General features: G+C 38.9%; 1 protein-coding gene across 2 annotated transcripts; it reads left to right on the forward strand.

Annotated features, from left to right (window-relative positions):
• The first annotated feature begins 28,678 nt into the window (after positions 1–28,678).
• LOC137284464 (vesicular acetylcholine transporter-like) lies at positions 28,679–121,577 on the forward strand. 2 transcript variants are annotated; one of them, XM_067816278.1, is made up of 15 exons: positions 28,693–28,736; positions 89,803–89,996; positions 100,077–100,271; positions 100,750–100,868; positions 101,252–101,305; positions 105,462–105,633; positions 106,356–106,533; positions 107,226–107,410; positions 107,855–107,955; positions 108,369–108,503; positions 112,406–112,528; positions 115,621–115,759; positions 116,342–116,404; positions 117,949–118,086; positions 118,460–121,577. In XM_067816278.1, exons 2-15 carry the CDS (start codon positions 89,907–89,909, stop codon positions 118,685–118,687), a joined length of 1,920 nt encoding a protein of 639 aa, XP_067672379.1. In that variant the 5' UTR covers positions 28,693–28,736; positions 89,803–89,906; the 3' UTR covers positions 118,688–121,577. The 2 variants fall into 2 exon arrangements, with proteins under 2 accessions (XP_067672381.1, XP_067672379.1); XM_067816280.1 differs by lacking the exons at positions 89,803–89,996; positions 100,077–100,271; positions 100,750–100,868; ... (9 more) ...; positions 117,949–118,086; positions 118,460–121,577 and adding an exon at positions 60,961–64,559 and having other exon boundaries at positions 28,679–28,736.
• The last annotated feature ends 319 nt before the right edge of the window (positions 121,578–121,896 follow it).

Here is a 121,896-nt window from a genome sequence, read left to right on the forward strand (position 1 = left end):
AAATGACCTGCAATTACGTAAAATAGTATTATGGCGTGTCTTTAAAGTTTATGATGTTGTATTCTAAAAATAGGCCAGATTTAATCTGAATATTAAACTGAAATATTGAAACACTTTACCAGCAGGTGGCCGTGCCGTGGCCAGTACACTGCCCCTCATAGCTCTAGTGACCGTGCGGGACTTGCTTTGTCTGGGAACTGACGGAATGGTGGATAAGCAGTAAGTTATGCCATTTCTAGATAGCACCATGCAGGGCATGCACGAATGGGGCCCTACCTACATTACCACCTAAATCTACCAGTCAAGTGCAGTCAGCAGTGGGCCTATTGGGAGATGCCAAGAAGACTGGGGCCACAGAGTGTGCCAACCCTAAATTTGCTGCTGTGTTGCTGTAACAACCATCCTGACTGCACAATCAAGCCCTAGCACCGAACCTACTCCACAGTACAGTCGGCGGGGAGCTACGCAAAAACCGGAGAGACATGGAGCCACCACGAGAAAAAAACTGATCCCGTCGGTCTTTCGGAAAGGCAGTGTACTGACGTCCGTGTAGATGGGGACGGAGGGACATAACATCACATCCGAAATGTGCCAGGGTTCCTTCGTCTGAAAGAAATGAGTCATGCTTAAGAATCAACAATCACATTTCTCACGTATGTAGATTTGTTTAATGACAGCGAGTAACTCTGGTTTATGCCACTTTTAACAATATTCGACGGCGAGAATCAGAAGTGGGCGTACCCAACTGGGGACTCGAACCCTGGCACTTCAACAACCAGGCTACACTGCCTCTCCGTAGTGTAACAGACTTTACGTAGGAAGATATGACAGGGGTAACCTCAGTGGGAAAACAATGATATTAAATTATGCTGGATTGTAAAAAAAAACCCAACAAAACCTGTAATCCGATGTAGTGTTGGTCGACTGTCGCCTTGAAATCTGTCATGTAGCAATTCGAAACCTGAGTGAGAAAGTAAGTACAAGATTTATATGGTCGGTGTCGGTGCTCAATTTTCGAGAAAAAACTCCTTTAGGTCTATTTTTGAATTTCTGTAAGGCAATATAATTAACACCTAATCAACAGCTAATGCAATACGGGGACGATGCATTGAAAGTTTAAAATTACAGGTTAAACCAAAAGTGACATATACGTATGGATCATTCAATACAGATACATAAAACAAAAGTATCACAATTTAATTGAAATGTCGTCCGTGGGTAGGGAATTGTAAGTTTGGATGTGCATATCACTGTTCATCACATTCGTGACCCATTCGTGTTATTCTCGGACAAGCTCAGTGTTAACGTATGAACATCAGGACTACTTCAAACAAGTACAATAGTAGAGATGACGGAAACCCTCATAAATAGCTTGCTTTAAACAATAATTATGTTGATTATTTGTTCAAAACACACTCTCACCACCTTTTCACTATTTGTCCAACATATATTTCTAGAACCGTTTAAAGAATCTCAAAGTGATTTCCCCTTGCAAAGGAAACTAAAATATTTTATTTCAGCTCTAACACCTCTGAATAGATGCACAAACATGATCTTACAGCGTATTTCAAACTGGAAGTTGATCGAAGGTTTTCTTATGGAGGCTGACAAGGGCAACTGATTTCGAATGCACTTGTCGCAGAATTTCAGTGATTTAGATTTGAGACCACCAGAAGCAGTTTGTGAGTTCTTCGTTGCCATCTCACTGAGTAATGCTGTATGTTTGTGACGGGTTTATACGGTTTTTAATTAATTCCAAAAATTCTGTTTTAGATTTGCAAAAAGTGCTAACCAGGTAGTTTAAGTTCCAGTACAAAAAATGTTACATACTCTGTGTAAATGATAGCAACGAAGCTACAAAGCATGAACTACCAATTTGACAATTACACACTGATAAGATTTGATGAAACAGCACTACGGAGCAAATCGTGGTTCGGTTGAGAATATCTTGAGAGACTTCGTCTGTTTTCTTCAGCGCATATCCGGTAAAGATGTGGTAGTAACGTTTGCATCAAGGTAAGAGACATAAAACCTATGAATAAACAAACAAACAAATAAAAGGATGGATGGATGAAAGAGAATGTGAGTTACTACCACCACCACCGACACTTCACGATACCGATCCACGAAGCTCATTCACACCACCACGGGGATCCGAGCACCATAACAGATTCTACCACAGCTACCACCACCACAACAACCATTACCACAACTACATAGGACACAATCACTACAGCTACATAGGACTCCACACCACTACCACATCCAACACAACATCGGACATCACCACTACATGAAACACCACCATCACATCCACCAATACATAGGACACCACAGCTACCACTACAGCATGGGACACCACCATAGACACTACTACTTGCCATATCACTACATCCACGACTACATGAAACACCAAAACCGCTTCTATCACTATATGCATATGGGACACCACCACATCAAGCACTACATGAACCCCCCACAACTAGGACACCACAATCACAAGCACCACTAAATGGGTATAAACCTGCTCGTTATTTGTCACCATTCACTTGATGCTCAATTAATGAATTTATAACAGGTATAATTAGTGGTAACGCCATTTAGATTACCCGACAAAGGTCCTCATTTGGCATTTCTTGTGTCTGGATCGATCAAAGGATTAACCGATAACACGCTGATTGATTAATTACTTTTATGAGGATTTAAATGCGGATTTGTCAAAAGATAGTGTTTATTTATGTACGAGGGGATGTCAATGTTTTGAGCCTTGAGCATTTTTCATACCCAAGTGTCACAGCCTATGGTACGACATTGAACCTTGGGGTGTAGTTGATGTGATATATAAGTTTTGGTATCCTACTCTCAGAAGTTATTGAACAGCTCACACTGACACAAAGAGACCCCCTCACGGCAGTGAAAATGAATAAAATTGAGTATAGAGCAGTAATTAAGTTTTTAGTCCTTGAAGGAAACTCGGCGAAGAACACTGATGAAAGGCTTTCAGCAGTTTATGGGAAGTCTTCCCCTTCATCTGCTACCATCAAACGATGGGTCAATGAATTTAAGCATGGTAGAGAGAGTATTGAAGATGACCCCTGTCCAGGTCGCCCAGCAACAAACACTAGTCAGGAAAACATTGACAGAGTGCATAGACTTGTGCTGGAAAATCGTCGAATCACACTCCACGAGTTAGAGGAGACCACAGGCATTTCACACGGATCCATCGAGACAATTCTTCATGAACATCTCGTCATGTCTAAGGTGTGCGCAAGATGGTCCCAAGAATGATTACAGATGAAATGAAGCAAACAAGGGTCATCATAAGCACCTCCATGCTAACCAGATACAACAAGAATCCAGAAGATTTTCACTTTAGGCTCATAACCTGTGATGAAACCTGGATCCACCACTATGATCCTGAGAGCAAACAAGAATCCATGGAGTGGAAACATGTCACTTCTCTCAGGACCAAAAAGTTCAAAGCCTCCAGATCATTGCAGAAGGTAATGGCGACAGTCTTCTGGGATAGCAAAGGCGTCATCCACATAGATTACTTACCAAAACGAAGAACAATGAATGGGGAATCTTACGCTAACTTGTTGAGGCAAGTGCGACAGTCAATCGAGGAGAAGCGCCGGGGCAAGATCAGACGTGGTATTCTTCTGCATCAAGACAATGCTCCAGTATTGCAGCCGCTGCTGTCCAGGAATGCGGGTACGAAATCTTGCCGCATCCCCCCACTCTCCAGACCTGGCACCAAGTGATTACCATCTGTTCCCAAATGTCAAGAAACACTTGCGTGGTCGTAGATTTGAGGATGATAATGAGCTTATTGCTGCTACTGAGGCTTGGTTTGAGGACCAAAATGGCGCCTTCTACAGAGATGGCATCAGCGCCTGGCAGAAAAGATGGAACAAGTGTCTTGACTCACAAGGGGACTATGTTGAAAAATAAATGTGGTTCATACCAATATTTTGTGTTTTTCTATGCAAGGCTCAAAACATATTGACATCCACCTCGTACATTTACTAATCTATACTGAATACTCTTGGTCGTGTCTGAGTTTGTGTAAAGACAACACCCTTCTTTCAAAGGATTAACCGTCAATATACTAATTGATTGCTCATTATTGGCTAACTAAATTACTTTTTTTATAAGAATGACGGACATTATGCAATTAGTTGTCACGTGTGCTATCTTGGGTGACCAATGAGACTATACAGCATTGTGAAAACCGTGAAACGACACATCACTTTTTCGTACATTAGACTGTTAAAAGACGCATCACTTGGAAAATCTGCAGATGAATGGCATATCACTCGTTTTTGTGGAGATTGATGGATAGATTCCTAGAACAAGGTAAAAGCCTGACATGGCTTCTTTAACTTTAACTATAACTTGTTTTAATTTTAATATTTGCATTTTGTTTTTATTAAGTTGTCGAAGCATCATTGTTTTAGAGTTCATTGAACTCTAGCAGATGTATCATCATAGGCTTTGTAGGATTTGTCAAGCGTATTGAGTCTACGTAAAGGGCCTAAATCTCCCTCCCGTGTTGCACATCAAACATGTTTCATAGTCTTGTGTTCCTTAATCTAGAGCAGCAGAATACACAGCAGACATGATTCAAACTGGAAAGAACTGGCCTCTGCTGAAACAACATCCGTTAATGCACTGTCGTATTTCTTGTCCAACGTGTGCTTGTCTATTCGGTTTACAAGTCGCTGTGGCATGGCATAACCACAACTGTGTCGAACGACAAACACGGCAGTTGTTCACGGTTCATCGAATTGAGAGAATGGCGTGTGCTAATGTTTGGTAGGACATGTTTCTACATTTTGCGAACATTTGGTGCCCTCACTGATTTTCACTGATTCATTCATAATATTTTCCCTAACACCCAGTGAAACCCGCGACTTGCGATTACGAGGCGGTGACTAATGAGATAATGATGAAACTTAACCAGCTGTTCCCTCGTAACTGGTTGTGCGTACCCTGTCGGATGTACCAACTGCATTATCCTTCGCTGGTCACACTGGTCCCTGGGTTTTACCTCATATGAGTACAATCGATATATGAATCCCATTTTGTACCCAGTCACTGCTACATGCTGGGCAAACCCATGCTCCAATACTTGATACGATATACGACATACTAGAGTAAAACTGATCTGCTCGACCTTTTGTTGATTGTCATTAACCTTAAGTAGCGCTTGAAATCAGCACGCAGCATGTAATTGACATGATTCTTGTGTTTCTATTTGCTGACGTATATTCGATTTGATGTTGCTAGATCCTAATTATTTAGGCAGACGACTTTATTACATAATCACAAAGTCCCGTTTTAATATATTATACTAATCTCCCATTTTATTATATTACACTTAACTCCCATTATATTACACCATACTTAAGTATAATCCTTTCTGCAAAGCACACATTCTGCAATCGTGCAAGTGTAGGGGAAATATGCTGTGGGTTGTCGTGTGCTACAGTAGTCAAGACTAGCACGGTCATGAGGCTGATCAGCACTGGTTCCTGAATTATGCATTACCAAGGCATCCCTGGAAGTCATTTTTGAAGAACCTTTGTACTTCGTGACTTCAATTGGTCTTTCGATCATGACAAGAATTTTCTGTGATTCTGTGATCAATTGACCAGTGCAGCGACAACACGGCCGGGATGCGCTCATCAACGGTTTCTCTAAAGTTTATTCAAATTGTCTTGATTGACTGCTGGTGTAACGTTGCCGTGCAGATGTTAAACCGACGAAGACAACGACGCTAACCTCATAGACAAAACTATTCTTGCTTCTCTCATCCTCCTTGACTTAACATGTATGTGATCTAAGAATCCACATACAATATAGTATAGATGACAGTGTATATTTTACACTACTAGATAGATTGTTTGATCAACAAACGTGATACACACAGCGTATTAAATAAGTTTCTTTGTTAACTCATGAGAAAACCTTGCAAAGCCACATCCTGCTGCCAACATTTGTTTCATATGTATTTCTATTTTGAACGCCAGATTTGCATTTTTAAACCCAGGTGGTATAATAATAAATCACTGTGGTGAATATGAAATTCAAGAGTTTGTATAAAAACATAACTGACTTTGGCACGTAACTGTTAATGCAATTAAACTGTGTTGATTCTTGCTTCAGTCATCAAAGAATATGCTATTCGCTTGTGTTATATTGCATGCCTAGCTTGTCTTGGAATAAGGAAATTCTGTAACATGCCCGCAGAAGGCCCTGAGATATTAAAACAGCATACATTGAATATGCGAAGGAAACTATCACGCGTTGTACAGACTTGTGAAAACTGTGGCTAGCTATAGATAATGTCAGTGTGAGGCAAGAATGTGCATGTTTGTAGTACCTCCACCGTGGAAACATTCGTTATAGTATTTAGAATCTTGATGGAGTGAAGTCACATAGAAATGAAATCAAGCCTAAGTCAGACGAGAAATGCTGCTCGTTTTGCGACAGCCTTTACCTAACGAGTTAGATCGTCTTATTTGACAATATCGTCCAACCCGAACACATTTACACATTAAATGTACTCGATTATTTATATGAATATTGTATCATTTTTCCTTGCCACGATTCAATCTAACCAATTTCAAACAAACGTAGGATTCCGACATATGTAGTGTAGGGAGTATAAAGTGAAGCAAAAGGTTAATCAAGTGATGTTTATCAGCCCCCTTGGTTGGTCGAGGTAGGGAATGGGGGTGGGTGGGTGGGGGAATCCTCGCAACATCGTGAGTGGTATTGTTGACGGAAGTGATGGTGACCTCTACTGGAGTCCGCGCTGGTGTACGGACGTTACAGCCGCAATCAGTTTAATATCTGCACACAAAAAGTGTACACCATAGATGACATCTCTCGTGCGGACGGAGGAAACTGGTCTACGATTGGCTGTTCAAGGAGAATCAAAATGCGGTGGGAAGGGTTTCACCAGGTGCAACTGCACTAGGGGTGACAAGCAGTGTGCAACCAACAAGTGCAAGTGCTTTAAAGCTGGAGCCAAATGCGACAGCAGGTGCCACGAAAGCCTTACTTGTGCAAATAAGATGTGAGCAAACCATGTTACCCAGTGCTTTTTATATTTGGAAAGAACATTGAAATATTATGTTTTATACACTAATGACACACACTGAAACTGACTTCATTCCGTCAAATAAATCGACTAATGTTTCAGGCAATTTGTAAATTGACTGAAAATTTTATGCAATTATCAAATTGCCTGATTTTTACACCCTGACTGTAACACATACAGTCTTTATACCCAGTCCCTCTATATTCGCTCGGTTTGAAAGGAACATGCACTTTTACTGACTATTACCAACCCATTGTTCATTTCCGGCTGTATCGTAAGTATATGACTATATATGACTGTAGGGACGGTTTTCAAAATGAAATATTTCTCGAGTAAAACTGTGTGTTACTTCGTTTTTAAGTTTATGATGATTGGACAATTGATTCGCATCGGTGCAGAATACGTTTGCCTGATATCCTTGATTTGTTGCAGTCTCAGAAAAGAACCAAATTCAATGACGATTTGTATATCGAACATCAGGAAATACTTCATATCATTGGGCATGTGTTGCCATATTTGTTGTCTCCGTATACGGATGTGTCCCTATCTGACAAGGCACGGACAGATTGTCAGATTTAATGCATGTAAAGTTTGGAGAGAAAACAGTGTTTAATATCGGTATTCAGTAGCCAAATAGCCAATTCTGCCTCATCTGTTAAATATTTAGATGGTGGGAGGGATTACTTCAACTTTTCCGAAGTCAACGTTTCCTCTGCATCAGCTGCAGTCTCGGTATCTACAGTTTACTGCGTTGAGGTTCAATTGATCCGTCTTTAACTAAAAGATTTCAAAAAGAGCCATACGACTCTATACGTTGTTTGATCGTTCATTGCGTCAGTTCTGTTTCAAAACGTTTATAGACTGCCCAAGAAAAGAAACGCAATTCAAAAAATCAAAACAATTTATTTCCTTCATGAAATCCAAACTCATGCAGAAAACGTAAATATTTTCATGAATTGCTTTGGATTAATGAGTTGCGTTTTTATTGCTGGTCAGTACAGTAGACACTTTGGGAACATAGATAATGACAAGGAAAACCAGTTCAATTCACATTTTTAACTTGCTCCTTTGTCAGTGCATGTGTTAGTGATGGATGCAGCGCGTAGGGCTGGAACTTTCCGCGAGAACCTCATATCATCACATTTTTATTCATATACACAAACAGTCATGTTTATGGGTTATCAAACAGCTGAAAATACAATGCACTCAAACGCACTTACAAACATATAATTCTTTTCCGATTGATACAAAATCCATTTAATTGATTTCAACTAAAATGAGCAGCCATGGTTGGTTTACATGAAGTTCAAATATTGATGTTCACTTTGACAAACTGGGAGCGGTGATGATTTTTATGGAGCGGTATGAACAATATAAATTCCCTCCTCCCCCAATTTATGAACACAGTAAGCGGCTCCCCTGCATCATCATCATCATCATCATCATCATCATCATCATGATGATGAACAACAACAACAACACACACGCACAGGCACACCCCACACACCTCCCCTAATCATAAATTGCTAACCGTCCTACGTCTTTGTATCAGACTTGACTTTTAAACCGCTGATGTCAAGGTAAACCCCTAAATGGATATATAATGGGTACACGTAAACAGGAATTGTAAAGCTGACAGAGGTAAACATGAAATTAAAAGAGCAAACAGATGGCCTATAGAGCCAGTCTGATTTCTATTATTGTGATGAATTCTTGAAGAAGAGGTTGAGTTGTGAACACTGAATGAGGAACAACTTTGCCACATAGTTTGGAACAGAGGAAGCATGGTAGGAAGCTGCCGGTTCTGACATCCACGGATGTGATGACACGTATACGAGTACAGTTTAGCGGATACATCAACGATGATAACTCGTCTGGATATCTGAAGTTTTCGGTGAGTGTATCCACAAGTAAGACGCAACTTTACCGATATGATAGTGCCTAGCAGGACCAGCAAGATGGAACGTTGTCTTTGAATCATGACCAGATGTCTCACTATAATACTAGTATATAATGTTGATAAATAGAATAAAAACGATTGCTCGAATTCTTTGGGATCATGTCTTTGTGTCACAAGGTACACTGGTAGAACTCCAGGAGGGTTACAATAAGAACACATGACGAAGTAACTCAAGTGTTTAAACACTGACTGGATCACACATTGTGAAACTTTGCTCGCTCATACTCAACATGAAATACATAAGATTTTGGATATTCCATCCGAGAGTTTTATTGCAAATGTCAGTAATGTTACTGTTGTATCCGGTAACAGAAAGACTAAATATCTTCAGCATTACATAACTACAAAATCAGCACGGTTGCAAAACCGGATAATCTTGTGTTAGAAAAGGTGATTCCGAGTGACTCCACATTGCCTTCTCCGGGCCTGAAGGTAAAATGTATGGTGAACATTGTAAATGTAAAGTTGTTTATTTTAAGTGCCCAATTTGCGACCTTGTGTATGTTTTCTGTCTCAACGTGCTTCACGGCGAATAAAAATGAAGTTGAATAATTCTACTGGACGCTGCAACAAAGAAATGAAAGCAAAGCGAAAACGTCAAAATCAAAGCCGACTGAACTTATAGCAATGATATCAGGATATTACCTTGAACGGGGAATGCATTCATCGATATCAAAGCAAGTTGTTTCGACACAAGCACTTTAAGACAGGTGTATTTAGTATATGTTAGTAAATCTACATATACATAAACACTAACTTTTGACAAATCTGCAGTGCAAGATAAGACAAATTATAAATCAGTCAGCCCGTTAATCCTATCGGATTAATGAGGTCTGTAAATAGTAGGGTCTAGACCAGACAATTCAGTGATCAACAGCATGAACATCTTTACCATTGTGATACGATGAGGTGTCAACCCAGTGACCACCCGATCCCAATGATCGCCCCTCACAAACATGGGTTGCTGACGATCAGTTCTCACGGTTCTCACGGTTCTCACGCGTGTGTGTGTTTTTATATCATAGGCGGCATTTGCTGATAAGAAATATCTCCCAAAAGACATACTGCTTAAAACATCCGGTGAGCGGATTTCCAGTTTTTAACAGCAATGGTCAGGCAAAGATTCAACAATGGACAGATAGAGAAACAATAGTACTTCCTTCTACAGTTGATGTGATGCCAGACACAGCCAAGGGGGATGACTAATAAAGGCCATAAATGTCACATTCAGTAATTAATGGAAAACACAGATAAGTAAGACCTGGTGAGCTGTTTTGTACACAATGTCCATGTCGAAGATGTCCGTAAGATGCCTTCTGTATAAATACAGAATCTCCATGTTGATGGCTGCGATAAGATCTCTGTGGGAGAGACGTTCGTACTTGCTTGGTCTGTGATATGTCGCTTCTTCCTTAACTTGCATGCTGTCAATTAGGTGGTTGTTGTATGGTCTGGCGACTTTGAGGATCCATGTTGATCAAGACACTTGCAAGCTCTTCATTTTGACGTAGAACTTGGGGATCATCTTTGATACATAATGTTAATGGTAGGCACATATAGAGGTTTCAAGATCGGGAGTAAGCTAAAAAGTTTCTCCAGCTGGATTCAAACACCAGCTGTCAAAGGGGGGCTATGGTCATAGGCTCGTGGCGAATTAGCTCATAATTTTGATAAACATTACATTGAGTTGATGAAGACACATGAATATGTTGAAGGCATGGTTTAGTTCGAACTTCTTTAGTTGGTTTCACAAGACATGAAAAACAAGTACACATGAAGGAGGTGAGCGGATTTCTAGCTCAACCCCAGGGCCTTTCCTGCGAGCGGCATAATCCTGCGAGCAGTTGTCCCTACACAGACAGTCGGAATACACACACACACACACACACACGCACGCACGCACACAAAGATATATATGTATACATATATGTATATATCATATGGCCTGGCTACATAGTTTTGGGGTGATTGTATTTAATATTTGGATGACGGCTGCCCTGAATTAGACACTATAACAATTATGTGAGAAGGCTCTTAAAGCGATGAACTATATTTTAAAAAACAAATTAGATCTCTAAATTTATCTATCGCGTGCCATCTAAAGTCCTTGGATACTGTTGTGATTCCAATCTTAACACATTGAGCTGAAATATGGGGCTTTGAAAATGTATTATTGAAAATGTTCATATAATGCTTTTTACAAAACTATTTCTTATAAAAGAAAAGTTCTTATTACTTGTTGTGTGCTGAGCCTGGAAAGAAATCAGTTCATATTATTAGGTCAAACTGACTTCAGAAAAATCCTCACAGTTATCTAATATATGGTATTTTTCTTAGTTAATGTCTCTTACAGATCACCAGATAATAATACTTACATCTCATGTATACATGGCATTTTAGTTCAACTGTGATAATGTATAATGCATAAAACGTAAGTTTCAAACCCAAATGTTTGAAGACTTGGTAGGTAAGTACATAATCTATAGTAGCTTATAGTAGCTTATAGTAGCTTATAGCTTATAGTATAGGTTAGAGTCCACGAGCATGATCGGGAAGTCAGACTCGCTGACTTGGTTAACACATGTCATCACAACCAGTTTACGTAGATCAATGGTCATGTTGCTGATTACTAGATTATCTGGTCTAGACACGCTTATTGACAGACCGCCTCCATATAGCTGGAATATTGTTGAATACAACACTAAACAACAAATAAACAAACGTAATCTAATATCTAGAAAATGGACTGAATAAAACTATGAACAAACAGAAATTGCTGATTAATGATATTGATACTTAGTACTGAAAACATTTCATCAATATGATGCTTGTAAATTCTTTGTGAATTATGGGTCTAGCTGGCCTACTTTCAATGAATTGTTTCCTTTCATTCATGAGGTATAACTCTTGTTGGCTGCACTCTCTAGTATTGATGTCAAGCAGGTGCAGAAACTAGAATCTGCTTAGCCCTGTCGGACAGAGTGGGCATATGGAATAAACTAATAACTCTGAGACAGAGTCGTCATATTGGCAGCAATGATTAAATAACCTTTGCAGAATATAATCAAATATTGCAGAATTTGCAGAATATATCAAAATTATCTGTGGCTTATCATGCATACATCTTAGCACAATACCATAGCAGTGAGAGCACTAAAATATGTCTATATTAGGAGAACGTCCTCCCTGCAAGAAGGTATGGGAGTCAGATATAGGTTGACACTTCAGGAAAGCATGGCCAGCTCGCTCTTGGAAATGAGTGTTATTTATATTTTTATGTTCCACAGTAACACGTTTACCTCTGCCTACATTTGTTCTAGTAGTAGCAGTGATGAGATTGGGAAGGTTCCGTCTTCAACATGGTGAACGTCTGAGGGTTATTTGCATGCTTCAAACTTGTAGAAGTTTATAATTCTGTGATTTGCAGATTTGGAATAGGCTCCTGCAGAAATTAAATATTAATTCAAAAATACAGAATGCTCTAGGCAACACAAGAAGTACAGGATTAATCAGTAACCAGGCCTTTTAGAAACTGATCTGAAAAAGCCAATCAGATTACGGTTTACTCGAGGTAGGCCATAGTGATTAATGTTACTGGTCATACGATTAGGAAGCTTTAGCATGCAACTAATCTCTAAGCACGTCGACCACATGTTGTGCCACAGTTAACAAATCGACACATTTGAACACGACGCCAAGTGGATCTGTAAATAAATGATCTTAGGTGGGTTTGCGAAGACTGTCAGAACGACACTAAATGAAACAAGAATACACTGATTCATTGAACTGATGTAATTTATGTTTTGATATTCGCGGCACTTTCTTTAAATGTTGATATACATATTCGTATCACCTCCTTTACATGCTGATATACGTATTCATATCGCATTCTTTGAATGATGCCATTTAATTCTTATAACAGAGATAATATACACCTGGAAATTAATCAAGCAACACCCCAATTTTTTCTATTGGAGCAACTTTGAAGTGTTCTGACAATCAAAATATGCCGGGTTGATATAGTTTGACACTTTTTTATTCAACAGACGATCTCTGACAAACAACTTAAAGGGAAAAAGTATCAAGACTTTGCTTTATTGCAACGAAATCCAAATTCTTAAAACTGTCTTAAATTCATGAAAAAATGGACACAATTTACTATTCATCCACAGACGTTGTTGTCAGGTGTATTAACACAAATGTCACATGGAAAGAAAGAACAGTCATCTGAGAGTCTGCACACCGACTTTCATCAATATCTAGTGTGTCCTCCCTGCGCACGCACCACCGATTCCAGACGCCTCCTCATTCCTTGGATGAGTCTCCGGATCTGATTCTGGGGGATCCTGTTCCACTCCTCATGCAGGGCAGCCGTCAATTCGTTGAGATTATGGACTGGTGGGTCTCTCTGCCTCACACGACGGCCAATAAAGTCCCATAAATGTTCAATGGGGTTGAGGTCAGGGCTCATGGCAGGCCATGGAATTCTGTCAATTGCATTTTGCCGCAAAAAATCATTTACAGCATGCGCCCTGTGAGGTCTAGCATTGTCGTCCATAAATATGGGTCTCGTTGCCAGAGGATGGTTCTCAAAATGAGGTACCACAGCCCTGTCAAGAACCTCCTGTTGGTAACGAACACCGTTAAGGTTGCCACGGATGGTAATGATATCCAACTTGCAGTTCATGGAAATGCACCCCCATACCATAACGGAACCTCCCCCAAAGGCCACAGTCTCCTGGATGTTCCGTGGAGCCATTGCTGTGTTCCTCTGCCTCCAGACCCGAGTACGACCGTCCACCATGTGCAGCAAGAACCGGCTCTCATCTGAGAAATGGACCTTCCTCCAAGAGGCAATGTTCCAGTGCAAACGGTCATTACACCAGGCCAGTCGGGCTGCCTTATGGGCTGGAGACAGTCTGGGTCGCTTGATTGGCCTCCTTGCCCGGTATCCTGCAGCTTTCAGACGATTCCGAACAGTCCTGTTCGAGATGGGTCTCCCTGGAAGCCACTCCTGTCTCAACCGAGAGCTCGAGTCGAAGGACCTGCGCCGTACAAGTCTCAGTAAAGCTCTGTCCTCCCGGACTGTGGTCTTCCTGGGTCTTCCTGGTCTAGGCAGGTCTTTAACTTCATTAGTGGCCCGGTATTTTTTCAAAAGTTTTGAAATTATGGAATGATGTCGTCCGATTTGAGTCCCGATTTGTCTTAGAGACATACCAGCATTCCTCATGCCGATTATTTGCCAACGAGTGGCCTCTGATAATTTCCTACGTGCCATGACATTGAAATGAATGAAAAACCGAATGCAATCGACAACCTGCGCTTGTAAACACCCCAGGGAAAAAGTGCATTTTTCGAAAGTTGAGGTTAAAGCAATGCACGTGCGCTGTGCAAGCTTCACGCGCGTCATATCAACCCATGAAAAGCTCATGCTGTATGTCAATACATCAAAATTGAATAATCAATCATCAAAATTACTTCGTTAAACTTTGTTAAGTTTTTATGTGTCTTTGAATTTGGTGTTGCTTAATTAATTTCCATATGTATATATCAATGAAGTTTCAGTGATGAAGCTATAAATAACACGTGTTTGATCACTTTCAAACAATGTTTCTTCCTTTGCTGGAAAGAGAAATTCCCTTTGATTTTGTTAAGTGTTTCGAACATTTGAAGTGTAAATCGCGAGCAGGTCATTAATCATTTGCGGCACCTTACATGCTGATGTTGTGTAGGAGACGATGGCGCCTTCCCTGTCCTTAGTCTCCCTTGTCTGGCTTGCAGAAACACAAATAAGGAGTTCTATTTTAGGGTCACTGTGATGTTTTGCGGCTTTAATACCCAATGCTATGTCACGTGATGGTTGTCTGGAGTCTAATTATATTTGGCGTTTTCTTTCAGTTTATTGAATGTATCACAATTTTCACCTTAGGTGCGTATTCATTGTGTGTTACTCCCCATGTTTCGACATTGTAACTCCATAGAGACAGTGGTGGAAGATCATCCTCACACTTCTTATCACATGACTGGGTATACATGTTATGGTAAGCGTTAAAGCACCCGTACCCACAAACAACCACTGTTTACAAATAACCACTGTTCCAATTCCATCATTTCTACTTTCAAAATATCACAACAATATTCACTTTGGTCAATTTTCAAAATAACATTATGTTATGCTAGGCGGTGGCTTCATACATGTTGCCACACGTTAAAATACGTTATGATCATGTAACAAGCCGATGATACAAGATATCATTATCACTTGAGACGCTTGGGATCATGAAGGATATTAGATAAGGATTCAGTCATTACTGTATTAATCATTCCGACACAATATCAAAACTGAATGCCACAATATGATGGCATCTGAAAAGAATTTATTGACATAATTGATAGGTTTCTCAGTTACAAAGGTCCACACATGTTAAGCAAATGCGGGACGAAAGAAAAAATGATAACTCTAACATTACGTTAACAATGCGATGGTTTCATTGATATTCCAGTCGTGCACGATCGTAAATAGGCAAAGGTCTGCCGGAACGATGTCTAGCTGTCTTTTTGATGGGAAGATATCATTCCACGACGACAGTGTTGACTGTGCAAGTGCCAGGTTTCGATGTTTACACATTTTCATTCTCTATTACACACACACACACACACACACACATACACACACACACACATACACACACACACACACACACACACACACACACACACACACATACATACATACATACATACATACATACATATGGTTTTACATTTCTGTCACCCTGTTATATAGCATAATTTGCTATTAGCGTTTGCAACACCAGTATACACTAATGTCCCAACTGTTTACATGTTTACAAACCAAGAGGTAGTTATCAGCAACTAGCTGCCGTTCGCCTCTGTTTACCATGGCATGTTTACTTGATTGTGCGCAGGTTCATAATGTCATCATTCGCTTATGATTATATTATGGCCGATTGATCTAATAGTCCTAGACGATTGACGCCGTTCTTTCAAACTATTCCAAATGATGACTCCTCGTCGTTTGCGAGAAACCTGCATCGTAATGTTATAACGTTAAACTCAGAACAGTGCAGAGGCTGTTCCTGATTCGCATAAACTGTATTAAGGCAGTGTATGTGGGGCTATATACTGAGTTGGTTGTTTGGTTGACTTGTTCATCATCGGCTTTCGAATGCGGTCGCCACGAAGGATATCGCTGGATCAGCGCTCACTTCCAGACATCATGGACCCATGCCCAATGACATGTAAATGTACATGTGCATGTGCAGTTAGTTCAGTCCCAAGTACTTTAGCTCATGCTTGCCATAAGGCTACAAAACTGAATATATGGTGAGGCAACATCTGGTAGAAAAGCTGACATGGCAGAGATGCATTAATACTCCGTCAAAGAAAGTTAATATTCCCTTGTCGTTTGTAGTCAGTACAAGCAGAATCGACAAATACCGACACTAAATGACACAGATGATTCATTTGCATTGTCGTGATGACCAGCTTGGTCGTTGATTCCTGCTCTCTTCGTCTGGAGTGGTCAGGTGATCTTTTTTTGAGCTGAATTCGTTCAGGACCCTGACAAGTTTTTCCAGGCACAAGTACTGTATCACTGATGACTGCGTATTCAGCATTCAGGTTCATATGTGAACATTGTCGACATCGATGTGTTTTCGTCACAAACGATTGTTTATTGTACATCCAATATGTTGTATATACTTGATGTTAACCTGTTATCGGGTACATCTACTATATGTTTTAGGGAAGTGTCTATGTTGTTATTGACATATACATAGCTGATGTATTCATTTTTCTAAGCACCATTGCCCATTGCCCGTTACCATACACCATAACATTTCCCTTAGCAGGGCCTGATATTTTGCTCCCTTGATAGTTATGGATGACAAAACAAATAACCACAAATCTGTTATTACATTTCTCCTGTGCGAAATGTATCACTCAGCACTTCACTGACCATCAAAGGATCCAGTGTAACATAGTTTGGTCTGTGGCATTAAGAATACTTTGGTTGGTAATTTGCATGAAGATACGCTGACCGGCGAATGCATGTGTGTCTGTCAGACTAATATCCATCCACCATCCATTCTTCAGTCTGCCCTGTCTTCCAAGAAATAATCATATATCTCTAAAACGCCCCATTCAGAAGAAGTCTTTGAAATTTTGGAAACCATACACACTTTTGCAGTGTACCCTAAAAGATCGTGTGAACAGTTATTTTTACCCCCGACAAAAACTATGTAAAATGTACTTGTCTGTAAATAACTGAAATTACTGGCAGTCGGAGCAATCGATTCCAAGAACTACAGTTAGGAAAGGTGTCACATGTCACATCACAACAGTGTCAGATATGTTTCACCCTGTCTATCGACGTCAGTTTTTATCGAAGAGTCATCTAACACTCGCTGCACATCACGGAAATCACAAAAAGTAATGGAACAGACTTAAATGGAATCGAAAGTTTGCATTTACCTATCTGAAGTTCGATCACAGTGACTGGTTTGGAGATGAATGGCAATGTTTGTTACGTGTTGTTCATACCTACATCAGTCATGAGGTTTCTCTCGTTATTGAAGTCCTACATACTCTCTGGAACTGCTTTTCTAAGACTGCCAAACGCCTACAGTTTAAAATAAATATCTCAAACGAGAAACGTTACACATGGTAATTTAAAAGCAGGCCTCACAATCTCAAAACTGAAACTAGATTTCCCAGACCTTTTGTGTATTACATGTTTTGAGACACGAAACCAACACACTCAATGGTATTCGTGATATTAACAGACATGATGAAGCAACTCAAGTGTTTAAGCACTTTATCATCACTAGACACAAACACCACGAAAAGACTGGATCACACCTTGCTTGCTCATACTTAACTTGAAATACATAAGATTTTGGATATTCCATCCAAGGGTTTTATTGCAAATGTCAGTAATGTTACTGTTGTATCCGGTAACAAAAAGACTAAATATCTTCAGCATTACATAGCTACAAAATCAACACAGATAATCTTGTGTTAGAACAGGTGATTCCGAGTGACTCCACATTGCCTTCTCTGGGTCTGAAGATAAAATGTATGGTGAACCGGCTGACACTAGGAGGGGTTGTAATACCACCCATAATATATTACAATATTGTAAAGTATTTATCTAAGAAGAATGGAATGTGTGTAATTACTGCTGACTGACTTCGTTAGCAATTTCCACTCATTGTCTCGTCACTCTTCAGGGCGAATAAAAATGAAGTTGGATAATTCTACTGGATGCTGCAACATATAAATGAAAACAAAGAAATCACGTCAAAATATAAAAAAAAAAAAAACGACTGAAGTTATTAGAGCAATGATATCAGGGAATTACCTTGTTCGAGGAATGTATTCATCGATATCCAAATAAAGGAAAGATATGCGATTCATGCTCAGCTGACGAAGAACCGTTCTGCATGTCATATAGTTTTGAAAGGTCTAATATGAAAAAATATATTCATCGTTACAACCAGTGAAGAATAGGGGTGGCTTTTCATGGATAGACAGCTTTCTTACTGCAGTCGATGTGACGTTTCGGATTAGATGCTAATGCCGTTAGCGTCTACGCTGAAACGTCGCATCGATTGCTATGAAAATGTCTCTATTTAGAAAAAAAGAACCTTTCCTGTTTATCATTTAGTTAGCGAACGGTGAACAATCAGTCAACGTATAGGTGGTTAATCGTTTTTTAGGAAGTATATTGTTTTGACACTTTACGACAGGGTGTAACGACAGCATACGTAAGTAAATCTACATATACATAAACACTACCTTTTGACACATCCGGTGTGTAGTAATCATGAATCAGTCAGTTGTCGGTTAATCCTTTGATCGATGTGTTTTTTAACTAGTTATTCCTGTACTACAGTATAAAATATAAGGTATAGACATTGTTTCATGACATGATTAATAGTGAGTGAGTGAGTGAGTTTAGCTTTACGCAGCACTCAGCAGTATTCCAGCTATATGGCGACGATCTGTAAATAGACCAGACAATTCAGTGATCAACAGCATGAACATCTATACAATTGTGATTCGATGACGTGTCAACCCTTACGCCTCTTACGACAAGCACTGGTTGCTGAAGATCAATTCTCACGGTTCTCACGCGTGTGGTTTTTTTTATATTATAGGCGGTATTTTCACACAAGAAATATCTCCCAAAAGACATACCGCTTAAAACAGCACATCATATGTTTGGGTGCATAAAGTTGTATTAAGTTGTACCCCTAACACTAATGGCATGTGCCCAGATAAAAACGGCAACATTAGGTTTAGAAAGGGTTTCGAAAACGCAATCGATATTGTATTGAGAAAGGAGTATAGTCAGAGATTTGCATTCTGTAATACTTACCTAGGTAATGTTGATGAATATAAATACCCGGGTATCATTATTTTGTAAAAAATGTACCTCCACATCAGCAAGATCATTATGTGAGAAGGCTTTTTAAGCTATGAACTATATCTTATCAAAAGTTAGATGTTTAAATTTATCTATCGCCTGCCAACTGAAGTCGTTGGATATTGTTGTGATTCCAGTCTTAACACATGGAGCTGAAATATGGGGCTTTGAAAATGTAAGTATTATTGAAAATGTTCATTTATTGTTTTTAGGAAAACTACTTCGTGCACAGAAAAGTACTCCTATACTCCTATTATTGAAAATGTTCATTTATTGTTTTTAAGAAAACTACTTCGTGCACAGAAAAGTACTCCTTTATTACATGGTGTGCGCTGAGACTGGAAGGAAATCAATTCGTACTGATATTCATACAAAAGTGGTGTGTTTCAGACCAAACTGACTACTGGCAAATCCTCAAAGTTATCTGATATATGATATTTATTTCTTTTCTTAATATTTTCATGGTTCATGGAAACCAAAGTCTTCTATAATAGCGGACATTACAAAATGACATACATGTATACAAATGCATGAACATGATCAGAAATACCATACCAAATATACCATGATGTATATAGCATCGTAACGGACAGAGCATATTATATATGGGGTCATATCCGACATATGTTATGCATAGCACAACATCCGAAATACGTTGTATATAGTGTCATATTTGACATATGTAATATCATATTGCACATCATCAGACCTGCTGTATAATGCATGGCAATAAAATCCCACATACCATATTGTGTATTGTGCCACATTCGAAATATCATGTGTATATAGCACTATACCCACCACGTACAATGTTGTATTTAGCACCATATCAGACTTATTATATTGTATGCATTGGTATATCCATAATATCATGCGACAATATATATAGCATTAGAATATCATAGCATTAACATCAAATGAGTCATGTGTTATATAACATCATGTGCGACATATATCATATTGTCTAAATCACTATATCTGACGTATCACGTTGCATATTGCATCACATCCAACATGTCTTATTGTACATCACATCACATCTGATCTATCACGTTCTATAATGCATCACATTCAGCATATGTATATTGCAAAAACATCTGATATATCACGCTGTATACTGCGCCACATCTGACATACCATGTTGTACTTAACGCCACATCTGATAGATCTGTGTTGTACACAGTGTGCTATCTGACATATGCTGTATATAGGTCTTCTCAAACATATGTTGTATATAGTGCCACATCTGATATATCATGCAGAGTCTGGCGTCACGATCAATGTGTATTGTATATTGCGCCACATCCGACTTATTGTGTTGTATATTGCATCATATAACCTCCTTATGATGTATGTTCCAAGTGCTACATCAGTACACTTACGAATATGTTAACTCATTAATCAATATATAACCAAAACAAAGATATTTTTTAAAGAGGAAACAGATCAAGACTTTAAAAATGTAGTTGCTTCATTCACAGGTTAGGTTTGAATACTGGGAGTAAAGGATGCCATTTATTTGCAAATATCTTCATTTCATTCTTCCTTTTGTCAATGAAGCTTTCTTTTAAAGTCTTTGTAAAGTTAATACAATTTGGAATGTTTGCACAGAAGAAGAAACATAATTATGTCTTTTTGCTGAAATGATTATATGATTAAGGAATGGGTTTGTACTTAAGGCACCAAAATAGACGAAATATTTTGTCAGGTTATCTTTTTGTATTAATTAATTGTTACTCCAAATTTGAAGATCATTCCAAAACGTTTTAGTTTCACAACATTCCCAATAAGCATGTCACAAGTTTTCGTCCTCATCCTTACAAAAGCTGTATGAGGCACTCTGAATAAGGCTCATTTTAAACGTCCCTTTTTTGGTATAGATAATACCGTGCAAAAAGTCAAATTGGAAATCTAAGAAATTTGTCTTTTCTGTAAGACATAAAAGTCATCGACCAATCAAAATCTGTATCATCAAGCATATCCTCCCATTTGTGACACATATTATGGCATTATTATTGTAAAATAACAATATATCATAAAAATAATCTTGATCCATGTACTAATTTCATAAAATTCGTTTGATAAGAATTTAGATTCATGTCATAGATATCTATATACCTGTAATTTGTTATTGTATATTTCCATGTTGCAGGTAAAATATTTAGAACATATCTGTCACCTAATTCTGTCCCTTTTATTGAATATTCATTTTTCAGACATTCAAAAGACGTCAAACCTTCTTCATCACACTTTGTTTATGGTTAATAGTCCGTTATTTGTCCAATGTATTGGACATTGGTATTATTCAGTTCATATTATTGGGCCAAACTGACTTCAGACAAAATCCTCACAGTTATCTAATATTTGGTATTATTTCTAAGTTAATGCCTCTTATAGATCACCAGATAATAATACTTACATCTCATGTATACATGGCATTTTAGTTGAAATGTGTTAATGCATAATGGATAAAGCATAATTTGAAAAAAAGTCTCATTGATTACCTTATATCCTGACACGCATAAAAAACTGTTTTTATCCAAACACGAAACAAACTCGGAACCCTAAACTGATATTAGTTTTTGGCACATACTGTAGCCTGACAGGGTTATCAGTAATTTTTATTACGGTTTTGGAAGACCCGAGTAAAACACATCAATAGAAGGAATCGCCCAAACGCACCATACCAATGAGCATGTGGGTATCATGCACACAATTCTCGTGAAATCGAGCATGCACGAATTGTCCCCACCACTGGTGGGTCTAAGACTGCACAAAAGTTGGGTCTATCATTCCTTGTTCAACAATGACACGTTAGCTCAAATTAAAAGAAACCAGGCTATCGAACGTTTTCGAAGCTTGAGTATCTGTCCGAAAGGTTGCCCGTCATTATGACGCAAACATAACCAACCAAATTTACCAGCATCGATACGACGCTACATAGACCATAGATGAACTTCCTCGGCACGGCCGCCCTTTGGTCACCACCCCTCGACAAGATCGGCACATTTCCGGTTAACACCAACGAGATCCGTTCTATTCAAACCCTTTACCTTTTGAAAACTTCATAATGTCATCAGTAAGGATCCTTGTAGCCAATGAAAGGTCTTTTTGTCTTTCTGACACTGTTTCTATTCTTGTATTTAATATTGAAAATCTTTATACTTGACTTACGTCACTTTAGCCTGTGAGTATGCATTAGTGGCACTCTGATTTAGAAGTCTTTATATATATAGTCATTGGATACTGTTGTGATTCCAATCTTAATACGTGGAGCTGAAATATGGGGCTTTGAAAATGTATTATTGAAAATGTTCATATAATACTTTTTAGAAAACTATTTCTTATAAAAGAAAAGTTCGCATTAATTGTTGTATGCTGAACCTGGCAAGAAATCAGTTCATATTATTACGCCAAACTGACTTCAGAAAAATCCTCAAAGTTATCTAATATATGGTATTTTTCTTAGTTAACGTCTCTTATAGATCACCAGATAGTAATAATTACATTTCATGTATACATGGCATTTTAGTTCAACTGTGATAATGTATAATGCATAAAACGTAAGTTGAAGAATAGTCTCACTGCTTTGTGTATGTATACATTAGTTGCACTCTGATTTAGAAGTGTCATCTAAGATCAGATTCTATAAATGTCTTTTTGGGAGTGAACCTCATAAGCCAAAAGGCATCACAGTATTACATGACATGATTAATAAGACACATGAATAGAAACATATTGGATCACTCATCATACCATTCACGCATAAGGAAATCTGAAAACGTTTAATCGCCATGGATCACTTTCCCTTTAAAAACTGTTGTAGGAATCATTGTTTTTGTATGCTTTCGTTCGGATATTTATAGTTTGATAAAAATATTCTATCTGTATTGAGAACCGTTTGTTTAAATAAAGAAGGTTATTGAAGAAGCAGATCGTCTACTGATTCGCGGTTTGTATGGGAATTTGTCAGTATTTCAACGTTTCGAAGTCATTTTAATGTAGTAAGAACCCAAATGTTTGAAGACTTGGTAGGTAAGTTCATAATCTATAGTAGCCCATGCTTGTGGTTAGAGTCCACGAGCATGATCGGGAAGTCAGACTCGCTGACTTGGTTAACACATGTCATCACAACCAGTTTGCGTAGATCAATGGTCATGTTGCTGATTACTAGATTATCTGGTCTAGACACGTTTATTGACAGACCGCCTCCATATAGCTGGAATATTGTTGAATACAACATTAAACAACAAATAAACAAACGTAATCTAATATCTAGAAAATGGACTGAATAAAACTATGAACAAACAGAAATTGCTGATTAATAATATTGATACTTAGTACTGAAAACATTTCATCAATAAGATGCTTGTAAATTCTTTGTGAATTATGGGTCTAGCTGGCCTACTTTCAATGAATTGTTTCCTTTCATTCATGAGGTATAACTCTTGTTGGCTGCACACTCTAGTATTGATGTCAAGCAGGTGCAGAAACTGGAATCTGCTTAGCCCTGTCGGACAGAGTGGGCATATGGAATAAACTAATAACTCTGAGACAGAGTCGTCATATTGGCAGCAATGATTAAATAACCTTTGCAGAATCTAACGATCGTTCATAATTATCTGTGGCTTATCATGCATACATCTTAGCACAATATCATAGCAGTGAGAGCACTGAAATATGTCTATATTAGGAGAAAGTTCTCCCTGCAAGAAGGTATGGGAGTCAGATATAGGTTGACACTTCAGGAAAGCATGGCCAGCTCGCTCTGGGAAATGAGTATTATTTATATTTTTATGTTCCACAGTAACACGTTTACCTCTGCCTACATTTGTTCTAGTAGTAGCAGTGATGAGATTGGGAAGGTTCCGTCTTCAACATGGTGAACGTCTGAAGGTTATTTGCATGCTTCAAACTTGTAGAAGTTTATAATTCTGTGATTTGCAGATTTGGAATAGGCTCCTGCAGAAACTAAATGTTAATTCAAAAATACAGAATGCTCTAGGCAACACAAGAAGTACAGGATTAATCAGTAACCAGGCCTTTCAGAAACTGATCTGAAAAAGCCAGTCAGATTACGGTTTACTCGACGTAGGCCATAGTGATTAATGTTACTGGTCATACGATTAGGAAGCTTTAGCATGCAACTAATCTCTAAGCACGTCGACCACATGTTGTGCCACAGTTAACAAATCGACACATTTGAACACGACGCCAAGTGGATCTGTAAATAAATGATCTTCGGTGGGTTTGCGAAGACTGTCAGAACGACATTAAATGAAACAAGAATACACTGATTCATTGAGCTGATGTAATTTATGTTTTGATATTCGCGGCACTTTCTTTAAATGTTGATATACATATTCGTATCACCTCCTTTACATGCTGATATACGCATTCGTATCGCATTCTTTGAATGATGCCATTTAATTCTTATAACAGAGATAATATATCAATGAAGTTTCAGTGATGAAGCTATAATTAACACGTGTTTGATCACTTTCAAACAATGTTTCTTCCTTTGCTGGAAAGAGAAATTCCCTTTGATTTTGTTAAGTGTTTCGAGCATTTGAAGTGTAAATCGCGAGCAGGTCATTAATCATTTGCGGCACCTTACATGCTGATGTTGTGTAGGAGACGATGGCGCCTTCCCTGTCCTTAGTCTCCCTTGTCTGGCTTGCAGAAACACAAATAAGGAGTTCTATTTTAGGGTCACTGTGATGTTTTGCGGCTTTAATATCCAATGCTATGTCATGTGATGGTTGTCTGGAGTCTAATTATTTTTGGCGTTTTCTTTCAGTTTGTTGAATGTATCACAATTTTCACCTTAGGTGTGTATTCATTGTGTGTTACTCCCCGTGTTTCGACATTTTAACTCCATTAAGATAGTGGTGGAAGCTCATGCTGACACTCCTTTCCAAATGACTGGGTATACATGTTATGGTAAGCGTTAAAGCACCCGTACCCACAAACAACCACTGTTTTCAAATAACCACTGGTCCAATTCCATCATTTCTACTTTCAAAATATCACAACAATATTCACTTTGGTCAGTTTTCAAAATAACATTATGTTATGCTAGGCGGTGGCTTCATACATGTTGCCACATACGTTATGATCATGTAACAAGCCGATGATACAAGATATCATTATCACTTGAGACGCTTGGGATCATGAAGGATATTAGATAAGGATTCAGTCATTACTGTATTAATCATTCCGACACAATATCAAAACTGAATGCCACAATATGATGGCATCTGAAAAGAATTTATTGACACAATGGATAGGTTTCTCAGTTACAAAGGTCCACACATGATAAGCAAATGCGGGACGAAAGCAAGAATGATAACTCTAACATTACGTTAACAATGCGATGGTTTCATTGATATTTCAGTCGTGCACGATCGTAAATAGGCAAAAGTCTGCCGGAACGATGTCTAGCTGTCTTCTTGATGAGAAGATATCATTCCACGACGACATTGTTGACTGTGTTTTCACATTCTACAACGACTTGGTCACGTCATGTTAGCATGCAAGTGCCAGGTTTCGATGTTTACACATTTTCATTCTCTGTTATGTTTTGTGTACACACCCTTCCTGTTTCCTGGCTCCTCTTGATTTTGACGTTATAGTCATTTTGAAGAACACACCAAGAGTTACCTCTCCACTTTGTAGCAAAACACTGAAGACATTCTGGCCATAGCTGGTATGGTGAATTATCTGCCGATGGAGAACTATGCATCTTACATCCAGTAATCTGCCCCTTCTTGATTCTGTGTCTTGCTTGTGAAAATATGAAATCAAATGTATGTAATAAACGCAAAACATCACACAACTGACTTTACAATATGAAACTACTTCTAAAACTACTTGTAAAAGTAACATATTTCCAGTTCCATGTGGACAACTGATCGCTATATGGTTTTACATTTCTGTCACCCTGTTATATAGCATAATTTGCTATTAGCGTTTGCAACACCAGTGTACACTAATGTCCCAACTGTTTACATGTTCACAAACCAAGAGGTAGTTATCAGCAACTAGCTGCCGTTCGCCTCTGTTTACCATCGCATGTTTACTTGATTGTGCGCAGGTTCATAATGTCATCATTCGCTTATGATTATATTATGGCCGATTGATCTAATAGTCCTAGACGATTGACGCCGTTCTTTCAAACTATTCCAAATGATGACTCCTCGTCGTTTGCGAGAAACCTGCATCGTAATGTTATAACGTTAAACTCAGAACAGTGCAGAGGCTGTTCCTGATTCGCATAAACTGTATTAAGGCAGTGTATGTGGGGCTATATACTGAGTTGGTTGTTTGGTTGACTTGTTCATCATCGACTTTCGAATGCGGTCGCCACGAAGGATATCGCTGGATCAGCGCTCACTTCCAGACATCATGGACCCATGCCCAATGACATGTAAATGTACATGTGCATGTGCAGTTAGTTCAGTCCCAAGTACTTTAGCTCATACTTGCCATAAGGCTACAAAACTGAATATATGGTGAGGCAACATCTGGTAGAAAAGCTGACATGGCAGAGATGCATTAATACTCCGTCAAAGAAAGTTGATATTCCCTTGTCGTTTGTAGTCAGTACAAGCGGAATCGACAAATACCGACACTAAATGACACAGATGATTCATTTGCATTGTCGTGATGACCAGCTTGGTCGTTGATTCCTGCTCTCTTCGTCTGGAGTGGTCAGGTGATCTTTTTTTCTGAGCAGCATTCGTTCAAGAACCTGACAAGTTGAGTACTGTATCACTGATGACTGCGTATTCAGCATTCAGGTTCATGTGTGAACATTGTCGACATCGATGTTCATGTTTTCGTCGCAAACGATTGTTTGGGAGAGAAGCAACGTGTTATGGTATATCCCTGTAGTTAAACTCGGGTACATTTACCAGACAAATGTGTTTATGTTTAAGGTAGCCATAAATCGCATGTGCATAGCTGCTTTACTCCTTTTTCTCAGCACCATTGCCCTTGATAGTTATGGGTGACAAATGAACAAATAACCACAAATCTGTTATTTCATTCTCCTATGCGAAAAGTATCACTGAGCACTTCATTGACCATCAAAGGATCCAGTGTAACCTAGTTTGGTCTGTAGCATTAACAATACTTTGGTTCATGTATGCATAAAGCTACGCTGACCCGCGAATGCATGTGTGTCTGTCAGACTAGAATAACTCATGAATTTCTAAACGTAAGATACAGAATAAGTCATTGACTTCACACTGTGAATCACACTTATTGTTTTTCTTCTTTTAGTCGTTTGTTTGTTTGGGGTTTTTTTATGCATCGAAACCTGTAAATATCATGAGAACATTTATTCATACTCTCGACAAAAACTCTATATAATGTACTTGTCGGTAAATGACTATGAAATTTACTTGCACTCAGAGGGAGAGATTGATTCCAGGAACTGAAGCTGTTTTAGACCGAATCGTCTGGAGTAACTTCAACCGTCAGCGTTTTCCAGGTTTAGGAAGCCACCAAATCATTGGTCTCACACAAGAATAACCCTCTAAAAGTGGTGTACATCGTGTGTCGTACATATATTTACTATGGCGTAAACTGAGAGGCAACACTTATGAACCCCACCACCACCCAACCCATCCACCCCCGACCTAACGAACACAGCCTCTGTAGCCATGCAGTTGAATTGGGAGTTTTAGCTTTCCAAGATTGTTAAAACAAGACAGCGCAAACAAGTGTGTGCGTTAAAGATGAACTCGTATCAATATTACACTGATCTCAGTCTAAGGGACCACATATGACATTGTGTCCCCGACTCATCCTTTGCATGTCCTTTCAACGATTGACCATAACCGCATAGCATGAGCAGTGTTTGCACCAACTGATCTCAAACTGAGCAACTGCTTCCCTCCCTGTACAGGAGAAAAGGGGCATCGGGATTAACCACCGGATGTCTCCAGCTGCCTATGTAAGTTACTCAACTGTGAGGGGCGTGGCTATCGAGGCCAACACGCTTCTTATTGATTCCTCCTGGCTCTTGTAGGTTTCACTATCGATCTCTGGCGAGGGAGGATGAAACAAATCACGTCACGTGGCCGTTAATTAGCGCTGCCTCCAAATAAAGCTAAGCACGTGGGTTTGAACATTCTTTGCTAACCTTATTCGTTTGTGCACTGTTCGGATCAGTATCCGGTTGGCATCTGTTCATCTGCTACAAGGTAATTGGATATTTTAATTGCCGTATTTATATATTGCCTTGTGCTGTTTGTGTGATATATGTTATTCAAGTAGCATATTTTTCTGTTTTTTATGTTAACTACCTGTGAAGCAATTTCAACAACACTTTCGATGCTAATTACAACTATTTTTTCAAGAAATGTCTCTCGTTTCATTTCTGATGGCGCATTTCACTGATGCATAATATGGGCTGCTTTAGAAAACGGTACAGTTACATACATACATACATACATACATACATACATACATACATACATACATACATACATATATACATACATACATACATATATACATACATACATACATATAGCTTCGCAGTTTGATATTTCGAATAGATGCACGCATAAAGTAGATACTCTATCGTCTATCAGAACTTTTTCAATAATCGTTGCAAGACAAACAGTCGGATACCCATAAATAGGTTAAGTTTACCACAAAAACATTATATCCGTCTTCAAAATCAATTGTTAATAGCTGAAGGCATTTCGGAGTGTTTGAAGGGTGGCTACTCGCGTGTGCACAACATCCCCTACTGAAAACTACCAACTTACCAATGTTTCTTTAACTTGGCTTTGAAGTTATTTCTAGAGATGCCCGAGACATGCTGTGTAGCGTTTCCTGTAGAGAGAACAAATCACCGTGTCGAATCTATTGACATTTTACTTGAGGTGATCGAAAATATGCACATAATAAAACACGAATATACATGAAAGGAACGACCTCAAGCACGGATGTAAGATCAAGCACTTCCCTTGGCATGTACACGATCAAAGAGTAATTTCACTACCTGAAACGATAAATCATGTCCATTCCATTCAGCAAAGAGCGGTACTTGATGATGATGATGATGATTATTATCATGATGATACATATTCGTTATTTATGCTTTTTGAGACAGGTATGCAGTTACTTTTGGTATACTGGAACCCGTTATTCCAAAATCCTGTTGTATAGACAGTATTAGGAACAATGTAACACACGTAACGTCAGGATATAATCGGGACCGGTCGAATGGCTTTTTGCGACTACCTCACTTACATCTACCGTAGCTTGCAATAGTAACAGAAATGGTCATTTATATAATAAGTAACATTTAATGTCTGTTAATGTCAGGTAATATCTAGTGGCTAGGGCGTCTGACCAACAGAAGCTGAAAGAAGGTAAAACTTGTCACCCTCCCTGGTGTTCGGAAATAAAGGAATAGAATCGGGACACTCGGAGTGGGTATCTGAGTGTGGTAACCATGTTTGACGGTGGTATGGTATCTCAGTGGGCTAACCCTTCAAGACTAGAACAAGCAACCTAACACACACATGCACACGTCGCGATTCGACTACTACAGTCACAAAATATCTCTGTCAGAGACCAACTGAAAAAAGTGTATGTGTCTTCGTCGTACTGGCGGTATCAAGTCCTGATCGCCATGTTTTTGGCCTGGTTACTGTGGATGGGTTACTTCTTCCCTACACTTGCTCGGTTTGTCTGCATCAGTGCAGACAATATGTGTATGGTGAGAATAGTAAGACCGTTACCTATGTCATTACACCTGAAATCTTCAGAAATCGATAAACTGAGTGGTGCTAACATTTCAGTGTGACATTCAAGTTGTTTCTGAAATACAATAACTACCCAAACCTTGACCTCAGTAGTAACTATGTTCTCCTTTTCGTTCCCCGGGGACATGAAGCAGAGTACGCTGATGCCTTCAATATGCTATGTGATACACAAACCTATGGCATCCTCATTTAAAACTGTTTCTTGAAATGTTCATATGATTCTGAACTCGTACTTTTTTCTTTTTATTCCTAAAACATAATGACTGTTCGCTAATAAACCACCGTTAAATCATATCCATATGAATAGTCTGTTGCTGATCAAAGAGTGTCGCAATACAGCTGAACCTCCGTATCAAAGAGATCTTGCTGTGTTTTTGCATGCCTTCGGGTTTGTAACAAATTTATTTTGTTACACTTCAAATGTATTCCAAGCAGAACGGAACTGAAAGAATTCTCTTCTCTGACGATTAACAGGGAAAATGTTGAAGTCGTCTTTTGATCAAGCAATAGCCTTCAGATATATTCGTAATTAAGAAACCTCTGTTTATCTATTTACTGAAAACGATACGATCTTCTCTTGGAGAGATGCAAAACCAGGATGTCCACAAACGACGTCAGATCGATGGCCACTCTAAAACATTTTACAATGAGGAATTAACAGTTTGATATTATCGACTTTTCACTGGAACAGTAAAAGCAAATACTGTTTTTAAAATATTTGGTGCGAAAGTTGTAACTTGAAAGGTTTTTCCTGATTCATAACTCTGGTCAATCGTTGTTTGAAACGTTGACCTGTTGAACTTGTGCGTCACGCTCACCAGTCATTGATTGTCAAATTGTCGCATAATAGTACAGCAACCTAATAATACCTGTACACAAATGGTACAAAAGTATACAAAAATGGTATACAAAATATGACTTGAAGCAGATTACCATATGAGAAGTACAGATAGGTGAGCATCTATGACTACTGGGGGCGGTGGTTATAACGTTCGTTCGAAGACACGGGTTCTACTCCCCATATGGGCACAATATATGAAGTCCATATCTGGTGTCCCTCTTCGTGAATATTGCTGGAATATTGCTAGAACCTAAACTCAGTCACAGTATGAATACTGTCACGGAGGCATGAAACACAAGTACATGTTCGACTTCATGAATACTAGTATACATATTAGTACAAAAGTGTTCCATACAGAGTGAAGCAGAAGCACCGTCTCCCGTCGTACCGAGTACACTGCCAATAAGGTAACATGGTTATTCATAAAACATAATCATTTATCTCCAGAGCGACAGAGTATTACAACATACATGCCCACACTGCAAACAGGGTATGACATCAAACGCCTTGCAAATTACCCCTGAAGGTCCGGGTTAGAACTGTTCTTTAACAACCCGCTCTTGTCGAAAAGAGGAGACGACCAGGACCGGGTGGCCAGGCATGATTGATGCTAGTCATTATCCATCATTTGCGGAGATTAATGCTCTCGACATCAAACACCTGACTGTCAGGTCCATATTCGACAATTTACAAACACTGACATATACCTGTAATTTTGCTGAGTGCGCCGTTAAACAACAAACAAATAAAGCAATTCCACATTTCCCCCTTGAGTGTTGAAGTGTTAGGTGTCTTTTAGTATAAAGTAAAGCTTCAGCAGCGTTTTCCCATTTTCCAACTCTTAAGCTATTAGAAGTCCCCAGCCACAGGATTTGTTCTTCCTTATATGACTTTTGACATCCTAACATATCATATTTGTAATGTACTCTGTATATTAATCAAATGTTATTTTGGGGCAATATGTAGTTGCTATGATAACGTTATCATCCGAGTGTAACCCCTCAAAGACGTAGGATCTGTAATGTCAAGACTAGCTGTCAAGTTTTATCAATAGTCTAATCATTATGAACCGTATTCATGCACATCGCTTGCCCAGAGTGTGATGCCTGATTTATACCAATAATATTTAACGTCAGCTTCATTACTCTCTTTCATAGAACAGTTGTGTACCAGGAAGTCCGCCTGCTTAAGATGCACAATAACTACGCTTGTCGAGATTGATCGCCACAGCTGCCACCTGTACTGACGTTATACCTTGTCGGTTTGGACTGAGTCGTGTTATATATGCAATGTTATAGATCAAGTCTCCAATAACCGTATCCACAGAATGAGGGTCGGGAAGGTTATATTGTATATAGCTGGGTGCCAGTGCATATCTGACACTGAATGCCCGCTTCTCGCCCTCTCAGGGGTCACTTACTTTATATCTACATGACATGTAGTTTGTGCATTACTTAGAATGACTGCTGTAACTAGTCTTCCACCAGGGTCAGTTTGTTCATGCATGACATGGGATGATTGCTGCAATCAGTTTTCTCCAGGGACAGTTAGTTTTGCTGTCATTAGAATGACTGTTGTAACCAGTCTTCCCACAGAATATATCCTACATGAAATAGATAGAGAGAAGTACATTCGTGAGTGTCAGTAAGTATATATTTAACATGAAATGAGTACTGTTATGTCAGGCACATTCATGTTGCACTTTCTTTCCAAGTGTTCCATAATGCTAGCTCTATTCCAATCACAGGATGACTGAATTACGTGAATTAATTGTGCATTCATTCATAAAATGTTATTGTTGTTAAACACACAACCTGTACAGTAATAGTTGACGCTACATTAACTGTTGAAATAAGATGTTTTCTTACATCTAGCAAAACGTAAGCAATACCAAAATCGATGTAACATCAAAATTGGTAGCCAAAAACAAGGCAGCATACAGTCACCAAGGAACGATCGTACTTTGGGAGTGAAATCATTGAAACTAAATACACTATGTACTTGTCGTTACTTTACACTGTGTGTATAACTGAACACCCAAACACCGATACACTCTAACGTATATACAGTATTATTTGTAGAGAGAAATATTGATATGACTATCTGCACCGGATGTGACTGCCGATCGTATGATCGTATTAATAACAATAGCAAATAGAGCGTCACGGTAATATATCTTGTCTGCCTCTTAACAAGCAACGGCTTTTATCATTTCATTTGCATTATCATCAATTGCCATTTTAGACTGATGTGTTTGAGTCTCATAATGAATAACTTTATATTGTTACCAGGCAACCGATAATGTATCAGTAGAAAATGCTGTAAGAAGGTGCTATAAATTCTATTGGAAACTGTTGTATGCAAACAGTCGGTCGTGTTCCCTTAAGTGCGGGGGATTAGTTGATGTCATTTCGGTAATAATTCCAATGATGTTGACCATGCTGTATTTTGGTTATGAATTAAGCAAATCATGCCTGCATAGTTCAATAGCCGTTAGTCTGTTTATTGTCGAATGTCACCTATTGACCAATATCACTTGCACTCTTGATACAAATTCACATAAATTGCGATGCCAAATCCGACCAGGAATTAGGATTATCGCACCTGCTAGTTCTGTCAGATTTCATCTGATATAAGAACCACATAAATAAGCAACATAACCCACCATAATCCACATACCAAGCAAACATTCCATCTCAACCAATCACAAGTTCTGTCACAACCAAGCACACATTCCATCTCAACCAAACACACATTCGGTCACAACCAAACACACATTCGGTCACAACCAAACACACATTCGGTCACAACCAAACACACATTCTGTCACAGTCAACCACACATTCGGTCACAACCAAACACACATTCTGTCACAGTCAACCACACATTCTGTCACAGTCAACCACACATTCGGTCACAACCAAACACACCGTAACTCACACTCCACATATCTGGAACACAACAACGCCCTGTTATTGGTCAGCATGATGTTGAAACATAAATCCGTTGTCAACTTTATCCACCAAAATCAATCAATAAACACAACGTCCCCAATATCGCAAGGATCCACTATTTATTTCGGAACCTTCTGTGGGGTAGTTACCTGTCCTATTAACACTACAACTTTCTCACATGGTCGTTGCTGTATCTTTGATTCGCGTGATGCTTCGCAAGGACCAGTTAAACGGTTAAACTTCTTCGAATGCAGAAGTTCTGCCAACTGTGTTCCCCAGACAAAAGCTTGACCGCGTTGACGAGAAACACGTGCTCACAGTGTTGACCGAATCAGAAGCAGCATTCTCTGTTGACGACATATGTGAGTAAGACGGCTGGTTTGGAATAGTAAGTTCTGTTCGATGTGATTTTATCCGAACAAATAAAGTCACGTTGTTGGAAGTAATGCACATCGGCATACACTGTTCACATGGTATCTCCTGCCAAACCTAACCTACATGTCGAATATGTGTTGTCAACACTTACATCACAGATATAACGATATAGTTTCAGAAACACACAGCAGTCGGTATCAGGAAGGGATATATTGTAATATTTATTTATATCGATGGGTATCAGTTCTACAGTGGGTGATACTACAATCTGTTCTGCTGTGTCGCCCACTCTGTATAGTCTGTGTCTCTGGGAAGCGTTGTAGCCTTCTGTTTTCATACTTGGTAGTCAGTGTGTGATGACGTATGGGTTGGTACCATAAAGGGAAATAACTTTATTGAACGGACATATTTCCAGTGACGTAAATGTGAGCATAAAGCACTCCAGGCATATACAAGACCGAGAGCTTCCCGATAACATGCTGATGACTAAATCAGGTTGTAATTATTAATAGGTCTCACGTTAAGACTCACCAGAAGCTTATTTCGACCAGAACAGGGTCTCCACCATTTGTTTTTCTATATGTCAAAGCAGAAAGGGATTATGTTAGTGAAAACCAAGTCAAGGCATAACATTTATAAACAGTCCTTGACACGACATGTATATAAGATACGATAGATGATGTACAAAACATTTACATAACATTTCAAACGTATTCTCTCAGCTGACACTAATGACACGGGCACCAACAGACACCATTTTGTCTGTAACTCTTGCTCAGAAGGTTCACGGTTCTAAACCTATCTTGTAAGGCAGTTCAATCCGGTCGCGGCAGTAACACCCACATCTTTATATATGTGTTCGAACATAGTTGTAGTTATTCAGCTATTAAGAACTCAAATCAACAATGAATGTGGGAATATATAGCCATAGCAATTTCCAATGACGCACAAAGCACGAAATTAACTAAGCAACTCTTGCCGCTGGCCTGCACCACAGTAATGTTTATGTGTTAACCAACCGTGTCAGTTGTAATCAGTAACCTGAAATAGGCTACACATGCTACAAAGCAGTCGGCTTGATTTAACCAAAATCAACATCTAGGCTTAACAATCACTGCGTTTCAACGATAAAGCTTTGAATAATTCACTTATGTTCTGGGCCCATGATCTTAATCGTTATAGAGTAATTGGGAAATGTTTTGTGCAGCTAACGAAGACATCAATCTTTTATACTCACTTATCAAGTCATCTTTATCATAATGAACGGAAATTAAGAAAACGACAGGAATAATCGAACTGCTATAAAATCTACGGATGTGACGAACTAATTGCAGTTTGCTAGAATGCATGTATATGTTCAGAAATAACGGTGTATTGATTATCCTTACACTGGATTGTATGTAAAGGTAAAATGTGGTGACGGACTAGCTGCAGTCGATTATCTGCTTGACAAGAGATGAAGGTGAGGCACATAGCGTAACTCTGATTAATGGGCAGTCATTACTTCTGAGAGTTCAAGTATTACAATATCTTAAATTTAACAATCATCACGTTCACTGATTAGAGCCACCCCTATGCGTAGTTGACAATAATGGTAACTTGAGAGGATGGCGTTCAATGTCGTTCTTGATCAGACGTTCATTTCATAAACTTTTTTCTTGTCATCACTCACTCATTCAAGCGGGCCCGCGCACGCACCACTCACATTTTCACTCATTCACTGTAACGCACGCACGCACAAGCGCGCTCACACGTTCATTCATCCACGCACTTAAACGTTCAGTCATATGTGAACTTATTCACCCACTACTGATATTAAGACGTTTACTTCACTTCAACAAGGAACAACAACATGTGTGCTTCATCTGCATATTATCATTTCCAAAGTCCTTCGTCGGCGTATCCGGGCTTGAAAACATATCGGATCAATTGCAGTACAAACAGATGTTAGCGCCACAATAACCGAATTTAAATGAAGGTTTGATTGATGATATGCTGTCTGAAGACAATTGTCCCATGGGAAATCTAACCACGCCACCTAGCGGGACACTGTGATCATTACCTCACATCACAACTAGAGAGGGAATATTGGTCATTTAATCATCACATCAGATACTACAACTTAGTCGTGCTATCAACGAATGCAAATAGATCCAGGGATGTGGGTTTGCAGAAAATATCCCAACCGCTTGTATAATAACAAGGAGGCGTATAACAGTATCGTCAACACTCAGTGGGTTAGAGACGAACATATTTGTGTGGTCATATATTTTATATATGGCTTTAAAGGGTAAGTTGAGACACAGCAGATCGTTGATTACAGTCAAGGTTGTGTTTGTAGGTTTGTATATGTTGAAAAGTATTCTCAGCTGAAGGTACAGCCGAAAGAAAACAAGGGATATGTGACACCAAATGTGCTTGGTTCTTTGTCTTCGGTGAACATGCATGCCTTGTCCTCTCTGTGACCTTCAACATGGGCACACCAGATACTCCTGAGCTGTAGTTTTCTACTAAAACAGACTCCGGGTTTTTAAGCTGGTGTCTGAAAAACCCAAAATTCATCCCTAAATCATTAAAACTCATCATTACATATTATATCCCCCACGAAATATTAAACATGAAAGGTATATGAGGTTATACTTTTCAATATGGTGCTGCGTTCTCCTCACACTCTTCTTTAAAGCTATTTGAAAAATTCATTTGAATCCTGACCGTTGGGTCAAGACCACCCCTGCATAGCTGTTTGTGATGCACACCAGCCATTTCATTGTACACCTTTATCAAGCCATGATGCCCTGAGGGCCGATTGCATTCGTTAACGGGTATTTCTCCCCAGAAGGAATTGTTATTAATTTCCAGTCTATTTAGTCGTTTAGGAACAATTACATTCGTCGTGCCATTGCCGCGCCGATGCCAAAGCTTCCTTCAGTGAGGCCAATGAAGTCTTTAACTACAGTTATTATCGCTGGCAGTCAATTGCAAATATCCATGCCCAAGGGAGAGGCAGTTACCAGTATTGGTGCTGGAAGTAGCCGAGCAAATAGCCATGATACATGTGTTATACTCATTTATGACTTAATTGCCACCAACTCAGACACCTAATGAAGCTTCGTTAGCTGCGAATAGTTTATTACTGTAGGCTGAAGACGACTTAGGTAACTTAGGTAGGCGATCCATATATCAGTAACTCTCTGGAGGCTCGCCAAGCATCTGGGAACAGGAATATTGCATAAGTGTGGTTAGATTACAAGTGGTTTCAGATCTGACACTGTTCATTGTAGCACCGGTGATGTAGCCATTGAATACTGAATCCTGTGGTACTTTAAACAAAGAATGGTACTTTCAGCAATATGTGCAACGTGCATAATAGTTACGTCTAGATTGAAAATAGTGATGAAAACTTCACATGGCTTTACAGCTTTAGTTTGGTCTATAAATGTTTAAAGAGGTTACCGTTGTTACATGAGGGAATCACCCTTTCCTTGTCAAGACGCATACAGTATGAATGCGTAAGTAAACGAGGTTCCATTCTCTATTTACCGTCGGTCCTTTGGATTGCATCGTGTTATACTAATGTGTTATATCACCTAAATTGAAATCACCGTTGTCTTTTTCTGACATGTTTCAAGATAACTGCGTCAAGCGTCTGTAAATCAAAAGCTATTTACATCGGTTTCAAGCCGCGTGTTTCATTGCAAGTCCTGTTTGCTCGCCTCGGAAGACAAATTGGTCCCTACCGAAGCACGCGATACATTTAGCTTGTCACGAAAAGTGTGGATGCCCCTGTGTCTTGTTAATAATTGACCCGGATCCGGTACTGATACCCTTGAATGTGAAATGCTTGACTTCCTCTAATCAACACTTTGAAATAGCGATGTGCTGACACTATATGTGGCTTGCTTGTCGGCGTTTTAGTGTGAATATAGTCAGTCTTACAGTGTCTGTGTTTGGTATCAGTGAACATGCATTGTTCTGTGGGTTCTTTAGCTGCTTCGGATATTGATGCAGTTTGATTCGGACTGTTCTTGTTCTTCAGCCGTGGTTGAGATTTACTGAGAAAATATCACCTGAAACACGTTAAAATAGACCGTTTAGGTTACTTGACCTCAACATGAGGGATCGATATCAATATATTCATTCGATCTCCACTCATCTCCTAAATAGGGCCAAGTCTAAATTACTGATATTTGTAAATGCATTAACTGATGAATGTGTCGAATGCGGCGTCATAATTCTAAAATGTATATGTGACCGGCATTAGCAAGTGTCTCCTTGCCTCTTGATTTAACTAATTATTGCCTTCGTCCTGGGGTTACAGAAACGACAAGAACAAAAAGAGCTTCTTGTCCTAGCACACCAATGGTCATTTTGTGCTCATTAACGTTTCCCCGAAAGCTGATGTCAGTGAGTTTCTTATGTGTATGTGACAATGCCCCACCCTTCCCCAACTGAATAAGTAAACTGGACGCCGCCGATATTGAAGTGCCCATGTACCCGGCAGGATGAGAATCGTAGATAGGCTGTGTAATAACGACTGCAGTACAACATGACCAATAGATATCATAAATATAATAAAACATATCAGTATTATTGTTATTAAGCAGGATATTTAAACTGAAGCCGTCGGATTTTGTTATTCCGTGGAAGTTGCCTGAACTGATCTATGATTGATCTAACTATAAAAACAGCGTCACGCCGGGTTCAATTCCCCACATGGGTACAATGTGTGAAGCCCATTTTCTGGTGTCCCAAACTGACAAACAATTTCTGTTGTTGTGTCGCAGTGTAGTTTTTCGCCTTTATTTAGCAATATTCCAGCAATACTGCGGCGGGAGACACCAACAATGTGTTTTACATCTATGTGGAGAATGGAATACCGGTCTTCGGTGTGACAAGTGAATGCTATAACTCCAACCACCTCACAATGAATTGTGTGTAATGGCATATGGTCTTAACGTCTGTTTATAGTGCCAGATATGTTATGTTGTCATAGTGCCTGTTCATAGGGACACAGGAAATTCTTATATGTTGATAATGTCATATGGTCAGCAGTGTCATATTTTTCACACCTATTCATAGTCTCTCCACAAATACTATGCAATTTACGTTGGTGTTAACGCCCAAACTGACTCATTTCTGTTGCTATGTCGGAGTGTGACAAAGATGGGACATGGGTCATATTTCAGAAGGGTTTATGACCAAACCAATATGAAACGTTCGTACGACGGGAGATAAACACTTGAGAGATGGTCGGTTTGTTCAGCTTCATCGTAACCAGAGCCATTGCGAAAATAGCCAGTTGGTTGCGTTTGTGTCATTTCTTTCAGCCAAAATATCCTTACGTGTATCATGTCCTTTATACCTGGAATGTATCTATACACGCTAGTCGTAGGCATTGATACATAGTGTAATTTCTTTTACTGCATGTACTTCATAATTGGTAGTTGGTAATGACTCTTCGGTTTTGAGTGATCCTGCATATTTGTTTACAAAAAGCCTTGTTGATTGATAATGATATATTAACATCACTTTGAGCCGAACCAAAGTTGGGTGCTTAGTACAGGGTATGAAGACCACGGTCCTTATGCTGGTCTCACGGGATGACATAATCTCCAACTATCACCACCATCTCACACGACATGTCCCAATATTCAGTCTTCCAGTTCTATTCAAAATAAAAGCGGCAGGACAGGTCTTAATTAACCAATGCATGCTAAGCGTGAGTGCATTTTACGCCATGTATTACTTTTTGGGCAAAGTGTTTGATTCTTGTAGGATAATTGACGTTAAATCGCGAATGATGAAAATATTCATATTCCAAATTGAATTATGCCAATCAATGCATATGCTGAATATTGGACCCTTGTGTTTGATCAATGTTACAGTTCTACAACGACCTGCGCCTTTGATTTACACTTGGCTCTTCTCGTTCAGGTTTTGTTCCCTAGCCGCACTACAAATCATTCAAATGTATTCCACCTTAGTGCAACTTGCTCGCTACACGTCCTTTCAATAAGACAACTGACCATTTGATCCACATTTTACAATTTAATCGAGACCTCCAAGATCTTGCATGGCGATGTTAATGTAATATGATATTTTGGGATGAGAGGAGATTCTTTTTACTGACAAATTGTTTGAGCATGAGACATTGTGGCAGCTTATCTGAAACTTTAGACATTCGCGTCAATCGATGAATATGAAATATCTCCCTTTTTAGCCACAGAACACCCTGGGACTAAATTTTAATAATTGATTTAGAATTTAGAGAGTTTTTTGAAAATAATAACGTTGAAAAAGTCCCGATAAACAGATGCAGCGCGTAGTGTTAAGTGGCTAGCTTTGCGTAGCATTACTTCTAAATCCCCATCACCAACAGCCTTTAATATTCCCGATTCTCACTGAAAATGGCTAACCGGTTTTGAATTTTTCAACTTCACATATTTAGCTGGTAGAAGTTGCTGACCACAGATACGGTCTATTGTAAAGCACTTGCCAAGGATATCATTTCCTTCAGACAAAATGAACCAGACAAATGACTGCAAATGTAATTTGGTTTTCGATTCATATCGTGGGTAAACCCAACTCATTTGGTAAACAGACATCAAACATAGCCAATCGACTTGTCCTTTTACCGTCAAACTATTGACCAGAAGCCCAACGATTCTGTGATCCTACCAACACTAGTTTCTTACATACTGACAAAAACTCCACGATATAATTTGCTCATCCTCTTCGTCCTGGTTATATTTTCGCTCCTTCTCATTCCGTGGATAACGATGTTGGTCTTTTCTGTCTGCAAGAGTGGAAATCAATGATCATGCTCTTTCAGAAAACTCCTCTCTTGAACACAAGGAGAGAGGGGGATGGATTTCCTATACACTGCAGCTACTCGTTGGAACATGGGAGCTCTGAATCGAATCCTTGCGTCCCAGGAAAAGCAGGAAACATGTTAATTATCGAAAATAACTCCTGGAATCAATAAGCAAGTTCTTCCACGGAGCAATTACCAAACCATAGGGCTATTCAAAGCTGGCCACGCTCAATAGATGGGCATAAAAGGTCTAATGACGATCCCTGGATTACCATATATTGAATGAATATGATTGAGGGTCACTAACAAAGGCGCGCTTATATAGCTCGACGAATAAAACTTTATGTTAAGATGTATTTGTTTTAGTTGTAAAGTGTGTTTGTATATTATAAAAACGTCCCAAACAAATTGAAACATAACAACGTTAGACGCACTGAGACTTAAGTACAATTCGAATTGTGGCGCAGTCACAATGTCCAGTGTGATACCTTAAAACATTATGTTTATAATAAAACTTGCTCTGATTTGTATAGATATGATGATGAATATTCCATGGCGCCAGAAAATATTGAAGGTTATATACCAGATGATTTGGATGTTCACCACAGCCAATTGCAGGACCATGTTATGCGATTCTCTATCTCAAATTAACCAATTAAGTTTTCCATTGACATCAAATAAGCATAGCCATTATTTATTTTCCAATCAAACGATCATTTTATAAATGGCCATATATAGGTTTATGCTATGTCAGGTATGTAAGTAGCTATTATACCTTCGTGTGTTGTTTGCAATACTTACCACATAATCAATAACGTTCTTTTGTCGCTACATTCGGTGCAGGTACATGCCAACAGTTTCAATCAAGAAAAAACAAATGAGTGTTAAACACATTTCATCAAGTTTTTTTCCTTTAATGCGATTCTTATTATCTCAACCTCCTCCATGGATCTGTTTAGTAGCATATATCTCACCCTTCTCTCAAGCAAAGTGTACATGTCGCAGGGAGATAGTCCCTTAATGTCCCTCAGTTATTCCTGTAGACTCTATAACAATGCAAATTGTATTGCACACGGGAGGATGATAAATGTATCTACAGTTCTTCTTTGAATACGACCATTTGTGTAGGATGGCTCCATCAGGACGGAGCACGCATCTTGGACATTATGTTGGAAGTGATATGCCTCTTTCAACAAAATTTGTAAAAATGGATTTGAACAGTTTGTTCTCAGGACAGGAGAATCTCTAAAAGGTGAGATCTTCTAGATTTTCTTAAACGTGTCTCAAATATTTGCATAGCTGGTCCAAAAGTATTTTTCTCAGATCATAGCAAAGGCTTTGTGTTCTTAACCGGTTCGTGTGAAGGATTAATTGCTATGTACACTGACTTCAAACAGCCAATTTAAGTTAACCGTTCATGACAGATGTTGCTGTATGGAGTAGTTATACCAAGAACGGTCATTAAACTGCGGCCATCTGTTCGGCTGTTAGGAAGTCACTTCACCAACTCCCTGTAACACTTAAATGAATGTAACTCTACAAAGGCTGTAACACTCTCACTAAGTGGCCTTTACTGCTCGACATAATTAGGTTCATAACATAAGGAAGCGTGATAATCACTGACCAGTTCACATATCAGAACTTTGGTTATTGCCCTCAACAGTTCCTACGTTTAATTGTGTATTGTATACAGTGGAATGTTGACATTTATGCAGCTGTAGCTTGGACTTGAGTGGATAGCACTGGTTGGAAATCCGAATCAGTTTTTTTCTGCTTTTAACATATCCGTATACCTTATCCGCTCTGGTTCCTGAAGAGAGAGAGAGAGAGAGAGAGAGAGAGAGAGAGTAGGCCCCCAGTGCTCCGTGCCTGTCAAAAGAGCCAAGTTAACTTGGGATCGAGTGGTAATGATGTGTTTCATGTGGTGTAAAGTAACATTTAGCTATGAAGTCTAAACCTTCATTGTACGACCAGTTGTATTTCAAGTATAACATTGACTCTGTAGGTAGATTATCGTGTAAATGTGGCGATGCCAGTTATATGGAACTATGACGAACGCGTGTCTTCCTTTGCAGGGAGACTGTTCAAAGTGGACTTTCACTGAGTATTCGTTTTTTTTCCTTCTTCTTGGGTCAGCGTTTTCAATCAATGCCATCCAGAAGACATTCAGACTCTAGACAGGACGTTATTATAGGGGCTGCGTCACAGCAACTTTAGATATGATGTTATTATTAGGACTACATCACAACAACACTATACAGGATGTTATGATATTTGCTACGTCACAGCAACTCTAGGCAGGTTGTTACTATAGGGGCTATGTCACAGCAACTCTAGGCAGGTTCCTATCATTGGGACAACGTCATAGCAACTGTAATTAGGAAGTCATAATCCTTTCTTGTCGCTTTGCTGCAGCAACAATAGTGAGAATGGCATTACCCTGTCTAGTTAGTTGTCATTATTCGGTCTGGTCGCTGTTAACCTGCATAATGATGGTATACTGCGGAATGCAGCATGAAGCCAGCTTCTGAACGTTTCACGTCTGTCTGGTATCAAGCCAGCTTCTGAACGTTTCACGTCTGTGTGGTATCAAGTCGCCTTCCACAACACATTACATGTTGGTCTCGGATAACACCAGTCCTCCAATGTGAAAGCGACATTAAGGGAAAACTGAAACATCTACTCCAAATGAATCAACTGTCCAGATAAACATAATATTAACACGTCCCTCTTAATGTGTTACGAGGAAATTTAGATATACAAACAACGTTTCTCTTTTGGTGTGTTACCTACGTACTGAACTCTGTCGACATTGGGCAACATTTGTTCATTTCTTAACTATGCCACGCGATTCATAGGGATTACCGTGTGTGAAAATGTTTATATCCAAGTAACAATGCAAAACTGTTTTCCTCTGACTGAAACCATGTTGTAGACATGTCTGTTCCCTTTCATCAACGTATTCGATAGAAGATCGTAATGCGGTGAAGATGGGTTGAAATACGTCCTTCGTGGAGCATGTCATCCACCATCATATTGCCTTATCCTTTTTTGGGCATTTCAAAGTCGGTAGAGAGAAAGTGTAGTAACCACCAGAAGAAGTAAGACTTTGTAGATATCACTACAATGACATTTTTTTTATTCGGTATGGAGGCCACATTTAATATACAAAAAGTTCAGTGCACAGCGGTGTACAATGTAAGAGAGCAGGTTATACTCAGACTGGCAGGTTTCGTTTCAGGTAGAAACTACAAGGTAGTACATGTTAATCGTTAACTGATGTCAACAACTGATAATAGGTTCCACGTGATGGGTTAACATGATAATAGGATAGAATAATCTTCACGCGGCTTACAGTGTAATAGGGACAAATAGGCAGAAAATGATATTCATGCTCAATTTGCTGGACTTGACACTTAGTGCATATTAACGTTCTCTCTCGACAGTTTCATCAAACCGATACCGTTGAATATGTAATTTGTGAAAAACAATTCTTCTCAAAAAACAATTCTTCTCAAATCGTGTTTGTCAGCAAGTGAGGATAAATATTTCTCAGGGGTTACTAAAGACTTCAACTCAGTGTATGCACCCAAGAAATGTGAATTACTAATCTTAAAATAACAATATTGAAACTGAATATCTTCCCAACGTTGTTGAAACTGCTGAATAAATATGTCAGTATGACCACAATCCTGGCCGATCCAAACATATGAAAATCCGGTGTACCAAATTTATAACCTATACCTGAAGCATCTCATAACAGACCTTTGGATATCTACTAGATTCCAAACATAATAGTCGACACCAGTACTTAATACAGCGAGTATAATATGTAACACAGAGAGGGTATCTATCTGTCTCGCCGAAGATGGTTTTTATGGATACAATGTTACTGATACCTATAAATCTCTTAAAGACGTTTCCCTGTACTCTCTCAGTTGCATCTCTTTTTGTGAAACTCCAGATCTCTGACCCATACAATGGATTAGGAACAATTTTGGAATAAAAAATCTGTAAAACACAATTGAAGGAGAGTATTGGATATTTTTGCTAAAAATTGCTGTATTGGAAAAAGTGTTTTAGGTGCATGTAGAGCTAAGGTTTCACAGGCTTTGGACCAACATAAGCTAGATGAAAATATAATTCAAAGATATTTATAGTAAATCATAGTCAACATTTCAGATTCCCTATGATACGATCTCTCAACTGATTTTAGGTAAACCCAATTTCTGAAAAGCAATGACACTTGACTTATCTAAATTCTCCTCAAGTCTCCACGTTCTACAATTTAATCAAGGCTAGGGAATCGCGTTTTCTCTGCAAACCAATGACAGCTGACCAATCAAAGAGATATCATCAGCAAAACATTGACATGGTAATTTCTTCAATACTCACGTTTATACCCCCTTAATCCCGACTGTCACTACAAATCGTTCCAAAAGTGAAGTTGGCATATGTTCCTGCTCATTATACCTGAGCCTGCTCACGTCACCTATTTCCTGTTCCTTATACCTGAGCCTGCTCACGTCACCTATTTCCTGTTCCTTATACCTGAGCCTGCTCACGTCACCTATTTCCTGTTCCTTATACCTGAGCCTGCTCACGTCACCTATTTCCTGTTCCTTATACCTGAGCCTGCTCACGTCACCTATTTCCTGTTCCTTATACCTGACCCTGCTCACGTCACCTATTTCCTGTTCTTGCAAGTGTAACCTTTCTGTGGTTCTCACCGTCTCAAATTACCACCCCATGATTCTCACGGACAGCTTTCACGGATGTCATCTGCAAGACAGTCTGTGTGCCAAGAATGCCTTTCCTGCCGTCATGTTGTATACCGCCAGACCATCACCGATGCTTATTTGTAACTTTCATTCTTATTTAAACCAAGAAGCGTGTCAGTTTGGCTGAGGAAAATCAATTGTGGGAAATTTGTGTTTAGTGAAGGTCTACCTAAATGTGTACCCTGTATGTAAAGATGATGGCCTGTTCACTTCCCCCACGCACAACGCCAGTTTATTCGTCTTCACAAACGGGCCTGAGAAAAGTGTTTGATTGTTATAGAACCGTATGTGTTATGTCCACATGAAGACTGGACGGCGAAATCTGTCCACAAAAGAGACTTATATGTTGTCTTTCGGCTTAGTTATTCTCTTGACCTGACAACATACGTTTGAACCAGAGCGTCAACAAAGGATATAAGCGATATTACCTTCGTATTTAGTTCGAAGTTTTATAACAAAACATATCCTTAATCAATGAAATTTCTTTCAATGAAGTTCGCCTGTTTTATTATGAAATGAAAGCTTATTTCTTCTTATATGCAAACTTTGATTTTTGTCCCGTGAATGCACCGGTTTACAACAGGTTCTAGTCGGTGCGAATGTCGCTGATTGGTGTGGTTTGTTCACTAAGTGTGACATCGATTGCTTATCACAATATTTCGCAGGTTTCCTTCTCTATTTTCTCTAGTCATGTAATTACATTTGTTTTGTACATTATTAATGGTAAAGAAAACGTTTTGTCGGCAAGTTTCATTTGATTAAATTAATCCAGTTTCAGATTAATAAACAGACACATCAAAGAAGGAGAGAAACTTTAGACCATAGTCCATAAAAAAAACAAAGTTACGTACACATGGTACGGTTACAATTCACATCGTTATTAGTGTTCTATTTTTAACACCAAATAAAGTCCACCTTCAATAAATTTCAAAGCTTCTAACAGTGGTGTTTTAGTTCTTTTATTATGCTTGACAGTTCTTAGAAAATTTACAAGATCGTCTATTTTTATTGTTGGAACCCTCGACCTCTGTCATAAAGCGTGGTATCAATACCAGTAATAAGGACACGGAGGACGTTCATTCAATATATTTGATTGCTCTCCAACGATTCCGAGATTGCAAAGTACTGTTTAATGTTCCCTGTATGGGTTTCCTTGTTACACAGTTGCTGTCAATACATCAATTCTTGTTATGTTCCTCCCCTGTGTTTAGTGTTTATATATGATCTGAACTCATATTTATATGCATACGTGGTCCACGTTTTCACAAACCACAGTTGGCGAGTCGTGAGCAATGAATTCATCACAATATCATTTCTCAGCGCTTTGTGCGAACTCTTCAAAGCCAGTTGAACTTCTACTACTTCAGTTACAAAAGCCAAAGCCAAGTATTTGATGAATCAAAGGCTACCACCCCTGGCGTCCTTCTCGGGCCCCCTGAAGATCAATATCCTATGCTGATGCCACATCTGATTGTTGTAACAAGCGATCAGGTGCCAGACCAAGCGTCTAGCCCCAAGATACTCGCCTTACTCGGAGATTGGGCACGAGAATTTGATTTTCTGCCACTTTGTGCCACTGACTGTCGTAGTTCCTCTTGTACATGCCTGTTGTGTGGGAACGCGATACTAATTGCACACCATGTGATGTAACATTATAAGTTCCAATCTTCAATACAGTGGAAATCTTGGATCCCTTACCTTGAATATACCTATATCAAATCTGGCAAAAGGTCCTCGACATTTGCAGTCCCCTTTAAATTCCCTAGTTATAGTTCTGTAGGCATTGTAATAATGTGAATAAGTTTCTCAATTCAGCTGGGGTGCAGTATTGTTCAGTCTGAGTTGAAGATCAAGTTTATGCTTAAACAAATAAGACAGGGAAGATGTATTTGTGTGAGACTTTGGTTCCACGTCAGCCACTACGGTACATAATTGTGTTTGGCGATGGGAGCAATAACACATAGATGTGGTGAGAAATAAGATTTGATAAAACTTCACTATGAAACCTAGTTTACTCGGCATCTATGCTATGTGCAAATGTTCCCATCGAGTAATCACGAATCTCTGAATACCTTGTCCCAATTGATCATCTTCAACTGCGCTGTATATTAGGGTCACATACTCTCTAGCGAACCTTCATTTATGGACATATTCATAGGTTGCAGAGTATCAAATTAACAGCGACACACAGCATCAATGTAACTCCAACACACACTTTTTGTACTATTTTTCATCAGAAAGTTCATACATGACATCATGGTATGGGTTTTCATAAAATGACACTGTATCTTCTGCTGTAAGTCTCTGGATCCCAGCTATGTTAGCTCTGTTTAGGATTCAAATAAACCTGACGCCACAGTGTTGGTACATCACTTTGCACCATACAGTGTGGAACATTAGATCGATTCCTCTGACAATGAAGACGTTTGATGTTGTATAGAATTGCACACAACGAAAGGCTGAAGTTCTGTACAGTTCGCAAACTCAACTATTGCCTTCTAGACTGTGACGTAGAATTTAACGTGAACTGAATTTTCTAAAACAGGAATTAATCATTAAGGATGAACTGTTGTCTTCAATACACTCTATTAGATTTTCTGTTGTTTCACAAGAGGGACTACATCGGTCTCATTTCGATGATTTTCAGCAATGTGTTTGTGTTCTATCGATTTCGTGCTGGCTTGGGTGATTTCAGATGTTTCTCAGGGATGTTACAGGTCGTCTACACTGTTTACTTGTACATGTTTCTGTATCCAGTAACCATATGGTCTAAAGTTTTCCTCGTGTAGTTGGTGCTCTCCCAGTCAAGGGAGAATAACATTGGAATTAACATTGTTCCAATGCACAGGTTTAAACATCCGGATAACAGAGTAGGTGCATGGCCTCTGTCACAAGCTGTATGACGTTATGTCATTTTGTGCACGGGCTCTACACAATGCTGACCCTATACATACCCAGTATGTCGTGCGATTAGCCAGATGTCTCCACCAGATGATGGTAGTGCGGGCAGCATGCTTGGAGCTTGCACTTTCTTTCTTACTCGTGGTTATTTGATGTTCGGCGTATACTTTATAGATGCAGCATGGACATTGGGGATGTGTGATGGTGTTTTCGTTCGAGTTCAGTCCCGTCTCACAAAGCTATCTTGGCGCTACGACTGTCGTAAGTCCATGTTACAATATATGACGTACGACAGTCGTAGCGCCAAGATAGCTTTGTGAGACCGGGCCCACAGCCTAGAACCTCTTTCAGCGCTAAGATAGTCGTAAGTGCCATGCAGCAACAATAACGTGCGTCTATCCTAGCGCTAAGAGAGCTTCGAAAATCAGGTTCCTGGTGTCTAAAGTTGTGATACTGCTACCAGCGTCGTAAAACCCTATTCTATCAGTTTATGAGCACCAGATACTGTTTACATCAAACACTCTATTACCCTCTGTGTCCGCAAGGTACTCAGTTTCTTTTTATTTTGAAAGTTCATCGCTACACTGACAGTTGCGATACACAAGGAATGAAAAGTCCGACAACGTCTCTTTCACGATCTCCAAAACACCATTATCACGTATCCTCTGGCTGGTTTTCAATCTTCATAACATATACAAGCTCACACAACGTACCTGCTTTGCTTTTATAACCAGACAAGTTCGGTTAGTTGAAGCTAAGGCATAGACAAACCACAGTGCCGTATATGATAGGTTTGTGTCATGTGATAAAGCCATAAAGGGAGATGGATACTGTTACCATGTTGTTTCCCTGGATGAGGGCGTGATGAATCCCGTATAATATTCTGTAGATGACACTGTCATTGTCTTGTCAATTTACTTACCCCAGGATGTCCGTGGCTAATTTCCGATCACAGCTTGTCAATAAACGTTCGGCCAGTGTAAGTGACCGCGAGTTGGAGCCCGTGTTCTCAACGTCACTACAGCTGTTGGTCAACTGCAGGGTTCTAACGCTAAGTCACTGGGTAATGCCGACTCATGTCCAAAACTACATCTTGTGCTCGTGTTGGCCTCCTAAGATAAATGAAGGAAAAACATTCATGCGAAGTGTCTGTTTTGGTTCAAGGATTTTAGAATACTGTGCTCAGTTCCTCATAACTTCATCTACCAACATGTAAGACTATTTGTACTATTTATTCAAGCCCAGCAGACAGATATTTCATGCGCACGTGTACGTCTTTCGATGAGTGATGTAAGGCCCTTGGTGTATATACTGCATCTTCTTGGTTTTGTAGACGTAGTTAACTGTCTATGACATGGATACAGAAACACTGGTCTGCATGTATCTCAACGAACAAAGCCCATAGATACGTATTAATTTGGAGCTCATTAGATATTGAATGAAGGGCGCGGTTGAAATAAACTCCACGAAACTTATTTATTCTGCCAGCTAATTGAATTACGCACATCAATGGGCGCACATGATTCAGTAATGGGTTGGCTGGAGGTTTTATGGCGCAATGACTGAATACCAACGTTTCGCCCAATTACAGCATCTATACTTTCCTATCAGCTTAACTCAAAGACAATTTTTTAAATTAATCGATTATATTGATCAACTATGGTACTACCTTATGACACACTGCTTTTCGTAACATTTTAACATTTTATACATTATGAAATAAAGAAATAAGAGTTGTTTAGCCTTGAACTTTTCATAGGAGCCGGTGAGAACTGGATGATTTGCAATGGCGACATGTTATTGTACAAATATCAAGCTGGTTTTCAAGCTGGAAGTTCAATTGCCCATTATTTAATTGAAATATATCATCAAATATGCCAAGCTCTAAATGATAAAGACCAGTGTTGTATGGTCTTTCGTTATGTTTCGAAGGCTTTTGATCGGCACAGAGGGCTTATACATAAATTGGAAAAGTACGGTATTAAAGGTAGACTGTTAGAGTGGTTATGTAACTACACATGAAAGCGCTATGGAAAGGTCCTTGCTAATAGAACCCTGTCTAAACCAAGGTTACTCCAAGCTGGCGTCCCACAGGGATCAGTGTTGGGTCCGTTTTCATTCATTGTTTATGTAAATGATATTGCTGATGACTTAGATTGCATAACGCGGCTATTTGCATACGACACACCCTTAGGCAAGGCGTCTGGAAATCTTAATATAATAGAAACCTCATTAAACGTAAATCTCAGAAGGTTAAACGACTGGGCAAGCAAGTGGTTGATATCATACAACCCAGAGAAGACAGAATCAATACTTTTCTTACTTAAAGATGATATTTGCTCGATTAAATTATTATTTGACGATAAGATTGTAAAAGCTGTTGAAGATCATAAACATTTGGGGATAATACTTTCATCGAACGGCAAATGGTCCTCCTATGTATCTAATATTGTGTCCCAAACCTCTAAATCTTTGAATACGCATGCGAAGACTGAAGTGGCTGCGGAAAAGAACTAAGTTTAAAATTGGAAAGGCTCCAGATGCTGCGAGAATTATTACAGGACTTCCCAAATATTCTTCTTTTAATTCACTTTATTATGAAACAGGCTTGGGAGCACTACCAGAGGGTAGAAAAATAGGAAAATTGTTCTTGTTCTATAAGTTTCAAAGCAACAAAAATCCAATTTCCTAAAAGAAATAATTCCAGTGCTTGGGCTCCAAGAGTAAAAAAACTCTAAGAAATCCAAACAATATCTGCTAGCCAAGAACAAGAATTAAAAATTCTCATGAGTCGTTCTTCCCATTGACTGTAAGGTTATGGAGCAATATATCTACAGATGCAAGAAATTGTTCGCTACTAAAGTTTAAATCAAGCATCACATAACCCAGCTCCACTGTACTTTCCCTACGGCGTTAGAACCCTTAAACATTTCGCATACTCAGCTACGTCATGAAGCTAGTAGATTACGTTACGATCCGTGGCTTCAAACAACATCCATTCATTTGTTCTTTCTAGAAATGTACGTTTTAAAACTTGTTCCATTTCAGGAGTGTCGAAACATGGATTTGGTATGCATGACATAAACATGCCCATGAGCTGCTATCGCCCTTGTTAGAATACAAAAGACCTTTTATTCTACATGAAATACCTGTCCCACGCAGAACGAACTAAGATTACATTACATGTATGTCAGCCTGTGTCAGGTGCACATGTGGACCGCCAGGGGACGCCACTCTTCATTTCCGTTCAAGTTGAACAGCAACCAATTCGAACAAATAAGTTGTCAAGTTCTTCGCTTTTGACCCAGGCTGAACGTATCCTCTACACACTTCCCGATCCCAGTTGTCGACCGTATTCCTTTACAGTTATGAGAATAATTGCTTGATTTATTATTGTCAGGCACCGATGGCCAGGCATTGTCTAGGTTTCTGTTTTGTCGTTGGCAAATGTCAAAGTGGCGATATTTTTCATGTTGACTTATCTATTTTCCTCCAGTACGAGACCCTTGTATTAGTTTACTGATTAGACATGTTGAGGGCGTGAGAGAACGTGCAGTGGTTAACCGTAATGGCACCATTTACGACGCTTTGTACTGTAACGAGCTAACGCCGAGGAGGAACCTATTGAACTGCTTTCACGCCGTCGTCACTGCGGCAATACAAGCTGGTATAGAGAACTGCATGTATTTAATGACACACCGTTGCTACTTTTGTGTCGTCTTGGTGTCCATACAGTTATGCCTGTGGTTGAGAAATTTCCTTCACTCAATAGATCTTCGAATGACTATCTCACAAACGCATAGATGTCCTGTAGAACGAACAGTACACGTGATACATCTGCCAAACGCAAATATTTGGGGTGTACATGTTGAAGTACATATGTGTTATATTTGTTGCTGTACAGTGAGTTCGTGAACGCTGCTGGGGACATTCTACTTCCATTGGACTTTTAACGCTTGCTGAAATTCATCACGTAGGAACTGAAACCCAAGAATTCGAATCTTGGATTCAAAACAACTATCTCTGTATTCTGATAAAATGATTACACAGCATGACAACTATTCCCCCCATACCCCCTGTTTATTACAGACCTACATGAAAAGAGGATTTTAGGTGCCTCTGTATGCTCAGAGCTATGGATCTGAACTTGTATTTGGCATGCACCGTGCTTATATATTCCATGGGTTAACGAGGTCATGCAAAACCCTTACAAACTACCACGATTTGATAAACTGCAAGAAAACGTTAAGAGCCTTTTATGTACTGCTATTGGGTTAAAAGGTTGTTCCCTTTATGCTTGTTTTTCATGCGTTTTACATCTGTAAGATAAACAACGCCAGTAGTATGAGCGAATGCTATTAACAGTGTCAAACCTCAGCTTGTGTATCACCACAACGAAAAAGGGCAAACGAAACATCACCAAGATATATTGAAAGCAGCATACAACCACGGTAGTTAACATACTTAGGGTTAACTCCATAAATGCCTGTTGGACCATAAAGCACCAATCATTGCGTGACTACCGTCGTTAGATGCCGCAAAGTTTGTCCCCTGCCATTTGGGATCCAAAACAGTCCAAGATACCAAACTATATAATCTTAAGGTTTGAACGGACGTCAGTAATCTAATGACACTTAATGAAAGTGTTTTCTTCGTAGGATAAGCATATGGTGAAAACTGTGGGTTTGGCTCTGGGGATTTTTATAGAGTTCGTACTCGATGTGAGCGCGTAAAAGGATATAATGATTGCAGCTGGTAACGAGCCAAATTGATCTGCGTGCTTCGTTTATTAGATGATTGTCTGATACGCCACTAAAAATATCGCAACGAAGTCAAACTACGTAATTCATTTTAGTCCTGTAAAAGCGTGCAGTTGTTTTGTTTCTCAGAACTCCCAAATTTAGTTCAAATCAGTTGATGTCAACTTTATTGTGTAATAGCCTCAATCTTTGTATGACACATTTCTTTTGTCTGCTTGTCATAGAGGATTTTGCAGTGATAATGCTGGACATTCATTGTTAGATATGTGGCTGTTGATATGTTATTGTATTTGGATTCTCGGACAATAGGGAGACATTTCCTCTCAGTCCCTTTACCAAGCCCAGATATAGCTGAGGCGATATTAACACAATACGAGTGAGGTTCAGTGTGTTTCCATAGTGCCATATATATGAAATATCGACATGACCACGGGCAACGGGGCATCGGTGTCGAGACACATTACAAATTGATGCACCAACTTCAGTCGGGGTCCTCAGAGGCAATTACATAAATTCTCTACCTTCTCCAGATAATATTACTGGCAATTAGTGTAAAAAATTGAAAGGGCTGTATGAGGAAATTCTGTCTGGGGTGGGGAACAGTTGGAATCAGGCCTCTTCGAGATTCACAGTCGGATGCCCTCGGCAATTTCCGCCACGTCGCGCCTCGGGTCATTCCGTGACTGAAAGACTAATTCCTATAATGTTTTGAGACAGAAGCAGATAAACTAGAATTGAATTGCGAGTGTCTCGTCTCGATAGGGCTTTCTTGTCAACTTGTGTATGTTGGTTATTTGATTACCAGCATTCGTACCATCATACCAAAACGGAGGATTTATAAGAATATTACGCTTCCGGTCTTGAAACAGAATTGAACCCATTGTCTTTGGTGAACAAATATGTTCCGTCTCGTCTCACATCAAATTGACTTTAGATTTTCATAGGAGATAATGTTATCAGTTTCATCACTACCAGCAGATGATAACTGATCAGTTGATTATCTTGTATGAAACATGCACCTGGGATTAAGATGGCAAGAGACAGACATGTCTACGTACCTCACTCTAATCAGCACATCAGTGACTGCTGGTCACGATATCTTGTTTCTTACAGTTTTCGTGACCAGGTATATCAGCAGGGTCTGGTGTTAGTGCATTACCATACTAGTGTCTTCATTTAATATCAATGTGAAGGCTATTTCTGGCGACCCACGCCCCGCCATATTGTCGAACATTGCTGAAAGCGGCGCAAAACCACACTCAGTCATTCGATATTACCATTTAACTTGTAACACGTTTAAAATCCCAGTGCTTGAAAGTTTTCGGTATGTATGTATGTATGTATGTATGTATGTATGTATGTATGTATGTATGTATGTATGTATGTATGTGTGTGTATGTGTGTGTATGTACGTGTTAGTACGATCATTATATCATTTTGATATGTAAGGATAATTATGTTATTTATCGTTTTATTGGGTATTAGTTATGTGTGTGAAGTACCATATTCCCGTGATAAAAAGTATTATTCTCTAGTCCTCCATTGCACTTTATACTTACGGACAACTGATTCAGCAAACTGTATACCGAAGCTTTTATAATTATAAACCACCGTGACGTCATATCCAACTGCACCACGATGACTATAATGGTGGCTAATACGATCAAATATATTGAGGTAGGCAGTCGGTAGCTAGACAAACATTTGTTTCACTGGAGTTACACTGAGAGGTATGCGCACAAATCATCTGTTAATTATCCGATATTCAAGCAATTTCTGCATTATTGCAAGCTAAAGAATGTTGTGCCTGGGTTGTGTAGGCAGGGTCAAACGGAAGCCCCGAGGCCGAACAAGCACGATTAAAGAATTCTCAATGCGTGGTGTCAGACAAACTTAATGAAATATTCAAAACGAATTGATGTCGAATTAGAAACCATCGCATGGAATCAGATCAGACAAAATAACCAACCACAGGATATTTTACGTTCAAAATACGAAAATCGAATAATAACCCACTATCTATGTTTACACAGCTAGTTATTGAGACCCTGAACATGGGTAGGTAATTCCAAACAGTACTCCTATGACATTTAGTCTAAATACGGCTTGGTTACTCGTCCACCAAGCTAATAGGCCGACCATGCCTTGAATCAGAACCATGGATAGCATTACTGCTTGTTAGCAGCTTCGTTAGACTGGCTCCGTATGCTTTATTTCTCACGAATCTAAATATCAATTTTCACAGTGTCTGGCTTGTATTAGTGAAAAGCCAGGATTATGAAATATCGAGACTGTGTCTACCTTAATCTCGTAATGTCTTGTGTGTCTGTTGCCACTGAAGCTTCTCGGTGGGAGATTTACCATGTATATCCAGTGTGTGTCAGTCTACATGCGAAAATAGCCTGCCGTTGTATTGAGTACACAGCAATCTGCACTCTAAACATTAAAGCTACATGTTATCAATACCAAAATGTGAACGTCATATGGTTGTCGCTCTTCACTCAAGGGCTGCTTGACACGATGTGTGTTCACCTGACAGTTCTCATCATAGTCTCACTCATTGTGATAAGTTTATTTCGAAACATCAAAATTCAGTAGAAAGTTTGAAAAAGTAACAGAAAAATCTCTTTAGATCTTTCCTCTTTGCAGAATCATTCACGTTTCTTTAAATGCACCTTTAAAAAACTTTATCATAGAGATCAAAATCACATAACTCTTGTTCTTCAAATAGACGGTATTGGAGAGACCTAACGTTTCGAATGACCCACAGAGATACAGTGGGTCCATTTACTACTGTCACAAAGGAAATCTGTGTGAAGAATTGCATCAAATGAGTTCAATATCATTGACAGGACATTGACAACTCGACAGACATTGGAAGAGAAATGAGATCAGAACATTCTTTGACGACATTGGGTTGTGGTACCGGATTGTTCTGTGCAGCTCATACAACTCCGACATACAACCCGGTGTTTTTATTTAATTTCGGTTCGCTTTATCTAACTAAACAGAAATGAACGCTCCCTCAGTTTATGAAAAATGAAACTTAAAATTAATTTCTTTGTGCTGTGATTTTCATCTTAATGAGTTCTCACGGAAGATGGGCAACAACAAATGTTCCTCAGACCTTTGTACAAAGAAGTTGCTTATTAAACAAAGTACATTAATATTATCTTGACATGATATCATTGTCACACAGTGGGTAATTAAGTATAATTACCTGTGTTAGATCTTTTAATACTTTTTCATCTATGGTGGAACAACCCGGAAACACCATGGTTTCATGCCATGAATCGAATAAGATAAAACAAACTTCATTTCCCTCGTTCTAAGTCCCCCTGACAAGTCTACCCAAGATAAAAGAACAAATGTTCGTGATTTTCACTCCCTGGGTTTAAAAAACCGGAATTCCGCGCATGTGCACGATGTGAGTTTGATGCTTTGAAAAAATGGGAGATGGGAGTTTCACATCGTCTGCAACAAACAAATCTGACGCTCTTTCATGACGCTCCGGCAAGGAATGATCGTCAGAACATCAGTGGAACTGTCTAACCTATCACGTACAACCGGACGTGTTCACTGTGTTCGTTTGATCAGTCATTTGTGAAAAAAGAGTACATTTCTTTTGAGTTATAAATTATGTTCTTTTAAGTGAATTTGTGATAGAAATACCCTCTAATATGTAATCATGGCGTTTTGTATGGATATGGTATTACTCAGACGGATCCCTGAATCACACAATCTGAAGAATGTACGTGTCCATGACATATTTCTACTATACCACCGACGTTAATTACAAATCAGTAACAAGTGTATCGTTTCGAATGATCCAATATATTATCGATTTCATCACACAGTTTGTTTTAATCTCTCATGTGTTTTGATCTTTCAGACACAAACCTGTTCCTCTTCTAACTCAATGTTTTTGTAGAATGACCTTTAAGTGATTCATTACATATCTATGGTTCCAACTACTTTTGTTTGATAATATGACCATGTATGCATTAAACACGAAACGTCATTAGTGTCAAATTAAATGAGGATAGTGATGAAATCATGATATTTATTTTTAGCATCGCTTTTTCTTGTTTAAGAGGTCTTACGCCATTTTGTTGCATGAGGCCACATCTCCCAAGTCCTTGGTGTAACCAGAACCACACAAGATAGAATGACCATAATTATGCTAGTTTTTGCTGATGCAAATAGTAAAATATGATTTTTTTTGGCGATCAGTTTTATAAATTCTTCCACGTGCAAAAGCGCTGGGAACAAGTGGTCTGTAATCAGCAGTTACTGATGGAGCCGGCTGGGAAATTGGCATCGTCAGATTTGATGAAGGGCAGTAGCAAATCAATCGTTGCAAGCGCGAGTTTCTCGGCAGTGGTAATGACATTTTCCCCATGAGCAAATGCTAAACTCCGCGAAAAGGCTACTGACTAGAAAGCTCTGTATTCGCGCTTCCCCAACCTAGGGGGCCTTTTACGGCTCCGTCATCGATCCACAATGCTGATAGGCGACTGAAATTTGTGAACCTCGTCTGATTCAATGGCAAAATATGTACTAAGATGTTGGGACGAGCATTGGCGTGAATTGCCCCCCACCCCAGTGGGAAATCAGGCAGTGCGGAGTGATACCACCTCCCTTGTGACCATTTACACTGATCAAGTGCGCTAATCTCGTTTGTTTGTGTTCACGCGAGAATTTCAATCTCGATTCGTTGTAATTCGGCCCTCTCCACGCCTAGAAGATCTGTTCTGACAGTCTAACCCCTTAGGCCGTCTCCCTCTCTCCTCAGCCCTTAAGGCCAGCCTATTACCGGTAACCTTCGATAGGGACAAATTGATAGACTGTTTGTTCGATATTGACAATGTTTGCGCAACCGAAGAACTATGTTTGGTGGCAGAATTCTGACTAGTCGAACAGGCATATTGATCTTAAATGTGTAAACAGATATTCAATTCAATTTGTCCTGTAAATACAAGAGACACCTTCAGGGTTCCACAGGAATGAACATTCATCAAAAGCAAAATATTTCATATTAGCCTGAATGTTGTGTTTGACTCATTTCATGCTCAATAAATTGAGTTTGAGTACAAATATAAATTTAGAGAACCATGTATTAAACATGTATAGTGTCTCCAGACAATGTCAAACCACACAGACACCGACTAAACTCAGAGGAAAGCATCAGCTTCACTCTTACTTAGAAACGACGAAGTACGTTGCATACATGTATTTAATTGAACAAACCCAGAATCAGTTTACATATACTAGACTCTTAGGATATGGTTTCTCTAACTCTTCACTCGGAATCTAGTCCCTGACATCCGGGAGTCTGTGATCCTAAACCGCATTTACACATTTATTATTGTGGGCCTCATCCATATGCATACACATGTGATACGTCGAGAATGGTAAAGTGACGATATGATACACTGCAATGTATGTGCGACTGTTCACTGGAACACTATATAAGGGTAGCAAACCAACAAGTGTTCGTTTGCATGGCACTGCTTTGCATGTACTTTTTTTTCCTCTCAAGAAAAAATCTCATCCAGTCGGGACCGGAATTTACCGAACAAAGCCGAAGGATGTTTTCCGGCATCCGGTAAACGTCGTGCCCGATTCCGGAGCATTAGCACCCACGACAGTGATGAATTTCCGTATAATCAATGCGAGTAGAGTGAAACAAAAATGCATGCGTCAGAAATCGAATTCTCCATGTCCTTTGATATGTCGGCAGAGCTTAATTGATTCATTACCGTCAAAGAAATCCTTTCATTAATTCCAATGAATAGTCTTTGATCACCCATATAGAAATATAACCGACAGATGTCTTGCAATCAGGGATATTCTTCATGTAATTTATGCCCATTGAAAAAAGTAGTTGACAGGTTTCACTGACATTTGAAAGCCACATAAATACCTGAAGTGGTGAGTGACGTGACCGACTCCGGTGGGTGGTGTCGTCACTGGGATAACTGTTGGTAGTCTGATGTCCTCCAACACCTTAAGTGATCAATATGTCAAGTTGAAGTGTGAGTATGAGTATATAACTGCTTAGTGAATCCCCCTCTCTCCCCTCTAGAGTGCTAGATAACTGTCAGATTCTTCAATGTATTTTACTTCAGTTGTCCAGTTCCCTGTTTACCTACATATTTCTTACGGCGGATCCATACTTCACATCTTCAATCAGGTACAGTTCAATAAAAAGTGTCTGGGTAACTGGTCCACGTGGTGCACGTGCTCCACCTGCAAATGTGTTGCCATGAGCAACATGCGGCAACGTAAATAACCCATGCCACCTCCACGTGCCTGCATCCCACGCTTTGCCTTGGGAAATATGTGTATCGGATTATGTCATTAAATTATGCTATTTACTGAAATATGATCATAATGCTACCTAGGATTATAACCAAGCTGGTATTAATAAAGAAGAGTTGATCATTGTGCCGAGGCGCCCACAGAGAGAACTTGGACCGTTTTAAATACGTGTTTGCTGTGTCATAATTTTAGAATAACTTCATTATGAATTCTCAAATTGTATTTCAATCTATTAAGCTGACAATGTCCGATTTGTCACGTTTAAAATACTCTAACTATCTCTTTTTTTACATCTCATGCAGCAGGCTTCGTATATCATACCAGATACTTTTTAACGTATTTTATTAAATGGTCGATTGGTTGTTCACTGAAGCTGCCAGAATGCAAACAGTTATATATTAATTTTATTGATACCATCTACTTGTAGTTGTTTTATTTTCAGTGTTCATGAATATAAATATTTCAAAGCCATATGTTTGTACTCGTTTGAGTAACAATAACACAATAATATATTTATGGAAAATTTCTGTAACTGTTTGAATGTGCTTTACAACAAAGAGGCCACTTAGAGATTGTGATTTGTTTCCTTCCATTTATCATTACTGCTTTTCAATGGAAAGATATACTGTTTCTCGGCGAAAGTGAAAAAAATATATAACGGCTATAGAATACCCACCGCGTCTTTATATACAGAAGACGACACAACGCTACATCTATCTCACTCTGTTCAGGTCTGTAACACTTACATTTGTCATGAAAGAACTGTAATGTATAACAGGATAGAATGTGTACATTGCATGACATGACGTGTTCATTCTTCACCTTGTTAATCCAATGACAATGAAAAAAGTTGCTGTGCGATAGTCTATAACTGCACCATTTCTTTGCTGTTTAAGGCGGGCAGTTGGTGAGGAGTACGCATGCTCAACAATTGATCGGAGTGGCAAAGATGCGGACAGGGATCTAGATATCGACATAATTATTTGGATGGTGGATTGGCTCCACGGAGCGAGAAGAACATCGGGAAAGTTTTCATCGGACTATTCGCCGGACAAGGGTTCCGTTGCTTTGGAGAATTCACTCCTTGTAATAATCGTTGGAGACTGTCCCGGTGAGTGGTAGTGGAGGCAGGGTTTCTGGCAGGACAAATCAATTTAATCTTTACGTTTTCACGCGACTAAAGACTTGAGTAACGATCTTATGAATGTTTCATGGAACTTGTTCTTCCATCCATATCAGAGATATTCAATAATTGGGCGTCAGGAAGGTTAGGTGGATTGTTGTTTATCCTTCAACATCATTTTGTGAACCTTGTGAGTGGGATTACCAGCTCTTCCGACATGAACCCCAACTGTGTATAACTTTCGTATCAAGACTGTGTGGCAACTCGGAGTAACTTTATGTGATATCGAAAGTGTGATCATATCTTTGTTTGGGCCGTCAATTCGAGGAGTGTAGCCAAGATGGGTTTTGTGCCACCTGAATTTACGGAGAAGACGACACAAATGTGGCAGACTTTCAACAGCAAAGTTCACGAACCTAAACATCAACGCAAGTTGATCTTAGTAACTGTGTGTATAGCCCTACTCCTGGATAACATGTTGTATATGGTGATTGTACCCATCATACCAATCTATCTAAGAGATCTACGTGGAGACCCTCCGCCAACGAAAGCAACCAATTACACCTATTACTACGTTCAGCTGTCCACACCAGTGACCCTGGCCAACGGCACAATGTATAACGTCACAGAACAGAGGAAACGCCTCATCAACCTGCCCCCACCCCCAATAACATACGGTAATGAGGGTGGGGCTATAGGCGTTCTGTTTGCTTCGAAGGCTATTCTACAGCTCATGGTGAACCCGTTTACGGGTGGTCTCATAGACAGAATTGGCTATGATATACCAATGATGATAGGACTTGTGATAATGTTCTTCTCCACGTCTGTTTTTGCATTCGGGAAGAGTTACTGGGTGTTGTTTTTTGCTAGAAGTCTTCAAGGAATTGGTTCTGCGTTTGCCGACACTTCAGGACTAGCAATGATTGCAGATCGTTTTACTGAAGAAAATGAACGTACTAAAGCTCTTGGTATTGCCCTAGCTTTTATATCATTCGGGTGTCTCTTCGCACCACCATTCGGAGGAATCCTTTATCAATTTGCGGGGAAGTTAGTCCCATTTCTAGTTCTGGCCACCGTGTGTTTAATAGACGGATTTCTCCTCCTGCTTGTTATGAAACCAGTGAGACTAGAACGAGCACTGATCCCCCGAGAGGAGCGCCCAAAAGGTACCCCTATTCACTACCTACTCCTGGACCCTTATATCGCAGCTGTTGCTGGCGCTCTGGCAATGTCCAACGTCTCTTTGGCTTTCCTTGAACCAACGATATCTCTGTGGATGAAAGACACACTTGGGGCTGACGAATGGGAGATTGGCTTTGTATGGCTACCTGCGTTTATTCCACATATTTGCGGTGTCTACCTGACCGTTAAACTGGCCCGGATGTACCCTCATTACCAGTGGTTGATGGCAGCCGTCGGCCTTGCCCTTGAAGGACTGTTCTGTCTCTGCATCCCGTTCGCAAAGGCGTTCGCTGTCGTCATCGTTCCAATAATGGGAATCTGTTTTGGAATCGCTCTCGTCGACACTGCATTATTACCGTCTCTCGGCTACCTGGTTGACGTCCGCCATGTCTCGGTTTACGGAAGTGTGTACGCTATAGCTGATATTTCCTATTCCCTGGCCTATGCTTTTGGACCAGTTGTCGCTGGCTCTATTGTTAACGCTATCGGCTTCGTCTGGCTCAACGTCGCCATCTTCATGAGCAACGTCCTCTACGCTCCTATACTGGTGTCCCTTCGCAACATCTACAAGTATAAACCTTTTGAAAACGAATCGGATATCCTGGTCGATGATCCCCCGAGCAAGCAGTACCATACCTATATGCAAAATGGCGGCATTGACGGTAAACCGACACAGCTGAACGGTGACACTATGAATCACCTGGAAGTCAACAAGAAGCCCCCTCAGTACAGCGGAGAGATTGACTGCTACCCTCCCCAACACGAGGCCGACTACCTGTACACCAGCAACACATCGTCGTACTACCAACGCTGACATGTATATTCTTACCTGAAAGTAAACGTTGCCTAAAACGTTACCAGTGAGAACATTCCTCTTCTAACCGAATCTGTTCAACTAACATACTTTAGATGATATGTATATTCCTAGTGAATGAGGACACAAACTCATATCATACTACCCTTACTGTGGTTTGCTTCATGAAGCCAACAAACATTTCTATGTCAATATCTGACTGACATACCCTGTGTTCTTATTCAGTAGGCTGACTCTGGCGACATTCACATGTCAGTGTCAGACTGCTACCTGCGACAAGGCATGTACAAACAGTGTTCATTAACAGCGAACAACTGTAGAACTCTTCTCAGGAGAACTGTAGAGTAGTTGATAGAACTAGACGTTGTTTTACACAAACAACGCGAAGTAATAAAACTGGTTCTATTTCATCAACATATCACTATGTAGATATTGAGTCAACTTTTGACAAGTCAGTATACGTACAAAATGCAAAGACACTAGGATTTGCTTGTAGAAATCTGTTCTTAAAATTATGTTAATTCGAATGATTGGCTCTGAATGTTACCGATACATGTATATGATAGGTGCAGTGTACACAGTACTGGTTGTGAACTGGGTATTTCTCGACAAAATTTACATTTTTTAAATTGTAATGATGACAATGTAAAACATATTTGAGACAAATATTCATCTCATACACTTTCAGGACGCTCTGTCTAGTTATGAGGTTTAACAAATGATTTTTGTTATTTTTATCACATGTCGTAAACAGTAATTGTCAACGTTTCCCTAACAAAAAAAACAATTCCAAAGTTTGAAAACAAGTATAGATGTTCGAATATATAATCCATTTTCAACAATGAGAAGTAAGTTACGGCAAATGAGTGGATCCAGATCTTTCTAATAGATTCAAGCATGTTCTCATTAATATTTTATTCAAATGAAGATAGTGCTATTCTCATAGTGGACATGATGTTGGGAAAAAGTTGTTGGATTGTAGCAAGTTGGTGACTGGTTGTCCGTCCACAGTTGCAGTAGGTAAGCTTTTAAATACTTTGTTCAAGTTTAAAATACTTATTTGAAATTACCACTGTTGAAAGTTTGTAAATACTGCGATGTTTCGCTATTGATATTAGTCTACAGCTCACTCAAACAAGTTTATATTAAAACACATAGTGTGATAAGCATAGGATGATAGATTGTAGATACATTTCTTCATTTTTTCCACTTGAAATTGTTGACATGTGGGGGTGTTATGTGGTGTACATTGTTAGAGTATACTAAGTTATGATTACACGTGTGTTATGCTGTAGATGAATCAACACATATGAGATAAACATATCTTAATATGGAAGTGCAATAAATATCTGTAATGAACAGAGTATATAGTTGCAGTTACTGTGTTTGGCTTGTGTCATTGTCAGTGTTGAAGGACATTGGAGATCCGACAGTACAACTGTGGGCATGTTCTAAAGCTATCAGAGATTCACTCGTATTTGTTCGCTCTCTCCGCTGGGGTGGTGAGGCCTACATTAAATACACAGTACTGAATTCTATACTTGGAGTGGTGAGGATTGTTCAGTATTATGTAAATAACAGGCATTAGTTGATTTTCATCACAGGAAAGCGTCCGAATGTGATTACCCATCAATTAAAACCTGCTCTGTTTACTTGGCAGTGGTGAGGGTTAATTATGCTATCTACCCTACAATTATGTACAGTTATGTATATAACTGATAAATGTTTCATATCAACCTGATCCACATTATCAATGTTATGTGTATGTTTTAACAAATGCGTCAGTAATTTATTGGCAAGTCACGGTCTAAAGGCATGTAAGGGCAACTCCTAGTCTATACTGCATCATAAGGTTGGTCTATAAAAGAATCTTTCTTATTTTGAATTATGAAACTAAAATGGTAATAATACACACCAATACTGTAATTGTTTAAAATCTTTGAAAACAGTTCGTTTTTGTAATGTTGACTTCATGCACGTCATGTCCACAAGTACTATAAAATACACCACTACATACAAAAAAGGGAAAATCCTCCGAGTTTGTCTATTTAGTCCCATACAATCTACACTTGTTGTGAATTTTCTAGACGTGGCATTATGTAATCATACTGGGTTTTTTTAATTTAATGCATGTTCAAAACAGTAGGTAGGATTAGTATATTTGTAATTTAAACTAACCGTAATTTTATGTAATACTTATCGGAAATGCCCCTCAGAGTTTTCTGAATTATCAGAATGCACCTGATAATGCGAAGTGTGTGTAATTAATCTTAAAATGTCTTTTTCGCCTCTTTTGTACAGCTGGTAGTCGCCTACTATTAAATATCACAAACGAATAATGATCTGTCTAAAATATATATATGCATATATAACTATAATGTATGTACAACATCACCCCTGACTTTATATATATATTGAAATGTGGTAACTTTAAATATTTGATCTTGTTGCGTGTTTTATAAATTCACGCAACAAATACACACACAACATGTACAAATTATATTAGAACATTAATAGCTTTTGATGATATCCATTAGCCTGGCTAGCAACCAACGGCATATAACACTGGAATATCGTGGACCCAAATGTCAGCCAAACTACCATGTTTAGACAGGAAGACACAGTTCAAAATATTGCTTGTAAACAAAAGTAAGTCAACAAGTCAACTGTATTCCCCGCAGGCCAGGCCTGTGTGTGTCATGAAATACGACCGCGTGGAGTGACCATAAACATCGATTGCTGTACATAGCGTGACAAAGCGATATCTTGGTTACAAATTTGTAGGAATTATGTTCTTTAATCAAAGCAAGAAATCTTTGTTTATGAGATTGTTCTTGTTCACAAAGCCTAACCATTTACAACACAACATGGTAATATCGCATTAGGACGTGAATAGGACTATTTACTGTCGTCCACAAGAGGCGAACCTGAACGCTATTGGAAACGTTTTGCTTGAACGAAAAGTTTATTGTATAATATTGTTTTATGTTTTCTGAACTTAGAAAACCAGATCCATATTTCATCAGGTCTCTTCCCACAAACAGTTTTTTGTTCATTCAGAATAACGCCCAAATGATTAAACGTTGGAAAGTTATTGGATTTTCTTGATATGAGCAGCATGATTCCGTTTACTTCGGTGCTGCTTGATATATTTCCTGACATACTGACGTCATCTGCCATGAACAAGGCGACACAACCGGGGCATTGGTTTCATAGTTTACTAGTATTGAATTAGCCAATGTTTCTTAGACGTTGTGTGAGACATGCAATCCATCATGTCAAGCACAGCGTGGGGACCATTCACTTGCTGACTTCATTAACGTGATAATTCCTTCCAGAACATACCCAGAGAACATACAGTAAAGGTCACATGCAATTTATTCATTGTTAAGAGAATTGTACTATGTGTACAACCTCACATGATATAATTCCATAATTCCAGTCCAGTGGTTTACTCCAACAAGTACAAGAGAAGTATTCTTTTTATTACCTTGTTTGTTTTGTTTATTTGAGGAGACATACAAAATTCTGTATATTTTCAGTACTTATGTTTAAGAGATGACTTACCATGGTTAAAAATAGGTACTGGTTCTGTAGCCGCAACTGTCTGATGACAATATAGTGAGGAAATCTGAAAATACAAAAACCCATCTTAATATCAGTTTGTACAAAACCGCAGTCAATAAAGTCCAAACGTATAACCGCCCTTAATAAGACGCGATATACAGATGGAGAAGACTGATGAATAGCACAATAACGGCATGCTAAACACTCGAGCGGGAGCTATTGTACCGTATTGACACTTCTGATGCATGGGACGACGGGGCATGGGGTTCTTTTTCTCGCACGTGCTTTCAGATGCCATTAAGAGCACGCTTGATTAATCTTTTCATCAAATACTTGTGACTATGAAAACCCTCCTCCATCTGTCGAGGGGATACTATATATGTCTCAGTCAAATGTTACTGTTGTGCCACTATAGAATATTTGCCGGAGATTACCGAGTCGAGTACTCTCGGAAGTTTCCGGTTTTCCCTGTGCGTAATTGATCGTGCGTGTTAATATATTTTTTAATACTTCAGTCTCTTTGCAAGGAATATTAACAGGACATGCTACGACGTGAAGATGCCTGAAGGTTCTAAGAGAACATTGCACTGCAGAACATGTTCCCCTTCATTAGGCTTTAATTCCTAAACATTATGCTTCCGACAGATGCGTTTTATAATCAATTTGTATTTTCGATTACATTTGCAACGATATTTAGCTATGCATTAATATTTTGTTTCCGCAACAGGATTTTCTCCCACGACATAACTAGTAACACATGGTTCTAGTTGACCATGAAGACTTTACACTGACAGGTAAAATCTCGAAAACCACACTGAACGTAATATTGGTAAAACGTTTTACCAATATATCGAATATGTCTGTCTGTCTGAATATGTTGTGCTGCAGTTTTGTACCTCTGACACGAAAACACTTTGTTCTGTCTGGCTGAGGGCTGAAGCCCACCAGCCTCATACGTTTTAGAAGTCCTACACAATGGATCATTTGAAAGTAATCACAGCATTATACTTTGCACGAACGGTACATCAGTATGTTTGGTTACATTTCACACTGTTTCAGTCACATGTACCAAGCACCACTCACACTCCACTATTTCATAATCTCCGAGTAATCTACAGTGTCCTCTATTATCCCTGATAAAATAAAACCAATTTAACCTCACTCTTACATACGTTTCACAACATGTGAAAAACCATGGTAATCAGCTCAAAGCATGTGACCAACATTGCCATCAGAGCGCACTTACCACCACTCACAGTATGTAACCGACATCGAAATCAGAAAACACTCTTCACTGCCCATAGCGTGTGACCTCCATTACCATCAGAAACCACTCTCCACCACACAAAGCATGTGACTGACATCACCATCAGAAGCCACTCTCTAAAACTCAAAGCATGTGACCGACATCACCATCACAAAGCACTTTCCACAACTCAAAATTTGTGACCGACATTGCCATCAGAACGCACTTACCCCACCACCCAAAGCATGTGACCGACATCACCATCAGTAAGCTAGAAAACATGTACCATCCAAAATATATGACTATCAATACTACCAATCCTTACTCAAAACACGTGACCGTCTTCGTGGCCACACATCATCTACCACCATAGCGCTTAAAGAAAGTATTTGTGAAACTGACATTGTGTAGTAAGTTCACTTAAACTAAACAGGTTAAGCTGCACAACCGAATCACACAGCGATATGAACATCACTTCCATCAGACAGAAATAAGTGACTGCAATTAATCTCCTTTGACAACGTGCCAAATCTTCAGTAAACGAAAAACGTGTTCTCTCAATTGCAAATTTCAGATGTCTTTTTCTGGTTATCGTGTATTTTGACAAGCGTGTTTGCTTGAATCGCAAGAACACACATTTACGCCAATCAGCGCACATAGCAAAGTTGCCACTTTTTTGGCCGATTTTTGACATGTCTTGCAAATTGTAATCAGCTCCCTTTCATATGATTGCATATCGTGTTTTGCCGTCACATTTCAAGAGATGGAGATGTGCATGGCGTCATTTTTTCAGGTTATAGTAGAAATGATTTACTTCTATGGGCATGCCTTTAAGATAAATGAGAATGAATCATTTCTATTAGAAACCAATTACAAGATATTTTTTTATACTGGTCATCCCTGTAACACTCATATGTCATCCATCCTTGTATTGCAGTGTTGGAAGAAGATGTCCACCAACCCGAAACTTTAAAACAACTAATAACATCTTTCGGCAATATATATTTGAGACATATACCGTGGACTGAAATTTCTCTTTTTCAATAATGTTTAATTATTCACTGTTTTTTCTTATTAAGGAAAGACACACGCACCAATGGCCCTTCGAACTGGTAAACGTGCAAAGCACACGTAATATTGTTTAAGGCTGCTTTCTGAACCGAATTGCCTCTACATTCATGTATTAAATCTATATACAATATACAATTAATGCTCAGTCGAAGTAACTTACGATTCCTTCTTAGAAATTAGCACAATTCAGAATTTAACGAGGGCTTTCATATTGACATTTATCAATAAATATTCGAGCGAAAATAGTCATGACTAATCGATTATGAACGTGTAAATACAGATATTCTAATTGTTTATTCATGATAAAAAATGTATGCGATACACAGAGTACGGCGATTCGTTTTATCAAAAGATGTTTCTGAGTGCAAGGTTTTTGATTTGCTCTGCCATTCATTTATGTTTGGATTGTTCTCGATTAACTCGGTCATTATTTCTGAGGAATACACCAATTACGCCCCAAGGAAGTCGTCAAGAACCAATTTTTCGATCTATTTTCCCTTTCATGGCGTTGAAACACGGACAAAATATGATTAACAACTACGTCGTGCTTCTTAGCTATTGTTAGAGAGAACAGTCAATATTAAAAGGGTTTTCAAGACACGGAGAAACACAAGAGCGTGTGGCATAGATTCTGTGGTATTCAAAGCTTTACATGCATGTTGCATAGTACATGGTGTTCTGAATGTCTCGGTCCACATTCTTGTCGTGTATTTTAATACTTCCAGTTATGCACTGTTTTCTGCCTATAGATACGTGGCGTCATTTGAAATCTGTATGTGTATGCTAAAAATATTAGCATTGAATTTTCCCTCATTTAGAAGCTTATATGTGACTCTTCCTTTTACGGAAATATCTTAATAGTTTACATCCATAAGGTACGTGTGGTAAACTGACTGCCAGTAACTGCCTATAACCGAGCCAGCAAGTTGAAGATACTGTAGAAAGCTAAAGTGTGTAACAGTATATGCAGTGACGTCTTCCCTGTATCTGACCAACTGTACACACAAAGGCAGTTTTCTGTAGCTGTGCGACAACTGCCAAAAGACTACTCTATAGTGGCGCTGTATGGGATGAATGTCACTGGCGGTATACAATGGCTTTTCCATGAATGTAACTGACAGTATACAATGGCTTCTCCATGAATGCCACTGACAGTATACAATGGCTTCTCCATGAATGTGACTGACAGTATACGATGGCTTCTCCCATGTCACTGACAGTATACAATGGCTTCTCCCATGTATGCCACTGACAGTATGCACAATGGCTTCTCCATTCTCCAGATATGTCACCGATAGTATACACAATGTCTTCAGTCATATATGTCACTGACAATAGACACAATCGCTGCTTCCATGTATGTCACTGACAGTATACACACTGACTTTTCCATGTATGTTACTGACAGTATACGCAGTGTCTGCTCTCATGTATGTCTGATCCTATGCACATTGACTACTCTCTTATATGTTACTGACCTTACTAACAATGACTACTATTATACATGTCACCGACAGTATACACAATGACGTCCCTCATGAATGTCACCGACAGTATACACAATGACGTCTCTCATGTATGTCACTGGCAGCATATACAGTGACTTCCCTCATGTATGTCACTGACAGTATACACAATGACGTCTCACGTATGGCACTGACAGTATACACAGTGACTTCTCTCATGTACGGCACTGACAGTATATACAGTGACTTCTCTCATGTATGTCACTGACAGTATACACAGTGACTTCTCTCATGTATGTCACTGGCAGTATACACAGTGACTTCTCTCATGTATGGCACTGACAGTATATACAGTGACTTCTCTCATGTATGGCACTGACAGTATATACAGTGACTTCTCTCATGTATGGCACTGACAGTATACACAGTGACTTCTCTCATGTGTGTCACTGGCAGTATACACAGTGACTTCTCTCATGTATGTCACTGGCAGCATATACAGTGACTCTCTCATGTATGTCACTGACAATATACACAATGACGTCTCACGTATGGCACTGACAGTATACACAGTGACTTCTCTCTTATATGGCACTGACAGTATATACATTGACTTCTCTCATGTATGGCACTGACAGTATACACAATTACGTCTCTCACGTATGGCACTGACAATGTACACAATGACGACTCTCATGTATGTCACTGACAATTTACACAATTACGTCTCTCATGTATGTCACTGACAGTGTACTCAATGACGTCTCTCATGTATGTCATTGACGGTATACATAATGACGTCTCTCATTTATGTCACTGACAGTATGCACAATGAATGCTACCCAGAACATATGCTACAGCATGCACAATGACCTTCCCTGCGACGAAACTTGCTCACACATCGGTACAAATGAAGCAGGGACTACAAATTGGGTTTCACGGATGTTTGGGGCCATATCAGGCAATTTAAGCGGATGGGGGCATTTCATTAGACTGTATCACAACGAATTCTCCTCACGAAAAAGATTGTTTGGTGTAATCGAAGTTTTCCCAAGTGAGAATACTACAGCGTGTCGGAGCAATTTGACAAGACCAGTTCAGTCGGGTGCCCCTTTGATAGAATGATCCTAAAAGATACATGAATTCGATATCAGTGTGTTATTAGAGGGAAGGATTTCCTCAAATTACCTAAGTGTCCCCTCTGATTTAAGGAAAAGCACTTTTATTCAGTACGGACCAGGAATGCGTGTTTTTATTGCCCTTGTATCTGGAATGGGAATTCGGAAGGGGAAACAATTTAGTTCATAAAACTTGGACAAACACTGCCTTGAATGACTGAACTTCCACGCAGATTGCCCGCTTTACGGTCTACCTTCCGTCCGGTTTCATTTCAATGAGAGAGTTTGAGAGCTGGACGTGTCTTTTCTTGCATTTTTTTTCTTTTTTTTCAGGGCACATTACCGTTTTCGATCATCGGATATGTAAATGCAATTGTTATCAAGATGCAGTTTGAATTCATTATCCTTGCATTTACGTGTGTAGAACCCGAAATCTTAAATCACGAGAGTCACGTGTTGTATTTGTAACGACTGCTTTTAAAATGAAGTATAGCCCATGTTTCAGTAGCATGACTGGTTTGCCCGTGGCAGTTTCTTTTTTTCGGAACACGTACATAGTGTGCAGCTTTAATTTTCCAGTGACGTGTTCACAGTGAAACCAGTGAACTGTTTTCAGACATGAAAAAATATCTGAATTAAATCTCACCAAGCACACACAGACGATGATATGACATGGTAAATGCAGTCATGAAAGTAACGCAAAGCCGTTTAATATTGCTCATTATGCGACCCAAAAGTACCAGCTTAAGTACTAATAAGTGCGCTTTCTATCTTCATTGTGAAGAGCAGTAAGACTCCCTCCCCACGTACGATCCTGTAGATGTTCCCGTTTACACGTGTATGACTGACTGAATTGTTCGTCTGAAATCTATTGCTACAATAAATACGTCCTCTTCTCGATTCAGCTGAATCTAATTTCATGTGACATGCCATTATGACAGTAAATACTGTCCGAGTCATGTCTTTCTTCAGTTTCCTCACAAATGCATTCTTCCGCTCCATAAAGATATGCCTCAGATATTGCAATGTTTATTCATACACATGTGGCTCATAGATGTCTTCTTGCAATGAATGTTTTGTAAGTTGAATGAAATGGGAAAGGAAAATATAGCTTCTGGAAAACTAGAAAAAATGTTGTGTTTGTTTAAAATTAAAAACATCTCCAAGTGGTAGTTTTTACATTGGGAGAGGAAGTCTTACGGGGTAAACATACATGTGTCGAACCAGTGTGGATGAGACACTTTTGTCTCCAACATGTCAACAGTAGCAACTGATGCATGTCTGAAAGTTTGTGTTCAGATTGGTATTTCATTCCCATGAGTACATTTATTCCATAAACACAAATATGAATCGAATTATTTAAACATATCCTCATGATTTCATAATTCAACCATCATGCACTTCCTGATTTAAAGCCGTACATTTCCTTTGAGGAGACATTCACTCCACAGCCCTCAGATATCTTCATCAAGTGAAATTATTATATTTATTTTTTCATAAAAGCATTCACAGAAGAGTGTTTTAAGTCATGTTTTAGAGAAAATGGGAAGCGGAAAATTTGTAATGAGTCAAACGCCTTTTGAAATAGTCATCTGATGATCCGTAATGGACGCTATTATTTCGCCTCACCACACCTTCTGAAAGAATTATTTGGAAGTTCTTACAAGATGATGGCTTCGCTGAATCCGTTAGATAACTGATAGCTCCAAGACACCGCAGTGACTTGTAGGATTTCCCTTCAGTGCCGAAGGTTTCTCACATCTTTTTAAAATTCCAACAATAATCGATATTCACTGGATTATAATTGGAATTTCAAAATTAAAGTTGTTCAATACATCAGCCAGATACCATCCCCCATTCTTTATTTCTGTCTGAAAGCAAATATATCTTCATTATGCATAACCTCGGACGTCTTTCTTTTGCATGAAGTGTCGAACATGATTTCCTTTGCCCGTATTATTTATTCCATTTCAATTTGTTTCATATGAAGTGATTATAAGAACAGTTCCAGTTCTTTCTTTATTTTTTGTTTGTATGACAAATAAGATTACTGTCTCATTCCGATTCTGTACTGACACAGTACAGTCCATTTTAGAAATATTCATCAAAAATGCAAGTCGAAATGTGTGTGTTAGCGTGAGCAACTTTGTTACTTTGTTGTTGCTTTTTAAATGAAGGGCCAAATGTTATAGCAGTTGTCTTTCCTCGACGATTTCATAAAACTCACTTGTAATTACTATGTCCAACCTTGCATTAGGGTAAACAAATAGAAAGTAATTTACATCCACGTCAAACCACATTGGCAAATCGATAGGTGAGTGAAATCGAGGCGTGAGCGCAGATAAGCAAATATTCCATTATTCGCTCAGACTAATCGAATGTCAAATATCCATAGAGTCTGCATACATTTAATAACATATATCTAATCATAAACGTCCTTCAGCATAAATATCGGGGGGTTCACATCTAGGTGATTCCACATCAATGCATTCATTGGTTTCCATGAAGGACCGCATTCTCGCTAGGCTTATGTGCAATTTATAATTCTGTTAAGATTGTACAAATAGTTCCGGCCAAGTCACCCCCATCTTGTTAATGCTTTGATGTATGCTTTTCATTATGTTTTGGGAACAAGCAGAATAACACCCCATCACTCCGCGGTCACTGGGCCTTGCTGCTCAGCAACCGGAAGACATTTTGCCCCAAGGAAGGGGAACAGAGTGTCATCACGATGCTTGGGCGAATTCTGTGTTTTAATTTATTTCTCTTCTGGGATCCATATTGATCACAGGATAAATGTTCTATATCACACCCGGGTATTAGAAAGACTTCGTATTGTTGAAGATAAATGGATGTACCACTGTACCTTAATAAGTGCATAATCTGCAGACATGCGGAATTCAGTTAAACTCTAGCCGAATGTTACAACAAAAGTCTGCACTAGTTTCAAGATGATTTTAAATTTGACAATTGAACATTCTTCGTTTACCATATTTTTTAATCTGGGTCGCATTAAAATTGTACAGGATTAAGAAAACAGTCATATTTGAGAATTTCCCCGCATATTCCCATAGCTGGTTGCAGGCTATCAAAGTGCCAAAGCTCCTAGTCGCAGCCCTGAATATATATGTCTTTGTTTGGGCATAAGCAAGTTACCCGCTCTTGGAATAATTTATCATTTTCTGATGGCGGCAGTTTATTTATAGAAACATTGTCGGCGCTTCCAATGTCAAAAAGACCCAACCAGACAGTTTCCAATAGCAGCGATCCCTACCATCACTAAACAAACCCATTCCATAAATGAGCAAATATGGAAACTCCTCTATAACTTTCCATGCATCGACCGGGAGGGTTCGGTCGTTACTGCCGTACATTGTTATACCCATCTCCGTGATAAACATCAAATCGATAGTTTTCAATTTGTTCGCCAACTCCCTTATATGGACCTTTTCTCTCTGAACCAAGATAATATTTGGTCCGGAATCAAAGGTTAAAGAATTCTCCAAGACAAATGCGTCTTGCTGGTCTCCCCACTGAGTGAAGGGACTTCGCTCTAACTTGAGTGATGTAGCAATAAATGAAATGGCGGACGATGAATGGCTCCCACAGTAATGGGCAAACCAGATGCTCTTTCCATCACATACCATTCCGTGTTATCGAAGTGTTGTCTGGTACAACCAAATGCTTTCATTGGCGTCTACTTTCAGGGTTTGAAATAGTGCTGTCGACTACTAAACCTGTGGAAGGTGTCTGGGAATATGAACTGTCAAAAATAACATTTTTTAAAAAATGTGTCTTGAATTACTGCATTTCGAAGTGGTTGTGTACTTGTTCAAAAAGATATTTCTCTTGAATTAGTTTCCAGAAGGTTTTGGCATTGAATTAAAGGATATGCAGATCTGCTGGATGCTGGAGTCACAGGGTGGAGCAGAGAACATTACTCCGATAACGTATAGTTATTTTTACAACACCAAGAATCAACGCAAATAAATTGACAAAACATATATCTCTTGAACCAGTATGAAAAATAGTTGCGTGTATTCTAATCTTAGTTCATGCAACACAAAATTTATAATTGATTCTTATCAACAAAAAATAAAAAGACAATTTAATATAAATAATGTTTTATCGAAACATATGTGGAACAATGACACCACTGGGTTTTGTGGCTCTCTGCAAATCTCAACCTCATTTCTTGCTTTGATAACTCCCAAATCCAATAACGTCAGCAGTTATTTGTTTTCCGTGGTGAATTTGGCTCTAATCCAATTATTTTCTTCACCGTGGACAAGACGTTTCCCAGACAATTGCAATCCGGAATGTAAAGTCGGACTTTTTCACCAATTAGTCCTGGGATAATGGCATCAGTAAAACTTAATTCCAACGCTGGATTTAATGACCACGATGTTAATTCCGATACAAAAAGGATCATTCAACAAGAATCGAACGCCAAGGGAAAAATATTAATTATTAAAGCGACAGAAGGTTATTTTGAAACCGGTTATCCAAACTGGTTCGGACAAGGTTTGGGACAAGAAACTAATAGCATTTGTTGTTACCACGATACAAGGAACAAAAGAGTCTGGCACTGGTTAGCAGAAGTGGATATTGACGCTGACAGTCATTTAATTCAAGGTTGCGATGTCCCAGGGAATCCAGTAGTAAAATCAGAAGCAAGCTTTCGAATTCAAATCAGAGTTAAAACCTCTTGGGACTTTCTTGCGAAGATCAGAACCAGACACACTGTTCAGTAGCTGATCGCGTGTCGGATACAATCTTCATTAAGTCCCGTTTGCAATCAGGCGTTAGCGAAATCGGTAGAGTCATTTATACTATGTACATCATTAACCCTAGCCATTACCTGGTATTCAGATTGTATTGTATCCTGTGTACGATGTAAGTGTATTCATATGCTGAAAGTCATTATATGCCTATAACTGTTAGTACTGGCCACTTTTTTCTCAGGTAGGACGATTATTTTGCTACGTTTGGTAATTATGTTAAGAGTTCTTCCTCGATCCAGCCAGTTGGAAGTTGAGGGGAAGTGGATATGTCCGCTAAGCAAAGTGAAAGTTTAATCCACACGAACTTCTTTCGTGAACGCCAGTTGATTTTATTTTCACACAAAAATTGTAGTACACTCGGTGATTGTTCATCTCTCTCCCTCTCTATCTGTCTACCTATCTCTATCTCAATCTCCCCCCCTCCTCTCTCCCTCTCTATCTGTCTACCTATCTCTATCTCAATCTCCCCTCCTCTCTCCCTCTCTATCTGTCTACCTATCTCTATCTCAATCTCCCCCCCTCCTCTCTCCCTCTCTATCTGTCTACCTATCTCTATCTCAATCTCCCCCCCCTCCTCTCTCCCTCTCTATCTGTCTACCTATCTCTATCTCAATCTCCCCCCCCCTCCTCTCTCTCGTTTTGTTCTCAGATCAATAGTCAGTGTATATTGTTATGCCTTTTCATCAACTATTATGCAAAATAATCTATTTTGTAAGATGGAAGGACCATGAGCTTCAGCTTGTTTAGCATTTATACATGTCCAAAAGTAACAAAAGTCATTCGTTTGATAGAAGAAAAAAATATATTATTTGTCATGAAACTTTTCGTAAGGCAGTTGTAACCAGTTTCGGTCGGACGGTAGCGCTCGCTATTGATCCCATGAAGGTCGTTATCAATAACCCTTTCACGATGTTGGCGGGCAGCCAAGAGTCGTTAGTTCATATTCATCACAGACTTACAGCCAATCAGAATTCTTTCGAAAAGAAAATCAGTCTTAGTTATGCATTGTCGCCCCCGCGTTAACACCCTCACTCTACACCCTCACTCTACACCCTCGATCCGCTAAGCCGCTGAATTCCGAGTTTAGACGGCTGATCCAGTCCAAATTATATAATTGCTTGGAGGTATCGATCTGCAAAAGGAATCTTCAAACCCGCCCAAGCCCTAAGATTTTTTTTTGCTATCGCAAGTTTATAGAAATATCCAATAATTGATCTTATCAGCAAATCGACAAGGCTGTAGTATCGACGTGTCACGCTGTAGAACATCGTCTAGATCGGATATAGGGTCCCTTACGACTCGGTGCATTATTGGGATGTTCGATACTTTAAACTGTAAATCTCCTTCTGCCTTGTCCATTGTGTTGAGCTGAGAGCTATAAAACTATGTTGGGAGAAAATTAGAAAGATGTTCAACTAGGGACATTATTTTAGGGAATTACACTGTTGATGTCGAGAACAAGATTTAGATGTTGTATAGAGTCTGGATAGTGAGCTTTATTGTGATTAATCAGGATGGGCTGTGGCTTAACGACCAACTCCATGTAATAAATGGGGTTTTATTTGTTATGTGTAAATGGTCTTTATTAAAATGATTCATTCTAAAAACAGCTTATCTCGAAACTCATAAAATATATTTTACAAAGTCCGTTTCCTGAAAAGCAATTTGATGAACAACTACAATTATTCGGCCGGTAACAATATTTGAGAGGTGAGGCTAACTTAGTCCTTCTTGGTATTTGTCTAGCAACAAACCGCATGCCAAACCCATACCTCTGCAGGACGGACCAGTAGACTGACTCGGTATATAATAAGAATGAATGAATATAATCAATGAACCAGATCAATAACAACTTGGCTGAAAATATATGTGCAAGAAGAAAAACGCATCATACTTTATCGCTTACATGAAGAGAGGTCCCACGATATGACACAAGAGAACACCTAGCATTTCTCCGCCTCGTTGTGGTGTCAAAGGTTTGGAGCAGATCACCACTAATACATGAGGCAATTGACTCACAAAAAGACAGACAATGTCCAACAAACGAAACCCAAAAAACATATTGAAAGAAAGGTTAAACCACACAGCACAATGGAAACGTAACACATTCATATATTTCTCCGAGTATCCAGTTTCATACACTTCATTGAACTGTCTACCACATACAACATACTGCACAGTCGAACTCATTTTCTTCAGTGAACAGACAGCATGGACTAACTCATTTAATTCAATGAACACACCAGCACAGACTACCAAATTTACTTGAACAGACCAACACATTTACTTCGCTGAACAGATCAACACATTTACTTCACTGAACAAAAACATTTACTTCACTGAACAGACCAACACATTTTACTTCACTGAACTGACCAACACATTTTACTTCACTGAACTGACCAACACATTTTACTTCACTGAACAGGCTAACACATTTACTTCACTGAACAGACCAACACATTTACCTCACTGAACAGACCAACACATTTTACTTCACTGAACAGACCAACACATTTTACTTCACTTAACAGACCAAGACATTTACTTCACTGAACAGACCAACACATTTTACTTCACTGAACAGACCAACACATTTTACTTCACTGCACAAACCAACACATTTTACTTCACTGCACAAACCAACACATTTACTTCACTGAACAGACCGACACATTTTACTTCACTGAACAGACCAACACATTTACTTCACTGAACAGACCGACACATTTTACTTCACTGAACAGACCAACACATTTTACTTCACTGAACAGACCAACACATTTACTTCACTGAACAGACCAACACATTTACTTCACTGAACATACCAACACATTTACTTCACTGAACAGACCAACACATTTACTTCACTGAACAGACCAACACATTTACTTCACTGAACAGACCAGCACATTTACTTCACTGAACAGACCAACACATTTACGTCACTGAACAGACAAACATATTTACTTCACTGAACAGACCAACACATTTACTTCACTGAACAGACCGACACATTTTACTTCACTGAACTGACCAACACATTTTACTTCACTGAACAGACCAACACATTTACTTCACTGAACAGACCAACACATTTTACTTCACTGAACAGACCAACACATTTTACTTCACTGCACAAACCAACACATTTTACTTAACTGCACAAACCAACAGATTTACTTCACTTAACAGACCGACACATTTTACTTCACTGAACAGACCAACACATTTACTTCACTGAACAGACCAACACATTTACTTCACTGAACAGACCAACACATTTTACTTCACTGAACAGCCGGACACATTTTACTTCACTGCACAAACCAACACATTTTACTTCACTGCACAAACCAACACATTTACTTCACTGAACAGACCGACACATTTTACTTCACTGAACAGACCAACACATTTTACTTCACTGAACAGACCAACACATTTTACTTCACTGCACAAACCAACACATTTTACTTCACTGCACAAACCAACACATTTACTTCACTGAACAGACCAACACATTTTACTTCACTGAACAGACCAACACATTTTACTTCACTGAACAGACCAACACATTTTACTTCACTGAACAGACCAACACATTTACTTCACTGAACAGACCAACACATTTTACTTCACTGAACAGACCAACACATTTTACTTCAATGAACAGACCAAGACATTTACTTCACTGAACAGACCAACACATTTTACTTCACTGAACAGACCAACACATTTTACTTCACTGCACAAACCAACACATTTTACTTCACTGCACAAACCAACACATTTACTTCACTTAACAGACCGACACATTTTACTTCACTGAACAGACCAACACATTTTACTTCACTGAACAGACCAACACATTTTACTTCACTGCACAAACCAACACATTTTACTTCACTGCACAAACCAACACATTTACTTCACTGAACAGACCAACACATTTTACTTCACTGAACAGACCAACACATTTTACTTCACTGAACAGACCAACACATTTTACTTCACTGAACAGACCAACACATTTACTTCACTGAACAGACCAACACATTTTACTTCACTGAACAGACCAACACATTTTACTTCAATGAACAGACCAAGACATTTACTTCACTGAACAGACCAACACATTTTACTTCACTGAACAGACCAACACATTTTACTTCACTGCACAAACCAACACATTTTACTTCACTGCACAAACCAACACATTTACTTCACTTAACAGACCGACACATTTTACTTCACTGAACAGACCAACACATTTACTTCACTGAACAGACCAACACATTTACTTCACTGAACAGACCAACACATTTTACTTCATTGAACAGACCAACACATTTTACTTCACTGAACAGACCAACACATTTTACTTCACTGAACAGACCAACACATTTTACTTCACTGCACAAACCAACACATTTTACTTCACTGCACAAACCAACACATTTACTTCACTGAACAGACCGACACATTTTACTTCACTGAACAGACCGACACATTTTACTTCACTGAACTGACCAACACATTTTACTTCACTGAACAGACCAACACATTTACTTCACTGAACAGACCAACACATTTACGTCACTGAACAGACCAACACATTTACTTCACTGAACAGACCAACACATTTACGTCACTGAACAGACCAACACATTTACGTCACTGAACAGACCAACACATTTACTTCACTGAACAGACCAACACATTTACGTCACTGAACAGACCAACACATTTACTTCACTGAACAGGCTAACACATTTTACTTCACTGCACAAACCAACGCATTTACTTCACATGAACTAGTTTGATAAAAAAACACAATATTCATCCGTGAGATATTATTGTCAGTTACGAACTGAAACCGAGCCATACATTAATAATGTTCCTGAAATCATTATCTCAGTGTAACCAATATTTGGTGTTTTGTAAGTTACCGTTTAACGAGTCCTGGCACGTGTCGAAAATAACGGAATAATTTGGTCATAAATCTCAAAGCGATATGCAGAAATCCCCGGACTGGCGAGTTTACCCCGTTTATGTGTCAAAATAACCACCGAGACCTACAGCAATTTGATTGATTTTATGAAACGATCTGTATTTAATTTCGCTATAGCACCTTAAAGTCGTATAAAGACGACTGCAGGTCAAACTCTAATGACGATAGGAACCTGATTATGACAGCTGGATAATAATGATTGATAATGTCCGTTTCGAGTCATAATTATTGGTGACTTATCGGAAGTCAGGTACAATTTAACCGTCTTGTTCCTAATATGAAAGACTGGTAGATAATGGTTCATTTAAAATTGAATTTCTCTTCTCGTTATCCAATTTTCTGGATGGAGATTATAAAGCTCTGATTTATCGTTGCACACGCTTACTGGAGAACCATCTAAGATGTTGGTGTCTGGGAAAATCAAATAAGTTTACAAGGACTGACAAGACCGTACGCCTGTCATGCAACCGCTTGAACAGCGTATTGCATTTCTCATTTCAAAGTTTATCCACATGCTTCCTTCACTCATTTATTACAACCGAACTTGTTATACAGAAACAAAAGTTTTAAAACCGTTGATATGTGTGGTTGTAGGAAGAACCGGTGGCAAGAACTAGGTAACTGATATGGTCTTCATTAATTGAATGTTAACATATGCACCACGCGTCTACAGGAGAGTTCTCAATTCCTAAACTCTCCGATTTCACACTTCCACAAAGTTGGGACTGTTATTGATCGTCGTTCTACTTCTCCAACTACGAAAGTCTCCGTAAAGCCGTAAATACTTTCGTCTTTTTTATCTGGGCCCAAAGTATCTACAGTTGTTAGAAATGACTAGTTTCCTTCTTTCACAGTTGATACTTTCAGCTGGCCTGACCCCTCCACCAAGCGTTGTAGCGCATTTAATACGCGGGCGATGATGCCACAACCAGTCAAGCTTCCTTAGTTTTGCCTTCTTTCTGAGACGGAGTCCAGCTTTTTTGTGACTGGTGAATCCCTAACTGGTGAATCCCTAACAATCACAGATAATTTGCCCTGGCTTGAATAACTCCAAGATATTCAGGAGGCTTCTGCACAATCAGAAACAATTATGATGGATCTGCGAATAATCCAGGATGATATTTCTTAAGAAGTCGTCAGTTCGCCTGTCTGAACGGTGCTGCCATCAGCTTTTCTGTTTGAGGACGCAACGATTGCATCTTTGAAAGATGTTAAGACGAGTGTTAAGTGTTGTTGTCTGTGCAGCTCAACTCATTCATTGGCTTTGTAAACTGTTGGTGTCTGGTAAGCAATGGGTATATGCTAGACTTTCAAGAACAACTCATTTCGGATTCTTTTGCAAGAAGAAGCCACACGCTCAATCACTTGAGTTTCACGGTTTATGATAACAGAATCAATAATCTTTATAAAGAAATCCAAACACATCCCCGAAAGCGTTGTGTGTTAAATATGAGTGATCCCAATTAAGAATGACGCTTTATATTTGATATAATTGTAAGGACAGCACTTGAAACTGAAACATGTATGGTTAGTACAAAGATGTAATACTCCATGTGTGGAGGGCTCCTAACGGGATTCAGTGTTAAGCAATTTTAGCATTATGGCGTAGGTGGACACTAAGAATGGTAGGTACATGTTGTACAGATGTGGAGAATCAAATGAGGAACTTCTGTGTGAGAGGTGATGGAGTGGTCAGGCTCGCTCAGTTACTAAGCTTCGATGTTCATGATGTTGAATACTGGATTATCTGGCCCGGTCTCGATTATTTACAGACCTACGATGGAATATTTCTGAGTGCGGCTTTAAAAACCAACCAACCGTATGCAGTAAAATATCATCTTTCACTTCACTTAACATTTTCGGTCTCTCGGTAAGCATCCAGTATAGTTCCTAAACCCTCAGCGCTCAGTAGTGTTATTAAGTGTATGATTAAAGGGATCCCATATCCTCTCAAATCAAATTTGTGTTAAAATCGATGCTGTTGTAAGAAATACAGCAGTTCATTTTGACACTTTAAGTGATGACCAAATTGTTTATAACGCATGCCATTCAAATATTCCCAAATATTGCCATGTTCCTCTTGTCCCACGTGCGACAGCCTTTTCTTCCTTGGATCTTGACTTACGATTCACATGGTGTCGCTTAGTAAACATTTGTTTGTGCAAAGACTGATTGAAAGTGAGCTTGACGTCCAACTGTCAATAGCACTGTACCTATTTCCACACGTTATGTCCAATACTTCACCCCGTCTTGTTAACTAAGACTCTGAACTGATTTTACTTATTTGCATGACATTGTATAAGTCGTGGAACCCTAGATGGACATTACTGAGGGGAGCAGCAGTACTACTTGAATCATCGGCAAGGTCCCTTGTAAAGTGTGCATTGTCAAATACAATATCCTCTGATATTCGACCGGTTTTGAAATTACATACTAAATTATAGTTTGAAAGTTAACATCACTCCTAACACACAATATGAGAACATGCTGCCTTGGCTTAACTGTGTTCAGTGTCGCCTTTGCCAAGACCGTCTTTATTTAGACACAATACATGGATCTACGCTGTCTATAAAAATATGGTTTCATGAATAAGGTATCAGGTTAGAAGACCTAGTTGCATAACTGCATTCACTTCTTAAGATTCCATGAATTTCATTGCCCAGTGTTGCACGTTAAAGGATGTGTACGCTAAGTTCCTCTGAATGGGACGATCAGATATAAGAAGCCATTGCAAAGTAAGCTGATTTCTGAGATGTCCAAGATCCCGCCTGGCACCGTTCAGAAGATTCCGGTTGTTCTTGACGGTGCAGATTCACTATGTCAAATTGCTTACCGTATTATCTCTTGATATCGGATAAATAACTTTAAGCAATACAGTTATCTTCAAACTTTTTCATATTAATAACTTTTGCTCGACCTGATAAGTCATACTTAATTAATATATTTTTGTTATATTATTTAAAACGTTTCGTAGGGTTGCCAGTAGCACTGGTAATATATCATAAGAAAATGTGAGATGATTATTATTCTACTGATTGGTAAACTTCTTTGATTGTTTTCACTACTCGGTTACATTCCTTGTCCTCAGACACTAGATAGATGAATAACATCCAGTAGTTCAGACAATGTTTATCTAGATAAATCCCCTCATATGTTATTAATTAATCACATTTCACGATATATCTACTACTGAAATTTGTTCACTGTGATCTGATTATCGCTAAACTAAATCATGATAATATTAGAACAAAATAAATTGAATTGTTAAAAAGTTTAACTTAATTGCAAATCATAAAGTTGAATTCGACCGGTCTTAAATGGCACATTCCTGTAATGTTATGTTTTTTAAATCTTTACTCTACGTTAATAGATTAAACAAATTCTTGTTCCGTGTGCATAATATATGTAAAGGCATAATGAGGTAAACAGGAAATACTCAAATCTTTAGCAATACGTTGTTTTTGTGTTCTTTGTACACATACGCAACTGGAAAGTCGAAATACATACACCGTAACTGAATATGCAAATTTGCCTCGGAAGTGAAATTGCAACGAGGAACCATGGAGTAACCCATGATTTCCTGTGGTCATTCAACAGTCAGAAAACATCACTTTCTCAGACAGAATAATTGTGAGGTTGAGAGTTGCAGGCATTGTCTTGACGCCTTCAAGACATTCCATCACGAAAGCGTCCTACGACGTTTGTTGTACGAGCAAGATGAAACGCCGCATGTAGGAACTATTTCTTGTCTTCTAACTCCCTACACCGGAACTACTGCCATGTAGCGGGAAATTACGACACAGCCGTAATTGACTTTTGCAAACGAGCTTTTGATAGGCACTTTTTGTTTCCAACACTATTTGTGCCTAGAGAGACCTCCAGCAGTTACGGTTACATGTAAAAGGTGAAATTCTTCCAGAGGTATAACGGGCAAACAAAGACATAGCTCGTTCCTGGCATACCTCTTGCTGTGCATTGATTGGTTGTGGGAAGGGGCAGGTGGTTGAGTTGAAATATCAAACAGGCAAAATCAATGCGGAACACGGAACGAGACGAGAAACATACTGTGGGATATTTATTTTTGCATTAATGTGGCAGACGTAATCTATTTTATTGGAACGATCAATTTTGTTGTACATTAATCCGAGTGAAAATTACGGTGGGTTTATGCCTATTGGAGAAAGGTGGGTTTGTCGTTGAGTGGGTTAGCAAATACATCTTTCGATTTAGATGAATAAACGATTTTCATAATTCGAGTTTTGTTTACTGAAGTGATGCACACGTGGACGGCTAATTGTATTAACATTCAGAGAATTATATCGAAATGAGCCAAAGTGCTCAGATAGAATGACATAAAAATATTATCAGTGTATCGTGATAATTATAAATTTAATTAAATTATATAACGCTGAATGTTTGAATCGATATCATTTCTGTCAAGTACAGTCACATTTTACTACAGAAATACAATCTAAAATACAATCAAAAGAACAGTGTTCTTGTCTACAAGTAATGTTCATTGACATAAGGGTTTTTTTGTGCAAGGTGCCACTGACTCGCGTACTAACCCATATGTATATCTGAAGACACCGAAGACTTCGTGCGTGTTCGCTTGGTTCATACAATATCCTCATGCAATAGTTGCGATCCGTTCATCACTTACATAATTAGGTTGCAACATGGTGTGCTACGTTGTGCTTGTAAAATGATGCGACGATATTTGAGTGAGACGTTCGATGTTTATACATACATACACACACACACACACACACACACACACACACACACACACACACACATACATACATACATACATTTTCATATTTCACTTTTAAACCATATAACCCGTAACATGTTGGAAATGTTAGACATGGGCAGATGGTTATGGTTATGTAAAATTATTATTATTAGTTTTAAAACTACATAAAGTATTTGTTGAACATTTTGTCACTCGACAGTACAGTTCATTTATCTTAAATACTATCGCGAACGTATGACGTTTTCTCTATACAATGTATCTGCCAGACATAATAACTGATGTAATGTTCTCCCGAAGTCGGTCTTTAAATATAACTTGATTTTTTTTTAAAATTTATACTTTCGGTATTATGTTGGGCGATTGTGCGATGTTCCATACTTCGATAGCTATGTAGTATAGCATGACATGGACTGTAATGGTCGTCAGTGATAGTCATCTTGTAAGTTGCAATCTGGTTGGTACCGTTTTCTTTACCTGTCATAACCATGTCTGCCATCCCCTGGTCTGTGTCTGTAGTGTAAGGCAGGTCTCCAATAGAGCTAAATGTATAGTGTCGCAAACATGAATGTCTCGAGTCGGGGATTATATATCTCATATTGGACTCACTAAACCAAATCTGTTCAGAATTGCAATGACAAGTCTACTTCACTTGTTTTTAACATGCTACCTTTATTTCATGAATGATTAACGGACAATAGAATTTACATTTAAGGGTATTTAGTGGTGTGAGAACAGGTTTACACATACATGTATTCCTTTTTCCTTTCTTAATAGGACGTAAAGTAAGCTGTATCACCTGATACCAGTCACCAAAATACATGTAGGTACATCTCTCCTTTACTAACAGACAAAATTTAAAGAGCAGCATTTTTTGGAAGATATAAAATCCACATCTTTGGTTTACTGCCAAATACATTTAAATTTAAAAAACATATTATTCAGTTGTAAGTTTATTTCATACTTGTAAAATATAATGAATACTTCAAAATATAAGTCTAATTACCAACCGACTGCTTAAGACGTGAAGCAAAATATTGTTGTAAACATAAGTGTTTACTGATAATAAAAGGTAGAACGTGCATGATATTTTACGATGATTTATTCCCAGATCAGTACAGTTCACCCGCTTTTAGTTCCATTTTGGTTAATTTCTATACCCTAAATTATTTAACTTATAAGGGGAAGTACAAATTCAAATGCATTTCATTTTTAGTTTAAACATATTTTAACATATTTAATTCAGCAATTGCAGACTTATGTGTACAGAATACATAAACCGAGTGTGAGAAACACAAACCCCACAAACAGTAAAGAATATCAGGATACTTTACAATCAGAGAAATCGTTTAGTTCTGGTTATCTGTATTTGCACACGTTTGAAAATATTCTGATTCTCACTGATGAAGAAACTTGCATTCATTGCCATGTAAACTAAGAGTTAGGTCTAACAGTACTCTGCTGTGTACAATGATCTTTAAAGCTGAACAAATTTAGCATCTCTCTGTCAATGTCGAATGGACGTTTTGAAAACAAGCGTGTACAGCATTTTCACGGATAGAACCACACTCAGAGGCTGGATCAGTTTTAATGTTTATTCTGTATAAGGCATGGTGTAGCGTGCTGGTCATTCATGTTAGTCTGGTAGATGGCCTTTCTTTTTCTAATATCGTACGCAAAGTAAACAACTCCACAGTTCCGGCGTTCAAATGGTATATTGTTCCACAATTTAATTGTTCAAGGAAACAAATGATTCGATGGAATGCCTCGATCGTTTTTACGTAAGATTTGCCTTTGGTCACATACCATAGCTTCGTTTCGGGCGTGACACCAATCTCTTTGTTTCTTGCATCCTTAACCCAGCACCACACGCAGGAACAGTATTTCCACAATTCAACCATATCAGGCAATAAACATGTCATCACCGGTCCACATGACCAACTTTTAGATTGTACATATCATTTGCTCTCCAAAAGTGCATTTAGTACCAATTTGCAAAAGTGTAAAAATTAGTAAAAGTTTTTGAAAGAAATGGTATTGGGGAGGGAGATTTAGTAAATGAAGCCATCTTTTTCATAGTAAAATAACTGAAATACAAGTACATTGTTTTCATTAATGATACATATATAAAGCCCGTCAGGTTTGGATTTAGTTCCATGTAAAAATAACGATTATTTATTTGAATATCTGTGGAATATCCACGGAAGGTATCGTGATACTGAAACAGCGTTTACTGAAAACCCGAAGGGAACTAGTTGTACATTGTGTGTATATGCCATGCATTTTAAGAACCCATACGCGAAAATAAAATTAATTTATTAATCAAATCATTAGAATGTCAGTATGACAAAGTGAATGTTTACTTACTAGATTTATATCAGTTATAATCACCCTTGTCAACGTGTCTGAACGCTAGATCTGTACTATGACTATCACATGTGTCATACTGCATTTCACGTAGTTACCATGAGTGCAGTGACAAATTGCACATGTTTGTGTTAATTCTTACTTTTGGGCCTGCTTTTACTTTCTACTGAAATGTAGATGCACACCACACTCGTTGTGTTTAGCACCCTCTTCCAAAACTCTCCTAATGACTGTCATCTTAACCAATTTGCAAGCTGTGTTATGATGCAAACCTTTCTCCAAAGACCTTTACATTACAAACTATACTTCATCACCGTATACATAGATATACCTGTACTACTCAAGGCTGCATTTGAATGCATGACATTTAGTTTAGCAGTCCAACAATTATCTACATTTCATAAATTCAAACACTGTTAGCAGCAGCAAATTATACACGTTGTCTGTCTAATGCTGATTTAATGTAAATGGCACATTTGGTAATTGCAGACGATTTGGGGAGACATTTGGCAGGGTACAATATGCAAGAAACAGACTAACACCTCATTCAATGAGCCATACTAATTGCATACCCCTCATAGCGGAGTATGTTGTCAGCTGGAACCACCTTCAGTGCATCCATGAGAAAATAGTCTAATAAGTAAAACTATATGCTTCAGACTGCGTATTGAGAAAGAACAAATATAATGGGCATAGATTATTCGAGTAAGCATAGGGTGGGCATATGTGAATTGACGATGGTCCTAATTAGGATATTGTTCCTGACGGGAATATGGTTACTCAATGATCTATTGAACCCACGCGTTTAGTCGTGTTGGAAACATAACAAAGTTGGTTCTCTCGATCGCCAACTTGTAACAATCAATAGCACCCCTCAAACACCCCTTCGTTACCCGCCTTGTTTCCCAAATGAGAGCATAATTTGCGATTCACAACTTAAAGTCGACTTCCTGAAGTAAGTCACATCTTAGGTACAATCTACCCGTTACTTCCCACGTAAACTTACCATCAGCGCTAGCTGTTGATGCCAATCGATATCAAGCATTGCGCTACATACCAGGCCATCCTTCCTTCCCTTCTGTGTGTGAGTATACTGACAAATTCTATATACAATCTTCACGCGCGTATTGGGATTGTAAGATTCTAACCAAGGACATTTGAATGTAGGCAGACAGTTTTAAATGGTTACATACACACATTTGTGAGACCTATGTCCATTTGTGTTTCAAGGGCCACTTCGATCCGCTTCTTGGAGTGTCGTGAAGTCCTTGGCTGCGAACATCGCCCTACGGGGGAACTTCCTCTCGGGCCGTCTAAGAAACTTTCAACGGACTATGGCGTCGAATATGAACGGCAATGCAGGAGGCGCGATATCGTCGAAAACAACAAATGGGAAAGGAGAAGATCCGGAATGGGATTTGACGGTAAGTTGTAACCGGTCACACCCGTTAACATAGTCACACACACCGAATCGGATTGTCAACGCAATATTTCATTTAACACATTTACCGATTAATTGTCTTTAAGAAAATTTACACACAAATAATTATCGTAATCGTTTCTGGTCTTGTAATCGAAACATATTCTTCTAAGGGTAGCTGAATTGAGTTTTATTGCCTGGCGTTGACAATAGAAATAGTCTTACGGCCTGACTTCATGGGAACGATGTAACTACGATTTATCAACGAAATTATGATTGTGTGTCAACGTAGACCGAAGGCGTTGAGTGTTTGTTCATATTATCAATCATCGATTCATCCTATGCATATAACTTACGTGCCGTTGTAGTACAGTTGCAGATTACGACGTAAAAATCATTCACTCAGTCATGCGAGGACCAGTCTGGACATTCTGTAGAACATTTTATTAGAACCTAATCAGCAAAACGAGTTACATCGGCCATAACAGATTTTACCGAAGGAGAGGTTTATGAGGGTATATGATTGCATTAATACATATTAGACTCAAAATAAATGAACACATTTCGCAATGTTAGTTCTCGCTACCTACAAGTGTTGTCATTTAAACTTCCCATAGCAACAGCAGTTGTTGTGACAACACCATTGATTTAAATGGAATGACTTATACTTGTGCAAGTATTATTGTGGGAACAAACTGACAATACTATGTACATATCAATGTAAACCACGTTCTTTGTCTGTGTGAAGGAGTCGGTTGTCCCATGTGTCTCAGTAACGGATTTTATGGCTGTATGATTCTACTTGGGAATTCATGTAATAAACACGCTACGTGACAACATTTAGCAATGCGATATTTACAAAATGCGAACTATGAAATACAAAGATCATTACTTCCCACTCTGTTGATCTGATTTGACCATGATTGTAGTGATGTATAGCGATTACCAATGATTTCACGTCACCCTGGACCCTATGATCCGAGTAACAGTGCCACCTAATTTCTTTATTGATGCAAGGGTGATCATGAAGGTCCATACAAAGTGCACACATGCTAAATAATTCTAATTATTGTCACATGGTTAATACTAACACGTTCCTTGTAGGATGATGTTGTGGAGCTCTGTTTGTTTGTTTGTGTGTGTGTGTGTGTGTGTGTGTGTGTGTGTGTGTGTGTGTGTGTGTGTGTGTGTGTGTTGTGATGCCTATTTTATTCTGTTATTCTACACATGCCCTCACAGCAACGTATGACTATGGCACTGGCTTTTCAGTAAGCGTTATCTTGCTGATATGGAGCGTGTATTGAACGCACGAGAAACTCTTGCCGTCTTCCTTAGGTGTTTGCGTTGGCAAACACGGATTTGTTTTACTTGTGAATCGACTCACAATTAATTATATGTGTACATTGGTCTGTCATTTAAACATCGCAGTGCGGATCAGCTCAGACACAGTGCGAGTCAACTTTGATCTGTATGCAGTAAGTTCTAGTCTCGTGCATCTTGGCATATTTGGTGCAATGTTTGGCATTTGACTCACTATACACAGGGAAGAAGTATAATATAAACCGTCCATGCAAAACAATACCCAGTCTGAACAGTTCTCGGTCCTAGATTCCTTTTGGTGTAAAGGGAAAATTATGTGAATTAATCACTGCGATTCGGTGACGACACCCGGTGTTTGCGACACGGGTGAGCATGTCCTGCCCTGTAGCACCTTCACAACATATCGGAATGACTTTCTATTCTGGTTACAAATATTTCATTATCGGGCAATATCGGCTTGACGCCGCACTCAGCAGTATTCCGTCTTTTTGACGGCTGCCAGTAAATAATGGACTCTAGACACGAGGACATACAATCAACAAAGTCACAGTGCCTGACCCTCACCTGGACGACTGTTACTACCACCACAGAACCGGTTGCTCGGGACCCGTATCCTCACCAGGATCGCATTTAGGCCAGATCCGAAATTTATGAATGTAATACAAGATATGCACTTGTCTTACGTTATATCTTCTACATTAAGTAACTTTCATTGACCATAGAATCGGAACTTCCATAAGAAAAGTAATAGGGGTATGATGCACACCAGAACAAAGATTTCTTATGTATTGTCGAAAACAACACGGACATCGGTGATGGTGTGTACATGGTGCTCAAATAGTAGACGTGGACTGTAAGCAATTTGAAAAATCAAGATTATAAGTATGGGTTATGTAGTTCATGGTTGATATATCTTGACGGACTGTTGAGTTTGTAGTGACGAAATTCAGGTCAGGCAATATTTCGATGAAACTAGCATTCGACATTCTGGTTCCAGTATGAAGATTACGCTGCTCACAATGTCCGAGATATGTTGGTTGTTGTTTAACACCATATTCACCAGTATTCAAGCTATATGACAGAGATATGTTGGTTGTTGTTTAACACCACATTCACCAGTATTCAAGCTATATGACAGAGATATGTTGGTTGTTGTTTAACACCACATTCACCAGTATTCAAGCTATATGACAGAGATATGTTGGTTGTTGTTTAACACCACATTCACCGGTATTCAAGCTATATGACAGAGATATGTTGGTTGTTGTTTAACACCACATTCACCAGTATTCAAGCTATATGACAGAGATATGTTGGTTGTTGTATAACACCACATTCACCAGTATTCAAGCTATATGACAGAGATATGTAATGAGCATAGAACAATAGTTAGGTGATTGTACGGCAGACTGATTTTCAATCTCCATGTCTCACGGGTATCGACCTGATGTTTTACTGCTTTGGAGACATCAATAATGTAAACATATATGGGTGTACTTGAAAACAAACTGAAGCATTAAGAACCCTTTTAATGATTTCAAGTGTAATGTACTATGCCAGTTTAAACATCTACAATAAATTTGTCAAATTTTGTATTGGAATGTTAACCATTCATATTTATTACTATTGCTATTACAACACTATCGCAACTTTAGATCGTCATTTGTGTATACCGTGTATATATGTAAGTTTCTCTTCCATCCCTGCGTGGTACTAAAATATTATTTTACAATTCTAATGACAAGTGCGCGTCAATAAACAACAAAATAGATTTTCATTCATTGTAATACTTACAATACTGGTAATGGATTGTTTCAGTTACCATAGTGACAGAGGCAGACTTATTTAAACTGGTCATTGCAAAGTTCTGAATGTAATAGTTGTATATAAAGTTAGTCACTTTGTGTTTAATTTAAAAATTATAAGGTGATCAATCAATCCCCTGTGTCTCATATGTGCAGAAACGATCCTTCTGGTAGCAAGAGCGTACGGAGCTGGATTCTGTAAGACTCACTTCTATGCAGTCTTGTAAAGTTGAAAGGAAACATGACGTAAATGAAGAATGTAGGTGATGCTGTTTAAATATTGCTTACTCTATTTATGTGTCTACCAGTCTACTTTGGAACCTTCAACATCGAAATGGTGAAACTTAGCTTAGATGCATCAGCATCCAAAAATGAAATAAGGATCTATTTCGGAAATAGTACTTTCCTTTTCAGATTGAGCACATAATTGTGACCATGACAACGAAGTACAGTCTATCATCACCGCTCCCATCATCTCCAAATATTCTACCGCAAGAAACCATGCTTCACTGTTCCCCAAATGAGAGATGCGTTTTAAAATAAATCCGGGAAAGAAATTCTGCAGATAATCACAGCTTCCCCATGCCAATTTCAGCTGAGATTTGACGTCATGAAATACACGCTTGTCTATCATCATCACCGTAATTACCGCTAACGCAGAAACGTGAAACCTCGAGACTTTGTTACGAACGCGTTACGGACAGTGACGACAGTTGATGGGCTTCAGTGCCGGCATTGGGATAATTTCTCCATCGTTATTGATTTCGTCCTGAAATCATTACTATCTCTCTGTCATTTTTATGTGCTGCTACCCTGCAATTTGCTGCCGTGGATGAAAAAATAAATCACGTGATGTCAGAGTAATGGATGACTCGGTGTCCGTCGGTCAACACCGTAACTTGGGGTAAGCTGCGACTGCAAGGGAAACAATATTCTCGCACATGATTAATTTTCTGACCGTAATAATGAAAGACTTGAAAGCATCACTTCGCCCGTGACATGTTTCGAGTCCTCAGAAATATCTTCTTCAATAGAGCCCTATCTCGCCAATAACAGGGATAATTTTATGTTTTTCTTTGATATCACTTATATTCGCAAGTACGAACGGTTCATGTATTTTGATGCCAATGACTTGCTTGTTTACTTAACCGACAGAGAGTACGTGCTTCGTTGGAAGTAATTAGACGTTCGCTTGGAACTTGGCATACGTTCTTAACTGTCTATTGTGGAAATACTGTCGACTTTTTTGTAATTACTTTAATAAACATAACATGTAAATCACTCCATATCTTTTTTCATGGAAAATATTCAATTTTTAACGTTGAATTGCTAAAGTACTCAAACATTGTTCCAGTGATCAAACCAAGAATTCTGACTTCCCCAGAATACAACTCTGTTGATCTATCGCTAGCCGTTGCCGCTATATTTGATAGCAAAACAAAACAAACAATATTTCACTTTCTGAACACGGAGTAATTTTAACTGCTTTTTAAGAATCATTATGGATATTTGTTGGCTGATAGAGTCGGTGTATGTCAGTGTTAATTTTCATAAGGAAGTACACAAGCACCGTGACCATTTTCTATACACGATCAATACTCGACTTCGACACACAAGCTAGTTATCCTTCTCTAAGGACAGCAAACATCAAAAGACATTTGGTTCCTAATATCTCAGACGTAATGCAATCGTATTTACATCATTTCCAATTGCCATAATGAAGAAATCTGTTTACCAGAATCTGTCTAAATACCTTTAAATTGCCTTATGTGTCGCGGCGTGTCTGTCAGTCGACACAAATAAGGCTATAACTGGTTTTAATATGGTTACGAAAACCCATTGCATGAAAGAAATCATTGAAGCTTCGGGTAATTGTATTGTTGGAGACGTAATTTACAGATTTACAGGAAATGCCTGTTTGATTGCCTGAAAACCAATTCTTTGAAATGATCGCAATCTGGTGCTTAGGAAAATGTGATATAAAACTTCTATTGGCGCCATGAGAAATATATAGAATGCCCGCGTCTTGAAAAGTCTCATTGTAACTTCCGTGCAATGTTTGAACATCTCAGTCTCTTCACATCGCAACACTCTGAGATTAAATCTGCTGTAGTCTACAACTTTCTATGAAATCACTGCTTCATAACATAATAACTGTTGGTATTAAAAGAAACCATTAAGCCATTTATACATACCACGATATACTTAAATATGGTTGATATGTATAAGGCCATGGTCGTCTTCATTGCGTTCGTTTTGTGTTGTTATGTTAATATGTTATCATGTCCTACCTTATACTGACTTTTCGCTTACGTATGTATTTTTAAATGTTACAGTCATCATTTATGGTATCATTTTCGTGAAAGAGTTTAAATATATACCACCAAGGCGGACTTGAAATGCCGTTGGTGATGATGTTTTATTCCTCCGTATCGTATGTGTTGGAACTGAAGCAGGACAAGCATCCCCCGTGTACAGCCCACGCTCTGTGAGTCGTCCAATAACAAGACATTTCTCCATCATATTACGTTAGTTCTATAATTTGTATCTGCTCTATATCCCATCTTAGTTTACAAAATCAAATCCAAACCGACCTACCTTGTATCAACACATAGAGTACATATCATATTTCGTTGTCGCCTTGGGGAAAGCACGGACGTGGCTGGTGTGTGATACAGCCATGGAACCTGCCTTACAGCCTCGTTCCTTCACGTTCCACACCAGGAACGTGGATGTAGTATGGAAGTCAGCACAACGTACGTAGACATTCCATACGGGCAACATAACAGTGTCTTGTTCACCCCGACACATTAATAAAAGTAATTAGCTTCTTTGTGGCATTCAAATATTCCACCGGATGTGTTTTTCAGGGAGGAATATAGACACATATAGAGTCAGGCAGTATCATGAACATACTAGACATATAGGGAACATTGGAAAAAGGGACAACATATTAAGGATGTCAACTTCTTCACGTTTTAGGTCTTTTCCTTGTCCCTTTGACGGGTGAATGAAGACGAGGATATTTTGTCTTATACTTGAATACCAACAATACAAACTTCCCCTCGAAGTTTCAAAACTTTAAGTGTACAATAATTTATATGTTGTACCCGTTCCGAACTGATTATAAACTCAATAGTATTTAAACGCATCTGCGTTAACAAAATATAACCGTTGAAACACAATACAAAACTAGTGTACACATCCTTCAATACATTGTGTATTCCAAATGTGCACACAGTTTGCTATTCGCTGCAATATTCATTTTTAGTCTACAGTGCCAAATGTTTACTTGTTTTAAGAATTGAGATGAATCGGCAAAGGATTCCATCCGCTGAAGATTCTGTCCGTATAAGATTCATTCCGTATAGGATTCCATCCATGTAAGATTCCATCCGTGTAAGCTGAAAGTTTAGACCTGACATATCTCGTCTAATTAAAACGGATGTACATTTCCTTGGCATCTGATCTCGGCCCGTGTAAATCTCAATCAATGATCTAATTGTTCGCTAATGATGCTTGTACACACACAATGATGACGTGTATTGGCGTCATCACTGCCACCATGGCGTCTTTTTGCCTGACACGGAGGTCATGCGCCAGTCTTGATGTCTAACTAGCCTAATCGGATTTGTAATTGTCGACCGGTCTTCGCACAAACCTTATAATTTGGCTTTTAATTGTATTCGATTGAATATCTTACTATCGACCTATCTAATGAATGAACTTTGTTCCCGTGTTCCCGAAAGCATCAATCGCCTTCATTAGGGGCCGAGAGGGGGTTATTTGGTATGACAACGGCTCACAACAAGGACCCGATTGAGGTACTGGACAGTAAACACTTTGATTGAAGTTATGAAGATCATGTAATCGACAGACTCTATTTGTGGTCTACCAAGGGAGATAATACGACAAGACAGGCTTAATCGGCATAATCAGCGTGCTGGCGTGTACACTTAGCTTGAGATAACTCTGAAATCTGAACGTTATTTTCCACACGTAACCTATATGGTGATTGGAGATGTAATTCTGACGACGGGTATTCATATTTCTAAGTATCAAATGTTCATATATACAACAAAGTTAACGAATACAAGTGCATTGCATGCTTGTTTAATTTCTTTATGGATATTACGTTGTACTGATATTAATAACTTAGTACTTAATGTTTTATGTGGAAGGGTATATTCACTGTCCAGTACGACTTGCCATAGTACTTGAACATGAATCCCTGATCCGCGTAGTCAGCTGGGATAACTTGTAACGATATATTGCCTTATATGGAAGTTGAACTTTTTAACTCCTGGCTGAGATGACTTTGATATTCATCCAAACCCTTCCATGGGTCTGTGTCAATACTGCAAAGCCACAACAACATCTTAGAAACGTCTTATTAACTCACAAGACCAACGACCCGCAAAAAGTTGTCAGCGGGCTAGCAGAGACTAGATTAATGGTCAGGAGGCCCTACTTTCTTTTTCCGCAAGTTCAACACAAGAAACTACTTTGGTGTGCTTGGCTGCGGCGCTCTGTCCAGATCGATGGTTTGCCTCTTGCCTTGGGCGGACCAGAACCAAGCGCCGGCGTATTTCTTTCACTTGAACGCTTGCTTCTTACAAGATTTTGCAAGGTCTTCAGCTGTAAAATTGAGCAAATGTTGGTTTTGAAAAATCAATACAGGACTAGCAGGAACTGCTGTGTCGTACGTTGGGACCAGAGTGCGAGAGATCAACTGTATGTTGGAGATGCTGTGTTCTGGAAAGTTTTTTTTTTGTTTTCAAATTGTTGCAATAATGTAACATTTGATATCTTACATTGCATCTTCATTTGGTATTCTAAAATGACTGTAATTATTAACTTGTAGTCTGGTGGTTTTATACCTTTTAATTGAATGTTTCAAAATGCGTTCAGGGTTGAAATTTGAAACTACTTCATCTTTAAATCCAACTGCGGTAGTATGAACATGGTTCTGATTATATTCTATTATGGAAAGCAACATATGGCACATAAGGACATAGACTAAGTGTATTACAGAATGTTAAACCACGCTTATTAGAACGGAGAGTTCAGATACGCCCTCTCCAAACTGAGTTACCCTATGAATAATTTGATATGGAAATGTTAAGAAAACCGAAATGTTTAAATTGAATTAATGAATGTTATTGTATTGATTCATATGGCGGGCGTATTATAGAAGGCATCTTATGAAAACAACTTTCCAAACATCATCTTGCATCGTTATTGATTGATGTAGAATATGATTCATGCACTGGGTAAATGCGCTTGTCCGACTGCAAGAAAGTCAAGTAAAGATAGATATTGATGCTCATTTCATTCATGACTTTGATGTCAGCTGCTGTCAGATCAGACTAGTCATTATTCAAACAGAAATCGACATTCATGTCGGAGAATATATATGAAACTACGCCGCGTCGTTGACGGAGATAACAGATATCCAATATACGTTTAACAAATCTATTCTTTGAAGTTAGTCATTTTCGTAATGATAGTCCCAGCGTCTGAAACGACACGCGACGCAAAGGTCACGGTGGATGTAGATTAACACTGCACCGCGGCAGCAAATCTCCCTGTTAGGATAGTATTGTAGTTGATTGCATATCGAGGTTTAAAGGTTTAAATGTATTACAATGTATTGCTGAAAGTCGACATATTCCAGTAGGACGTTGTATTTTCACTCTCCTAGCAGATACTATTTACGTGTTTTATCCACCTATACAGTTGAACAGATTCGGTGTTCAGTACAGTGACTAATATAAAATAAGTTGATTGAGTGGCTGTCAAAGACACATCAAATTTCACAAATCAGTTTTCAGAACATTCTTTAAGCCAAACGACGCCCTGGATATGTAATTTTTAGACCCATCGCTCATTATTTCGAAAATGACAAGCCTTCTTGACATATTTAAACAAATTGGCACTATTTGCAGTTTAGCTATGGGTAAGATCGATGTCACAGACGGGAGCCCAGATTTACGAGACACTAAGTTATTTAATTGTGCTAATGTAACTGTTTGAAGCATAGTGTTACACCGATTTCTTATGTTCATTCCCGTAAGAAAGTTAATATGTTTTACCTCTAAATCCGTTTGACATAAAAACCTGATCGAGCGTAAACTTTAGTTGTATGTATGTAAGTGTGTATCTTTAGATACCCTCAAACGCATCTATGCATGTGTGTCTATATGTTCGCAGAACACTGAGTGTCACCTTTGTCATAGTGGACGTGATGGAGTCTGTACTTAGTTTAGGACCAGACGATGTGGAGAGTATGTGTCACGTTGAGACATTTGCCTCGGCTTTATTAGCGAAGCCAACCGCACAGTTGATGTACTAGTCTAGTCCAACGCCCGACTTTAAAGGACTTACGATTTATGTTTTCTTAGCCATTAGACCTTAACTCCAAAGGCAGTGTAGAAGTACGATGATGTCTCATGTAACGCTAACCTGGACTTTTTATATCTTCTGCAGTTTCCTTCTACTTAGCTGTGATGGAATGCACAAAAATATTTCATTGTACCATTCTTGTACATGTAGGTAAATATATCGGTAAGTGTATTTGGATGTGCAGTTTATTGTTTTACAGGACATAAAGTTCTTGTTTTGCCAAGAGCAGATAATCTATTACACATTCGAGATGATTACGAGTCTCACAAAAACGATCCTCACTCGAATCGCGACAAAAACATCTGGTTTCTGGCTAGTTTTAAGTTACCAATGGATGTCGGTGGCTGTCATTGTTTTGTCACTAATTATACCCGTGACATATACATGGGCATATATTTGATAATATAGAACAGGTACATATACTTCACCAGATGTGTTTTGTTAAGCGGCAAATATATAACACAGTTCCGACTTAACAGTCAGTCAAACCGCTTTCAAGCTTCTCACGAGTTCTCGTGTGTATTGTAAAAGGAGTATATATTTGACTGTTGCAGAAACCTCTTCCCAAGTTACCTGTTCCTCCTCTGCAGTCCACTCTCGACAAATACCTTGGAGTGATGAAGCCTGTTCTTACCCCCATCCAATTTGCCAAAACTAAATACCTCGTGGATGATTTCCGAAAACCGGGAGGACAGGGTGAAATGCTTCAAGAGTGTCTCATACAAGCATATCACAACAAGGAAAACTGGGTATCTGTGTTATCAACATTCTCTTATCATCTGCTTATATGTTTGCATAAATGAAACCCTTACAACTCAGCTTTCCGTTTCGAACGGTTAATGACAACTGGAAGCAATCAGCGGTATGTTTAGAGTGGAAACTTGCCGTTATTAGATATCGTATTAGAAAAAAGAAAATGCTTGAATGATTTTAAAGATGAATTTCATGTTATCTTTTTCTGTGTATTATAAAATAATCTGAGAGAAACTGTTTTGACTTTTGTTGAGAAAATCTGATTTGTTTCTAGCGATAATCTTATGTTTCAATACAGTTAAAATCTTTTAATTCTATATGTAGCTATGACGTAGAAATGAACTCAGTCTGATACATGGATAAAACATGTACACGTTCTTTATGTATGTTATAATTCTGTTTTACCAATAGATATGCATGTAACATCAGTATATAACATGGAGGTTGTTTTAACAAACTGTACTCTACGTCCAGGCTTATGACTGGTGGCTTGATGATATGTACTTGAAGATACGTCTTGCCCTTCCTATTAACTCCAACCCAGGCATGGTGTTTCCCCGGAACAAGTTCCATAACCCAAGAGAACAGCTGAGGTGAGATACCTTGTCTCAGTGAGTTTCCGAGTCATTTACTCGAAAGTAGAAAATGCGTTGCCTGCTGGATGACAATGCTCAACCTCTTATGCAAATTTAAGGACGTTTGGCTCATCTGAAATTCGGATTTGTTTCCACGTGTTCAGAAAGAATCACTGCTGTGAGAAACTTGCATTTCAAAATTTGAATCGTGTCTTGTATTTCTACTACTCCAGCTGTATTATCCAGATGAAGACATCAGCTACACGCATGACATGGAGACTGTGTTTATGTTGACTGGTGATATCCATCACAATGCCTGTCCGACGAATGTGCACGTGTTCTTCGATGATGGGAATGTAAGATTTTGTATTTGACAGAAACCGTTTCATCTCTGTTTCCAGGTATGCATCGCGATTAATATGCGGAATTCTAGACTACAAAATAAAAGTTGATAGGTAAGAAACATATGCATGTTATATGTTGATATTGCTGGACTTTTCAAGCGAGAACTATTGTTCATGCCCGTTGTCTTTAAGCTGCTGCCTCTGTTTACATCTAGTCTCTTACACTGAAACAAGATTTGCTTGTGTGGAGTGCAGGGTAAAGACCAGGTTGTATATCAAGTGTGTGGGTGTAGGGTAGTATGTTTTGAGAATTGATTCCGTGTTTGGGAAGATCATAATTTTGTGCCACAAGTGCCATGATCATCAACAGAATTTCACTGTTTGTGGGTAGATAAATTGTGAACACATTCAGTCATATATGTTACCAAGTAAATGAATCTCTTTTATACTTATGATGGACTTCCTAGTAATGGAGCGCTTCTCCCTGTTGCCGTTCGCCACGTCTTATCCCTGTCGGTATCATCCGAGCCAAACATGTAGATAGATAGCCTGATTTATGATGTTAAATTTCTAGTGATCGAACGCTTTACACAGAAACCCCTCAATGAGAATTATTCCTTCAACTCTTGCCGTACGACAAAGATTCCCACGGTCAGTCCTGTCTCTGTAAAATGGCAAAAATACAACGCATACGTTTGTTGATGGGTGTAGATTAATTTAATAAATAACCCCGCTATCTCCGTCTATGAAGTGAGTTCATTTAATTAAAACAGATCGGAATCAGCGCTGAACATCTTGTCAAGATACTGACATCTGACCTTATGAAATAAAACACAGCGGCGCCTTTGATCTCCATATAATCATCATTAATTGGATTAAAGCCGTTTTCAATTAAATCAGGATTCTATGAAATATACATAAATCTCTAACAAGATGTTCCACCGTCTTATCGCTGTGGATAATGGCTCATTGCCGATTCAGTGGACTCTCATTTCCATAACTTGGCATGTGAAGTTAGTGGTCAGCACTGACCATGGTCATCACTGACGCCTTAGTCATCTCAACTACAATGTTCCCACCGAGGCCATCAGCACGACGTTGAGGTATTGACAAATAATAAATTCGTTTCCTTGTACTCCCGATCTCAAAGGCAATTTCTAAACACACCAAGACAATGTATTCCTCCATCGCTATTACATTGCTAGAACCCTTGCGTTCTAGAGCATTTATCAGACGAGGCAGATATTTCGGTAAATGTCTTAATTTCATGTAATCCAATTGAAAACAATCCAGTTCATATTACATATGCGAAAGTAATACACGAGCAGTAATGAAAATGGCATGTTTCATATAATCCATGCTAAAACGTAGCTATGTCTGTCAACACAGGACTGACATGGTATCGAGATCCATATTCGCGTAATGGATAGACTTTGTTTCTACATGGTGAAACAGGAACAGATTCCGAAAATAGCATTATTGCAGTCGCAAGACCGTTTTCCGCTTTCAGAATAAAGACAGCTTGAAATTAAAAGAAGACGAACACAAAGGTACAGACAGAAAGTCATATTAGATACACGAAGTATAACAGTAAAAGTAATTGTATGACTATGATTGTCCTTGGCTGAAAAAGTCACTGAACCACTTGAACTTAAGGTTCAAAAAGCAGTTTTAATACCATATCAAGTATATCACCATCCAGTATCGTTTTGTTGTTCTTGATATGACAAATCACGTATTCCTAACATATTACTCAACTTGTTTGTTACGTAAAATATGCTAGACAATCTTTGGCTAAATCCTCCAAGTGTACCACCAAATCGCTGTCTCAACGATCAACCAAAATCCTCAATACTATCAATGAATGACTCTCTGTATTCCCAAAACGTATTTGAAACAAGCTTAATTAATACCATGTGGATTCTCGATAGCTCAAATTATTTGCTTGAATTTAAAGTTATGTTCTGTCAAGACATACAACGTGTCACATCACAAACTCAACGAAAACTCCATTCCTTGATCGATAGGGTATTTACAAGTAAACGTGGTAAAGACATACAACGTGTCACATCACAAACTTAACGAAAACTCCATTCCTTGATCAATAGGGTATTTACAAGTAAACGTGGTAAAGACATACCTACATATCTATCTTCGGAGCTCCAAGACAATTTGTCAAACATGAAAGCAAAGTCACGTGAAGTTTATTGAGAAGACAATATGTGGAATGCTGGACATTTGTTTGTAAAAGTTTGAGGCAAAGCATTCGGCCAAGAAGTAGACGCTTATTTACATCGGCACCAATGGTGCTCCCACCCTCGTGGAATTGTTTCTTTATGCACATGAATCGGAATTTCTATTGGGGTTGGAACAATCGAAATGAGGTATTGACACCAAGAAGTTTAACTTAAGCTTCAGGTACATCGATGACCTAATGTCCTTCAATAGCCAATTCCCTTCCACTGATTTACTCACCTAAGCGTGAAAGTAAGGGGCGTAAAGAGACTGCCTCAACTGTTTCATATTTGAATGTTTGCATAAAACTTCATGGTGACAAAAGTCTCGGCAAAGCTGTATGACAAAAGTGATGATTTTAACTTTACAGTACTCAGTCCATCTTTTATGTCGACCAATGTTCCAACAGCTCCAGCCTTTGTTGCTTACGTTTCACAGCTATTACGGTACAGTCCAGCATGCTCTTTTTACCATGATTCCAACACTACTCTCGCTCAGACGTTGTTTTGTCAAGTTTACAACATTTATGGTCTGAGCAAAGCTTTACAAAGTTTCGAATTATTTCGGGTGAACAGTTCAATAACTTTTGCTTATGTCTATAACGGGTGCCACGGGTAGAGCAGGATATATACGCTCACTTTATCGGGAACTACTTGCATCATCACAATTGTATGTGATTCTTAAACACATACTCTGTTTACGTATCGCATAGTGACAGTCACTGAAGTTTCTGGTCCAGACCAGATTGTTTACGTGGCTTTTGAAGGTGACATTGGAAAGGTCGGCGAATCATTATGTTAAGTCTCGGGGCTTTCGTTTCATCAGCACTGCTGCGTGGCATCCAATATTTCATGGACATTAAACACATTTCATCGTAAGACGGACGGTCTCGCGTCTACATGGAGGTGGACTGTATCTTATGGTCAGGTTACCGGACTCTACAATCATAGTTATTGGGACTGAGCATCGATTTATTCATCTATTACTATGTCTGGTCATACCATGAACCCTGTGATGTACGAGTGTTTAGTGGTTGCCGTTTTAAAGGTTTTGTCTAATATCATTCGTAACTTAACGCTAGTCTTAATATGGATCGTGGATCTCACCGGATTTCTTGCTGAAGCCGCCAATGTAGAGCTGGACATAAGTTGACAGTCCGACGTGTTTCATATATGAACACCAGCTGACCTGACATGACTAATGCTGCCAGAATGTGAAAGCTATGTGTGTTCAAGCAAGCAGTCGCTTGTGACGTATGACATGTGTATATGATTTAGTATGTAAAACATGTTTAAATATTAAAGACAAAACTAGACATGATTTTCTGTCCCATAGTTTGACACGCTCATGTCAGAATATGCTCAGGATTGTGTTAAACAGCTGACTTGTGTGAGGTCTGTTTTTGGGGACATTAAAAATGACGTTTTGTCCCTCAAAGAACCACGCATGCTATGGGGGATTTGGTGTCGTTCCAACAGCAGATATTTCTAGACACTATTAATAGAGCTTGTTTTACGTTGCTTCACTTCGAGTCCTGGTGATATATGCAAGTACCCGATTTAAAATCCGGTTATATGTTTTGAAATATATTAAAACTTAAATTCTTCAACGAATTCCGAGAGTGCTCAGTGATATGCAATTCGTTTCAGACATGTGTTCAGATGTGTGCACCTGTTCAGATAGCGTGTGTAAATAATGTTGAGGCTCATATGCGCAAGCACATTACATGTTTTGAAACTCTATCATGTTGAAGGAGAGTAGCTATTCTCTTTAGGATTTAAACACATTTCTGAACATGCTAAGATCGAAACATGTTTGTATGTTTTACGTTTGAATATGATTTTACATTGAGCTGACATTGACCTTTCACATTTCATAGAGGAATCAGCCCATAAATGTCAACGACAATATGGTCAGCGCTGGCCATACACGTAAAGTTCCATAAAATGAGAGGGATTGTAAGGTGGCTAGAAAAAAGGTTATATCTCATGTGATGAGGGAGTATCCTAAAAATTTATTTCAACTTTGTCAGACGGGCCCTTCCAATAGAGCGCGCTCGCCACAAAGAGAAGGGCCAGCCGATGTGTATGGAACAGCACTACCGTATCTTCACTTCGTACCGGGCTCCGGGGCTGAAGAAGGACACTCAGATAACAGATACGGGCGATGGTCAGGACAAAGTCATTGTAATCTGTAAAAATCAGGTAAAACGCGATAAGCATCACTGAGTTAATGAGTGAGGTTAGTTTTAGGCCTATCTGAGCGATATTCTAGCAAAATAAGGGCTAGGGACACCAGACATAGGCTTCACACATGTGAAGAATCGACTCCAGGTCTCAGGAATGACGAGAGAACACCTTAACAACTAGACTACCCCTACACCCCGATGAGCATCAGCCTCTGTTTTGCTATATAAATTAGTGTACACTTTGAGGATCGAGTAAGTGAGTTTAGTTTAGTTTTACGCCAAACTACGCCACATTCCACCTATATGGTGGCGGTCTGTAAATAATGGTTGGAACAGACAATTCAATGATCAACAGCATGAGCATCAATCTGCGCAAGTGGGAACAGATGACTTGTGTCCACCAAGTCAGCGCGCCTGACCACCCTGGCCTCTAGCTACAAGCAAAGTCACATTTTGTGGCAAGCATGTGTTGCTGAAAACCTATACTTTAGAGACACTCTTATAGCGTTTTCATGTATACTATAATAAAGTACAGTAACAAAGTTTAACGTTTATCGGTCTGTAAATTTAGTAATGAATTATGGAAGTAACGACTACGGCATTGGGTGATCACAAGTTTAGCTGGTAAAGAATCAAGATGTAGACGAACGAGATTTACTGAAATGTATCAAACGTACAAAAGAACAATATGCTTTTACGCTATTAATGTTTTGACTTTGATGGACAATGTTGTTGCAGTTGTTTGTCATGGAGGTAGCGACTGAAACAGGCAATCTCTCTGAAGCTGAGATTTACGGACAGCTGGAGTTGATAGCGAGGCTAGCAGATGCAGACTCCGCCAACGCCCCGCCGGTTGGTATTCTGACGTCACAGACGCGTGACAAATGGGCGGCATCTAGAAACAGATTACTTTTGGGTAAGTCAGAAAAGTTACATCCACAGTATCCTTAAACGGTCACACATAGTAATACACTTTCAATAATAATTCCCCGTTCCATCATCGATGAATCCATACTGAGGTTGAGCATTTCAGCTGCAGCTATCCAATGATTTTGTGCTGCTATAGTTTAACTTCTCACAACTAAAGTCAGAACTGAATCCAGACACCTATGTTCCATCCCTGAACAACTATACTTAACAAAGAGTCACCAGACAATAACATATAATCGACGATAGAGTTGAGGGAACGTAACTACACTTTGGTGTACGTAGACAGTGCCAACTGTTATTAAGCTACGGCTGAACATGACAGTTGAACGTTGACAGTCTGTCACGTGTCGTCCTACTGCGCTTGTGCACACGGTCTTCCTCTATCTATGTAAACTAAGTGAATCTTGAATAAGTGGGCCTGTAACGGTACTTTAAAGTATTGTTGCCTTACATTTGTCCACATGACATCAAATCGATGAGTTAAAATATTTATTGTGGATATCGATCCGTACCATCGACATATGCAATACAATGTGAACATTACTGATAATCATTGTCCTCGTTCGGCTGCAAAACATTCCGTACTTGTTGACACCGATCCGACTGATCCGACTGAAGGACTGATCTTGACATGAATACTACCCATCGATACCTCACACGTTCTTCTATCTCTTTAAGACCCGATCAACCGAGACTCACTCGACGCCATAGAGAATTCCATCTTCATCCTTTGCCTGGACAAGCCGACATGTCCATCTCCTGACACGCTGAAGATCGACATAACCTGCCTGGCTCTCCACATGCTGCACGGACAGGGGTCATGGGCGAATACCGCCAACAGATGGTTCGACAAAACTATGCAGGTGGGAAATAACTAAATATATAAAGCAATAAGTATAAATATAAAGTGTCAGTGATCGGTTGATTTGTTGTTTAACGCCACACTCAGCAATATTCCCGCTATATCAGAGACCAGACACGTGATCAACAGCATCTATGTAAATGAGATATGATGGCATTTGTCAACCAAGTCAGCGAGTCTGACCACCCGGTCCTGTTGGTCGCCTCGTAAGTCAAGCATGGGTTTGCTGAAGGCCAAGTCAGCGAGTCTGACCACCCGGTCCTGTTGGTCGCCTCGTAAGACAAGCATGGGTTTGCTGAAGGCCAAATTCTTAATGAGAATACCAGTATTTATACCTAAAGGCATAACTTTACACAGTTTATATAAACAATTAACATTAAATTAGTACATTGGTTATATCGTCAGACACGCTCAGCAGCTCCATGATAACAAGGTTTGTTTGTAGTTTGTTGTGTCCGAGGATGGCACGTCTGGCCTGAACTATGAGCATTCCGTGGCCGAGGGGATAGCTGTGGTACAGCTGGTAGAACATGCTATCAAGTATATGTGAGTACAATCTTCCCGCCGTGTTGTCCAGTCAAATATGCGTGTAATACACTTCCTCACACATTCATCGATGACATGCGTACATTAATCATCTTCCAACAGAGTACGGTTTTATTTGAGCACGTCATACGTCCACGTCAAGCGACAATTTGATGTATTTCACTCTGCTGCCGTCAACGTCTTTGATAAAAGGCATACTATGTTGACTGAGAACTCTTCACTCGGACATGTCTATTTGATATTGATGCATTCACTCTGAGTACTCTTTTCAGTTCTGTTTACTCTCATACGTTTAGTTCAATATATTTTCTACTGAGGTATGCATTGATGACATATGATCACACCTGAGTTCAGTTCAAATATTTTCTAATACCTGATCCAAACATAAACGTTGTCATTGTTTCACTTCGCAGAGAGGATGCCAAACTGAGACAGAGATCTTTTTCTCAAAGTTCTATACGTAATACACTAGTGCCAAGGAAACTTTGCTGGAACATTACATCCGAGACGGTTAAAGATATCCAACAGGCTAGTGAGTATATAGACGGGTGAGTAGATAATACCACTGTCTTATGACCATCTTACCGTCGAGACAACGTATTCACTATCTTGGGTTGCTTACTGGCGAATTACCTCGTGCGAGCAGTGCCCTTTGTAATGTCCCTGCAAAAGTAACATGTGAGAAACATTATCTCTGGATGAGTAGCGTGAGTGAGACATTATCTCTGGATGAGTAACATGAATGAGACATTATCTCTGGATGAGTAACATGAGTGAGACATTATCTCTGGATGAGTAAAATGAGTGAGAAATTATCTCTGTATGAGTAACATGAGTGAGACATTGTCTCTGGATGAGTAACATGAGAGAGACATTGTCTCTGGATGAGTAACATGAATGAGACGTTATCTCTGGATGAGTAACGTGAGTGAGACATTGTCTCTGGATGAGTAAAATGAGTAAGACATTGTCGCTGGATGAGTAACATGAGAGAGACATTGTCTCTGGGTGAGTAACATGAGAGAGACATTGTCTCTGGATGAGTAACATGAGTGAGACATTCTTTATGTAAACCATGTGTATGAGACATTGACTTTGTATGAGTAACATGTGTGAGGCATTGTCTGTGTGAAAAAATGTACGTGAAACGTTATCTCTGCATGAGTAACACGCGTGCGACATTGTCTTTACGGAATAAGTGCCCGGTATTAAGTATCTCTGGATGAGTAGCGTGAGTGAGACATTATCTCTGGATGAGTAACATGAATGAGACATTATCTCTGGATGAGTAAAATGAGTAAGACATTGTCGCTGGATGAGTAACATGAGAGAGACATTGTCTCTGGATGAGTAACGTGAGTGAGACATTGTCTCTGGATGAGTAAAATGAGTAAGACATTGTCGCTGGATGAGTAACATGAGAGAGACATTGTCTCTGGATGAGTAACGTGAGTGAGACATTGTCTCTGGATGAGTAAAATGAGTAAGACATTGTCGCTGGATGAGTAACATGAGAGAGACATTGTCTCTGGATGAGTAACGTGAGTGAGACATTGTCTCTGGATGAGTAAAATGAGTAAGACATTGTCGCTGGATGAGTAACATGAGAGAGACATTGTCTCTGGGTGAGTAACATGAGAGAGACATTGTCTCTGGATGAGTAACATGAGTGAGACATTCTTTATGTAAACCATGTGTATGAGACATTGACTTTGTATGAGTAACATGTGTGAGGCATTGTCTGTGTGAAAAAATGTACGTGAAACGTTATCTCTGCATGAGTAACACGCGTGCGACATTGTCTTTACGGAATAAGTGCCCGGTATTAAGTTCGTCTCTTCAAAGTGACGTGTGAGGCATTGATCCTTTTCTCTCCTCTGCTGCAAAGACGTTGTAAGCGGAATTTTAGAAATATATCAGGAAACATGTTCCATAGGTATAATGCAGTTTCCATCCTGTTACTCTCAGCTGATGCAAAGTAACCAACATTATATTATTTCATAAGTATCAAGATAGTACTGGAGTAATGGAGAACATATTTTCGTGTTCCTTTTTCATGTTTGCTTTCTGGGGAATGGTGTAGGAGGGCTGACTTATTCCATTAGTGGTATATCTTTTTTATGTACATACCGGTAATTGTTAACCGTTCGGTCACTGTAGAATGGTGTGAGGATTGTTGAGGACGTTCCCTTAAAGTCATTACTCCGCGTCACCTTAGTGAAATCTTCCAGAAGATCACTCTTCACTATTTATAGTACACATCACATAGTCCTCTGTCAATTTAGTCGATGAAGCAACTGCGCATATTTGTACAAGGTATTTAGCATGCCTCTCAGTTTGTCTCAATCGTGTTCCCTGGGCAGCTGGACATGATATATTTTCTGCCGGTGTTAATCAAGCATCGCCGTCCTTAAAGAACTTTTTCAGTGATAGGTGATTAACAGTTACCGTGCCAAGTCAAACGAGTGTTCTTCTGAATAAATGACATCCCTCCTCCTTAACTAGGGCCCTTGGGGGACCAACGGATGGAAGGTATAACTTTATTAGGGCGCTAATGGGCAGAATGCATTTAACGATGTAAATCGTCTCGGGATTAATGATAGGCACATGGTCCGTTCTCATAGTTCGTTTCACTATTGATCTCGAGATGGAGAGGTGTAAACAGTCTAATCACACCCCTATGACGTCATTCTCAGCCTCGTTTACGTTTGTCTGGAAGTTTAATGGAAACTGTCTGGTCTCGCGGTAGCTGGACTTGGGAGTTCGACCGCCTGTTTCTAACTCTTGAGAGTGACGATGGCTTATGCCGGTGTATGATTCATTCTACTGGTAACCATTTTGGAGAAATAGAAAAGATTGGTGTTAAATGCGGTATGCATGTGGTTGACTTTCGTTCGGTTGATAATTTAAATTTTTAAAATATAAATACGCGAAATTTCTGAAGTGGTGAAAGAGTCACGAAATGGAAAGGATGTGAGTGTTTCATATCATTTCTGAATTTGGAAATGTCAAGTCAAACTTAATTCATGAAATATTTGACAACGAATGACAAATCAAACTGTAAAACAGTCAATCACATTTTCTCGGAAACGAGGCTGAGAAATTTCATTGACGCTGTTCGAGATCGAATTAGATGTAGCGGACATTTCTGTGAGGAATACTCTATTGAGTTACTTCCGGTGAGTCGGCAACACTCTTGCCATGTCTCACGCACGATTCCTAATCCAACAAACTCGAGAATTTCTTCCGTCAATATTTACAAACTAAACAGTCTCCGAATTGGCCCCCTTATTCAATAGTGGGCCGTTTCTTTGCCCCACTCTTTCCAATCTCTCCCCCCTCTACTGGTTATCAGTCGATAAGAGTCCGGAGTCTTATGGGGGCCATTCGAGTCAAATCCAATTAGACGGGACGCCTCGTTTTCAGATTGGCACCATCGATTTTACCTCCCCAGTCTAAAGAGCGACACGGATGCCTTATGATGGAGGACGGGACGAGATCAAAGGCGATAGTGGGACTCTTTTTTCCTATGAAATCAAATAAAAGGCCTTATAACTCCCATAAAGGCCTACCTCGTTTGTAACACGTGAACAAATTGGCTTATCCCCTGAAAACCGGTGCATAATTAATCAACTGCCCCTGATATAAGGACCGGGGCAAGCAATTTTCCATTAAAAGTGGCCACTGGCAAGTAATTTGGTGTATTGCCGAAGATTTGCCCTTTAAACGAGCTCAATTTCGATACTCCAATCTTGCGAAGTGAGGACATCCCTACCTAATCTCTTCGACGGTCAAAACTAATAAGAAAAGAAAATAGACCTAATTTTCTATTTCCTACCCTAGGGAGCGCTCTTAACTCGTCTAAAGTAATTGTCATCAAGGCGTAAAGTCTCACGAGAACACGTCGTGATAAAATATGAGGGGACAATTCCAAAGTTTGTTCACGTTTCGGGTCAGTTTCGTAGACAAAACAAAGCATAAAACTTTCTTATCTACATAATATATGATGAGATGATGTATCAGACGAGATTTCGTGATATATCACCGGGCTTCTGTGCAGTTCATGAATAATCTCTTTTTGTGTCCATCTAACAAGTAATGTCCATTCAGCAATGACTTCGACACTTCTCGGAACAAAATAACTGTTCAGTCACTACTGTCTGTTAAAGAGAGTGGTTCAAAGAGGTACAAGTCATAAGAAACTGCTATGTCACTGGAAGATAACTGTTGGCTGGGTGTAGTTGCCACAATAAAGTTGATGTGTGATTCCAATCCGTAACAATAGTCCAAGTGAAGCAACGAAGGGAAAGGGGGCACAAATAGATGTATACTAATAGCTGAAATCAACCATCTGGATGTTTTCATGAAGGTGCAATTTCTCAATATGATGCATGATGCCAATACATTGGATCGGGTATACAGAATCAATGCTTGGGCTTATGTTTTTCAGGTTGATAGACGACCTTGACCTTACAATTGTCAGGTTCGACAACTTCGGCCGCGACTTCCCCAAGTCTCAAGGAATGAGCCCTGATTCTTTCATCCAGCTGGCTTTGCAGCTCACGTATTACAAGTACGTTTTACAAACAAATTGTTTTCAACAGTAATTCTTGAACGCATAATTGCAATCAGGATATTGTTAATGACTTAACTGCAACGTTTCGTAATTGACTATCACACAATATGAAAATGATGACAATAAATATTCCTGAATATAAATAATTTAAATGAATACCGCAATGTTACATGTTGAAGACGTGTACATAACAGAGGGGAAACACATTTGATGTTTTGTTGTTTTGGGTTTTTTTTAAAATGAATGCTACTTAGAACTTCAAGACGTTGTATTACGTGGAATATTGATATTTAGGGAAAGTTGTTTACCCCCAAGTTATATGGAGTTACACTCATGATACGCCTGTTCAGTGTTCATTAATATTACATACGCTTTACGCCCTTGTTCTCCTTGGCCCGCAAGAACGACTGAGAAAGTGTAATAATTAACTGTCAACCACACCACTCAGCGCCATCAGATATCAAGACATTCTGACGCTCTCTTCGTTGTTGGAAATGGCAGATCTAATTGTGATCCCAACAAGAAATCATTTTCAAGAGTTTTTCATAACTTCAGTGAAATAAAGCATGATCATAAAAATCTGTTTTAGCAACATGTGACGTTTTAAACTTCATCCGACGTACCCAGAGGAATCACAACATGTTTGAAGCATTGATTTATGAAAAAAGTAAAAAAATGCGGAAATTGTTCCATTTAACGTTTTCACCCTTTGGCGCAAATAACGTCTGATACAAAACATGAACATGGGGGAAAATAGGAAATTGACGCTAACAATCAAAGTGACAGCTGACAACGTTGTCAGTGAAGGCCGATGTTGAAGGATGTCAGAATGGGTGTTTGGAATCACGCCACATTCTATTGGATTGTGTGTGACAAGAAAATGTGCAAGTCACGCCCAACAACGTCATTCTGTTCCAACGTGACTTTGACGCGAGAATATAGTTGGATCTCTGTTTTGCATAGGCACTGCTAAGGGAAATGCTAATTTACAAAAACCGACTCTGAAAGTTTGTGTGGTTTGTAATTACTTGATGTATGTTATACACACAGTAAATTTAACCATAATGATAATAATCTGTTTAAGATAATTGTATTGAGTATCTACATTATACCAACAACAGCAGGAGATTACAGATGAGTACAGTCGTTTCTTGAAGGAATTTTGCATTTCCAATACCTGCTAAGACTGTTTTGAGGGAGTACTTTACACGCACTGCACTGAGGCTTTGATGGCCTAGCTGGATGCAGTTTGACGTTCACTGGACGTATTAGTCGTTACTGAAACAGTACACAGTATGATTCCTTGTTAGCATGAAATAGTGTGTTCTTTCAAAACGAACTTTTGTAATAATACATTTGTCACATTTCTGGGTGATTTTCATAAATAGGAAATTTTTTTTTAATGTTCTATTTCCTTAATCAGTGTGTGAATATATGTTAAAATAACACAGTGTGGTGAAGAGCCGTTACAGGTTTGGGGATCTTGAACATAACATTCCAGCAGAAACTGTGATGAGATAGATATCTATGTATCTAATGGAAGAAGACAAGAACTCTTCTTCTCAAGAACCACGAGTGCCATTACACAATTAGTCAGACATGTCATACACATCACTGGGCGTAACTTCATCAGGACCTTTCATTTCAAAACTCGATCATTCACAAAAAGAAATGGTATCGTTTATTTCAATCCGTTTCACATATAACCTTCGCAAAGATAAACAACTGTGTTGTCAATGCCCGCCTCCGACCAAAGCTTTAAACTTGATAGCCCCGGCGTTAGGACGAATCCCTAAAGACCAGTATCGTCTCTCAACCAAAGGTTTATAAACTTGGCTGCGACAACAGAGAATTGGTTCCAAGGCTCTAAGCTTGCAGATGAAGAATTGGACTGTCAGGACATAACTAATAACACATTCATTTGGATGTTCGAATTGATTTTGTGACACCGCTCCGTATAACGTTAACGTACATCAGATATTTTAGCCAACTGCAACTGAAGCCATTCGCATTGGTCTGGTTGATTATTAGGAAAACGCCCTAATGAAATTGTGTATGGTCTGATGGTCGGCTTTGAAAAAATGTAACCGTGATTTCCATGTGAGTTATATTTTGCCTGGGAAACCATTCACTATTTCAGCAGTGAAAGTAGATAAGTAGCTGATGCATTTAACTCAGTAATATACACCAGTGTTATGAAAACAGCTCTTAACATCCAATTATATCTCCCTTGGACCGGTTATCGCAAAGGGCCACGGACAGGATGAATGATCATAACAGATTTCAATGTGTTTATGAAAAGATGAGGCAATGCACAAATGCATCAGCACTACCCAAGAAAGATGTAAGATCCTTTGCCTGGGTGGTGCTTTCCGTTTCTGATACCTGTACCTGGTTCATGCCTGTAGACCATTAAAATCACGTGGTATGTGCCGCCACGGCAAAACAGAGAGGCGAGGCAATCTACACAAGTGTTATTGCAAATACAAGCCGAGATGTTCATGATTATAACACACTGACAAAATCAGGGTTTTTTTGCAAGAAACCTCTGTACATTTGCCACTGACTTAAGTATAATCATGTTTACGATTTATAGGGTACATTTGTCAATATTAGTGTGTATGTTTAGTATTAACATTGTGGAATCATAACAAATGTTAATAACAAAACATATGGTATAGTAACTGTAAATATTAATAGCAAACAAAACACCACTTTAAGGCCATGGAACTAAAATATTGTTTTGTTATCATTTAAGCATACATTACAGTCGACGCAAAAGTGAAAGCACACTCCTCTCACTATGTTCAGAATGTCAGATGTATTTGACATTTACATTGACGAAAAAGCTTTACTTATCCTGGAACTAATAACACAATGGAAACTGAGGTAAATCTAAAACATTGTGAAGGTAAGAAGGATTTGCTCGCATGCACCAACATTTCAATATATCAGGAACTGTTTTCACTACATATAGCATTCGGCATTCTTTGAATGTTGAACACAAGTTCATTATCTTGTCCTAGTGATGGCCAGGAGAGGGGTCGACTGGAGTAAGTTAATTGTACGCCTATAACGTCTGTTCTCAGAGTACATTCCCGCCTCGTGTCTACGTATGAGAGCGCCTCCACTCGTCGCTTCCGGCTGGGCCGAGTGGACAACATCCGGGCCAACTCTCAGGCAGCTCTTGAATGGTCGAAGGCTATGATAGGAGAACTCGATTGCAGTGTACGTAGAAGCCGACATTCTACAAATGTGGTTGATGATGTTGTTTTTGTATTTGTTGTTGTTGTTGTTGTTTAACGCAGGACTCAGCAATTTCCAGCTATCCAGCGATCTGTAAACAATCGAGTCTGATCCAAGCAATACAGTAACTGATAATTACGTATACAATGACGTGTGTCAGCGAGCCTGAGCATCGATCCGTTAGTCACCTCTTACGACAGGTATTGTTTAATGAAGGCCAATTCTAACCCGAATCATCACGCGTACCTCATATAACGGTAAATAATATCATAGGTTTCAGTGGCGAGGTACTCAAGATTTAATCGATAATGTTTAAAACACCATGAACCTATTTTCAGCTGTCAGTAATTGGGTGGGTGATTAAAATATTTAAAATGCCTTTATGCAAGGTCAACATATTGGCGGCACCATTTTGCCCGGGCGTTATAAGGCAATAATACAATAATACAATACCCACCACCACCATCAAGATCTGGTAGCGCGTCATACAATGTCCATATACGTATAGTACAGCAGTTAATAGTTTCCATGCTGCATTATAAGTATATTTTATTTTTATGTCAGGACGAGGAGAAATTCGCTATGCTACAAGAGGCCTTAAAATGTCAAGCCAACTATATGACGGACGTAAGTATCTATTCATTGTATCTGTTTAATATTTAAAAAATGGCTCTAAATATTCCATTATTTTTTCCGCTTTGGAACGTCATAATATGTTTAATAATTTTTGTTGAGTGAAAAAAAATGATCATTAATTATACTACACATTATTCTTTTCGAATAAATCGATGCAGTGATCTTTAAATTCCAGCGATGTTTTTACACCGTAAAATGATGGATGTAACATAAAAGCACCGTCCGGGATTCTTGCAGTGCCACGACAAAATACATGCTTAATTGACGCAGAGAGTTACAGTGCCTAAGTTGACCTCATGGAATTATATAATCAATGAATAAGAAAAAAGTCATTTGCTCACAGCCACAAAAGGTTTCACGTTTTTTTTACAGAGAGGAAGCCTCGGTGTTTTTCTTGGCCTCGAAATAAAGTTGACAAATATTTGTTGTAGCTTTAATTAGATCATTAAGTACTCGATTCTTCTGTAAACTACAATTTCCGACAGTGTTCGATGCTGTTTCCAGTCATACCACCTGAACTCGGACTTTGGAAAGAAATGAAAGTCTGCAGGGAAATAGGTTGTTCTCTCAATTTCCGTTATGGACCCTCCGACGTTAACATGGACAAAACCCGATCTTCATTGAGACAGCCATAATTAGACTGTGGCTTTTGAGAACCGAAAATTAGAATAGTCAGCGGGATCAAATTCCTTACGAAGAGTTCCAAGGATTCGGGTCACTTTTGTTTCACAAAGGGCAAATAACTAATTGCCAGTGAGAACGTTTTGCGTAATTCTGGTCAGGCCAAGTTGGTCGAGGGCTCGACAGGGCACGAGACATAATCTGCCAGGAAACAAAGACAATTAATTTACATCAATGAAATCAATGGCGGATTTTCTGTTATTAGTGTTGCAACATGAAATAAAAATAATTAATTGTCCTCCTGTGAAGAGAGGGGTTACCTCTATTTTCCGATTCACATTTAAAAAGACAGTTCAAAAAATCAATATTCCATCCGAAGAAGTTCATGTGGTTGTGATTGAACTAATCTACTATCTGTTTTATTGATAATTGTTTTTGGAGTAATTGACGATTGAGTTAAAAGTAAACGTCAGCTCAGCAATGTTCCAGCTTTATAGTGAGGAGGAAGGTTTTGTACACACAATCCATATTAATTGTTAAATAACTAGTCATCGCAGGACTCTAAAATCACGGAAGCTGTCTAAAAATAGCATGTGAATCTAAAACAATTTTATATGCAATACAATTATATATAAACAAACAGTAGCTATGTAGATCGCCAACGACTGAAGGTAGATCACCATACTGGGGACCATTGGGACTTACAGATTTGCTGGATTTACACCATTTACACCAACAGAAGATTGTTTAATCCTGGTTTGTTGTCTATTTCTGCGAAAAGACAAAAACACGTGAAAAACGCTTCAGAGAAATGTCATATCATTTATTATCAATGTTTCTAAATAATATCTCATTCTGTTTTATATAATATCCTTTTATGTTTTGCTATATATCCGACATGTGGTTGTTTGCAGACAATACTTGGTCAAGGTATTGACTGTCATCTGCTGGGACTTCGAGAATGTGGCATCGAAGCATGTATTCCTATGCCAGACTTTTTCAAAGATGAAGGATTCCGACTTGCCAACCATTTTACCATGTCCACAAGCCAGGTACATAAGAACAAAACAGGCATTTCATTCTAACTGTATATTATGCAATTCCAAACTTGACAGAAAAACACTGAACTACATGAATGGTGATCAAGACACGTACCCATTTTGAAAACACCAGGTGGCATCACCTGTATTCAGTATTATTCAGTCGCCCTGTCACGTGTGTTTATATATGTGTATACATACAGATTACATATACATATGCACTCACGTGTGTGTGTTTGTGTATGTTTGTGTGTGTGTGTGTGTGTGTGTGTGTGTGTGTGTGTGTGTGTGTGTGTGTGTGTGTGTGTGTGTGTGTGTGTGTGTGTGTGAATTTACCATTGTGACTGTAGACTCGCTTCCTTACAACATTCTGCTTTACTTGAAGGTGCCAACGTCTATGGACTCTTTCATGTGTTATGGCCCTGTTGTACAGGATGGCTACGGTGTTTGTTACAATCCGCACCCCGACTACATTCTTGTCACCGTCTCCTCCTTCAACAGTAATGACGACAGCGATTCTGCCTTCTTTGCGATGTCGCTTGAAAGTAGCTTACTGCAGATGAAAGAACTTTGTCTCAAGGCCAAGCAATTCAACAGTGTACCGCCATCTTGACAAACAAAGACAACCCACTGTAAACTTTGATAGATCACGGTATGCTGTCTGTAAATCGAATTACTTTCAGTATTAGTTTTTCATTAGAAGTACATGTGCTCCGTATGAAACGAATTGCCCTTAAACGATTCCAGAGGTTAATCGTATGGGATTAGGGATTACCATTTGTTTGTGTCTGGAGTAGGCAAAACAACCTTCGATGTTAATAGGACAAAGCAAGAATCACCTCTATCTCTGTTTTTCATTAAGGAACATTTCCATTGAACATAACACTGAACGTTGATGATTGCAGTGAAATGGCCGACCTGAAGACATCCAGGGCGTTTAGTAGCCAACCATTAGGTTAGCATAAAATTAAGGTTTTCAGTGGGATTAGTATGTTTTACCAAGAATCAAACTGACATCTTGTCACATACTAAAGGTAAATCTCCAAACTGAGGTATTAGAAAGTTCACCATTCTGTATTAGTTCATTATTTCAGAAACTACAACAAGTGAAGTGTGGAATTCATTACTAATCCGTCCAAACAGAACGTGCGGAAATCTGGTAGTTATGTTCATTGTGTACAGACTTTCTCTGTTAATTTATGGACTATGCTATTTATATTAAATGAGACTAAATCGTCCATTTCAAGGGGACAGAATATCTTATTTATTTGTAAACTATCAGAATGATCTATATTACTTATATTGCTATATATGCCCAGAAATGGAAATCTCGTGAGACAAATATTAGTTTGGATTCCATTTATCCTTCAGCTACAATGTATTTGTTATAAAATTACTGCTTTTGTGTATTGGTTCGTTTTAAGATGAATGTTAACGCCATATTAGTTAGAGTACTATTTAGGATGATTCGTGCTCCTGTCAAGGGTTGTGACATGACGTGCAAGGGTGGTGTCGTTTTTGACTAACCTTAGTCATATGATATGATTACTTAGTGTAAATTATTTTGTAAGTGCAGATAACGCACAGTTTGGCGTTTGAAAGACAAGTAAGGCCAGCCTTACACTTCATGCGAAAATATTGCTCTACACTAGACTTGTTTCATCATTCGTTATATGAGTTCCGTGCGTCCATGACTTCAGAAAGATCATATCAACAGCAATGGATATGATACCTCTCTCAACGAAGGGCGTATGATGACATCGTTTTAATTTCAAAGACACCAGTGTTATGTTCTGTCAAACATTCAGTCACCTTCCTCAAGACAAGGTACTTGTCTTAGCAAAGCCTTCCTGTCGTCGAATGACGATATGTGTTCTTACACTAGTATTTCTTTACATGTGATAAAACGTGAGATAACATTGTATGTAAGAATACCGATTCTAGTATGTTTTGTTATACCGTGCCACATAAAATTCTAGAAACGGAAGTCTTACAAATACTGTACAAATGTAACATGAATACGTTTGGAATAGCACTATCTTGATGTCATATAATTCTAACTAGTATTTCTTGAAAAGAAAATTGTAACAAAACAAAGTTACTGGATTAATTTCTCTTTGACTCTGTTTGGCTATGTTTGAGCTAAGTGTAGAACTAAGTATAAATATGCTTGCCGCATATTTACAAGTAAGCAAACACAAACAATGTAATGTAAGCAAGTCATCATCTTGGTGACTTGTTCTGTCTCGTGATTCATCAGTCACGTTCCATAACTAAGGTGGCGAAATATACTGAGGTAAAAAATAAAGAATGACATGACATGTTCCCTTATATTTTTCAAGGTTTCATCAGAAGCTATGCGATACAAAATTTGTGAAGAAACCTTGGAAGAAAAAACGAACACTTGTCATTTCATGTGATCCGTTATTTGTTCCCACAGTACAATTCGTGCTGCCCTTCACTTCCTGCAAAATGTCCCTTCTATGTGTTGACAATATACCGTCACCCTATATCAACCGCATCGGATAGCAACCAATCTTCGCTCGTAATCTGTTGTTCAAATGAAGAGACTGCAGTTAAATATGACTCAATGCAAATACATCGGACGTAGTGGAAAACCTAGATGGCTGCTGATATTAGACTAGTGTTGGTGTATTACAGGGACTGTATGGACAGGACAGAGTGACCCAGTGTTTAGGGTTCAGTCTGAGATGTTTACCACTTTCTTGACATCCACAACAGATATGGTGCTGACTTACCAGGGAACAGTATAACGAAGGCCTAAGAAACAAACTTAGAAATTGCGGACTCTTACACGACTGGGTTCCCTGATAGGCCCACAAACAGGAATACCCATTGAGTTGATCTAGTTGAAAACTTGTGATTTTGTCGCTGTGACGGGAGATGTTCAGTACTGTGTACAGAAATGTTATGATTGTTGTTGCCACTTTACACAGGTTGAATGTTTATGTGTTTACATATACCATGTGATGGAGTTGTACATTAGAAGTAAGAGTCCAGTACATTTGTATATCATTGTTATTCCATAGCATTCGTCATTTCCATCGGTTTGACCGCGTGAGTGTTACAATACTGAAATGCCAGTAGTCAGAACCACATGGATGGAGCCCAAAGGAGCATTCAGTCTGATTTCAGTACTACACGACAAAAGTACTTCAAAAATACTATTACACTGTTGCAAAAAATGTACCATTGTGTATGACGACAATTCTTGTCATAGTTAGTTCAACGTGCAATACTGGCGCTGCATTTGTGATATTATCCTGGTGAGCATGTCCAGCCCAACTCATCACCAAGGTGACGAGATGCCGAGTGATTGTTGTAGCCTGTTATCACAGAGTATTACTGTGATGAGTTATGTACGATCGACATCATGTGATATATCAATTTTAACACTTACTTAACATATCATAGAAACTTTCCACATTTTTCAGATACGTGTATCGTATAGACACGTGTATAGTATGTTTGTTATAGATGAAGGGGAGAGTTATTTGTAGAAGATACAAATAAATGAGTTGTTACAAAATATGTTTTGTTGTTTGGGCTGACAATGAAGGATAAACACGACATATCATGTAACAGCAACAGGAAATCAGACTTTATCTCTAAGTTCTTCAGCACTCTACTACTACAGTGTTTATTGTTACAAAAAGGCAATCTGATTAACTCAGTACATCCAAACCTGATAAATATGCAAATTATGTCAATACACGAACTACTTTCACAAACCCGTTGGCATTTCGTTGATGACGTCGTGAACGACCTTCACCATGGTATACCACAAAATATACTTACGCG

The sequence above is a fragment of the Haliotis asinina genome, chromosome 5 (assembly GCF_037392515.1).
Source record: "Haliotis asinina isolate JCU_RB_2024 chromosome 5, JCU_Hal_asi_v2, whole genome shotgun sequence".
Taxonomy (NCBI): Eukaryota; Metazoa; Mollusca; class Gastropoda; order Lepetellida; family Haliotidae; genus Haliotis; species Haliotis asinina.

What these genes read in the sequence shown, in the direction of transcription:
- LOC137284464 (XM_067816278.1), top strand. Translation starts at nt 89,907, where the DNA reads ATGGCGTCGAATATGAACGGCAATGCAGGAGGCGCGATATCGTCGAAA. An exon ending in ATCACAACAAGGAAAACTGG is followed by an intron (nt 100,272 to 100,749) that starts GTATCTGTGTTA and finishes CTCTACGTCCAG; the next exon opens with GCTTATGACTGGTGGCTTGA. An exon ending in GAACATGCTATCAAGTATAT is followed by an intron (nt 107,956 to 108,368) that starts GTGAGTACAATC and finishes TTCACTTCGCAG; the next exon opens with AGAGGATGCCAAACTGAGAC.